This window comes from Panicum virgatum, chromosome 6N, assembly GCF_016808335.1.
Source record: "Panicum virgatum strain AP13 chromosome 6N, P.virgatum_v5, whole genome shotgun sequence".
NCBI classification, from domain to species: domain Eukaryota; kingdom Viridiplantae; phylum Streptophyta; class Magnoliopsida; order Poales; family Poaceae; genus Panicum; species Panicum virgatum.
Genome location: NC_053150.1, coordinates 50,396,988 through 50,536,855, shown reverse-complemented (window position 1 = coordinate 50,536,855; position 139,868 = coordinate 50,396,988). Strand labels below are relative to the sequence as shown.

The following is a 139,868-nucleotide window of genomic DNA, read 5'->3' as shown; positions in this document are numbered from 1 at the left end:
GTAGCTGGCGGTGACCTCGGAGACGGGCTAGGATCCATTCCTGCAATTTTTATGTACTGTTTTTTCCAACAGATCCAAGTGTGGAGGGCCTGTCCTAGTTCCTCTTCTCCATCGCCTCCGGGGATCTCGAGGTCGAGGTCTTCCCATCCTTTCTCGACACGGTCAACCATGACTCTAGCATATCCTTCTGGAATCGTCATGCCATGGATTGTCCCGCCTTGAACAGGGACTTCAACAACCCCGTGAGCGACTACTTTCAGTTTTTTCCTTAGCGGAAATAGAAGCTCACAGGGGGTCCTCACGGCGATGTCGTCCACTGGGTAATGTTCCGCAACCGTTTCCTCTCGATCTGCGGCTGGGTGTTCCGTTGAAGCGACGCTGCTACGACGCTGCGAGCCGACAGGGCTAGTCTCCAGCTGAGACGTTGATCTGGCTTCTGGTGGCTGCTGTTGGCTAGCTGTAAGTGCACCTTCGATCAAAGCAACCCGTTCTTCTAGGGCACGCACCTTCTCTACTACTTCAGCCTTTCTTCTCTGTCGGCTTCGATACGTCTCTATGTCGCCACTGAAGCCATACTTCCATGGAACTACGCCCATGCCTCGTACACGTCCTGTGTGTTCCGGTGTGCCAAGAGCGTACGTCAGCTCGTCTTTCTCTCTGTCTGACTTGAAGCTGCCTTTGGACACGGCCTTTAGTGCCACATCGAGCCTGTCGGCCGCTTCCCTTATGGCATCGCTAGTGACGAACGACCCATCTTCCATAATCAATGAGCCTCCATGAGCGTAGAAGTAATGTTTTGCTCGCAACGGCCAGTTGAAAGTCGCCGGTACGATTCCTCTGGCAACGAGATCATCTTCCATCTTCTGCCATTTCGGAATTGCCGACGCATATCCTCCTTGCCCAAGATGATGGAAGTGCTTCTTTTTTCTCGCATTCTCCTTGGCTTGGGCTGTCTTCTTCTCGCTATCCTCGGACGACTTGTACTACACGAATGCCTCCCAATAAGGACGTTGATTCTTGAAGTTTTTCTCGAAGTCCGGCGTGAGTCCCTTTTTAACATAATCTTTGTTCAAATTTTTCTTGAACGTTTGAAAAGCAATAGCCATCTTCTTCATGACCCAATCCTTAAACAACTGTTCTTTGTCCTCTGGAAAGGTGAAGTGCCGTTTGACATCTGCCCATAACATTTCTTTCTCGGTCTCGGAAACAATGTCAGCATCGATATTTGTGGCTTTACTTTTCTTCCATAGCTTGAATCTAATGGGAATGTGGTCCCTGACATAACATCCACATTGATTCACCACAGTCGTCTTCACACCCTTCGGAACTGCCATGTATCTCTCGAAAGGGAACATATTGTGTAGGAATACAGGGCCTAAAATGTTTATCTCTTTCACAATATGAACCAGGAGGTGGGTCATAATATTAAAGAACGAAGGTGGAAAGACCATCTCAAAACTGACAAGACATTGGACAACATCATTCTGTAGCCTTGTGAGCTTATTTGGATCGATTGCCTTCTGCGAAATTTCATTAAGAAAGGCACATAGCTTCACCACTGCTAATCTTACATTTTCTGGTAGAATACCCCTCAACGCGACTGGAAGCAATTGGGTCATCAAAACGTGGCAATAATGAGACTTTAGGTTTGTGAACTTTTTCTCTTTCATATTAATTCTTCCCTGCATATTCGAGGAGTAACCGGACGGTACCTTCATACTGTTCAAGCAATCAAACATGCTTTCCTTCTCGTCTTTGCTGAGAGTGTAGCTAGCAGGACGTAAGTAGTGTTGTCCATTTTCTCTCTTCTCAGGACGTAGGTCTTCTCGTTGTTTTGTTTCTTTCAAATCACGTCTTGCTTCTAGTGTATCTTTTGATTGCCCATACGTACCAAGGAATCCTAGCAGGTTCACGCAAAGATTCTTCATCAAGTGCATCACATCGATTGCGTTGCGGACCTCCAGGACATCCCAATATGGGAGCTCCCATAGTATGGACTTCTTCTTCCACATTAGGGCATGGCCATTTTCATCATTCGGAACTTGTTTGCTTCCACGGCCCTTTCCAAACACGACATGGACATCCTTCACCATCGAGAAAACACGCTTCCTGTTTCGGAATATAGGCTTAGCACGAGTTTATGGTTCCCCTTTGAAATGTTTTCCTTTTCTTCTTAAGGGGTGGTTGAGGGGAAGGAATCGACGATGACCCATGTACACGACCTTCCTACAATTTTTTAGATACAAGCTGTCGGTTTCTTCTAGACAATGAGTACAAGCCTGGTATCCCTTATTCGACTGTCTGGACAGATTGCTAAGTGCAGGCCAATCATTGATGGTAACAAAAAGCAATGCTCGCATGTCAAAATTCTCCTGTTTGTACTCGTCCCAAACACGTACACCTTCCTCCTTCCACAGCAGCAAAAGTTCATCAACCAATGGTTTTAGGTACACGTCAATATCATTGCCCAGTTGTTTTGGGCCTTGGATAAGCACCGGCATCATCATGTACTTCCGCTTCATGCATAGCCAAGAAGGAAGATTGAACATACCAAGGGTCACAGGCCATGTACTGTGACTGCTGTCCCACTCGCCGAATGGATTCATTCCGTCCGTACTTAAACCGAACCTTATGTTCCTTGGGTTGTTATCAAAATCTGGGAAATCTCTATCCATGTTTCTCCACTGGGACCCATCCGCAGGGTGTCTCAGCATCTGATCTTGCTTACGCTCTTCTTTGTGCCACCGCATTAATTTAGCATTGGATTTATTTCTGAAAAAGCGCTTCAAACGTGGTATTACTGCGAAGGGTGTCTCAGCATCTGATCTTGCTTACGCTCTTCTTTGTGCCACCGCATCAATTTAGCATTGGATTTATTTCTGAAAAAGCGCTTCAAACGTGGTATTACTGGGAAATACCACATCACCTTAGCGGGAACTTTTTCTTGACGGGCTCCCCATCGACCTCACCAGGATCATTTTGCCTGATCTTGTACCGTTTTGCATTACAGACAGGACAAGTATCCAGTTTCTCATATTCTTCGCCTCAATAGAGAATACAATCGTTAGGACATGCGTGAATTTTCTGTACCTCCAATCCAAGAGGGAAAACAACCTTCTTTGCTTCGTATGTTGTAGAGGGCAGTTCATTTCCCTCTAGAAGCATGTTCTTTACAATTCCAAGTAGCTCCTCAAATCCCTTATCGGTGACACCATTAGCTGCCATCCACTGCAGCATTTCAATTGTGGTACCCAACTTTTTAAGCCCCTGCTTGCAATCTGGATACAATAATTTTTTATGATCCTCCAATATCTTCTCAAACTTCTTTGACTCCTTTAAAGTTTCACAGTCTCTTTGTGAATCCACTAGAACCTAACCTAATTCATCAGGTGGTTGGTCTTCTGCTGCCTTTTCTCCAGCCTCGTCCATTTCTTCATCATCGTTCATGGGTTCATCTTCAAAGGCTCCCGCTTCATATAGATGAGCTCAGTCTGTAATATTATGATCATCATCCTCTTCACCATCTTGCATCACAACTCCAGATTCACCGTGCTTGGTCCAAAGAGTATAGTTATCCATGAAACTCTTTTCATAAATGTGGGCGTGTAGAGTGCTCCTCTGTGAGTATTCCTTTTTATTTTGGCAAACGTGGCACGGACAACACATAAAACCTTTCGATGACTTGTGTGCCTCCGCCACATCGAGAAAAGACTTTAGAACATTAATCCATGCCATGGTGCACCGGTCGCCGTACATCCATTGTCGGTCCATCGATCTACATTTTTGAATTAAGTAACAACATTATTTTACTTGTATTCATATCATTTAAATTGGCACATAACATAATGAAATACAAAAGCCATTTTTGCGAATTTAACATTGAAATTCAAAATTAATAGAAGTCCAAATTAACAGATACATTACACTACATGCTTAAATTATAGAACATGATAAATAGAAGTCCAAATTAATATATACATTACACTACATGCTAGCTACCTAATACAAACTACTCATCATGAGATCTTTGGACCAATGCCTCGTGAACTGCCTCGCGAAGTCTTGACACGGAACGGTCATATTCCGCTAGCCCCGACTCTTTACGTCTTGCATTATAGAGCCATCAACTCACGATCATCATCAGTACCATGCAACTCGACATTAAATTCACGACAAAATTTACGGCTTTCTTTGCCAATGGAGAATATATAAAAAGTTTTCTTAATCAAACGACGAATACGACCGCTAACAAGACCAACACGCTCTGCAGGGTGGAACTCAAGCATTCTTAAAATGAAAACATAAAATGTAAACCATAATTATTTTGACACTCTTCAGTTCAATGCGAACACGTCGTTCCACGCCATAAGGGATGCGCAATCAATGTTCGCGGCTTTATTTCAGGCTCACTTTCTCTAAAACCATCGAGAAGAAAAAATGTTTGTTTCAAAACATGTCTATGTCGTTAACCTTGACCCTGCGGTGATGACACAGACATTCGGGGCTAGTATTGACATCCACGACACAGTGCGGTCCAATAGTACCCGATGAAGGATTTCATTATTGGGACCAAGACCGTACTCCTTCATCGCGTCCTCATATATACCGCACCGCATCGTGGATATCGACGCTAGCCCCAAATAGCAGAGTTTTCACCGAAGGATCAAGGTTAACGACATATTCATGATCCGAAACATACATTTTTTAAACTTCTCGATGGTTTCAATATGAGCCCCAATAAATACATCATTAGAGTGACAAAATAATGCAACTAAATGCATAACAAATACCAAACTAATTAACCATGCCACTTGAAAAAAATTGAAAAAAATCTGAACAAATTATTAGAATTAAAATGACAACATAAATTATAAACAATAATTATTTTGACACTCTTCAGTTCAACACGAACACGTCGTTCCACGCCACAAGGGATGCGCAATCAATGTTCGCGGCTTTGTTTTAGGCTCACTTTCTCTAAAACCAGCGAGAAGAAAAAAAATATTTGTTTTGAAATATGTCTATGTCATCAACCTTGACCCTGCATGATAACAATGACATTCGGGGCTACTATTGACATCCACGACACAGTACGGTATAATAGGACCAGATGAGGAGTACGGCCTTGGTCCGGATAAATTCATTCTTAACTGGCTCAAAAGGTGTGGATTTCATAATTGAGACCAAGACCGTACTTGTAACACCCCAGGTGTTTCATTAGCTAAACCAGGTCATTAGCACCAAATCATGTACCCTTAACCAAGAAACGTCGAAATAAATGCATGTGTATGTATGTGTGTCTATGTGTATATGTGCATAGGTCAGGAACCTTAAATAACTTTTAACCCAATGCAAGTATGCATATGAAATTAAATAGGCATCTCACTAATGTTATGATAAACCAAATGCTAGTTGAAGTCAAAGGGAGAAAATGAAATTTTGCACATGAAATGACGAGTCTTTCAAATCATAGTTTTCAAACATTTAAACTGTCCTTCAAATTTTAATCAAATATGCTCTAAAAATAATTTCTAAAATATAGCTCAAATGAACATTTGTCAAAAACCAAAATTGTAGGGTTTCAAATGATTAACGACTTTCGTGTTAAAAGTTTTTCAAGTTGCTATACAAAAATTGAAGGAAAATTTTGAATTCAAACTTGAATAGGGCAATAATGTACATTCCTCAAAAATTTAAATTTAACTCTTTAACTAGACTTCAAATGAGTTTATGCCTGAAACAAAAGTTGTAGAATTTTAAATTTTGAACAACTTTTGTATTCAAAATTTTTCGATTTCATGTGGAAAATTTTGAGATAAATTGAATTTTGACTCGGTCAAATCTCTTTCTCTCTCTACTCTCTCTCTCTCTCTTCTGTCTCTCCCTCCCCTGTTCTGCGCCGGCCGAGCCGAGGCCGCCGGCCACGCGCCGCGCCCCGTCCATGGTTTCTCCCGAAGCCTCTCGGCCTCTCCACGCGGCGCTACCTCCCTACGCGCACGCCGAGGACGGCCGCTCGACGCGCCACGGTGACGACGCGCCGAGCCGTGCCGTGCGCCACTTCCTCAGCCCGCTTGCGTCCTTTCCCGGCTCTCCTCCCTTCCATTTGCTTCGCAAGCAAGCCTCCTACCTCCCCCTCTACTCCCCTCCCTGCTCCAGGCGGCCGGCCGAGCTTCCCACGGCGTCCAGAGCCACCGTCGCCCGCCATTAGCGCCGCCCCTCCATAGCCGCCGTGGAGCTCACCCCTCCGGTCTTCCTCCGCCCCGAACGACCCCCCCCCCCCAGCTAGCTCCCTGTGACATCCTAGAGTTTTAAGATGCTAATCAAGAAATATTAATTATGATTTCATGCTTAATAAACAAGAAAAACTCAAATTATGTATTTCTTTTGGAAAATAATATATGTGTATGTATGAATAAGCATGTGTATGTATGTGTGTTTATGTGTATATGAAATTTTGCACATAAAATAACAGGTCAAATGAACCATAGTATTCGAGGTTTTAAACACCCTTTCAAATTTTAAACAAATATGCTTTGAAAATAATTTCTGAAATATAGCTCAAACGAACTTTTGCCCAAAACCAAAGTTATATGTTTTCAAAAGATGAACAACTTTCATGTTCATGATTTTTCAAGTTGCCACGCAAAAACTTGAGAAAAATTTGAATTTTGAAAAGGGCTATATTTTGAATTTGCAAGGGTTTAAAATTAACTTTTAAAGTAGGCTTCAAATGAATAAGTGCCTAAAATGAAAGTTGTAGATCTCGAAATTTTGAGCACGTTTTGTATTCAAAAGTTTTTCATTTGAGGCCATGTAGAAGGAGAAAATTTGAGTTTACAAACTGGAGTTTTGAACTTCGCTTTATTTACGAAACTACCCTCACTCCATCACCCTTCTCTGCTCAAGCCATTCGTCACCGTTGCCGCCGTCGTCACGCCGGCACCGCCACCGGCTACCCCATGCGTCGCGCCCCCGACCAAACCAGCTTTCGCGCCCCTGGTTTAGCTCGAAACCGCTCGCCCTGGCACCCTCCCGCGCTCGCCACACGCCTCGGCACCCTCTGCTCGCCACGACGTCGAGGTTGGCCGGCCACGCGCCGCTCGACCCGGGCACCTTGTCCATGAACCGCACAGCACCTTCTTAGCTTGCTTGCGTCCCCATCTCACTCTCCTCCCCTCCCTCGACACGGAACCCGGCCCCTGCCTCCAGCTGCTCGCGGGCGAGCTGCCGCCGCGGCACCCCATGGCCGCCGTCGCCCTGCTCCCGCGGAGCACCCCTTCACGGCCCCCTTCCTCCCAAACCAACCACGCAGCCACTTCTACCTCACCGCAGTGAAGCTCACCGGCCTCCTCCTCTGTCCACTCCGGCCACCGGAGCTCGCCTGAGCAAGCCGCCCCGCCGCCGCCCCTTGCCTCCACGATGTCCCGCGCCTCCGTCCCCTTCCCGACCAAGCCGACCTGCCCATGAGCTGCTCCTCGCGCCGGTGAACCTCCCCGGTCCGAGCCCACCCCGAATTGGTCGCCGGAGCGCCGCCATCGCTGCTCACCGCCGCCGCCGCCTCCACTGCTCCGGCGACGACCCCTCTCCGACCGCCCCCAACCCCGTCCGAGGCCACCCCGAGGTAGAGCGCGACCTCCTCGAGCCTCTCCACCCCTCCCTCGCCGCCGGCGAGCCTCGCCCTCACCGGAATCGGCCCGGCAAAGGCCGCCCCTCCCCTGTTTCCCGGCCAAGGGCCAAAACGCGAATTCCCAATTCTTTTTAGGGGTCCCTCTGCAAATCCAGGGGCCTAAACATAATATTAGATTTGTTTTTAAATTTTTGCAGTGAATTTGTAAAATCAATAGAAATTCGTAGGAAAATCCTAAAATAGCAAATAAATACTTTTTGGAATCCTTATCAAAATCTTTATAATCTAGAGCCATAATATGCCATGTCTTAGTTAGAATTTTTTGCTACAAAAATAGATTTATGTTTAATAGTGCATAAAAGACTAGTTGTTCTTACCTTTTTACTAACTGATGTTGGAAGCCAAGTCATGTTATGAAATTTTTATGGTAGAATATACATGTGATTTTAGTGTTACTATAAAAATTTCATGGTCATTTCTCATGCTTAGCTATAGTTTTAATGAAATCTTATTTTGTGCCTAGTTGAAATAGTTTTATTTCTTCAAGTTGTCTACTGTGTTTCATGAGTTGAAACTTTTACAGTACCTTTAATTTGGTTCCTAATTACTATAGAAAAAGTTTGAGAATCTTTAGTTGAGCCCAACTTGCCCAAGTGTTTTTTTATTAAAGAGAATTGCATTAATTGGTGAAAAATAGGTTTTGTGCAGGGAAAAAAATTAGATATTTTTACTGTAGACCTTAATTGAATATCTGAGCATGCCTGCAAATGTTGAGCTTCTAAAACTTAGTAGTTTACTCTGTAGATTTGTAGTTAGATAAATGCCTAGGAAAGGAATCTAAATTCCTATGCTTGCTGTATAGCTCAATAAATTATGAAAACTTTACCACAAGCTCATCTTAAGGAATCTAACCTACTGGTCAAATTTCATTACCAGCACTTACATTCCCTAGCCCGGAGAATTATTTTTGGGTAGAAATGCTTTTTTTGTACTAATATAAAAGAAAAGCAACACACCCAGCTCTTTTATGAGTTAGTATAGATAAAATTACTACTCTATAAATGACTGCCCAGGAGATGTTAATTATGAAGTTTCACATCCAAACTCACATCATGTTGGACTACAACTTTATCGTGAAGGAAAAATAATAACATCTACATTATTGGGCAACTCGAAACTTTGCATTCATATATATGCATTGTTGCATTTCATTTAGGTACGATAGATGTACCACATGAAGGATGTGATATTGGAACCGAGCCAGAAGACGGTGAATGGTGGACACGTCTAGAAGATGGACGGATGGATCCCGATGTGCACGATCGAATTAAGATGCTCGCCGAGCACTTATCCTCTAACTAACACTAACCTAGTGTTAATCCCAGGCAAGCCCCGGAGCATGTCCTATCTATTTTAAATTTATGCAACTTATTATTTCTATCTACTTGCGCATTTAAGTTTAAAAGAGTTGCTTGGAACCTTAGCTGCATGATTCCTAGGTATCTATGCTTGAACACTAGTATGTGTAGGTCGCTAGATGGCTAGGCTAATGGTTCGGTAGAAGTCGAGTGATTTTCTGTCACTCGCGAGAATTATAGGCGTTGAATGTCTACTACATACTGCAACTATAAGGCTCACGGGCGGGGTTGTGGTACTTGTGATACCCCGTCTGTTTAGTGAAAATGGATAAGGCCGCACTGTGTAGTAGTGGTGGTTAAGCGTTTGAACGTACTAACCACATGCCGAGAAATATGATAATCGGTAAGCTTAAGTACTAGATTGCACCGAGGCCAGAACATACTCCCCCACCGTCTTTGAACGTTGTTCTCATGTGGCCACATGCGGGTGCAAGAAGGTCATGACCCGGCGCCGTACCGTGGCGTGGATTCTTGTAGTCGAGGGCGGTAGGCCTGTTCCGTGCAGCGGGAATTGAAGGGAAGTCGTGTGGGCGAAGCGAGACGTCGATCCCCATGCGTGTGTGTTAGGTCTGCCTGGCCAGGTTAACAAATTCGATTCGAATCGTCCGCTTCTCACGGTTTGGGACTGTTTAACCCTTTTGCCACATAGAGTAAGAAGTGAAAGATGATGATGATGAATATGGTTGGTTGGATGATGAAAGATAATTGTTTCCACCATGTATGCTATTGGATAGATGCTCACCTAGAATGGTTAATTGAACTAGAACCTGAAATCTAAAATCTAAAATATGAAATTAAGGATCTACTCTTTACTGCTTTTCGGCAAACAAACCCCTCAAGCCAAAAGCCTTGCATGTCTAGATAAAGGGCTAAGTATACCCTTAGTCGGGTAAGCCTTGCTGAGTATTAGTATACTCAGCCTTGCTTGTGGCTTTGTTTTTCAGGTAGTACATTTGAGGCTGGATGACGTCATGTACGGGCTTCATCATGACGTCTTGTTTCGTCGCTAGACCATCGTTCGTTTTCCGTTACTCTCGAACTCTGTTATACTTTTATAAATTCAAACTTGATTTGTAATAATAATTCAATTTCATACTCTGTGCTGTAAAATTTGTGGAATGTCGCATTCTCTGGACTGCTTTGTCGATCCTGTTTCAAGTGGTTTAATCGGGATTTTACCCGACAGCACTACCGGATTACTCCGTTTTAAGTGCGTGTTAACCCTAGTTACTGTTTCGGTGATGGTTAGCGCACTTAAGCCGGACTAATTTGGGCGGGACTGCCACACTCCCCCTCGCCGCCCTGAACCTCCTGCAACCGGCCACCCCCTCCTTTCCCCGCCGGAACGCCGCCACCGCGGTCCAGTCCGCCGCCGGCAGCCCCTCTCCGCGGCGAGGCCACCTCCGTCCACGTCTGCGAGCCCCAAGACCCTCCAGAGGTAGCTCTTGTGCCTCTTTCTCTTTTCCCCTGCGAAGCCCCCACCGCCGGCAACCCTGCGCACTGGAAATGGCACCGCCGGCCCTCCCCTGTTTTTCGGCCAAGGGCTTCCCCTGAGAAGGAGCCAAAACTCCAGGGGGCCAAGCGTAAAAATGCCATGAACTCAAAACAGCAAATTTGAAAATGCCTAGAAATTTGTAAAAAAATCATAAAAATGCAAATCTAAATGTTTTGGAATCCATGCAACAAGATATACAAGTTTCATTACATGCACATATTTATTTTCTATCTATATTTTAATCTAGGAAAAAGATTATATTACATAGACTATAATTATTCTAGGAGTTCTACTCAGCATCTATGGGTGATTTTTGGCTGGTAGCTACTTCATGCCATGCTTAGCTTTGTGTAAAAATTTGGGCACTAGTTAACACCTGTAACTAGATGAAACCCTAGTCTTGGCTAGATCTAGTAGAATAATTTATTTATTTTTATTTCTGGATGTTCTGATATAGACATGTGAATGAAACTTTTTATGTGTACTTAAACTACTAGATGAACACCATTGTCCAAGTTTCGTTATTTTTAGATTTGTGTAGCTAGCTCTGTGATTTAATCTTTAAAAATGGTGCTAAATTGTTATAAATAGTTGTTGCATCTGGAAAAATCTGAAAATTTTACCATGGCTCAGTCTTCAGAATATAAGCTAGCATACAAACTTTGAGAGCCAAAAACACTTTGTAACTCTCTGTACTAATTAGTTTTGTTATATGTGAGTTAAAGTTGTCAATTTTATTACTCCTGTTTGGTGTCTAGAAAAATTCTGATAAATTTAAAGTGTGTTTAGAATCGTATGTAGACTCCTCTGTAAAAATTTGAGACACAGAAACTAAGTATAACCCTTTGTAGAAATAAGTTGCCATTATTGCTAGTAAAGCTTGTCTTATTTTTTCATGCTCTGTGTACTGCCCCATAAAATTTGAAAAATTTACAGTGGACTCCTCATAAGTGTGGCACAACTTAGTAAAAATTCTTGGCACCATTACTTGCATGGTTTGATCTGTATAAATAGTTTCATATCATAGCAGTGGCTATGTATATGGTTTTTCTTGATTTTTTCTGCCGCATGAAAACTTCCTCAAATTGTTACAACAAGATCTATACTTTATGAAGTACTCTCAATAAGAATTTCAACCTTAGAAATGATGTGTAACTATAGTTTTGGACAAAGCATGTTATCGTTAGTTTTGTTAAAGGAAAGACTTTTGTATGTTTTGGTGTATGATGAAAACCCCACTTTGACTTTATGAACTAACTAATGTTGTTTTCTACTCTATAAACGACTGCCCAATGAAAGAAAAATGGCAGTGTTTTATTTCCTGATTTGAGTCTTGTTGGATTACCTCTTTATTGTGAAATAATTCATAAATTATTACCATCACAACAACTCACCCATATGCATTGCATCTCATATAGATACTACTACTCTCGCTGGCGGAACATATGAGCTGGTGCCCGAGTTCGAGAGTGAGCAGCATGAAGCTCAAGTGACTCTAACTGAAGCTACGGAAGACCCGAACTCGAATCCGGAAGAGCCCAAGACTAGCTACGGCCAGGAAGGCAAGCCCCGGAGCATGTCCTTCTATTTTACATTTATGCAACTTACTATTGTTCCTATCTACCTGTGCATTTAAGTTTATAGGAGTTGACTGGAACCTTAGTTGCATGATCCTAGATACCGATGCTTGAACACTAGTATGTGTAGGTCGTTAGTTGGCTATGCTCATGGTTCGGTAGAAGTCGAGTGATTTCCTGTCACTCGCGAGAATTATATGAGTTTAATGTTTACTACATGCTACAACTGTAAGGTCTACGGGCGGGGTGGTGGTACGTGTGATGCCCCGTCTGTGTAGTGAAAATTGATAAGGTCGCAGTGTGTGGGAGTGGTGGTTAAGCGTTGAACGTACTAGACACATGCCGAGAATATGGTAATCGGTAAGCTTAAGTACCTGATTGGCCCGGCGAGTGGACTTCTCCCTCACCATCTTTGAACGTTTTTCTCATGCGCGCACATGCGGGTGCAGAGCGGGGCTCTGTAGTCAAGGATGGTGACCCTGATCCACAACCCGGAAAGAAAGAGGAAATGTTGCACGTGTGACTCTGGGAGTAACCACGTGACGTGTGTTTAGGTCTGCCTGGCCAGGTTAACAAATTCGATTCGAATCGTCCGTTTCTCACCGATTATTGAGACTGCTTAACCCTTTTGCCACATAGAGTAAGAAGTGGAACATGATGATGATGATGAATATGGTTGATTGATGAAAGGTAAATATTTTTCACCATGTATGTTATTGGATAGATGCTCACCTAGAACGGCTAATTGAACTAGAACCTTGAAGCTAAAATTAAAAGTAAGGACCTACACTCTATTGTTTTTCGGCAAAACAAACCCCTCAAGCCAAAGGCCTTGCATGTCTAGATAGTGGGCTAAGTATACCCTCAGTCGGGTAAGTCTTGCTGAGTATTAGTGTCCTCAGCCTTGCTTGTGGCTATAATTTGTTTCAGGTGAAACCTTTGAGGATATGATTGCCAGTTTGACCTGGCCTTGCACTCTCCCACCTGGTTGGTCCGTGGAGTGGGATACGTCCCCGGCCAACGATGACAAGAACGAGTGATGTCATGAATCGGGCTTCATCGTGACACCCCTATCGTCGTTAGTTCTCATGTTTACTTTCTGCTAAAATAAAGGACTCTGGTGAACTTCTTTTATGTTGGCATTACAAAGCACTTTGTTAAGTGTGGAACTCGGTTTGTAATCCTAAAATTATGTTAAACTCTCTGTGTTGTAATATATGGTGTAGTATTGTAATCTCTGGACTCGCCTTCGCGTGAGTTATGCTGCTTTTTTCGATCTAGGTTTAAGTGGTTTCATCGGGATTTTACCCGACGGGCTACCGATGTGCTCCGTCTGATGTGCGAGTTAAACCTAATTGTCTTTGCAATGATGGTTAGCGCACTTAAACCGGTTTATGTCGGGCGGTTCTGCCACAGTACTCCTTCATCGCGTCCTCATATATACCGCACCGTATCGTGGATATCGATGCTAGCCCCGAATAGCAGTGTTTTCATTGCAGGATCAAGGTTAACGACATATTCATGATCCGAAACATATATTTTTTAAACTTCTCGATGGTTTCCATATGAGCCCGAATAAATACATCATTAGAGTGCCAAAATAATGCAACTAAATACATAACAAATACCAAACTAATTAACCATGCCACTTGAAAAAAAATTATTTTGACACCCTTCAGTTCTAGAAGAACACTCTTTTCAATATCCAGAAACCATCTAGAAGAAAAAAAAACTTTATTTCGGAAAATGTATATGTCGGTAACCTCGACCCTGCGGTGATGACAATGCCTTTCGGGGGGACACAGTGCGGTACAAGGATGTCACCAATCGGCCAGTCGCAGCACCAACATTTCCGGTTAATAGGAACACAGCACTAGGCACAGGCAGCGTGCTCGTTGATATGCTCTCAGTGCAACAACGGCCATGCTGACTGCGTCAAATGATGTCTTCGTATCAATCGGAAGTGCTGGTGATGCGACCAACCGATTCGCGATGTCCATATAGCGCATAGTGTTTCCCCGAAAGGTAGTGTCATCACTATTGGATGGAGATTAACGACGTATACTTGTTTCGAAATAAAGATTTTTTTAGCTTATAGATAGTTTCAATGTGAGCCTGAATAAATACATCACTAGAGTGTCAAAATAATCAATTCATAATAAAAAAAATCTATTATAATTCTTTCATTAGTTCATTATAAAAAAATTAACTATCCACATTATGGTTATATCTACTACAATCACATGTTTTGTCTACACTCATTCTAAAAATTTCTACTATCCACATGCTCGTCTGAATCTAAAAATAAAAAATGTGCTACGGTCATTTGTAATATATAGAAAATGATTGAAAAATATGTCTATAAATTTTTCATATTCAACCTAGCCAATAAACCTACTCCCACATTCAAGTCATCGGTTCTATATATCTCAAATCATTGCATAAATCAAAGAAATCATACTCATCCTCACTATTTCTAAAAGTCACAAATTTCTCAAACTATAGAGCATAAAACGAAGAATAAAGACTATCAATGAAGAGAGGATGAAGTTGTAAACCTTTGGCACACTTGAATGAGTCCAAATCACACAAAAAATGGATCAAATAATGGCGGCGCAACTCTAATATGAGAGAAGAAACCGAGCTCGAGCTAGCTCTCTGGTGAAATGTGCGCTGGCTCGGCTCGGGGAGGAATAAGCCCCAATTTATAGTGGGAGCATTAGTACCGGGTGGTGGCTACAGCCGGTACTAAAGCTCCCCATTTAGTACCGGCTGGAGCCACCAGCCGGTACTAAGTTTCCTGGCGCTAATTTAGTACCGGCTGGTGGCTCCAGCCGGTACTAAATTGTCACTAGCCGTTGCAGGCGGCTGTCGGGGGCTGTCAGTGGCGCACTTTAGTGCCGGCTGGAGCCACCAGCCGGTACTAATCGGCTCTCATGGGCACTGTTTTTTTGACTTGGTACTAAATTTGCACGTTAGTACCGGCCGAAACCGTGACCGGTACTAACGGCCGCGGACGAATGTGCGTTTTTCTAGCAGTGTTAACAATACAAGTCCCTACTATCATTCTAATTTTCTTTAGAGCTAAGGCAGGTACATGAAAAAAAAAGAGAACCTGATTTCTCCTAGCAGTCAGAAATTACAGCAATTGTTTTGATCTACTACGCCCTCTACAACATTTCACTAAATTATTGGAACCATTTTAATATGGTCTTTGTGTGAAAAAGTAATACAGTATAAGGCTCATAATCCAACTAAGATAAAATAATGGCTTAATACTCTATATTTGCAAATATAATTCTAAACTCATAATTTTTTTGCGAGTATCCGAACTCATAAATTGGTAGCCTAAAAACCTATAATTTGTACAAAACACTTTTTTGCCACCATATTAACTTTCCGCCTTTCTATCGCCTCCTAGAAAATGCCAACTTAACAAAAACTGATCATGCATATACTCGATGTTTTTTTTATTAACATTCCTTGCTATTGGCCTTCTAGATGTACTCAAGAGATTTGTATTTGACGAATTTGACACAAATATTTCAGCGCACAATGTTATTATCTTTAACATGTGTCCATATGATATGCTTTAGAAGCCACTGAAATTGAAAGATGACATGAGACAGGTAATAAAGGCCAACTACGGTTCAAGTAACCTCTTTAGATTTTCCTGCTCTTAGTAATATCATCACTTTGACTCTGAGGTTATATAGCTCTGCTCAAAAATTCAAATATACACATTACACTATAGCCACAACTCCCACAGCTCCAACAGAGGTTATATAGCTCTGCTTAAAAATGCAAATATACACATTACACTATAGCCACAACTCCCACAGCTCCAACAGATCGAGAATGTAAATCCTGTACATAATTACATTCCTCCTTCATTGTCACTGTTCCCTTGATTTTGCAAAGTTCAAAACTCTATTCAACAAATAAGGAAATGTTAAATAAATAAATAGGTATATGCTCTCACCAAGGTATTATCCTTTTGCTACTTCAAACTATCTCAGATTTTATTTTTTCCATTTACAAGAACCAAGAGATACGTTGAGCATGACTCAGGATTATCGATTGATCAATCTTTTCCTAGATAACATCTCTTTGATTCATCAAGTGCCTTCTTCTTTCCATACTATTAGTTCTTATATTTGACACTAACTCAATGCCTATTGGCTAGAAGCCTTCAAACAATTTCCCCTTGTACTGAAACATTCTTACAGACATATCAACACCAACTCTAAATTTTATGATTTAAGCAACCCATCTAAGACATTAATAAGGACATATTATTACACGTTTTCATATAATTATCTTCTCATATTGTTGCATCTACATGAATATCTATAACATATAACATCATCGTCATCATGAAAGCCTAACATTTTCTAGTAGGATCTGGAACTGGGCTCAGGGTTCGCTTGTTGGTCAAATTCTTCAGTTTGTGCTACAAATTCTAAGTATTAAAATTTATTGAGCCAGATTTTATGGTAGTTCTGGGCCTACCAAAATCACTCGGTCGAGATCCCTTCTGAATCGTTACGCACTCACACGCGTTGCCCCTAACTAAGGGGAAGGGGGTGTGGGGTGGGGGGGGACTGGACTGGGCTGGATTTGCTTGTGGGGTAGTCGGTGGGCTGGTTGAGATGGTTGGACTGGTTGGTGGGAGGTGCTAGGCTGTTTGGGTGTAGAATGCATCCTGCACCTTAGCATGTTGGGGTATATCTATACGTGTAATCTCAAGTTCTCAACATTTTTTCTTGTACAAGAGATTTGTTAATAGAAAAATTAGTGGGACCACCATCACATGTCCGGACAAACATCAAGTCGTCACATCCTTGTACATACCCTAAAACGCAATTTCATCACACTACAAGCCACAAGGACAAGGTAACAACAGTAGAAAACTTTTTTTTTGAGCGGTCGACAACAGTAGAAAACTCGACTGCATGTATATATATACTTAGTCATTTTTTCTCCGGTTCTGGACGTCTTTTGTTGAATTTCGTAGCAACCAACGACATTTTAGTATTGCTGTACCACCACATTTAGCTTGCAAGAAGAGAGCTAGCTAGTAGTATACGCATGCTGGGTTATTATACCGTACACATGTGATCTCACACTTTTTTGTACAAGAGATTGCACATCTGGTTCTCACTCCTCACTCACAGTAACTCTCCACTAATCCGTGGAAGGGTAATTATTTGGAGAACGTACAGTTCCGCCGCTACTAATTAATACTGCTAAACCCAGCTTAATATAAGTATGCAGGCCATCAGATTGAAGATAACTGATGGCTCATCAAGACAGCACAAACTACAACTCAGTAGCACCTGTATGCATATATCTAGCTATAACAAAGTTCCAAGCGTGCCATCTGTCTGATAGCTTTTGTCTGCTCCTTCAGGCGTGACTCTTCCTCTCTTATCACAGTTAAAATACCATGGTAGCCTCTTTTTACAGGTTGCTCGACAGCCATGACGGGAGGCACCCTGCAAAATTTGGAGGAAAAAACGTGAAAAATCAAATTCAAAATAAATGCCATCAAAATTTCAAAGTTTCAGACTGCAAGATAAGACAAAGCAAAAGTTCAGAACGTGAGAGATTCAGAAACAGATTGCTCACATGAGACCGGGAAGCTGAAGCACAGCCCCGGGAGCCGGCAGCTGCTGCTGCTGCTTGTGCTCGGCCACGAGGATCTGATTAACCGCAGGACGGCCGGCTGCTGTGTTCATCGACCCCGATCTACGGCGACGGGGAGGAGGCCGGCAACGAGGCGGGCTACGTCGTCGGCATGTCGACGTGCTACCCGGAGCCGGGCGCCGCGAAGGTGCGCGACGGCGAGGCGCTGACCGTGGTGTCCAACTACACCGGCGAGCGGCGGCGCACGGGGGTGATGGGCCACTTCTACCTCCTCGTGGCCGACGAGCAGGAGGGGCAGCAGCAGCAGCAGCCGGCTCCCAACAAGCAACCGTCGGCCTCATGTGAGCTGTAGCTTATCTGTTTCTCTGAATTTGCATGTCGAGCTTGAGAACGAATTTGCATGGGTTCTTCGTGACATCTAGTTCATTGTGTTCAAACATTGCAGGGTGCGTTCCGGCGTGGCTGTTGGGCAATCTACAGTGAACACCAAGATTCAGAAAGCCCTTGTACTGGTAGTACTTTGTGTGTTTGTGTGAGGACTGTGGAGTGGATCGACATCCTGTCGCTCCCTTGTGTGTCTTGCGCGGTCGTCGGCGCCGCCCTCCGTGGGCTCGCCGGCGGCTGCTGGCACCTCGTAGTACGGCATAAATAAGATATGTGTGGGCCCTTGGGCAAGAAAGAACGAGCAAGGTGGCTACTATGGACTTATGGTACGGAGGATTGCTGGTTTGGTGTGCTTGTTGCATTTTCCTACGATCGATCGTCTCGTCTCCATTGCTCTGTTACGAAATTTGAGGAACGTGGTGTCGCTGAAATGGAATGTGGTGGATGTAAGCGACTGAAGCAGCGGCACGCCTTTGAGAGCAACCCCAGCAATGATCCCTAAATCAGATCCCCTCCAAGTACCAAATGAAGAGTGCCTCTATTTTTTAGGGGCTTCTAAATTTACTTCAACTCTACCAACAACCCTCAATTCTAATTTATAATAGAGAGCTCCATAGGAACCTCCTAGGAATACAGTCATACAGAGTGGAGGAGGGGAATTGAAGGCCTCCCAAAATAGAGGGTCTACTGGAAGCCTACTTGTGTGCATCATTTTTTTTATTTAACCATCTAAAATTAAGCTAGAGGGCTGTTTAAAGAATCATTTTTTATTTAACCATCTAAACTTAAAAATATAGGGCTGTTTAAAGGATTTGTTGGAGTTGCTCTGAGGACCTGCTGCCACTTTTGGAACGCACACCACCACCACCTTCTGAATCTCAGGGTAGAATGAACTAAAAACCAAAAGGAAAGGGAAAAAGTAAAAGTTTTGCACATTGCAGGGGAATATCACTAAAAGTCAAAAGAGGAAGAACAGGATAGAGGGAACAAGGAAAAAGAAAATATGAGGTAATAGAAAAATGTAGAAAACAAAAAAGGAGGAAGAGATCAAAAGTGCCTTCTCACAAAACCATGTGCTTATTTTGAAAGGTAAATAACTACGTCCCCTAACTTTAGGTCAATTAATCACATACGCCAAATTTGAAGGCAATTATTATGTTTCAAAAAAAAATCAAGCTAATCCCAATCAACTGTATCTTGTCACTTTCTCTATAGTTGCCATGCCAAACATGAACTAACCGTTACGTAATTCCATACACTAGATGTGTGGACGTGTGGTACTTGCTGCTGCTGCTGATATCCATGCCCGGACAGCTCGGCCACACAACACAGACACACACCCAAATACCACGGCACCTGGCAATAATACAACAGACAACACCAGAAGATGGGTTGGTAGACAATACTGTAACAGCAATTATCTATCTACAGAGGATCATTTATTTGCATTCCCGTGAAATATCAGAAATCTTACAGGTAACTCTGGCGTTCTACACTCGCACGGCTCGCCGAGAGAGCAAGGAATCAACACGAGACAAAACCCTAGACCGACAGAAGAAATCACATGTGACTATCTGCAGAGATGCTGCGCTGAACATGCTGTCCTCCTTTCTGGCCGGCATCAGACGGCACAAACGAGCCCTAATGTACAATTACCAGGGGCAGGCAGGCTACAGTATATTACAAGAGGGGCAGTGTCGGCAGTCATCTCCCGGACATGAGGTTCACCAGGCCTTGGTTCTCCTGGACCGCATTCATGTCCCACAGCTCGCTCGTGGATGACAGCGTCATCAGCGCGACCACGATGGATCTCATCGTGGGCCTTGCCTTGGGGTCTTCCTGCGTGCACGCCCTTGCCAGCATTGTCAACTGTGCAAGGCGAACCATGCGTTAGCCTCACATGTTTCGCGAAACACATAACAAAGATGGTAGACGTATTTCTGCAGCAGCATTATACTGCTCAGTCTGTGGGTTGGGTCTAACCTTGAGAATGGAGTCCATGGGGTAATCCTCGCCTAGAGCCGGATCAATCAGTCTCTGGAGGCCTTCCTTTGGATCGGGTGTGTTGAGAGCTTCTTCAAACTGCAGTTTTTTTTTCAGTATGGTTTGTGACTCACGAGTCATCATTCATCAAGCAGGAATTCCTTGAACAGCAAAGCATCCAAAGCCTGTACTATAGCTTTGGAAGCAATAATGTTACCAGTATTCTTGCAATGGGAAAAGAAAAGGCAACCAATTTCTGTTGCCAAAATATCTACAAACGCATGACAACAAAGGAGAAATGCAAGATTAAAAGAATTCCGCATTTAGGTGAAAACAGTTGCTTAGAACTGAATGTGTTAAAACTACTGGACGCATGTTTTACACTAGGAGGTAACAACTACCCTCATGGTAATGAAGCACAAGAGCAGAAGGCATTTTTCTTCCCTGGATAAGCATTTTTCTACAATCTGGCATTTATAAAATGAGAATGGCAGCCAAAACATTATGACAAGCAGAGCATAAGAAGAGTTGATTTAGCAGGACAATTACCAGATAAACCAACCCCTTTGAATCGCTTGCAGACTCAGTTGATCTGACAATAGCTTCTTTGGCTGAAATAAGTTCATAAAGAACAACGCCAAAAGCATACACATCGACCTTAGGAGATACATCACCATATCGAGCATATCTGCAAACATCATAATCTATAGAAGTCAACATTTATTACAAATGGTGCAAAAATATGCAGTGGCATATAAATGTTCAGGACACATACTCTGGAGGCATGTAACCAAATGTACCAACAATTCCACGGGTGGGTAGTGATGTATTACCAACTTCTGTAAGTTTTGTTAAACCAAAATCTGCAACCTGGATCATAGACATAATTATTGCATGAATGATGGGAAAAAACATCTAAAAGAAGATCCATGAACTATTCAAACCTTTGCACGGTAGTTTTTGTCTATCAAGATGTTTGCTGACTTGATATCCCGATGTATATATACTGGGACAGTATGTTCATGAATGTACTCAAGACCTCTTGCTGAATCTAAGGCAATTTGAACCCTGGCAGCCCAAGACAGAGGCTCATAACCTATATGAATATGTATGGTGGTTAATTTGCATGAAGCATCAGAATAGGCGCAGATAGCCAATCTAAGAGGCAACACATAACACATTACCAGTTCCACGCAAATGCTGGCTTAAGTTCCCATTCTCGATATACTCATATACAAGGAACAAAGAACCCTCAGTGCAATAACCAATCAAACGCACCTGCGTGAAGCAAAAATACTTATAATGGCACCAAATGAAAAAAATATATGGGTTAATCTGAATGGAGATAACAGTGAAATAACATGATCGTTCCACCTACAGAAATATGATACTACTTTGGTAAGACTGGAATACAAGTATTATTGAAAAAAAGGCCAGACTCATATATTTCCTCAACTTTGATTTAAGTGATGTGCAATATATTGATGTGCACAACCTTCCTGCACAAGGGTGATGCCATCCATTGCCAATAAGTAAATAACACAGAATCTCATCATAAAGTGACATTGAGACTCGTGGAACTCATCACAACCAGAGCAATTGGAATTTGAAGGTGAGTATTGCAATCCAGGCAATATAAGCAAGTATACAAGTGATAAAAATTACACTCGAAGTATGTTGCTGTGTACTATTTGAAGTTCAAACTTCCCCTAAACATTTCTTCAAACAACTTCTCCAAACATAAATGAATGATGAGTCATTACTTTAATGTTACAAGTAAATGAACCTAACAGAAAAAAATCTAATATATAATATGCCACCTCAGCGACAGCAACAGCAATAGCAATAGTAATAGTAATCGTAACAACAAGGAACTCACTAACCAGATTCAGATGATGAACATGTGTCAAAACCTTCAACTCAGCAAGGAACTCATGACTAGCCTGCATATCCATTTTCTTTATGGCAGCTTTCTGGAGACACCGAAAGTAAAACATTACAAATGATGAACAGATTGTAACGTTTGCATGATAAGAACACATTGCTATTTGCAAGTGCAAACTGCCATAGGAAGATGATGTTTGCAAGTTTGTGAAATGCACTTTAATATGTTTACTATCCATGCAACTGTGAAAAGTTTAAACTAACCTCGCCTCTGAGCTCAGCATAATAGACAGCTCCAAAACCACCCTGCCCAATTTTATTACTCATGCTGAATCCCTCTGTGGCACTGAAAAGTTCTTCGTACAAGAACTCTACTGATTTGTCAACAGTAATTCCTGGCACTCCTGAGGCACCATCAGCTTGACTGCTTGACAGTGCAACTTTATCCATGGATGCTGTAGCAGCTGGACAACAATAAATACTAGTAGTTCAGAAATTTGTGGAAGCTCCATTTCGCTGTTATTGTCAATATGAAATACTGTAAAAGGAAAATAGGGGGAAAGAGGAAACAGTATTCAAGGATGAATAACTAACTGTATGTGTGCTCAAAAGTACATTTATGGGTACCACAGACATACCAAAGACCTTTTGGCCATAGGTCATAAACACTATTTACCCAACAAGTTTTTCGGATTTCTAGACACACAATAAAATAGTTTCACAGGGTAATCATCTGATCTCAGAATCAAAAAGGATCAGAACCTCAACCCACCAAAACCAACATTTATGGTTGTAGCCTTGTAGGTTTCCAATTTGACAAAAGGATAAATATTAACTTGCAACTGTGAAATCAGGTGATTTTCCAGGGAAGATGTTTAAAGAATAACTTTTTGTTGCAGGGTCAAAACATAGAAAGAGAGGCCCGGAATATCATTACCAAGTTGGGTAGAATCTTCAGATGATGGAAGGGCAGCCTTTTTCGCCTTTCTTCGCCTATAAAACATGATGTATAAAAAGATACCCAGTAGCAGTGCAGCAATGCCACCAACAATTCCTCCAACTACAGCTCCTACAGAACCTCCTTTTCCTGTCCCGAGTGGATGAGAGTGACAATGTGTGAATGTAAATCACAGTTTCTCAAAAGAATAACTGACATCCATTTTTTCTTGCAAAAACCTTAAGGCAGAAGCATTAGCTTGCAAAAGGAGGACGAGGCTGCCTGTACTGCACAAGATGAGGATGCTTATCAGCATGAGTGCACAAGAATTAATAACATCAAGTAAATATTATACAGGACAATATGGCAGGCAGCACCACTTACCCTTGTGATGCTAAAGCATGGTAACTTCCATTGGCATCTGGAGAACAAAAGACAAGATTAAACCATTTTAGCAAGACAAGATGAATCCTAAAGTTTGCAGAGATGCTAACAGCATTTTCAGGGGATTTTTTTTTGAAAACTATTTTCAGGAAAAATAAAATAGCTACAGTTAATTGAATGAAGCCAGCAAAATGCCACAGCTGCAACTGCATACTATCAGACATGAGAAGATGCAATGAGGATTTCTCGGGAATATATGTCTATCGAATAGTACAAAGCTAATTTTAGATACAGAAACAGACCAGGAATTTTTTTCTAGTTAAGTACTGTGCATACATCGAAGCCATGAACTAACACATGGAATCAGTAATGTGCATCAACATCAACCAATTAAGAAATGTCAGCAGTGTCATAAGGAATTCAGCCAGTTCTTCGCCTAATTGCAAACACAATTAAGAAAGCAACCACAGCTAGCCATGAACCCTATCAAACACCAGACAACATATATACTATGCAGAGAACACCTCCAATCCGGGCTACCAGCCTAGATTAGCATACATTTGGGCACAGAAATCCCATTTCCTACAGTAATAATCCCCAGAAGTCCTCCATTTCAGGCAAGTTCAAGCTAAAAGCCTAAAATTGAACTGAACCGTCCACAATTCGATCGCACTACAAATGCTCACCTTTGACGGGGATGAAAACGAGCCCGCTTGTGTTGGTGTCCATGCCGGGGTTATACTGCCTAAGCAGGTCCAACTGCGCCGGCGAGGAGAAGCTGTAGTTGGCGGCGACGGCGGCGAGCGTCTGGCCGTCCCTGAGCGGGTAGGTGAGGAAGAGCCCGTAGTCCGCGGAGATCCCGGGGTCCCCGCAGGAGCAGTTGACGGTGACGTTCACGGTGACGCCGGTGTCGGGGATGTTGTTGGCGGGGTACGTGTTGGTCCTCTGGAGCCAGGCGGAGGTGGTGAGGTTGCTGAACTGGGCGGCGATGCTGTCGTAGGTCTCGCCGCCGCGGACCAGGTGGGGGAAGGAGCCGGCGAGGTAGGTGGCGGAGGGCGCGCCGGGAAGCGAGCGGCAGCCGCAGGGGAAGGAGACGTTGACGGTGGCGTCGGCGGGGATGAAGTCGAGGTTGGGGTACTGGGGGTTGTAGGGCGCGAGCGAGCGGTAGTCGGGGATGGCGAAGAGCTGCGCGATGTAGGTGAGGTTCTGGTTCCGGGCGATGAGGAAGGAGGCGAGCGCGAGGTCGCAGCCGGAGCGGCAGCCGCCCCCCGCCGCCGCGGCCGGCGCCACCGCGGCGAGGAGGAGGAGGAGGACGGGCAGCGCCATGGGGGCGGAGAAGGAGGATACCCTAGCCTAGCCGCGGAGGCGGGGAGCCATTGGAGGAGGAGGGAGGAGGCGGAGGTGGGGGGGAGTTGGGCTTGGGGAAGGAAGCAGCCAGCAGAGCAGGGCAGGCGGCGACGAGGAGCGCGACAACGCGGCGGGAGTTTGACCCGCGGGCGGGGTGGTGGGGCCCACGCGCCCTTGGCGGTGGGCAATGCGGCGACGCCGCCACGTGGGAGGTCGTTCGTTCCCGGGGAGGCTCAGGCACCTTCGGAATGGAGACGGGGCCAGCAACGGCGGCGGCGGGGTCAAAGTGAGCCGCCGCTACCATAGCATTCCATCCCGGTCGGCCCCACGCCAACGGCCAGGCCAGGGGACGACGGCGGCCCGTCTCCTCCGGGACCGGGACCGCGAATGTCCGGGTTCGGCATTCGGCAAGTGATAGTTCTGTCGCCATGCCTCGCGTCTTGTCAGCATCTGCTGCTGCTTCTTGGTTGGCCACTCTCGGCCAGGATGCCATGTTCTGCACTTCGCCTGTTTACTTCTTGGCCATGGCCCATGGGCTCTTCTCACTCATGAGCTCATTAGCATTTTTTTTTTACTTCTTGTTGCACTGTGATCTTAAATAGCCTGGTCCTTTTTTACAGGTAGAGTTTTTTTTTTGAAATAAATTTTTACAGGTAGGAGTAGAGTCATACAACATGTGAATTTATACTATTGCAAGAGGAATTATTCATCGAGAGGAGTGACTTGTACTCTAACATAGTAAGGCAGACGACCGCGTGACGGCACAACGTCAATTCTCCTCCTGACGCTTGATTAATCAACTGGGGTTGTAGTAGGGCAGCACGGTGTAGACGGTCTGCACGACGGTGAGGACGAGCAGGAAGACGGCGGCGGCGGCGGACATGCTGGTCCAGGGGTTGCTGAAGTAGTCGTGCACCAGCACGGCGCGGTGCCGGTTCCAGCTGCGGCCGCAGTGCTCCCGGACGTCGCGGAACAGGTCGGCGTAGCAGTTCTGCACGAACTCCGGCGGCGGGCACAGCTCCCCGAGGTGCGCGTAGAACGCCGCCGTCTCGTCGTCGCCCTTCACGAACACCCCGGCCCGCTGCAGGATCTCCACGTCGCGCCGCGCGTCCACCACCGACGCCATCAGCAGCACGTAGCTCACCAGCCGCTGCAGCTCCCACCGCCCCCGGCTCTGCTCGTACGCCAGCAGGTTCGCGAAGATGGCGTGGTTCGTGTAGCTCTCCACCGCCGGGATCTCCAGCACGCCGCCGCGCCGGTCGAAGGTCACGTCCACGAGGCTCCGGGGCGACTTCTTGGCGCGGAACGTCACGCCGGCGTCCTTGAGCTCCGACGCCGACGGGAGCTGCCACGGGACGCGCTCGTCCACCGGCTTCGACATCCACTCCTCCAACGCCTCGTCCTCCGACTTGCCGCCAGCGCCGCTCCCGGGCCGGTCCTCCGGCGGCAGGAACCAGTGGTAGTACAGGTGCAGCAGGTGGTGGATCTCGCCGTCGGGGGGCCGCGCGGTCTCCGCGTCCTGGGAGGCGCCCATGTCGACGGTGAGGTACTTGACGAGGACGTTGGTGACGAGGTGGTCCCGGCCGAGCCCGCCGGTGGCCATGTCGTAGAAGCGTTCGAGGACGAAGAAGGGGAGCTGGTTCTCGAGGAGGAAGAGGTCGTTGTACACGTTCTGCATCGCCCACGACGCGTCGACGAGCGCGTCGTCGGCCTTCTCCTCGCCCTTGAGGAAGAACTCCACCACGAAGCAGCCGTCGAGGAGGAGCATCTCGGCAAACTCGGCCGGCGGCAGCGGCACGGGCTCCGCGTACCGCCGCCGCGCGCGGGGCTCCATGGCGCGCGCCGCGCGGGCGTACGCGGCCAGCGTCGCGCCGCCGCCGCGGGCCAGGAGGTCGCGGAGGTACCGCCACTTGTGCGCCTCCATGGCGTCGAGGTGGCGGCCGGCGCCGCGGTGGAAGGGGCCCAGGGACACCATCTGCGGCTCGTAGAGGTGGCGGTTGCGGTCGCGCATGGGCCCGGCCACGCGGAAGATGGTGAAGGGCTCGCTCTCGTGGGGCTTCCCGGGCAGCACGGCCAGGCGGCGCTCCATGCGCGCCGCCATCTCGTCGGCCTCCGCGTCGTCGCCCGCCTCCTCGCCCTCGACGGCGCTGCTCTCGTCCAGCCGGCGCTGCATGGATGCGGACATCTCCTCCCCTTCCACATCATCGTCGTCGTTCTCCTCGGCGGCGTGTGCGCTGGCCACGCCAGTGCGGCAGCTCCCGTCGGCATCCGAGCCATTCCCCACGACGATGCTGCTCTCATCGCTGCCGGCGGCGACGGCTGGAGCGTGGCCATTGGGATCCAGTAGGGGCTCCATTAGAGGAGAGTCGATGACCATGACCCAGGATGGCCGTCAGAGTCTCAGTCTCAGAGATGGCGCGAGACGGGGTTAAAGACAAGCAGGGCAAGAAGCGTGGGAAAGTTCAGACACCGGAGCCACCTTTTTGGACTGCCTATTGGAAACACCGGTGGAAACTCCAGCGGCAGACATACGCCATGGAAAAATCTCTGGCCAATGGTGGACTAGCAACGATAGCATCTATGATAAAAAAAAATGCTTGGACGGAGAAGGCGTGCGCACGGAACAAACCTGGGCGCAAGGGCATTGAAATGTCCAACAGCTTTTTGGGAACATCCCTTTGCCTTGGTCGCTAAGGAAATCAAAATGGTCCGGCACTAGATAAACCTGCATACATTAGCAAACATAGAGTATTCCAAACAGAAGCATCTTGCTTGATGCTTTGCAACACTCCAGCTGAGCACAAATACCAACCGACAGGGCAACTGGGACAAGTAACTGAAATTTCAATCCATACCAACTGAGAACTGGGACAAGTACTGAGGTAAGTAGCTGAACAATTCTCAGTATGACCTTACAAGGGCTTTCGGTTGAGAAGTAACTCAAATGGTCAAGTTTTGTATGGGTCAGGCCACATATCAAGAAAACGACCTTTAAAAGGAGCAAAAACAATGGGGAAATATGCAAATTTCATTTCATCCAACCGCTATAGCAGGTATCATGTATGTATGAGGGGGAAACTGCCTTGCTGGATTCCGTCAATACCAAAACTGACTGTGTTTAGCTAGTCAGATTCTGGGCAATTGGAGAATGATGAACACTTCTTGAGCGATGGCTGGACATGTTGGTGGTTGGCCAGAATTTTCACTCCTGGTCACCTTGGGGGCCAACATGGGCGGGATACTTTGCAGAAACATCAGCCCAGGTGCTTTGGCCTTCTGTCAGTTGCTTCACCACGGATGCGACCTCGTTGATGTCCACCCGGATCTGTTCTTTACTGTCCCTCTCCCGGATAGTCACGTTTGTTGTGGAATCAACTGTTACAGCAAATGGAACACCAATCTCATCTGTCCTCGCATACCGCCTCCCAATGGATATAGCTGCCAGAAATCAGACAAAAACAAATGCTTACATGTTCATGCACTCTACGATACCATGTAATATGTTCCAAATAATAGTGACAGTATTTAAAATCATGTCATACGTACCAGTAGTGTCAATAATGTGCGATATACCAGCAGTTGTTAATGCTTTAGCAATCACTTTGGCAGCAGCATCAAACTCTTGGTTCTTCACCAGGGGGAACACAGTGCACTTGATAGGAGCCACTAGAGGAGGGAACCGGAAGACATTAAGCTGTTCCTCTTCTGATTTGCTAGGCCTTGTGTAAAACGAATGCTCGAACAAACAGTAGATGATCCTCCCTATGCCAAATGATGGTTCAATGACCGATGGGGTGAAGACTCGCTGATGCTCCAGTTTCTTCTCCATGCTGATTGACACCATTTTCTTGGTAATCACCACATCTTTTCCAAGTGTGCAGACTTTAAAGCTTGTCTCCCCTTTGGTTTCTAGTGCAGCTTTCATCTCTAAAGCTTCCTTCTCACTCATAGACTGTCACCAAGAAAATAAAGTAGCAAGACATTAAAAAACTAGCAGCCACATATAACAAAGACAAGGACAAGATGTGTTACCTCCAATGCTTCAAGGACCATCTTTTGGTTGCCCTTAAAAGCAAGTCCCAGGTCTTTCTTTGAGGGAACTATTACAAGTTTCTGTAATAATGAGCATCGGCAAACATATAAGCACAGGTAAATGCAAGAAACAACAAGTATAAAGAGACAAAAGCTAATATATAAAAGGGCATTCAAAATGGTAGTTTCTATGTGCTTCGATGGGCAAGACATCATGAAAAACAAGATGTAGCGACAGAGGAAAACTGGAGAGCTGGGTATGATATCTCACCTCAACCTCTCTAGGCTTGGAAAACTTTTCATGAGCGACAAGTGGGACACCACTTTTCTCCTGTGAGATAGCAAGCAACCAAGCATGTCAACATAGTAGCACACTTGCACACTAAAGAGTGGACACTGATACAAAAGTCATTTAGCAAGGGTAGTTAAAACATGAACTGAGCATATTCAATTTCAACAGCCACAGAAAAGGTCTAAAATTAGTATCCGAACACATATCTGGGGTGTGAAAAAGATGCAGTAAGCTTACAGAGTGTGCTCGCAAATCATATGCAGATCTATCAGCAATACCCACGCACTCTATCCACCCATAAGAGCACTCTATTTCAGCATCCCAACAGTCAGCGGCATAGTGGGCCATCTCATTAGGTAGATGCTGCCTGAAGCGCAGCCGACCCTTATCAATTCCCAAGCGTGTCAGGAAAAGATAGACCCTTCCAATGAAGTAACCAAGTGTCTCGTTATTAACAGTTCCCTGTTAAGAATAATAGGGTGAAGTTCATAAATAGTATCAAGCATATGGACAACATATATAAACAAAAGAACGAAAGAGAAGAGAATAAATTGGCAAGAAAAAACTGTCAGAAAATACAAACCTTTGAAACTGCATCCCCAAGCTTCATTAACTTGGCTGACTCCCCTGAGAGTTGCAGCTCTCTTGGGAACATCAAGAACTCCAAATCAGCAACATCAACGAACTTTGGGTGTGATTTATCCTCTGGGTCCACAAAATGCTCAATCTCTGCCAATGTGAATTCACGCACTCGGAGAAGACCTTGTCGTGGTGAGATCTGATTTTTAGATTCTAACATAGTGAGTATATGAAAAAAAAACATCTAGCTGACTACGACATAGCCAATAACTGCTCTTCAGAAGTGTCACTAATTCTACAGTAACAGATGTACTGTGAAACTATCAGAAAACATCAATTCCACCCAGCACAATAAAAACAAAATTAGTTATGAACCTAAATTTATCGTGTAACTAAAAACCAATTTAGAACAAAGTTTATGCGCTGAACAATCATATCTAAATCATGAAGAGTAACTGAAGCACACACAATTGCTGACAATTTGGACGTAAGACAGAAATGACTAGTACTAAGCATTTATGGGTGTGTTTAGATCCGCGAAAAGCTGGTAGAAAAAGTCGCATCGAACACTGTAGCATACTGTAGCACTTTTTGGTAAATATTGTCCTATTATGGGCTAACTAGGCTCAAAAGATTTGTCTCGCAACGTACATCAAAACTATGCAATTAGTTTTTTTATTTACCTACATTTAGTACTCCATGCATGGGTCATTTGCTATATTTAATGTTTCGATGTGATGGAAAGTTTGGAGGAATGGGAGGGAAGTGAACACAGCCTATCAAAAGAATGTCAAAGAAAATGGGACATTAACACAAACCTCATTTCTAAAAGCCTGCCCAATTTGAGCTGCTGCAAAGGGAAGCTTTTGGCCATTGTAGTAGTAAAGGTCCTTGAAGTTTACAAAAATGCCCTGCGCAGTCTCAGGTCGCATATACCTATGTTCCCACACAAAATTGATACTTTTTAGCCAATGAACGCAAAAGGAAGATAATTACAGAGGGAATGGTGATCTCCTTACCCCACGCTTAGACCAGTGGGCCCAATAGATGTCTGGAACATAAGATTAAATGGATAGGGATCAGAAAGCGGGTTCTTTGTATCAGGGGCAACGATGCCATATTCCTTAATCTTTGCACCAAGCTCCTCTGCTGAGAGGTCATCCAAGATGGCAAGAACACGCTTAAATTCATCAGCCTTTTCTTGGGGCAAGGTAAGGTCTTTCTCAAGCTTCTCCTTGCAAAAATCTTTCAACAAGTGATCAGCACGGTAGCATGTGCCTGTCTTCTCATCTTTAACCATGAGGTCAGTAAACTTCTCAACATGGCCTGATGCCTTCAGAACGATCTCAGGTGTGACACAGGGGCAGTCAACCTCCAACATGTTCTCTTCCAGAACAAAGTGCTGGAAAGAAATTACGAATTGTGATTATCATAATCTTAACAAAACAATAGTAGAAGATAATAATATCATCAACTAAATCACTCTGTGGATTATTCCAATATCAAACACATAAAATTGCTAAATATAGGAAGCTCCACGAACTAGGAAAGCACATCCAAAGGTAAACCTTTAGTCAAAACTATGAGGCTACAAAATTATAGTTTTCCATAGCACATTTTCTGATTAGTACTTACTAACTGACATGAGAAAAGTTTTGGTATGATTAGGTCACCAATGGATACACAATTCAAAAGGGACTAATGAAACACTTCTGTTCTAATAGAAATCGTTATCATCCAGATTTTTTTTATAATCCACACCTGAAGGCCACACATATCATAATCCTTGATGTACAGCAACTACACTAAAGAGGTAAGACGAAACTATAGAAAAATCACAGCATTTGGAGATAGATCGCGGGCGTCACCTGGCGCCAGAAGGAAAGAACATTTGCCTTGACGCGGCACCCAGGCGGCCCGTAGTCGTAGAGCCCCGCCACCCCGCGGTAGATCTTAAACGAGGGTATGTAGAACAGCTTCCGCTCCAGGGTGTTCACCACGGCCTGCCGCAGCTCCTCCCTCGCGGCGCCGCCCGCGCCCGCCCCGACGGCCTGCTGCAGCCGGCGCGCGGCGGCGCCGGCCTCGACCTTGAGCGCCTTCAGCGCCTCGACCGCCGCGTCCACATCGGCCTTGGACGCGCCGCCGCCGGCCTTGAGCGCGCGCACGGCCTCGGCCTGCGCGTCCACGGCGGCCTGGCGCTCGGCGAGCGCGCGCCGCAGCGCGTCCTCCGACGTCGCGGCCATGGAGGTGGCGACGACGGTGGTGTGGTGTCGGCGGCGCGCGGCGGCGGCGGCGGCTAGGGTTGCGGCGGGCGGGGTTCTGGGTTTAGGGATGGAGCGGGGGAGTGAGGAGAAGATGAGCTGGGGGCGGAATCGCATAAAGACCATTGATGGATGCGGCCGGGGGCGATGAAAGCCAAGGGGCACAAAGATAGGAGGGAATGTGCATTTGAACCCTTGTGTTTCTTTTATTTGCGAAAGAAGTTTGTAAGCCATCCAAACCCAACAAAAAATTTCGTAGGTTCGAATGAGTCGTGAATTTTACCGGCCGCCTTTATCCCTATCAAAGGCTCTTATTTAGATTAAAAACTCTCACATTATATAGGACTTTAGACTTGTTCTGAGTTTTATTTTTTCAAATCAGCCTAACTGCCTATCCAGCGTAATATCACCATATTGCGACTGATGCTTTAAACTTGTCCTAAGTCCTTAGAGCCACTAACTCTCAAATTATATACATACAGGACTTAAGACTTATCTCGGGTTTTTTATAGGGCAAACATGTTCACATCAACCTATCTAGCATGATGTTGTGGCATCCACATGGGTTAAAGCGGAGTTATATACCCATTAATATGTTTTTTTCATAATTGAGTCCTTCAATCCATGTTATACTTCTATAAATATGGTATGAAAAGGTATAACTTCCATTGTTACTGTTGTCTTATTTGAAGTTCCTAAAACTTGTTTCTCCTAGATTTAGATATTTCATTCGAGTTCCTTTCGTCGTAATATGTATCCCGAATTTTTTTTTGAAACTTCACGATTTATAACTTCCAAATTCATTTTATTTCGACTCGGACTTGAATTACGCTAAGTTTTGAATAAATATATCTCAAAATCCAACAAAGGTGAACTACGTACGCATCGTCAGTGCAAAGGCTAATCTCTGTTGTTTTCTTTGGAATGGATGCAGTGCTGGAGTGACGTTTAACTGTTCTGAGGGTGCATCTGAAATAATGTCAAGCAGAGCCCCGAGGTGTGATCTGGTCCGCTTGGAACGTGGGTCTGGACGGCGTGGATTTGCTCCGGAAGAATGGGAATACAGGGAATAAAACGGACACGAATGCGAGTGGCGCACAAATGGGGGTGCGTTTAGTTCCCAAAAATTTTCACCCAAAAATTTTCACCTCGCCTTTAAACAAATGTATGAAGCACTAAATGTAATTAAATAACAAAACTAATTACACAGTTTGGATGTACATGACGAGACGAATCTTTTAAGCCTAATTCGTGCATGATTAGCCATAAGTGCTACAGTAACCCACATGTGCTAATGACGCGGTCAAAGGCCTCAAATGATTCGTCTCGTGGTTTCCAAGTGAGTTCTAAAATTAGTTTTTTAATTAGTGTCCAAAAAATCCTCCCGACATCCAGTCAAAATGTTGATTTGACATCCAAAAAATTTTGGATGGGGAACTAAACGGGCCCTGGATGGGAGGTGCCCTCCGTCATCCTCCTCATCCCCCAATTCGGTTTCATGGTTCTTCCCTTGCGCCTCTTTTTTTTTTTTGAAAAACCTTACGCCTCCTTTGCCTCCCTGTCCACATCGTGTCGCCTGTCCACACCATCATCCAAGTCTAGGACTTGATCCTGTACACGGCACATACACACTCACGACGCTTTTATCCTGATGCAATAAAACCGACATGAAACAAATTGCTCGCCGGCCACTTGGCTTGCTTTAGTAGGCCTGACGATCAAGCTTACCAGTACGAGTTATCCACCCCTCTGGAACTGCCACTACTGGCTCATTCGTCCGCGGCCTTTAATACCGGATATATTTTGGTCCGGTACTAACATTATCCCGAGGTCAATTTAGTACCGGGTCTAAACTTAAACGTTCTCTAAGCCATTTTAGTACCGTCCAGTGTCTCCGTCCGGTACTAAATGTTGTCCTTTAGTACTAGGCGGTGTCTTAGACTGGTACTAAAATAGCGTGATCATTTTAGTACCGGCCTGAAACACCAGCCGATACTAAAAAGCGTCATTTAGTACCGGCCGAAGACACCGGCCGGTACTAAATTTTTCCACCGCCACCACCGTCCTTATTAATGACTGGAGCCGGTACTAAAATCCACCAGCACCGTCGTCCTTAAATCCACCACCACTCACGCCACATCTTATCTCTATCTCATCCTCTCTCTCTCCCTCCCTCCCTCCTCTCCTCAGGCAAGCCGCAGGCGGCCTCCCGGCGTGCGCTGGACCAGGCGGCGCGTGGGGCTCAGCTGGCCTCCCGGTGGCGCGCAAGGCCAGGCGGCGCGCAGAGCCACACCGGACTCCCAGCGGCGCCCGGGGCCATGCCGGCGCGCGGTCCTCCGATGACTGCGGGTCCTTCAGCTTGCGGAGGTCGATGACCGGAATCGCGCAAGCACCGTCGTCGCCGGCGACGACCTCCTCAGAGCTGGGATCCTTGCTGAGGTACCTCTTGGGCACCTGCTGCAGGACATCGACCTCGCCGTTGCAAGCCTCCGCGAGCACCTGCACGTTAGCCACCGGGAGAGACCCAGCTGTTCTTGCTTCCGCCATTATTGATACTCCCTCCTCCTCCTCCTACTTCGCCTGGAGTTTCTGGGACTTGCTGGATGCTGCGTTGAGCTATAAGATGTATGGTGTTTGACTGTTTGTGATCCGCCAAAGCGGTGGTTGGTCTGTTGTGATTGTGAGATGTATTTTTGTGATAGTGAAATGTATTCTTGTGATTGTGATTGTCATATTTGTGATTTTTTGATTGTGATGACCGATGTGGTGGGAAAGAAAAAAGAAAGAAAATGCGAATGAAAACGAAAACGAAAAAAGGCGCGAAAGGAAAACCTGCTGCGTTTGGACATAGATGCTTTTATATCGGTCGGACTGGTACTAAGAAATCTTTTAGTACCGGGCAGCTTGGCCGGTACTAAATGATGTGCCATTTAGTACCGGCCAAGCGGTACTGGTCAGTTACCCGGTACTAAATGGGGGTTGCTGACCAGTACACATAACAGTTTTTCTAGTAGTGTGCCTGGAGTTTTTTTTTTTGAAGAAAAGAATTGCCTGGAGTTTAAGATCAGATAAGCATCAGACTTGACCCCATCCATCAGTGCTCCATTTGACCAAAGCACCTTGCTTGATTACTTATTTACGTGCTGGCCACACTAACTTCCCACTGTTCTTGATGATCACGCTTACGCGTAAGCTGCGTCGTATCATCGTCTCATCTCATTGACCATCCTGCACATATGTTAATTTACACCAGGATTTTCCTGCTCATGTATGTACTTCTCTAATGGTGGCTAGCTAGAGTTCTGCAGCAGTATGTGCCCTTGGGCAAGACGACCATCACACACAACACACTAGTATCTAGCTAGATGCAAGGGACTTGAACTCTAGCTCCGATCCGATTGCTTGCTTAGCTAGGTGGTTCTCGCCGTGGCGGCGGTTCCTCCGGTGGCGCCGCCGACGATGACGCCGCCGTTGCCGACGACGACGACTGCCCCGGCGTTAGCCCGCCGGAGACGGCCAGCAGGTCCAGGTCCCCGCTCTGCAGTATGTGCGCGTACTGGCTGAGGTCCAGGAACTCCACCTCCTGATAGTGGTGGGCGCGAGCACCACCAGCTGCCGCCGGCGCAGCGCCGTGCAGATGGTGGAGGGGTCCCGGTCCCGGACGACGACTTGTGGACGACGACGTCGAAGCTTCTGCCCCGGCCGACTGCTGGCGATGATGGAGGAGGTGGGCGGCGGCATGGCGGTGGTAGCCCGGGGCAGGGGAAGCGACGGCGACGCCGTCGTGCTGCTGGCCGCCTTGAGCTCCGTGGAAGGCGGCGGGCGGGAAGTTGAGCTTGGCCTTGGCGCCCTTGAAGCGGAGCGCGGCGGCGTCGTAGGCGCGCGCGGCGTCCTCGGCGGTGTCGAAGGTGCCGAGCCACACGCGGGCCGCCTTCACGGGGTCGCGGATCTCCGCCGCCCACTTGCCCCACGGCCGCTGCCGCACGCCGCGGTACCGCGGCCGCGGCAGCAGCTCCGACGACGCCGGCGCCGGCGCCGTCGATGGAGCAGCGCCAGACTGGTGCGCCACTGGATCAATCAAATTGATCAAAGCAGAAGTGTAAGCGTGTTTATGTATGCGCATCAGACTGGCATGTGGGGTCATCATAGATAAGTAGATTCAGGGGTGGGTCCTAGTACATGTTAAAAGTGTTTCATTCGGTATCTAGATTGCCTGTTAATACAGATAACAATTGAATTTGACTCATGAATTGCAGATCCATATAACTTTAGCTCAGTTTTTTCCCCTTTTTTTTCACCATTACATTCTGTTGCTCATCTGTTAGTAATTTTTGTAAACTAAACCGAGCAATGAGCTATCCAGTGGAGTATTTTGCTGACAAGACACAGTGGGGAACATGCAGGCGAACGATCCAGAGAGGAGGATCGTGTCACACAGCCCAAGACAACAGATTGTATAGTCTGGATGGATAACCTACGAACAAACCAGCAGCTAGCGTATAGTATACGCGTGCACGCACACGTACCTCGCTGGCCGTCGTGCCCGAGCACGGCCGCCGCCGGCTGCTGCTGCCGCCGCCCGGCGCCGATGACGTGCGCGAGCGCCGCGACGATGACGGCGTGCTCCTCCTCCTCCCGCAGCCGCCGGGGCCACCACGCGCCACCGCCGCCGACTGCTCCTCCTGCTGCTGCCGCCGCCGCCGACTCAGCTGGCTCGCCATGGCCCGGCGGCCTCCCGCGACGGTGGCTTCCGCTCTGAGCAGCACCGGCGGCAGAGCTTTCTCCGGGACGATCCACGCTTGCTGTCCGTCTCGCGCAACGCCAGCAAGCAGACCACGCCCATATGGCTCACTTGTCCGGCCGGCCGGCTGTTCGTCGCGTGGTGCCTTTATTAGCTTGGCGTCTGAGGAGTGAGGAGGTCGACGACGTCGCGGAGGTGGAGAGAAGCAGCCAACAGGGATGGGGCCGGGTGAGTCAGTGGGAGCACTTCAAGAAGGCACCCTTTATAAACCACCATCTCGGGGCGGGGCAGCTTGCTGCTTGCCCGCCCACCGTTACCGCTAGCTAGACGGCTGGACCAAGTTTTAGCGAGGGCCTCTGGTCGGAGAATTTTATTATTTGGAAGTATTAAATAGTATTTAACTATAAAATTAATTATAAAAGTACTGAACTAATTTGCATGATAAATCTAATGAAAGTAATTGATCTATAATTAACCACTATTTATGGTTGCAAATTAAAGATTAATTAGATCTATCAGATTCATCTCGTGAATTGGCACCCATAAGTGAAATTTTCTTTTGTAGCGGCTGTTTACGGTTACAAATTAAAGATTAATTAGGTCTTTTAGATTCATCTCGCGAATTGGCACCCATAAGTGAAAAAAGATTTGTAGCGGCTGATTACGGTTGCAAATTAAAGACCAATTAGGTCTATTAGATTCATCTCGCGAATTGGCACCCATAAGTGAAAAAAGATTTGTAGTTAGACTTTATTTAATAATTGCAAGATTCTTTTTTATATGACAGGGCTAAAATTTAGCCACATCGAAACAACTGCCTCTAACTATTGTAACTGCAGCAGCTTGAAAAGATGTATATATACCTCGCAAATCTATTTTTTATTTTTTTGAAATATATATTTATAATTATTTGTCCCGGAGTTATGTGGAAAAACTAAAGTTAATTGGTTGTCACATTAAATCATCCGTACTCTTTCCATCCCAAAATATATTCTATCAAGCTTTAGAATGCCCCTGCAAGGTTGCCTTTATTTCTTCTTTAATGCTGTTGCGAACAATATAATATTGATGGCGAAAACACATCTTAGTTGCTCATCACATTGAACCATATAAGACTAGGAGTTGATTGGGACTGAACTTATGCTACGACCTTTAATCCAAAAGTATTTAGTGGTGATAAAAAAAATCCAGAAAAGGTACTTGTAGTGCTGTTAGTATATGACCATCAGTCTCGTTGGATTCCTAATGGAGCACACCCATACTGTACCGGCCTCTACAATTTGGCTTAGTCGGTTTGCCGATGATGCAATGGTTTTAATTAGACGGTCCAATGGTGACAGAATTGGCGCCATCCGGAACGCCTGTAATCATACACGCTCTTCACGAGTTGCAATGTATGAAACCAGGCGACATGGGAAATATCTACGGCATCTTCTTCTTCTTCTTCTTCTTTTTGAAATTTGAGTGCAGTCATAAAAGGCCGCCATGACACTCAACACAAGTCAAATATTTTGAAGAATTTGGTACACACACACACACACACACACACACACACACACACACACACACACACACACACATATATATATATATATATATATATATCTTGTTTTGTCGTGTTTGTATGCAGCTGGCTAGAATATCCGAGTTGATCTCTCAATTTCCTTCGGAATTATATTGTTATATCCAATTGATGCTTAATAAATCACCTAATCTCCTTGTTGATCTCTCTTCTGGTTGGAGACACGATAAGGTTTCATACTAGGCCGCAGTGGTATACATGCAATTGCAAGGAAGTTTCAGCACGGCATCTCGGGGTCAAGCCATTGACTTAAGTCCTCTCTGTTCACACTTCGTCAAACTGAGAGCTTTTCTTTTTTGTAGGAAAAGATATTGTAAATGGCAACTTGTTCTTTTTTTTTTTGGAACCAGAAAGTGGCAACTTTTTCTTGAAACGAAAACATATTAAATGGTAAGTTTCCTTGAAAACAATACAGCTAGTTTCTCAAATAACGTTCAGTGCTTGAAAGGGCAATGATAGTATCATGTAATTCGGCATGGACAAATGTCAAACTGTATCCAAATGTCATCCTAATGGTACAACAACTTTGTGTCTGTAAACTACTGAAGTTGGACTGATTAGTAGTAAAAAACTGTTATTTCCATATATTGAAATACAGATAAAGGGAGAAGCTGCTAAATGCTAATGATAGGAAAATAGGAGACAGCCACTAACTCCATAGATTATATTTGTTACCTTACATAAGCATGCATGGAGTAATGATGAGTATGAACTATATATATGCAACTTGCACTCTTGATTAATGTTGTACACTCACCGTACTCTTCTGGGAGCATTTTGACTTCTATTAATCTTATTGACTAGAATCAAATGACTTCGGCATCATCAAGTACCAAACGACTCCATTGTCAAGAAATTAAAAGGTGTAGCGAGCTGGTTAGGTCTCAGTGCACGGTTTGATTGTACAGTTACCAAATTGAGAATCTTGGTAATTGTACCAGTTGGATTTCATGGGATGAAACTCCTCTCTCATCTTATGAAACCCTCCCTTATTTCTCCTCATAGACACTGCCAAGTCAGCAAAATTGCTGATGTGGTATCCAAATAAAACATCCATTAAGACTGGCCTTAGATAGAGAGAAATTTGCACACGGTGACGGTGCAACAATAATCGACTCTTTTTTTTTATCTCCAAGACAAAGTTCTCCTCACAATTTTGGGTTTCAGTGCTGCTCCAAAGAGCAGTGATGTGCCCAACTATTTGTTGCTTCCGTGTCTCACTGAATAGCTTTTTTGGGGTAAAAATAAGTTTGTAGTCATCCAAATGTTACTTTTATATCTGAACCTTGACCTTTAGTTTATTTTGCAACACCTTGTTAATCAGCCTGTTCGGATGCACTGAAAAGTGCTGGCTGGCTGGGAATCCACGCTGGCTGGCTGATTTTCGCACTGTTTGTGCTGGATAGCATGGCTGGACGCAGTGTTGCACCTGGCTCCCCTGCCGTTCGGCTGGACTTAAGCTCAGCCGAATCACCCCAGATTAGCCAAATTCAGTGCATCCGAACAGGGCAAATATCTAAATGTGATCCAAATGGTGCCACAACTTTGTACCCGTAAACTACTGGATCGGAATTGGACTGATTATATTAGTCAAAGACTTATAAAAGTAATGAAGGGAGAAGCTGCTAATGATAGAAAATAGGAGACAACCACTAACTCCATATATATATATATAGTACCTAATGCTGACTATGACCTAAGCAACTGGCAGTCTTGATTAACATTTTCGCAGCACGTACATGGATGATTGTTGTACACTCACTATACTGTTTTTATGCTACAACAAAAACAGTGCATAGTAGACCTGAGCTAAGCTCGGTTCGTGGCTACCTACATTGTGCCAGTTTAGGCGTGGATCTAGTTTAGGCAGCCAAAAAAGATCGGGCCAGTCCAGGCCCAGCCTGACTATTAGTTACATTTATTTTCCAACATAAAAATTGTAGGTGGCCTAGCCCAACCCTGGGAAGCCCAAAAACCTTGGCCTGGCAGCTCTTCGTTGACGGGTTTGAACTTTGAACACGTTTTTTGGGCTCGAAACTTCTCAAGCTTTTTTCCTCAGCGCGGATATGCGAGTGCGGCGGCATGGAAGAAGGCCCACTCTCGTCTCCAGACGAATGCAGGTGAGACCTCGCTCTGTCGCTCGAAGCCTCTCACAGGATCGTCGCGGCAGCGGCGCAGCACCGACGGTGGTGCCCAGCGCAGCCCCAAGCGGACGTGACTACGGGCTCAATGACCGCATCAGGGAACCAATCTATGGCGGCGGCGGCGGCGGCAGCTTATGGGGCGATGAGGAGCGAATCTACAGTGATGTGGTGACCGAATCCACGACAGCGGCGTCAACTGCGATGAGGAGTGAATCTGCGGTGATGGTGACTACATCCACGGCAAGCGCACCAGTTCCTCGATTCCCAGCGGGTACTTTACTCTCCTGATCCCCATCTCTGCTTCTTTTGTTGGATGTGTAAAACCTATCTATATGAAGAGCAAATCCGGATGCGTTGCACATGCCTCTCTGCCTGCACTTGTTCTTCAGTTTCAAGAAAATCAGTCTAGCCAGTTACTCTTTCTTGCTGCAAATGATTAAGTATTACTACTTGTGTTGCTCGTTGAAAGAACCAAGAACACAACCTACACACTGTGCAATCCACGTACTAGGGAAGGGGAGAGTATGTAGGATGTGCAAATGTGCTTTTGATATGCAAAACACAGCACTGAAAGTGACTCGCTAGCTTATACAAGCGGAAGCTAGTTGTTACCCAAATAACATTTCAAGTGTGAACAAAGCAGTACTCCTAGTATTCTTGTGCCCAGTTAGAAGCTGAAGAGTTTTAAACCTGAAAAACAATACGTTACTCCAAAACAGGGCCTAGGGAGTGGACACAGCAGAGCACGGGTTCTGTACCAGGTTGGCAGCTTAAACAGCCTCAAAAATCACAGTGGTGTTATGAATTACCGTCCCTATAAAAGTTCAAGCTGCAGAGGGCAGACAATGACAAAATTCAGTTCATCTGTTCATGTTGTACTATCTCTAAATTGAACCTCCATTTCTCTCAGATATTCAAAGATATTACATCCCTGATCATAAATTCATAATTCATACATCAAAATCAGGCAACGTAAGTCTCAGCTACTAAACATTGTGGGGATAGATAGAAAAATAAGAGTAAGAAAATCTAAGACAGAACCCAACAAGTGAGCCATAGCGGCACTAACTTTATTAGGACAGAATTAAAGATGAAACAAAGCTGAAAAACAGAAAGGGGGCATGCACAATCTCTGAGCGCATTAGCCCGGCCTCCATTCTACCAATCATCAACAAGCGGCCCATCTTCTTGGCTCCTAGCTTCAGCACTTCCCTGATGGCTGATGCTCTGTTTCTGAAACAGAGAACAAAAGCAAGTAAGTATATTAGAGACACATATAGTAAAAATAAACTGAAGATGTCCTTGGTTTGAAATGAACACAAGTCACAACCTCCTTAGTTCTTCAAGTTTAGGAACACCGGCCTGATTTTTGTTTCCCATTCAGTAGTGGCGTCATTCGCATTTCCTGTGCTAGGGCGCTTGTTTGCGCAGTACCTGTGATGCCTCCACAGGTGAGAGGTGCCATTTGTAGAGCGACCACTAGTGAACCCCCTGTCACAGGAGTGGCACACTACGTACACCAGGACATCACGTGTGTTGTGCATCTGGGTGAAGTACATCCAAACTTCAGATTTGGGACGAGTCCTCTTGCGCTTCTTATCGACCGCATTGTCCATGTAATCACTGGACGTGGTATTGGTAATGGTAGTGTTCATGCCCTCACCTAACGAGAAAACAAAGCAGGGAATGTTAGTTTGGTACTTGATAGTTGTGAAAGAAAATAAATGTGTTATTTCCTCAAAAGAAAACGAAAGTAAATAAGTAGTGTTCAATTGTGAGGCTAATGAAGTGGAGTATTATATTACCGTTTAAGTACTCCTCATCGTTATCATCTCCATTCAAGAACCTGTCCAACTCACTGAGAGTAGATAAGAACGCATCTTTGTTATAGCGGAATACCTTGCGAATCACCATGCCCCCCTACAAGTAAGCACGAATGAATGAAGCATGCATCATTAAAAACGAAAGCACAATACCTGATCGAGAAAAAAAAATAAATTAAAACGAAAGCATGGCAACGGTGCTACAAAAAGTCATCTCCAAATATAGTTTGATTCTGATGTTAGCAAGTGAGTGAAGAGTGATCCTTATTACCTGGAGAAGCAGAGCAGGGGACTTGTTATCATCGACCTGTTGGTATTGGAGCATGATCCGTTGGTATTCGTGCATGAACCAGTCTGTCTTGCGGCCGTCCTGATTGCGGAACTCTAGGGTCCTCCTCACCCCGGGGTACTCTGGTGTCACCGGCTTTTGCGACAGATACACCATCTGGACCGCACTGGTCTCATGCCACATTTGTGGCTGTTCCATTCGGATTGCAACGAACTCCTCATTTTTCTCCACCCACATGCCCTCACGTGTTTGCCTGTTGAATGAGGTCGTGATGTACCAGGGGGTGCCGCCGGTGGTGAGCTTGATGAGATCATATGGGTTCAGCTGGGTGAGGTCTTCTTGACAGTTAAGCTTCTCATCCATCATTTTCTGTTGCTCGTAGGGATTGTCGAGCGCTGTGCGAAGGTGGTGCAACATTTATCGGTCCTCGTCGGTGGAAGGATTAGTGCAGCTTGAGCATGTGTGAATGTGCTCTATGAGGTGAGAGGTGCCATGTTTCTTGGGATGGGCCTTGAGCACTTTATCACAGCGGCGGCACGCTGCATACACCTCATCAGGATCATTGGCACTACAAAACTCGGTGAAGTGCTCTCTTTCATCAGGATCCGCAGTCGTCCTTGTTTGCATCTCGGGTACAGATCGTGATTCACAGTCCGGTAAACTCTGTACGTACCCTTCTATAGACGAAACATAGGTCGGCCGTTGACTCGTCTGCTAGGTGACTGAGTCTCCGCGTATCATTTTCGAGCTCACCTGAGATCGAGATAAAGTTAGTGTTGAAATATTGCAGTCATTGCACAGTGTCGTGAATGTACTGATCAATTAGGAAAGAACAAATCTACCAACCCGTGCTAGAATCTCAGAATATAGGAATAAGTATAAGGGAACATATCTAGTGCAAACCAAGGACCTCGTGCAAACCCGTGCAAACCTACTAAACAAAGTTTCAAAAAATTCTGAAAAAAAATCATGAATGTGCTTCTCATATTACATCATCTATATATAAAATTTCATGGTCAAATTCGTCTTACTCTAGAAGTTACAAAAAAGACGAATTTGACCATGAAATTTTATATATAGATGAGGTAAGCTGAGAAGCACATTCATGATTTTTTTCAGAATTTTTTGAAACTTTGTTTAGTAGGTTTGCACGGGTTTGCACGGGGTCCTTGGTTTGCACTAGATACGTTGCCAAGTTCATCCTTAATACATATTCATTTTTAACGCAATTTACACGTGTATATACTTTGTAACTTATATATACTGGTCGTAATAAACTTATCAAATACTTTATGTATTTTTTTTCTGTACATGTCCATAGTTTGTGTCCATACTGCATGTCGCTTCATATGTTTTTATTTTTAATACGCATTTAGTTGAAACCCAAGTCTATATTTCGGCGGCTCTTGTTGTGGTCCGTATCTAGTGATGTCATGTATCTAGATTTTGTCGGCTTTAACAGTTTCATCTTATATATTCGTTGCTATAATTTTACCTTTTTATTCAAAAGTGAAACCATCCTCCTCTATGTTCGGTTTAATTAGTTTAATTCTAATAATGTCTAAGTGAATAATTGATACGTAAGCTTAAGGGGTTACTAGATTATGAATAAAAATGGTTGGTGGGCAATTTAAATGTAAATTGAAGGTTAACATTGGATTTGTTCAGGGCGGGCCCTGTGGATTTGGGGGCCGGGGCGATGAATTAGAGTTGGGCCCCTACGATAATAATAATAATAATAATAACGAAAATAATTATAAATATAATTATTATATGTATTGCTAATAAACTAGGTGCATCCAAAACAGACTCATGTAAAAAAATTATACATATTAATATTATATGATATTATCCTAAACATATGTTCTAGAATTCTATATGCAAAGTTATTAACAAAGGTATATATCAATACTATCCATATACTTGGTGACGAGAGTGTTCGAGAGTTACCTAGAATCCTGTTCGAGTCCGTTGTGATGCTACCTAGCAAAAACCATGACTCGCGGGACACCGACACGCATGCACTAGAGGACACGTACAGGCTAGGCATAGCACAGTCGTGAACACACGGCAGTGGCATCATCGTTCTTGCGCGGAGTACTAGAGGTGTGGAGCGTCTAGTGTGGCCGCGTGAATATGGACTGCGTAATCTCCAATGCAGTGTCTAATCAATGTCAGGTAATTACATTGCAAAGAATAAAGGGTGTGTTTAGTTCCACCGTACACACAAAAAAGCCGTAAACATATTAAAGTGAAAAAAAATCTTGCTAATTTGAAGTATTAAATGAAGTCTATTTATAGAACTTTTTGCATGGATGTACTGTAAATCGCGAGACGAATCTAATGAGCCTACTTAATCCATGATTTTGTAACAGTGATGCTACAGTAACCATCCGCTAATTATTGATTAATCATGAATTAATTAGCATCATTAGATTCGTCTCGCGATTTACAACCCATCTGTGCAAAAAATTTTGTAAATAGACTTCATTTAGTGCTTCAAATTGGGAAGATTCGAAACGCAAAATTTTTTTGCGTTTACACCCTACCGAACTAAACACGGCCAAAGGAGATGGTACAGTGCGGCACATGAAATCGTGGTTTCTCGCCAGTCGCGAGAAACCTCACGTGATGGATCGTTTCGTTTAGAGCAAGTATTGTGAGATGACGTAGATAGGCTAAATAGAATGTCAAATCATATTTGTGCTGAGGTGGAGGGAAGAGAAGAGAAATGGGCTGCAAATTTACAACATGCTCTCGTAACTACAATAAACTTGGTGAGAGAATGAGAGAAGAAAGATAAATCAAGTATTAATAGTGCAGTCCACCTATATAGTCGACTATATGGATTGGTTATTAAATTGTCTTAAGATGGCATGGCCACAACATATAGCCCTCACCAGACTAAATTATTAGTCTTGCTCTTACCCATCTACCTAGCTTTGAAATTTTATCTACACATACATACGTACTTGTATTACATGTGGGCCCCCTGGATTTTGGGAGCTCCCCCCGGGCCGGCCTGGATTTGTTTCATATATAGCAGCACATGTCTGTTATTCATATACAAATTCAAGAGGTTACTACATTATTAACTCTGTTCGGCTGGCTGTTGCTAGTGGCTGATGCTGATTTGTTATGAGAGGAAAATACTATACTGGCTGACTGGTGGCTGATGACTAGTGCTGATTTATTGTGAAAGAAAAATACTGCTAGCCAGCTGACGCGAACAGAGTATAGAAATGACAGTTGGTGGGTAATCTAGATTCAAATTCAGGGTTAACTTTGGATATGTTTGATAATAGCATATGCTGGTAATTCATATACATATTGAATAGGTTACTCTATAGATTTTCATTCGTAGTTTCAGAAATGCGGTCGCATGAACAATTGCCATAATTCAGGCGGCTGGCACCTAGGAAACATGATTCTATAAAAGAAATATAAACAGAATAGATTCAAGTGACGATGCATACCGCGGGAGCATGCTTTTTCGTAAGCTTCCACGTATTTCTCCGTAGAGCGGTAACGCGATGAGGAGTCCTCATGATGTTCTGTGTCCCCTTTCCTGAATACCTTACGCAACACCACATTGTCCTACATGGAAGCACAAAACATATAGTATACATTATTAGAAATGGTCGCTCTAGCAACAAGACTGTAGCTAATTCATCATGTACTGTGCAGCTAGCGATGTGGGTACCTGGACAAATGAGGCTGCTGGATAGCTCCAGTTGTGGTGGAGTTGCAGTTGCAGGTACTCGCGCATGACCCAGTCCGTCTTGGTGCCGTCGTTGAGGGAGAACTCGAAGGTCTTCTTTACCCCAACGTAGGACGGCGGGGTCGTCGTCGTCGTCGTGGACGAGGACGACTCTGGAGAACGGACGGCGATGAGGTCGTCTTCCTTCTCATTCCAGACTCCAGATTTTGTCCGCACGCTAGACCTAGACAAGTTATTTTTCACGATGAAGTAGAGTGGGAGTTCCCATGGCTCGCGCTGGGCGAGCTTGTCGCCGTCTCGCAGCGTGTCGTACATATCCATCAGTTCCGAGTTGTAACGCACGGGGTTCCCTCCATTGTTGTCCGCGTGGTACCAAGAGGCGGGCTCATAGCTGTCTTTCTTGAACACCTTACGGTAGATTCCGCTCTACGATACATCGAGGAGGAATCAATTAAGCGGCAAGGCAAGAGAAGGCCAGAAATGAAATGGTCAGGTCAATAACTGTGGTCATTAAAATTAAAAGCTACTCTACTATCTACCACCACTACTACCGTGCAGTGCAGTACAGCGATGTCGGTACACGGTACGTTTACGTACCTCGAGAGAAAAGGCTGGTACTGCCCTGTAGAGGCAATACTCGTGCATGACCCAGTCCGTATTGGTGCCGTTGTTGCGGCAGAACTCCAAGGTCGTCCTCTTTCCGAGGGTCTGGGACGACCACTCATCTCTTGACACGAAACAGGTGTCATTTCCCGTGCAGCCAATAGGGCCACGTCGCTGACTTCTTCTCAATCCTTGGATCATGTCGCTGGCTTGCCATCAGGCGTTGGATCAATGCTGAGGAGTCCGTGCAATGTAAACCGGCCACCTGTACTAGGGCCTAGGGCTCTACGTCTCTACATCTCTCCAGAACCCTCCGGCAAACACTCAAGGCATGTTGGGCATGTTTTAAACCAGACTCTCCGGCAAACCCTCGAACAAAGAAGCTCCAGCAAACCCTTAAACAGAGAAGCGGGGACGTTCCAGGCCAACGAAAGAATCATCAGGAACAACGCAAAGGAGAAAAACCAATCAAATCATCAGGTATGTGCTCTTCGTTGCCATGAATCCCCTTCGCCATGAATCTATGTTTCTTGCCATGATTCCATTGATTTCTATGCTATTACGAAATCTGAACCAAAGCTTAGGTTTGTGCAATGGCACAAGATTAATTGTCACAAACTTAGGAAAAAATGTCATAGAGGCTGTTATTATCACAGGAACACATATTGGCAATAAGGTCTACATACCAAGAATAAATCTCACAACACAAGGCTCACGTTGGCCTTTCGTTCTATGCCGTCGACAATTTCCGATTAAAGTTTGCTATTCCATGACAATAAACAAAAGCCAAGGACAAACACTATTAAATGTAGGAATATATTTGAGAAAACCGGTATTCACACATGGCCAATTATACGTTGCAGTATCTAGAGTAAAGGACAGACAAGGACTAAAAATATTGATAGAGAATGAAGATGGCACATGCGGAGATAAAACGACTAATATTGTGTACAAAGAAATACTAGACATAGCGTAAATTACCAACTATAATTTATTTACACTTACAGATTTATATTCTATACCAAGTTACAATTTTTACTTCCACTAACCTTTCCATGTTGTATACATGTATCAGGCTCAAAGGTGGTCTGCCATCAATAATGCAGGTACGTATATGTTACAAACAAATTTCTAGCCATATAATATACACAGAAAAAAACTACAAATATTCACATATGCTATTAATGAGTGTGCAGGTCAAAATCACTCCATTTTTCATGGCTTCGGCCAACAAAATGAGCTCAGGCATCTTCATATGGTACTAATCGATCAAAACATATACCAAGCTTGGCAAAATCTGTAACTCCAAGACAGTACTAGGTCACAATGTCTTCTAATACACCACAATAGGTGGCTGCCCATGCAAACAATTTGACAGCAAGTAAAAATCGGTGTAACAAACTAATTATTATGCTTCAGGTATAAAATCCCTACCATTGGAACTCATCAAACATGTCTCTCTCACTCTCTCTCTCTCTCTCTCTCTCTCTCTCTCTCTCTCTCTCTCTCTCTCTCTCTCTCTCTCTCTCTCTCTCTCGCTATCTCTCTCCCTCTCTATCTCTATACTGAAATTTAATTCAATGTTACCTTGAACCCCTGGATGATGATGCAGCCGGCTCCACCCCACCAAATCTCGCCGATGGGAACCTTAACCTTGCCACCCATGAATCCATGGAGGCCCAACTGCCCAAGGGGATCGAAACAAGCTACAACAATTCGGCATCTGAGAGGGAAACAAAAAGTTACTGCTGCTCGATTTGGATGGAGAGAGACCACCTATTGCCCTTGTGCTCTGTGGACAGGGGAAGGGAGATGGTGTAGGCAACGGCAAGGTTACCTACTGATGTTAGCCTGCAAGTGGGAGATCTACATAAGCTTCCTGTTGCTGCATTTGCTTACTGCTCTTTATGCTGGATGTAATACTGCTCACAAAGTGACTATTGCGATTCCATAATACTATATAATATTTTACACAGTCAACGTGGTGCCAACTAAAATATCTCTGATTAGCTGTGTCCATAATTTATTGACCCAGCAATGCAAAGCACCAACATTGCTATATGCTGGCAAAAAGAGGACCCGCGCGGCAATGCCGCGTGCAGTTTCTAGTCAGAACGGATTTTTGTGTTGTCACTTTTTATCTCCCTCCAGAATCCGGAAGGTGTCCGCCGGCTCGACTTTTCCGCCACGGGGAAGTAGGACGACGGGAGACGCCATGGGTCAAGCCGGGTGCGATCGACCTCATCATTTCCCGTCGAGTTCACCGGTGAAGTCGTTCCTTCAAAAAGAAAACGAACGAACGAACAAAAAGCCGGGTGAGAAAACGCCATGTGAAATGGAGCTCCGGGTTTTTTTTGTCTAGCAGCAGGCCGAGACTCCCCTCTGGATCTGGCTTACCATTTCCCATCGAGTTCACCGATTTGAACTGGACGAAAGAATTGGGTTTCAGCTCAAACAAAGGTGGACTGGTCGATCGTCATGGAGAGAAGAGGGGCAAGTGAAGCTGGTGAAGCCCGGCGGGATTCCATGGATACAGTCCAGGCCCGACCCATGGATACAGTTCAGGCCCGATGACTTCGACCTGGGCTAGGTAGGAGCCACAACAGCTTTCGGGCCGACGTACTACAGCGACCCAGCGAATGAAAGCGCCGGCTTCCGACTGGCCGGCCTGTGCCGATCGGTGCGGGGGTGCTGGTCGCGGTGCCGCGCCGCTCGCACACGGTGGACAGGAGAGGGCGAGAGGCTCACCTTCTCCAACCGTAAATCAAAATGGCACTAGTACGGTACGGTACAGTACGCCAAGACCACGATGGAGGGAGGGAGTCGTGCCGGAGAATGAACAAAACTTTGTCCCCTCTCTTTCACAAAGCATGATTCCAGATCTCCCGCTATGGAATTCTGTCGCAGATGGGAGCTGTAGGAGTAGACGAGTGTGAACTGCTGCCCAGGAATGAAACGCGTCCGGACAACACTTTGGGACAGCAAAAAAAAAATCATAGAAAAAAAACAACGACAAGGCATGTGGCGGCGGTGCCCTGGTACAACATGCGAAGAACGTCGAGGCCACGGGGGTGTTTGGTTCCTACAGTAATTTTTACGCGCATGTTTCCCGAGAAGAAAACCTACATACATGTAGTACTAAATGAAGTCTATTTGCAAAATTTTTTCTGAGATGAGTATAATTTTTCGAGACGAATCTAATGACGGTAATTAATCAACTATTTACTACAGTGATGCTACAGTAACCATTCTCTAATCACGTGGTCAAAGACTTTATTAGATCCGTCTCGCGATTTATAGAGGAGTTGTGAAGTTAATTTTGTAATTAAACTTTATTTAATACTCTAAATTAGTGGTTAAAAAATAAAAAAAATTCGCAAAATTTTTACCAAAGACGAGAGGGTGGGGCCCGCCTCGCCTCAGCGCGAAGCGCATGCCTTCGGGAGAACGACTCCTCGCCTCCTTTCTCGGGCTCCCGAGTGAGGGGGGAAAGATCCGACGCCTGGGTGCCATCTCGGGCCTCGATCCGCGAGTGATGTGGACGCTCCCCTCGCCTCCTTTCTCACGCTCCCGCTTCTCCATTCCTTACCCTCCCAATCCTCACGACTGACAGGTGGGACCAAATAACCGCGGACCCGCAGGGCATTGAGTGAGCTAGACGCATGCACGGTGCACAGATTCCTTCGGATGAGCCGGAGGCAGAGCTGTCACGCGCGGCCCGGCCACGCTCGCTACGGCAGCCGTGATGTCGGGGCGCCTATTCCTCGCAGGTTCGAGGAATCCACACATTGCAGATGTCACCGCTCACGTCTTTTCAGGTCTAACGCTAAACTCAGCAGTATCCCCCAGTCGTCGCCACCGCACACGTGGCATGCCCCCGGCCCCACCACCTCTGCCCACCCGCCTGCCACCTCATCTTCTCGATGCCTCCGCGCCTCCGCGTCCGCGCACCGCGGGATGCTGCTGAGGTCAGCCTAACGCCGCCATAACTGTCGCCCTCCAACGTGGCCGACCCTAACTAGAGTTAAGCCGGAGCCAGCGCTGTCACGCGATTTCATATCGGCCCGAAGGGCCACGCCCACTACAACTACGACAGCCGTGATGTCCGGGCGTCTATTCCTCACACGTTCGAGGAAGGACCGCGTTAAAGCGCGATCAGTCGCGCGGTCGCCAATCGCGCGACCCGTCCGAAACCTAGCAGAAAACACAATCATACTTATTCGGCAGGGCATATAGCATGTTGTACTTGTGTGACACATTACAACGGGCAGTAAGTAGTTGGCTGACATCAGCTAGTTCTAGAAGCTTTTTTACACAAAATTGCTTTCTAAAAAAATATTTTATCTCCTTCGTACAAGCTCCAATTTGAATACCGATTGCACTGTTGTATTCTACGTGATGAGACGGTCAAAACTAGATAACACTTGGATATATTTTGAAGATGTTTTGCACTAGTAGCAAATTGCTATTTGTTATGTACAGAAGTTGCCAAAAAATAAAAGGTTTCATGCACATGAGTTGTCACATATATAAAATATAAGTTGCTACACGTATAAGATAAAAATTACCATATAATATTAATAAACTATAAAAAAAATAAAGTTGCCACAAAACCATAATTTGTTATAAATATAAGTTGCCATAAACAAAATATATCATATACATACTGTAAATTGTCCCAAACATAAAATGCCATCTACAAAAGTAGTAAAAAAAGAGTAAGTAGCAAATTCATAAATTTATATACAAATTATCATAAAAATAAAAGTTGTAGTATACGTAAAACAAAAGTTGCCAAAAAATGACAACTATTATACATTGCCGCACATATAACATGCAAGTTACTGCAAATGAAAATCGATCATATACTCATACACATGAGTTGATACAAAAGAATAGTTGTTATACACATGAGTTGCAATAGAAAAGAGTGCAAGTCATCACATAAGCTGCCACTGGTATAAAATATCGTTAAAACATATGCAAGTGTGGTTTTGTTTTGTTCATCTCGTCGTATAGAACATATTGGTGCAATCAGTTCTCAAAATAGAGATAATATAAAGTAGATAAATATTTTTGTTTCACGCTTGCTGGGCACATGAGTATTGGACCTGTGCACATGCATATGGGGTCTCTGGGTCGTGAGCAACTAGGTGCAAGGCGGAGCAAAATCTAGCACGTGGGGGTTGTTGGGCCGCAGTTGGCGGGCCGCCGGCGCGCAGTCGCGCGCTCGCACGTTAGCGCGATCAGTCGTGCGTAAGCTTTTTCCTTCGAGGAATCCACGCATCGCAGAAGTTACCGCTCCCGTCTTCCAGCTCCAACGTCGCCATCACTGTCGCCCTCCACCGTCGCCGACCTTAACTAGTGTTGAGCCGGAGCCAGCGCTGTCACACGATTTCATATTGGCTCGGAGGGCCACGCCCACTACGGCAGCCGTGATGTTGGGGCGTCTATTCCTCGCACGTGCGAGGAATCCACGCATCGCAAAAGTTACCGCTCCAGTCTTTCCAGCTCCAACGCCGCCATAGCCGTCACCATCCACTGTCGCCGACCCTAACTGAGTTGAAAACGACCCCTTCCACCCTGATTTCTACATTTTACTTGGTTATTTTCGTATTTTCGGATAATTTCGAAATTAATATGAAATACGGGATGTCAAATGAAAACGGGACGGAAACGATTTGGCTTGTATCCCGATCATTTCCGTATTTCCCGTATTTTATTTTACTAATTCGGTATATACTGTTTTTACTACTAAGTGTGTGGTTGTGACTATGAATTTGTTTTATCTTCTACCCAAAGTGTGGGCTTATGAGTTGCGACTCTATACTGCACTAATATGTGTGTGGCTATAAACTTGTTTGTGAAGTTGTGAATTATTATGATGATTTACAATTACTTGTGTTATTACCATTTGTCTATTATTTTCATGTACTCATGTCGGGTTTGTTGGATGATTAGGTACCGTACGGGTTAGTGTATTTCCATTTTGTTTTTCTGTAGACCGTTCGTTTTCGACACATATCCGTTCGAATTGGTTTGTTTTCGATATCCCAAGAGTCCGTATTCGTTTTCGTGTTCGATCATTCCGTTTTCGATATCGTTTTTGTATTAAAATTTAAAAGTGAAAACGGTAATGAGGTTATCCCGACCGTTTTCAACCCTAACCCTAACCAAGCACATCGCCGCGCCGCCCGTCCACCGCCTCGCTCTCGCCGCCGGCCTCCGCCCACCAGAGATCCTACCCTACCCGGCCGACACATCGCCTTGCCCTCCGCCGGCCCAACCGCCGCCGCCGCCGGGCCGCCGACGACCTCCTCTTCTATAGCCGGAGTCCATGAAGCCATCCCACCCCCCCGGCAACCCGAACCCTAGAGGTCCGCCGCCTCCCTCCACCACCCCGGCGCTGGCTACCTCGCCGGCGACCGCTCCATCCACCAACCACCCCTCCAAACCCCAGCAACCCCCTTCCCTAACCTAGGCGCCACCACCATCGCGAGATCTAGAGAAGGAAGAAGCACAGTGCCGCACGAGCCCACCTGCTAGCGAGCTGCGCCTCCCTTTTGCGATAGATTGGGCTGCAGTAGAGCGCGCGAGGAATAGCCTCCGCTGTGACGACCAGTTTCGCCACCTGCTCCTCCTTGTGTCCTTGCCCCGACGCGTCCGGCCCCACCATAGATGTGCCCTACACGATCTGATCCCCCATCCGTGCGCCCGGCTCATGTGGACATCTACTACTCCACCGATTGTACGAGATTGTCCATGTTCCGATTGTAATTGCGATTGATTTGTCCGGACTATGATTAGGATTTCAATTGACGAACCAAGAAAATATTGTTTGCTTTAGAAATATACTGTCTGTGTTGTTATGGGTAATATAATAGACTTACATAATACCATTAACTTTGTGTTCATTTACTTCATGTACATGCCATTTCGTATGCGAGATATCGATTCTCCGTGTTCTGATTGGAATTCTGATTGATTTGTCCAGATTCCTATTAGAATTCAAATTGATTTATCCGTTTTCGATTGATTTGTTGGGTTCCAATTACAATTTGGATTGATTTGTCCGAACTCTTATTAGGATTCCAATTGACAGACAAAAGAAACATTGCTTGCTTTAGAAATAGTAGAGATTTGCACCTCTAATTTCTTTCACCCCTCAACAAATTTTAATTACCAAATTCAGAATATTTTTAAAACAACAATAAAATCGTTCATCCCAGCATCGCATAAATGGCGCGCCCCCAGACACTAGTGCTGCATAAATCGTTGCAGGAATTTATCTGTTCCAAGACATCCCCGTCAGTCTCAACTAACAGAGAGCTTTGATCTCCCAAAAAAAAACCGAGAGCTGACACTGTTGTGTTCAGAATTCGTGGGCGATTGGCCATGTCGTGAAGTTCTATAGACGCCTTTCTGGTGCTCTCTTGCAAAATGAGGTTATCTCAAAACAAACGTGAATCGGTATCCTTGTGTACAAGAGTACAGAATGGTGCTACGGAAGATGTATATGTAAACAACTACTTGCGCGCCTCAATGCAAATGGCGCCCTATAGAGCATGACAGAATTTGTTCACCAAGTTTTCAATCTCCTCCGAGCTATAGTTTTGAATTAGAACGCCGCACACAACCTGTACAAACACCACAGAAGCGGTGGTGAGGAAACAATCCATCCTTACGTTACGTACGTACGTACGTATCACTAGATCAGCAAATACGGGCACGCGGCATCGTGCTGAAATTCCATCAAATCTAGCTAAAGTCAAAGAGCTTAGCTTAGGTTGTGTTTAGTTGGTGAAAAAGTTTGAGGTTTGGTACTATAGCATATTTCATTGTTACTTGACAAAAAATGTCCAATTATGGACTAATTAGGCTTAAAAGATCAGCTCATGCTAATCAGTTAGACTGTGTAATTAGTTATTTTTTTCAACCATACATGTATCCAAAGATTCAATTTGACAGATTCTGTGAAAATTTTTTGGGAACTAAACAAAGTCTAAAATCGAGTGAAAAGAAGCGCTAGGTACATACAGAGTAAGACCATAGCACGTGCAGCAGAATATTTCCTGGCTGCTTGCCTTCTGCTCATCAGTAGGCTACGCAGAGGAAATAACCTTGCCACGAGGATGATGACATGTAGGTAGTCCATGAATTTTATCAGCGTGTGTCCTGGCATCTGATGAAGCCCAACTCTCATTTCCCTTCCTTGGTCAGGGTAACCAGATCAACAGTTGTCGCAGTGCCACTACTGCCTACAGTGCAACTGACTCATGCAGAAGGCCAGGTGATAATACATCTCTGTATGAGTGCCAAGCCTTCTCTGTACCCAGTTGAAGGCCATCCGATCAAAAGCAGTTCTTGTGAAGCCTCAATCACGTTGCAGTTATAGCTTATCCATATTTACACAATCACGGTGACCTATGACTCTCTTTAAACCAACAGGTGTCCATCTAGGGTAACCCTCGTGCCACAGGTGCTACAATCTGAACTCACAAAAGCAGTGTTCAGGCAGCGCCGATCCCCTGCCCCTGATATATTCCTCTCGATGAGCATCCCACATAGCCATAGCCAGTTGCTCTCCTGCTAATCCAGCAGCAGTGTAGTTTGCAAAAGCCCTCCTACTCAAGACCAGTGTCTTCTGGAGACCCTGCATTGTTCTCATTGCAGTTACCATCTTATCCATATTTCCAAAGAATGTGGCAATGTATGCATCACTATTGACTGAAATATAATAGTCAAGAGCAGCTTTTGTATTTCCATGCATCCTCTCAAAATCTTCATGAGTCAGGAGAGATGACTTTGTGTATATATTTTTGTAAACAGATGTGAAGCCGTCAAGTTCCATAAGCCCATCGCCAGCAGCTAAATAAATGTTTGTGTTTGTAGGAATGCCTAACGCTTGGAGGATAAAGGCTGTTTCACTTGGCGTCAGAGGGCACTTTCCGCGGTTCCTCCACAGGCGGGCAGAATCACCGGTCAATACCTTCCTACCCTCCCCACGTGCAGCTTCAATGGAGTCCAGTGATTTAGAAGAAAGACCAGTGTATGCACACCGACTGTAGGCAACCATATCTGGTTCAAATCTCAGGTGAAGGGATAGGAAGGGTTTTGGTATAGCTTGGAGAAGCTCAATAGCCTTGGATTCCACCTTTTTATTCAACCTAAGCGCATTGTAGCAACCTTGGCAGTAAGAAGCTTTTGCATAAGAGGGGTTTCTGAAAATAGAGGGACATAGATCAGTTAGGCTCACAAAGTTTATAACTAATATTTCAAATAATTGGGAATCTTTAACATACATACAAGTCCAATAGGTAGCTCACACAAAGATGGAGGGCAAAAGATTTCATGATATAAGTTGACATAAATAATAATTGCTGCTACTGGTGAAGCATAGAAGAGCTAACCATGTACAAGTTTGGGAGTAGGGAGATACATAGCTGGGACGGAATAGGACTAAACTACTTCTTACATTAATACCTTGTTTCACTCAACCTACATCTTTCATGTTACAGTTATGCAAATGAATTATTGGAAAGTTGACAATATTTAGAAGATGGTAGGAAATTAAGATTGGGTAAATTGAAGCAATTTCTGTAATATACAGAAGTCACATAACGACCAACTAAAGGATACCCAAATTCTCATAATATATAGACATGCATCATCACAAATAAAAAGACTATGCTCCAATTAAATAAGGTAAGGTTCAGTTCACTGCAAAGGGATAACAAGAACCCGCGTAACATGATCACTACTTCTTTTGCCATTAACTTCTGAAATTGAGAAACAAAACCCTGCCACCATAACGGATTTTGAGAGGATCATAAATACGCTCATTGCTAATGATTGTTTGCAGTAGGAAGGTTATATTTCAGCAATGAAATCAATAAAACACCTTATTCGTGAAAACTGAAAAGCAACGAACACTAATTACTTGTCTAAAAGTTGAGAACTGGAGGCATAAACCTAAATATTATTAAAGCAATGGTAAATACGGAAACATGAATTGAAGCGATGGCTAAAACCTAAATTTTCCAAAACTATAATTTGTAGCTCCCAACCCAGCCAAGCTTTTAGTTGCACAGTACTAATAAATAATGTATATACTAATATTTTATTACCCTAATGAGACCATGAATAGCAGACATGATTCAGATGTCATGGAAAACAGCGAGGAACAACCTGTGAAAAAACTCCTAGCACACATGACTAAGGCCATTGATTCAATGGAAATGAAAGGCACATGCCAGGGACCAACTAGATGATTGAGACATACCTATCTCTTCTTTGATTCATGGAAGGTGTCAGGGAGATGTATTGATGCTCCAATAGAACTGGAAGTACTGTTTCGACATAATCAAAATGTCCTTTCCGTTTGCTGCAGTCAACCTTAAACGGCTCTTTGGATGCTATCTCTGCAGGAATCTCCTTCACAATTTCGACATATCCTCTGGTCTGCTCAATGAAGTAATCAACATCAAAAACATCTGCAAAGCCACTGACAGAACAGTCCAATAAGAACTAGTGAATGTATATTTCAAACAGACTGTACTACAGAACCAACCTTTCATTTCATCGCGTGGCACATACCTAGACTCATTCCAATATGCGGCAACCTCAAACTTGGGCAGAACCATTGTCGCATTCAGGAGACGTGCAACCCCAATTCCATCGCATAGCTGCAGAATAATCACACTGGATCACTTGATAGCCCCTTCAGAACTCAGAAACACATAATAATGTTAAAAATCAAGACCACATTTCTTTATAGAACATCACAAAACTTCTAAGTTTAGCACTGTCAGTCTCAGAGAGTTGATACTCCATGCAATGCCGTGTGGTTAGGATACTGACATAACGAGCAGAGCATGTTTCTGATATATATCATTTTGAAACCTACAGGAAGGAAGAACTCTAACCGAGATGCTTAACGTACATCACGTCGCAGCTGGTTGAGCCCACCGTAGCAGTCTATTCTCACGTACCCGTTCCTCCTGGACGGAGCTGCAGAAGAGGCAGAAACAAGCAACAGTCAGTCTCGTCAAGCAATAGGTCCATCATCCTAGCACCCCCACCCCAAAAAATTAAAAAACTAAAAAAGGAAGCAAGCGAGGGCACACCAGGCATCGGTGCCTTCTGCCACCATCCGCATGGCCGCCATTCCACCAGCCGCCGCTGCGCCCATATGGCCCGCGGGCCAGGAGGATGCAGCTCTCTGCCACGAACCGAATGCGAGATATGAAATGGCGCTAGAACATTATGAACATCATAGACGGATCTGGGGGCGGGGCGCGTACCCGGAAGCCGGGACGCTGAAGAAGGGGGGAGAGGACGGGGGCGAGAGCAGGAAGTAGAGGACGGGCGCGAGGAAGAGGGCCGGCAGGAGGAACCGGAGTCGGTGCTGCGCGCACCACGCCGCCGCCGGAGACATGGCCGGCGGGCGACCTGCCGCCGCCGGGTGAAAGCGCTGGATCTGATCGGCCGGTGGCGGCGCGAGCAGAAAGAAATCTCTCGAGCAGCACAAGGCGGGAGTGGGGCCCCAACCACGCGCCGGGCCCACATGTCATCCACTAAATATATCCAGAACGGGCGGTGGTGTGGGACGGCCCACTCGCTGCCTCCCCTTATCTCTGTGGCGGGTGGGACCAGACAGACACTACCCCACATGTCAGACTCACGCGCGGATATCCGGTTCCAGGGGTCTGGACGTAAATGGTAAATTCTGAGGGCTTATCCGCAAAACGACACGGGCGCATTTCCCACTTCCACCTGCGTCGGGATCTCGGAAGAGACGCCACCGCAGGATCAGAAGCAGGCTTCCGCTTCCGCTTCCCCCCCACCCCGAATCCAAGCCGCCACATCCCTCCCCCGACCCGCGAAGCTGGCGCGCGAGGCGGCCGACGCGAGCGCCCGCAAGCGCAAGGCGGCGGACGGCGGTGAGGCAGGCCCCGACGCCACCGCGGCGCCCCCGATCCCTGGGGAGGAGGCGGACGCGGCCATGGGCGACGTCCCCCAGGCGGCGCCGCACGCCGCGAAAGGAGGCGGCGGGGAGGGGCCCGACCCTAACCCTAGCCCGAGCCTCGGCGGGTGCTCGGACCCCGTGTCCGTGGAGCTCTCGATGGGCGGGGACTACTACCGCTCCTGCTGCGGCGACGCCGACCTCGACATCCCCGAGGGGCCCAAGCTGCCGTGCGTTGGTGACAAGGTGTGTGTGTATGAGAGAGAGCCCCTCTGTTCCCCACCGTCCTCTCCTGCCCGCGATCAATGATTGGTTAGCCCGCCGTGTGGTGGACTGGGTCTCCATCAGGCTTTAGTGTTAGAGGCTTGCACTGATCTACTGAAAATGCCAGTCGGGGTCATCTTTATGAGTCCGGTGGGATGCTCGGTGCTGTCAATCGTACTGTACTGCAGTGCAGTTGAGTGTTTGTTGGTTGGTGTTGAGCTGTGTTGATAAGCAGGCATAAGGGGAATTTGGAGATGATGAGAGGGAGGGAGTAATTACTTCATATTATTGTGTTTTGTTCGAGGATGGAAGAAAATGCTATCGCTCGACATGTGTGATTTGAGTGAGAACCTTGAATTACTTCTCCTCTAGACTAGCCTATTAGTTGATAGGGGATAACTCAGCAGGGAAACCAGTGCACTTGTATGCTTAAGTGAGGTGAAATTTATCACATAAGTTGTCATAAGACCATACAGGGTTGCCAGTAATGTATGCTATTCCTTTTCATGTTCATCAAAGTTTTAGATAGGGTTATCTGGATGAGAAGCTGGATAGTTAGGGAGTTTTTGTACCCTGCTGACTTGTATGGTTACCATTTGGTTCATTTCCAGAACAGTTGCTTGCTGTGCTTGTTCTCGATACTCAGCTATCTTAGACTGATTTATTGTCTAGCCAAAACCTGACACAGGTTTCTTTTAGGATATGAAATAGTATGCTGAGATTTGGTCTGTTATTTAAGTCAAGTAGTTGGTTATAAACTGTGATTGAGATTGTTTTGTGGAAAAGAAGTTCCAGGGCTTCTTCAAAAGCTTTTAGTCTGTATCAGGACTATATTGGGTTCTGGTTTGCTTATGCTGTTGATCGTCACCTGTTGGTTGGTGTAGCCATAGGTGCATGAAGTTAGTAGGTGGTCTGTTTGAACTGTATGAACAGCTGTTTTGGTGTCTTGTTCCAATAAAAGGGGACATGGCCTTCTTCTGGTTCTAAAAGTAGTAGATTGTTAAAAAGTGCATTTTATGGTGATGATTAGGCACCATTTCGAAGTGATGCAAAAGCATATATGAGCTTTTATCACTTATGAAGGCTAATGTGTTCAGATTATCATGGCGCTTTCCATACTAATTATCATGCATCTTTTCAATCTTGCAGGAACCTCTCTCCTCTTTAGCAGCTGAGTTTCAGTCTGGCAGCCCCATTTTACAGGAGAAAATTAAGGTCCCTGTGTGTTTGGCTATTCTTATATGTAATTACTGGATTTTATGTCGATCTGTTGTTTTAGCATGCCATTCTCTAGTTTGTTCATGTAGTCTTATACTTGGTCTGCAGTTGCTTGGTGAACAATATGATGCTTTAAGACGGACACGTGGAGATGGAAACTGCTTTTATCGAAGCTTTATGTTTTCCTACTTGGTATCATCTGCGGTACTTTTCACAAAGTGTTATTGTGCATATCTTTATGTTCTTACCTTATCATTTATGGCCAGGAACACATCCTAGAGACACAAGACAAAGCTGAGGTCGATCGCATCATGATAAAAATTGAGAAATGCAAGAAGACTCTCCTGTCTCTTGGATATATCGAGTTCACGTTTGAAGATTTCTTCTCTGTAAGTTTATTCAGCGGTTGACTTTTGCTCATTTTCCTGAGTCATTATTTTTCTGGTTTCATGTGTTTCCTGTTTACCTGCTCTATATTCTCTTGACTGTTTGTGAGTTTGTCCACTCATGTAACACTATCATTTCGAAATGATTTTGGGGTATTTGCTTGGATGAGTTTGCTTATAAGCTGTCTGATGTCTGTGTTTGTTATAACAGGATTGGTTTGGGTTATTGTAGTGGATGCTTCTCGTCAATCCTTTGAGACTCGTGGATATGCTGCTTTTATGTGGAAAATTAACTAAGATACAACTTGTTTTAGTTTATTCAGTATTACTAACCTGCCTGTATTCGAAAGGTCATAAGCTATCAACTAGAGACACAATATTTCAGACAGTTTGCTACTGTACTAGGGCAGAAGGCAGCTGATGCATGTAACTCATGTTTTACTACTTAGTGGCTGGATTCATGCTGCTGTAGTTCAGTTGAGATAAGAGTAGTTGAGTATCACAAAAACTTGAACCTTGCTGACTAATGTATGCGTGGAATTTGAAGAAATCAAACTTTCTTGGAAATAAAATATCACTTTATTCTTTCTAACTTTGACGGTTTGATCTAGTTCATATAAAAATATATTGACATCTACATTTCAAATAAGTGCACCGTAAAAGACATTTCAAGGTGTTTTCAATAAAACTAAATTGATGTTGTAGATGTTAGTGTATTTTTCTATAAGCTTGGTTAAAGTGGGAGAAGTTTGACTTAGGACAAAACTGAAATGACCTACATTTTGGTATCAATGGAGTATATTTTTAGGTTTGTCCTACTTCAAATCTTTGTAAGCGCTGACCATCAATAATTAAAAGTTTAAAGTAGTTTTGCAACATAAAGTTGATGCTACTGGACCATCATGAAAGTAATTTCGTAATTAATAATATTTTCTATTGGAAATAATACATTTTAACAGAAATTGATAGTGAAAGTTTCACCTCGTAGACTGTGTGTGTCTTAAACTGCTTATATGTGTGGTCGGAATGAGTATTCTTTTTGCACTGCTGCTCATAGCTATTATTATATGTTCCCTTACTGAACAGTGCTATTTGATCTTGCTCAGATATTCATTGACCAGTTGGAAAGTGTTCTCCAGGGACATGAAGCTCCTATAGGGTAAGTATCATAGTTGTATTGTCTCCCAAATACATATTAATGAAGGAAAAGTATTGAGCTGTTGATATTAAAAGCCTTTTCTTTGAACTGTATACAAATTATGACACAGCACCTATCATCATTTTTGTGCTTTTTTAGTAAATCTATTTTGTGTTCCGATATGTTTAGGCCTGAGGAGCTTCTAGAAAGAACCAGGGATTCACAAGTTTCTGATTATGGTTTGTACATTCAGATATTCATACTGTGTATTGCTAGAAGATTGCCAATACTATCTAACACTGTCATCTTCAGTTGTCATGTTCTTTAGGTTTGTCACTTCTGGTGAAATTCAAAGGAGGTCTGAGTTCTTCGAACCATTCATATCTGGCTTGACAAATTCGACAGTGGCTCAGGTCAGCTCCATATTTTCATTGTCACATGTGGAATATGGAATACTGAAATTATATCTATGGTCGTTTGCGTGCATGAAATAACACTAATATATGATTCTATTTGTTACTCCTTAGGTAATTGTGGTGATTGAAATCACAATAAATTTTCTTCCTTTGTTGACTCAAAACTGTTCTGTAGCATGTGTAGTTATTATTCCTGGAGGGGATATCCATTAACCAAAGATCATATAAAAAAATTATATATCATGAATTAGCATCAGTTTGATTCATTATATTTTTCCAATGGTGAAGTTTATCCTAAGTACGAAGTAACAAATGTTGGGATAGGAAGAACTTTATGCAGCTGTCATTTGGGATTCTGGGCAAATAAGCTACTCTTGGGCTGGCTTGAAAGTTGTTGGTTATTTCATTCACTGAATCTGTACCCTATTTCCATGAACATTTCAGCAAAACATGCAGCTAAGAGAATGACCCTGATTTTTAAATTGTTTTGCAGTTCTGCAAGGCTTCTGTGGAGCCTATGGGTGAGGAAAGTGATCATGTGCACATAATTGCCCTATCAGATGCATTAGGTGTACCAATCCGTGTTATGTACCTAGACAGAAGCTCTTGTGATACTGGCAATCTGAGCGTGAATCACCATGACTTCATCCCTTCGGCCAATGCTTCTGAGGGTGATGCTGCGATGACATCCACTCCTGCTGCTGAGAAACCTTATATTACTTTGCTCTACCGGCCTGGTCACTATGATATTCTCTACCCAAAGTGAATTTTGGTCATGGTCAGTTTGATGAACGTGGTTGAAAAAGCACTGTCTAGAACTCTGTAGTCATGTTTCGCCTGGGTGCTGCCAAAGGTGGCCTTAAACAAGGGTACTTGAGTTCTTGGGAAGCAATGAGACTTGCTTTTGTGTGCTGGTGCCCTCACCCAATTTAGTCGTTTTCTACTGCTGAAAGTCTTCACTCTGGTACTAGAATGATTTAACATTGTGTTGACTGCAGAGTTCTGTGGATATTGCTAGTGATTCAGTTTTTTCCTTTCTCGATTTTTTTTACCTTTATTTGCCATTGCAAGCAAGCTTCATTGTCACTTTGTATGTTGTCTATTTCTCTTTCCTTGATGCACGAGTGCTCGCAAAATCTTCTGGATTGGCACCTCATCATGCTATAACTTTTGCTGATCTCTGGTTTTACCGCTGGTCAATACTATCAAATCCTACCTGAGGAATTTCAGAGGGGTCATGAGATGTGATTAGATATAAGGATTTACGAATCATGGCAGAGCTTGGCAGCTTTACTGAATCCCCAATTAGAAGTATGAGGCCGCGCCGTTTCGGCGGCCTCCGAGCGTGTCCACGTTAGCCTCGTGAAGCTGATCCATTCGATGTAATTTGTGCGATTTAGATAAACTCATTCTCCTTTCTCTAAGGTTGGGAGTGCTCATTCAGTGCAAGTTGATGTACTGCGTCAGGCTGGTCTGCAAGTTGATGTCATCCTTCCTCCAAACTTTGAAAGCTATGTGAGCTTGTGCATTGATGGTGCTGCCACCTTCCTCCAAACTTTGAAAGCGACGTGAGCTTGTACATTGATGGTGCTGCCACCAAGCCAGTGAAATTTGGTGTCCTTGGTAGAACCGTTCTCAAGGGAGGACACAACATTTAATGAATATGCACTATTGCATATAGGTATCCATTTTCTCACCCGTCTGTTCATCTCTGTAACTTTCCTTGACGTCTAGTGCGTTGCCTGGCTATAAAAGCATGGGCTGTCTTCTTTTCATCACACCCCTCCCTTCAGTGCACCCTCTCCCGCAATCTTGATATAGTGCACGTTTGAGCCACTAGAATTCTTGGCAGCTGCAAAGATCTTTTGGTCTAGCTAAACGGTGCGTTTCTTAACATAGCATGCTATACAGCCATATATAGTTCGAACCGGCAATATCCTAGATAAGTGACATATTCTAGAGAAGTGATTTGTGTAGACAACTGATGAGATATAATAAAGGTCCTACTATAGTTTTGGAGAAATAAAATTTGTATAATTACCGTGCTAAAAGGGGTTATGAATAATTATGAGATGGAGTAAGAACGTGCGTTTTGGGGGCCTCTATAGAGAGCTCACGTGTTTTTTTGTAACTATGTACTATTTACCGTTGTTTAATACATTCCGTTGCTAATTATGTATTTTATTTGACTTGCCTTGCTCTACGATTTGCTTTGGTTACCTTTTATTTGTGCCCTTCTTCTTGACGTCCTTTTTAGCAGGTAGGTCTTGCAGCCTTCTGACACAAGTATAGAAAGGCCATATGGATGTTGCTTCTTCGTCTAAACAGACAAGGAAAAGACGGCGCTGTAAAGAAGCAGCTACCTGCACATCAGGTGTGCTGGTACCGTCATGTTGTTTCATCTTTTCCCTTGCTATACGTAGGTGTTCGTGCAGTACACATGCACCGAACAAAATATTATGCGTTGAGATCACAGGAAATTAATAATGGGCACCCCAAAATAGGAATAATAAATTAAAGAGCAATGTTTACCACCTTTTCGAATAGAATTTTTTGAGGGTAGAATTTTGGGGAAAAAGTTTAGCAGATACAGAGCTGAAATTGTATACGGGTGCTCCTGGAAGGTGATAGGGCAGTGGCGGGCCCCATTAAATACAAGGGGACTCAACTGGATGCCATGATTTTTTACCAACAAATTTATGTATACAGTATATCCTATGTATTTGATTGGAGAAAACAAAAATTATACAACAATACAGGCTTCTGGTGTTCCAGTCTGTACTTTGGCCCAAAAAATCTAGCAGCCCACCTCCCCCCGCCGGCCCACACAGGCTCAAGTAGCCCAAAAAACGTGCTCCTGGCCAGCCTCCAGCCCAACCGATCCCCACCAACGCCGCCTTGCCGCAACTAGTGCCCAGCCGGCCCGGTCGTCTTGTCCCTGGAGCAGCAGCGCTGCCGGCACAGCGGGCAGCGCCCGGCCGTTCGGCTCGACGAGGGTGTCCGGCGGAGGCCGAGCGAACGCTAGGCCTACAGGAGCCCCGTCTACGCGGCGGCTGATGGCAGCTGAGCGGCAAGCTTCAAGCGTCCCAGCGCATACGCGCTAGGCCTGCATGCTGCAGGGGCTCTGCGTCTTCGTCTTCGTAGGGCCGAGCGGCGAGCGGCCACCGTGCGCTAGCCGCTAAGGCCGCACCGCCGCTGGGGTTCCGCACCTCCGCGGTACCCAGCGGTAGCCAAGCTGTGAACCGCGAGCGAGGAATTGCGTCTCGGTGGAGGTACTAATTTGTTGGTTCCGATTTGACTCCTGGTGGCCTGTTCGTCATGTATTATGGAGCACTAGCGATAAGAGGTACCTAATAGGTACTAAAAGTATACAGCTGCCTACTTCGATTGGAATATTAGTGACGAGATTGCAAAGCCTCCTATTTTAATTACTTTAGTTTGATCATTGCGTTTGATCCAACTTAGATAACTCATTATGTTCCTCTTATATTATTAGCCCATTTGCACTAATTGATGTTATACTCACTTATAGATGCCAGGTACCAGGATTTAAGCCATGAATTTTTTTTTACCCTTGTGAGAATTTGAATACCATGTTCGAAATCCTGAGGCTGGCCCTGTAATAGGGAAGATTGGGGATAATGATGTCCGCCAGATAATGGAAATGGACTTAGCGATCCCGCACAGAGAACCTGTTTGGCCTCCTAGCAAGGAGTTTTTTTCCCCTGCAAGGAACGAATTATGCAAGGAATAATTTTACAAACACAAATACCAGTATGCGTGGGATCCATGCAGGTTGCCTGCACTTGTTTGGTGATTATGGAAACACGAAAAGGCTGCCCATGGACTTTTGCTCTTTCCATTCTCATGCCCCAAGAGTATAGTTTTGATTTTATTGACCAGATAGTTATGCTAGATTTTTTCTTCCCTTCTTCATCAGTGGCAACTGCTGAGGGCACAGTTCGTGGGAGGCAGGTTCGCCGAAGATCCACAAGACAGGGAAAGAAAGAAGGTGAACTGAATGATTCTTTGTGTCCACTTTATAGGTTCCCCTATTTATTAGTGAACGCTGGTTTTGATTCGTGGTGCAGGAAAGTGTCTGGCCCAGGCGGAAAATCAAGGTGCGAATATTTAGCCTAGATTATTTTATTAGAGGCACTCATAAAAGAACCATTTGAGTGATCGTTTGTGTGGCTTACCTATTCTCCTGATGGCTGTACAGTGAACCTTACACCTGGGATTTCATACTACGGCCCTCCTGCGCACGCGTACCAGTACTGCGGCGCGCAGTTCTGGCACCAAGAGCGCGTGAAAAGGTCCTACTCAGGTGAAGGAGGTTGTATTCGTTTCCATCTTTGTTGTCGTGGAGGTAAAGTTGTCTTGCCGTTTCAAAGGGATCCTCCTCAGTTCCTGGCTGGGTTGTTGGATCCACACGGTGATGTTTTGTCTAAATACTTCATTAAGTCCATAAGATCATACAATTCAATGTTCGCTTTCACATCACTTGGTGCCAAAATTGATACTGGTATAAATAAGGAACCTGGGCCATATGTGTTCAAAATTATTGGTCAGGTCCATCATCGGATTGGTTCTTTGCTACCGGATGAGGGTAAACCCCCAGTGTATGCACAACTGTATATTTTTTACACTGAAAATGAGATTCAGAATCGAATGTCAATTTTTGATAGGGACAGGGAGTGCGATAAAGATAATGGAGTTGATAAAAAAATTGTTGAAGGCTTGGTACGGATGTTCGACGAGTCGAATGAGCTGGTAAAATCATTTAGGGCAGCTAGGGACCTTTTGGGAGGAAGCCAAGTCCAACCTTTATGCCTTAGGCTCCTGCACGATAGGTCAAAAGAAGCACCTCAGTATAGTGCACCAGCAGGATCTGAGATAGCTGGTTTAATAGTAGGGGATTTCTCCGAAGATAAGAAGAGTTCTGACGTAATCATTCAGGATAGAGGTGGTGGGCTTAGAAGAATCAGCAATCTTCATGCAAACTATATGGCCTTACAGTACCCAATCCTGTTCCCTTATGGGGAGCAAGGGTTCAAGTTAGGAATTAAATATAACCGTTCAGGAACTTTGCGTGTTGGAGTTAGGGGTGAGGTTACCATGCTTGAATATTATGCTTTCCGATTACAGCAACGTAGATGCGAGGCTACAACGCTAATACGCGGTGGCCGGCTATTTCAGCAGTACATTGTTGATGCTTATGCATCTGTAGAGGAGAACAGGCTTAGATACATTGTAAAAAATAACAAAAATCTAAGGTCTGAGGTGTACAAGGGTATTGAGGATGCTCTGCTTAAGGGTGATGTGGATGGAAACAATGTTGGGGAAAAGGTTATTTTGCCTGCTAGCTTCACTGGGAGTAAAAGATACATGATACAAAACTATCAGGATGCAATGGCAATCTGTCGATTTTATGGGCCCCCAGACATGTTTATTACTTTTACCTGCAATCCAAAGTGGCAGGAAATAGCTGACGCTCTTGCATTTATTCCAGGGCAGAGGCCTGACGCTAGACCTGACATAGTTAGCCGAGTCTTCAAATTAAAGGTCGACGAGCTTGTTTCTGAGTTGAAGAAAGGCACTTACTTTGGGAAGGCGCAAGCAGGTATGAATATCAGTTTTTTGGCACATATATTTTGTTGTGCTTTGCAATTAAATACTCCATTATCTGTCGTACGCCAATGCGGTATTTTCCGCCTCTGGTAAGGAACCGCCCAATATGGATTACTCGGATGAAGACCCTAGAAGGTTGTGAATTAAGAGAAGATAACCCAACTGTAGTGTTCATGGCAAGGTACTTGCTCACCTTAGATGAGGAATATGATAAAGAAGCAACCAAGCTCAAGGAGTGCAACCACAGGGCAGAAGAAGCTGAGAAGCAGATCAGGAAACTTCGTGTGCAGCTTGCTGAGTCTAAGGCCCAAGTGACCATATCTGAAAGTCGTGAGATCGCTGCAATTGAAGCCTTAAAGCAAGCCGATGACCGCCATGCACAAGAATTAAAAGATGCCTACCTAGTCACTCGGGTGAAAAGAAGGGCTCTCATATTGGATGGCAAAGAGTGTGATGTGCTAGATGGAATCCCAATTGTAGCCATGGATAACGCCAAAAAGAAGTTTGGTGAGACCCCGCCAGCACCTCCGCCTACAGAGGTCTATGAGGAGGCTTCGGACCTGGAGCCTACCAAGGAAGAAGTCCTCCAGCAAAATCAGCCACCGGCAGAGAGCAAAGTTGGTCCTCCTCTCATCCCATTAGAAGGCCCTTCATCCTTAGATGAATGATCTAGCTAGGCACTCGAAGATCCAAGGGAATGAAGCTACTGTCCGAATTTAGAATTCTAGATTTAGTTTTAGCTAGCTCCTTTACACTAAGGGAAGTGAAAATTACTTCACTTTGTGTAAACCCTCGTGTAAGGGATATGTGCCCCCATGTAGTACAAGATCTTTCTGCCTATAATGTAATAACCTCACACCTACTTCATGCTTAATGGATAACCGTTATGACAGTTGATGCTTTCGTGTATTATACGGGTTAGCCAAACCTACCGCATTCCAACATAGCTTCAGATAATACACACACGACCTTTAGGGTTTTGTGGTATACCAATTGGTCACCCGCAGTGAAGCGCGGGCATCAGTGGCTAGTATAAGTATTTCAAGTGGATAATTCTGTAAGTAGGAAATGGGAGGCAAAGCTGCATTCGCTAATATTTGTTGGATTGATCTATTGGGAGATGTGACGGCAACTTTGTTGTACGGGTAGTTTTGCTCCAGTTACTCATAGGTTGGGCATGAAGTGACGCAAAGTTACAGGCAATGCCTATCCATGTCAAAAGCACCGTGGTGAATAGATGGAGCAAAATGAGTTGATTTGCGTCTCACGGGCTCACGGCCACATGGGGAGCAATCAGTTGAAGACATGGCCTGTCGGGCTGGGCATTCGGGAGGCGGTTTCTATAGAAGTTCGGTTCCTTAAAAATAGGAACCGATCGGTTCTTTTCCTAAGCAAGAACAGAGGAAGTTCGGTTTCGGGAAGTTCGGTTTGGTTTCGGTACTAACCGAGTTGCAATGGAGGAAACTGTCGTCGCTTGGGGGAAGCTGCTGTCGCCGTCGCGCGAGCTCGCCGGTCGTCGTCGCGCGCGCTTGCTGACCGCCGTTGCCGTCGCGCAGGCCCACCAGCCGCCATCGCCCTCGCGCGTCGCCGGCCGCCGTCGCCCTCGACCCGCTGACGCAGCCTGAGCGCTGCCGACGCCGCCCTGCCTCCGCGTCCGCGGACGTCCGGGCGCTAGGAGCTGCGAGCTGCAGAGGGGGCGGTGGGGTGGGGACGTCGGGTCGCCGGCCGCCGTAGGAGAGGAAGGCAGGAGGCGGCGAGGTGAGGAGGGGGACGGATCCGAGCACAGGAGGCGGGACGCCGGCTGGCGATGGGGGTTGGGGGCGGCGGGCTCGTTTGGCGAGGAGCCGGGGACGCGAGGTGAGGGCCGAGTCGCCGAGTCGGTTTATGTCGGGGTGAGTGGCGGCGGCTGGGAAGAAGGTTGAAGGAGGGATGAGGTTAGGGTTTCTATTTGGGCCAGTTTAGATTGGGCCTAGATGGGCTAAAATTTCGGTTCTTTCGGAACCGAGCTCAAGAACCGAAAATACCTGTAAACTTTGGTTCCTCACATCTTGGAACCGAACAGAAACCGAACTTTTTCGGTTCCGGTTCTCAATAAGTTCGGTTCGGTCCTCGATTCTTGGTTTATTTTGCCCAGCCCGAATGGCCTGCGATTGGAGAGAGTGAAAGTTTGACAAGCCTGGAGAGTTGACCCCAAGCGAACCCTTTTTTTTCCATCTTCTTTCCAGTGCCCTTTTCTGTTAAGCTAAAACGACGAGTAGTTAGACAACTAGCGCGAACAAAAATGCACACATTTAATCCGACAGACGTCCGGGCAAACAAAACCAGTGTGTATCTGTTTAATTGGCTTGGATTGATGAGTATCTGTACGGCTGTATCTCCATTCCCCAACTTTTACTCTCATGAAAATGCAGGACGCAGGAGTGAAAAGATTCTGAACTCTGAAGTACAGTGCTGACTGCCGATCGCTTTCAGAACCTGGAGAAAAGAAAGACGTTTTCCTCCGTTCGGGTGATCCGTCTTTTCGTTCCCACGCCCCCGGGGGCCCGGGTGGTTGCTGTAATTGTTTCTTTTTTTGATCTGGCTACCACCTGCCTGCCACTGCCAACTTCATCTTCCTGTATCACGTCATCTAACTTGCAAGGGGACAACAAACGGATTTCTTCATGTCGTAGAAAGACAAACCAAGGAGCTCTTGGATCAGATAAGATAAATAATGCACTTTTTACAAAACAAAAAGAAAAAAAAAACAATCCAATCCTCCAGGGAAAAGGGCTTCTTATTAGCCGCAAAACAGGGGATGGACAGCTCACATTTATTTTTAAGGAGGCAAGGGTGGCCATCATGAACATCATTTGACAAGAATGTTGATTTGAAGACTGAAGAGCTAGGGGCCACTACCACTCGGTGGTATTCCCTTCTCCGGCGGTGGGAAGCACTCGGTCCGGACTGGAGGCGGAGATGTTTTTATTTTTATTTTTATTTTTATATTATTTATTTTTTTATTTTTCAAAAAATATATACCACAAAAAACAATTTGCAGATCTGGCCTCCTGTCGCCAATTCAACTGGCGGTAAGAGCATACCGCCAGATGAACCGGCGATAGGGGTACTATAGTGATGTTAACGCCGATTTATCTGGCGAAATATTTTTTGACCTGAGCAGCTCATTTTAAAAAAATCATAACTAATTTATATCAACTCGGATGGAGATAAACTTTATATGAAAATTGTAGATCTCGATGAGATCTACAACTTTGTAGTTCAAACTTTTTTCATTTGGAGCCATCTTGATGCTCAACTAATCAATAAATGATCCAGATCTAAAATTTATTTTTGGATCTGAAGCTTGTGACAATTATTTGAGCACCAAGATGGTTTCGAATGAAATAATTTTGAACTACAAAGTTATAGATATTGTTGATTTCTATAATTTTTATATAAAGTTTATCTCCATACAAGTTCATATAAATTAATTATGATTTTTTGAAGGTAGTCCAGTGTTCAGACCAAAATTTAAATTTTAGATCTGAAATTTGTGTCGATTATTTGTGCACCAAGATGACTCCAAATGAAAAAATTTTGAACTACAAAGTAGTAGATCTCGTCGAGTTCTACAATTTTCATATAAAGTTTATCTCCATCCGAGTTCATATAAATTAATTATGATTTTTTTAAAATGAGCTATCTAGGTCAAAAGATATTTCACCGGATGCGGCGGCATGCCCTAACTGCCAGTTGAACTGGCCACATGAGGCCAAATCTGCAAAAAAAATCACAGTATATATTTTTGAAAAATCGAAAAATAAATAATATAAAAATAAAAAAACTCGGAGGCGGAGTGGGTGGGACCAGGGTTAACGTATCCGACCGGTGACCGGTAACCGCCGGCCTCCGGTTCCGGTATACCGGTCCGGTTTGGCCGGTTACCGGTCGGAACCGGTGGAATTCAAATTTGAATTCAAACTTCCCCGTTCAACCGGTTCCGACCGGTATACCGGTCGGTTTGGCCGGTATACCGGGCGGTTTGGATGGTAACCGGCCGGTTTGACTGGTAACTGGACAAATTCAAAAAAATTTCTTTTTTTTGTTTAAATTCAAATACCCACAAAGTATACTAAATAAATGTTTGTACAACATATTTTAGTCTAAATGAACCCTCCAACCCTTTTTTATACTACTTTTACATTGTATTTGTATATTTTCGTATGCACGTTTTTTTTATTTAAATTATAAATTCCGCAAACCATACTAAATGAACGAATTTTTGAGAAAATTTAACACCATTAGATTCTTTGCACCTTGAAATATTTTTAGGAATTTTTTGAGAATTTTTCATTTTTTTGAATTCAAATTTAAATTTTGAATTTGGACCGGTTTCATACTGGACCGAACCAGAACCGGTCCGGACCGGTTTGACCGATAACCGGTCGAACCGGAACCGGTCCGGACCGGTTTGACCGGTCAAACCGAACCGGTTACCGACGGTTCGGTTAACCGTGGGACTGGCGGGAACGAGAGTTCCGGGCCATCATGCATGCGCACAGCGGGACGCGGAATCTCCGAACGGCCCGCCGGGGCCCACGTGGCGGAGAAAAGCCAAAACTCAAGGGGGGAGCATCTCCGGGCCCACCCACGCGTCAAAACCTGTCTCTCCACCTTTCCTCTCTGTATACAACATTTAAGAAAAAGAAGAATGAAAAAAATGAAGTTTGAATTGTTTGTTTTTTCTTTTGCGAAAGGGGCTAGAAGCCCAGATTATATCGATAAGAACAACCTTACACCCCTGGTAGGTTTGCAACTTAGACCCTGGAGAATTAAGAAATTACAACTAGCTCCATTCACATTACTTCTCCAGAAGCAAACTCTTACAAAGAAGACCCTACAGAACATCAAATTTTGAAACAAACTCCATTGGGTCGTCTTCCTCCTCAGCTCAATCAGGCGCCGTCTCTTATCCGACCGCCAATCTGCGAACCAGTTCATCCGGCCTCCAATCTCTCCCATCCAGATCATTGAGCGGACACCAAACAATGGTAAGCTGCAAGATTTCCTTGGTAGAAGACCATCAGCCGTCGGCTCGAAGATCTGGCCCCACAACCTCCCCTGGACCACCTCCCAGACGAACAAACCGGAGAGCAGATGCAGCCGCACAGACAAAAAACAAAGCAGCCCAAGAACCGGAATCCATGAACGCCACCATCCAAGAAACCAAGGAGACAAACATTGAGTTCCCACAAAGCATCCCCCTCTGGCGCACATCGGTCGTCATCCCTGGCCTCCCAGCGAGGCAAAGAACTGGCACCGCCGACGAAGTCGACGACCCAGGAAGCAAGACCCCAAGGGGTAGCAGAAACTTCCTCCCTATCGCATAAGAGAATAAGGAACCAAATCTCATTCGATCTTGCCCGGAGACGACACCGCCGTCGTCGACGAAGAAACGAAGAGGAACAAAATAATCCCCAGGGAAGACGGAATCGCCTCGGAGGACCAAAAGCTTGATTCGGCCACCGTCAGTGCCGAAACCAAGCAAGCAAAAGCTCCACGCAGCTGCCACGCCAGAGCCGACGCCGGATGCACCGCCATCATCACCGGAGAAGAGCTGGAAGCACTTTATTTGCCGGACCGGTGGCAGCGCCACCACCGGAACCTAAGCTCCTCCGCCATCGACGGCGAAAAGCAAACCCTAACCTACTAGACTGTACACGCCAGCAGCTACAAACTACCACGACCGTCGATCCGCCCCGCCCCACACGCGCTCCGGTGCCGGAGAGGCCACCGGAGGGTGGGGAGCGGACGGATCGACGCCGGAACCGGCGTCGCCTCTGTTTCGCCTCTCTAGAACTGTAGAAAGGGGAAAACGAGGGCACACAAAACTGATTTCGTCCTCACGGCTTAAAGTTTGAATTGTTTGTTGAAAATAATCTCCAAGAAATGGGAGCATTTGAAATGAATTCGTCGAGTGTGCGAACACCAGGAGAGTCATTACTCATTAGAGGAGAAAACAATAGGCAGAGTGGCTAGCGGCGTCATGATCACTGTCGCATTGGTGGCCACGGCCACACCTAATCTCGTATCGAGACGAGTACTCCCTCTCCCTATCTCTGCAAGCGGTCAGCGGCGGATGCATAGGGGCTGGGGGGCTCCAGCCCCCCTAAAGCAAATAATTACACTCAAAATACTATAGCAAAAACATTAATTCACCATTAAAAATCCATCTCAATCCCTAACTCCATTGATTCAGCCCCCCTAATCCCCAATCCTACCTCCGCCACTGCAAGCGGTGATTGCAGTGACGGCGGCGACGCATGATGGCCGTGGAGTATATATAACAGTGCCCTTTCAAGCAGCTAGATCATCTCGTGCCTGCTGCCTAATCCAAGACCGCCTGCCTCCATCATTTGCAGATGCGTAACACCAACACAAGGCGATCTTAAATATTTTTATTTTTGACAAAGTTGCAACATACGAAGAACTAAGAGCCTACTTGGATTGCTACTGCGGCCACTATTTCGCTGGGTACCAAAATTTGTCCATCTCTCACATTTACTCTACCAAAATGTGGATAAGTTTTTTTTGCCCAACATTTAGCTAGCCAATTTTGACGTGTCAAAATTTTAGTAGCAATCCAAATGAGCCCTAAATCCTACTACTCCTAGCAGTAGTATTCAAGCCGCCGGTTTGACATCTCCATCAACCATCAGGACGCATCGGTAGCACAGTTTGTGCTTGTGCGTGTCCGTCCTGGCCGGGCCCAGCGCTTTCGTTGGCAAGAAGAGATTCTGAAGACGGATGGCGCGCGGGAACACGACCCTTGAGCCGCTTCGGACACAAGACAAGGATCGTCAACGCCTAACGCAGCGACGAATTGGCAGATTACCAACCGGGCTTTATCAATTATCCATGGTCATGCTGCTACTGGCCTACCATGCTTAGCCCTCCCTGACATGGCTACCTACAACATAATTAAGATCGCTAAAGAAATTTCTCGCAAAAAATAATGTTTTCCGGCCGGCTCCGTCGTCCTTGTATTTATACAGGGAAAAAAATGGTGACGTGCACAAACTAAAAAAGAAAAATAAAAAGTGCTACACTATACAATAGTCTCTGCACTCTGCAATTGTGCCTCTCTGCATTCTGGGCCCACACGATAACCCTGAAAACGAAAGCTAATTAGTAGCAGCACGTAATTATCCTGGTTAATTAGCGAGGACCAACGACTAATTAAACTGGCGCGGCGGACCAGTTGCCATGGCCCGGCCACCTCCTCTCTTTCTCTCTCCTCCCTTCCCTCCCCCGAAGAGAGAGAAAGCAGGAGCGTGGGAGGGAGGGAGACAGAGGGCGCACCGTTATTTTCAGCATCCCACCACCTCGCTCCACTCCTCCCTTCTCGCCGAGCCACCCGACCAATTCCCCCCCGCCCGCCCAGATCGCCGCCATTCCCCGGGAACACGGCGCCAACCGCACGTCCTCCTCCCCCTACCTACCCTCCTACCTGCGCGCGGCGGCGGGCTCGAGGTCCCGGCGGTGCTGGTCGGAGCAAGCCACAGGCGGCGGCGAGGTTGGGCCCCCGAGGTGCGGGGCTTGAGGCGGCGACGCGGGCGCTGCGGATGGGGAGGTAGAGGCACGGCGGCAGCGCGGCGGTGATTGCGGCGGCGGCGGCGGCGGGGGCAGCCATGTATTTCGCCAAGCTCGATGACTCGCCCATGTTCCGGACGCAGGTGAGAAAGGGGGCGCACGACCCCGGCGGATCTCGGTTCCCAGGCTCGCGGGGCCCGGGGCGCCCCACCTTTGCCTGGATTCGTATCGTAATCGTAGCGGCTCCCCTGCATTTTGTCGTGGCGGGCGCCGGGCTCGGCTGTTCGGGTGTTAGAATGAATAGTATTATATGAGAGGAGATAAGCCGAGAAAGTCAAGACAAGCTGAAATTGGATCAGCCGAACAGCTTTCTGCTCGCGTGTCTCCGGCCAACTTTTATTTTATTTCATTTTTTTTCCTTTGGGGGCGCGTCGTTGGCGCCGCCGCACATGGCCGCTGCTGGATTGCGGGGAGAAGCTGTTAAGTTACTGCCGATTCTCCTCCCAGGATTGTTGGTGCGCCGTGCGTGCCCGGAGTCTCCCCCATTTTTATTTAATTTTTCCTTTGAGAGTGCACGTGGAGCGCTTAATTCCTTCCTTGTGATTTGGCTTCCACGGATCGGCAGGTCAAGCGTTGTAGGCTGTGGTTTGTTTTATTGTTCGTCCATGGATTGTCGTATGCTCTTGTTTTTACACCGAGCGCCCGTGTGATGTGCCCATCTGCGCTTCTGCAGTTCTGCATTGTAGCATCTTGTTGAATTGTCACTTTGTCAGGTTTGCGTTTGCGTCGGTTTCTCTTCGGAATGATCGTGTGGATTTTCCAGGGCACCAAAAATGAGCGGTTCACAATCGGTTTGATTTCTAGAGAGAAAAAAGAACATTTTCTGATTTTTTTTAATAAGCGACATCAGGTACCAATCGTGCATAGTGCTGCGAGTGTAAGTGCATCTTTGTCTTTTAGTATGATGTCTTTTATTTTGACACAGAATGTGAGCTTTTGTTAACACTTGACACAATGAGATATAGACAGCTTAATCTAATTTCAGGAGTTGGTTCAAATTTGATGTGAATTCTTCACAATAACAAATGCGCTTCTTTCGAGAGTAATGCACATTCAATGGGGACCTAGGCAACTAGAATCTTTTTGTCTTTTTGATATCTGTATCAGTCCACATTGGTGCGTAACCACTTCCCTTGTCAATCTTTGGGGAACTAGACACGGTGGTTTTGTTGGTTGAGCTTCTGTTTCTTTAGATGAAACTATTTCTAATTTTCTATAATATAGTGTCATATATTTGCATCTTATTCACTTTGATGTTTTTTCAAATGAAATAATAGGTCTTCCCTTCTGTGAATGGGCTCATGTAAGGTTTTGAGTTTGAAATATGTTGCTGAACAGTGCGAAAAATTGCTTCTTCAAAGAGATTCCTTAATGCTATCCAATTTAGCAGGCATTTTTGTAAGAAAGAAATTATGTATTTTACATTCAATTCCAAATCATTAATACTGGTTGTATTCATGGATGAAACCTTGCCTCCTCTGATTGTGAATAACTGTATGTACCTTTTTGTCATCCTGAAAACAGATACAGTCACTTGAGGAGAGTGCTGAATTGCTGAGAGAGAGATGTTTGAAATTCCATAAAGGTTGCCGCAAGTATACGTAAGTGATCATTCCAAGCCCATTAATGTATTATCTTACAGGGAAGTATGTTTGAGCTGACTCCCCTACTTTATGCCTTTTTTTGTTTCAGTGAAGGACTAGGGGAAGCATATGATGGAGACATTGCATTTGCAAGCTCACTTGAAATATTTGGAGGAGGCCACAATGATCCAATTAGTGTTGCTTTTGGTGGTTAGTCATGTTATCCTTTTCTCCTGATTATTGCAATAGCATTTACAAACTTACCTACGTGTGACATAGAACTTATTTTTATTATTCTTTCATATTGCATAGTTGTTGTGGAAACCATGTCCTGGTGCATGGAAAAAAATAATGACTTATTCTTCAGCATTTTTCACCGTTCTTTTATTTGAGTTCCTTTGTTTTGGAACTGACTTGTTTTACTTGTTTTTCCCTACATTCCCCACATAAGAGTAGAGTGGAGCTTAGTGTTGTCAGTTCCTCTACTAATCATACTGAATGTTTATCTCCTTTCCAGGACCTGTCATGAACAAATTTACAATTGCCTTGAGAGAAATTGGGACATACAAGGAAGTCCTGCGCTCCCAGGTAGTGCATGTCTTATTTAGAATGTCATTATACATACCAGACGATATTAATGGCGTTGAATTATCGTGCTACTTTAAGTTTCTCATTCCTTTCTCTGTACACTTTTCATGTAATAACTTGGTCTCCCTTGTATCATTTCATGTTGCAACTACAAAGTCCTATGATATTCGATGTTCCTTTGTTGAAAATCCAGCTTATCTCATTTCATGGTATATCGAACTTTTATTAATTTAGGTGGTCTAATTTCTGATTCTGTTTTGTGGCAGGTTGAGCACATGTTGAATGACAGATTGCTGAATTTTGTGGATATTGATTTGCATGATGTGAAGGTACTAGTTTTTTTGCTATTAACACAAAATCGTGAAATCACTTTGAGGATAATTGAATGACACAAATTTTCTGTTTAATACATTTTCAGGATGCTCATAAGCGTTTTGACAAGGCTAGCCTCGTATATGACCAGGCAAGTTATCTTATTATACTGTTTAGTGTTTGTAATTTATTCATTATTTTTGTGTCATAAATTAAGGCAACGACTTTCTTCTTTCCTCACGCATGAATATTTTGTGTGTTTCATCTGGGCAATGACGTATATACGATTTCTGTGATGTCTGTTTGGCAATTGATTATGAGTTATCTGATTGCAGTTGAGAATCGTTGTAAGCTAGGTGTTTTCATCTTTTTCGCTGATATGCTGTTCTTTCATAATTTATCCGCAATACTTGCTTTGTTGCATAATTGCAATGTTATTTCATTTCAATTTTTTAGTGAGAGTATACTATTAACTTGTGAACTGGCTATTTTGGTTATAGATTCGTGAGAAGTACCTATCATTGAAGAAAGGCACAAGGCCGGACATAACAACTGCGATTGAGGATGTAAAAGATCTTTCTTGTTCAACATTTGAGGCAGTTGCCTCCTCCTAACTAACTACTAACTAACTTGCATCTGTTAATATCCAGGAGCTCCACAGTGCTAGATCTTCATTTGAGCAAGCTCGTTTCAACCTGGTACAGGCTTCATTGCCCCTTATTTTTCTCCTTAGTTTCTCACTCTGTGCTTATCATGCCATTGTCTGCCATATCTATGTCAATCTGTCAGGTCACATCACTTTCCCACATTGAATCAAAGAAGAGATTTGAATTTTTGGAGGCTGTTAGTGCTACGATGGACTCACATCTTCGATATTTCAAACAAGTACCGCATTGTATATTTTACCTTATGGTGTAGCTATGTTATGCACGAAATGAGATTAATCCTATAATTTCTGTTCATCAGGGATATGAATTATTGCATCAAATGGAGCCATATATTAATCAGGTAACTGTTGAAACATTTCCCTTGTATATTATAGTATTGTTAGCTTGTTCTGCATTTGAATGCTTTATTCCAGTAGTTGCATAGCTCTAACATGTAAATATTGCGCCCCAATATTTCTGTTTCAAGTCATCAGTTACGACTTGACTTGTTTACTAGTTGTCTTGTATGCCAAGAAGTTCTGAGTCTGATCTGCCATTCATTGTCATTGTGTTCCACACAAAGTACCGTGACCTTCACATGGGTCCAGTTCTTCATTGCTTTCTGCACCTTTTTCTCGAACGCGCAGGAGGGCTGCGCATTAATATATTAAGAAGAAAATTGCTGTCTGCACCTCTGCAGTCACTTCTATACACTGATGTTGTTCTTTATGTGAAAACAAATTTAGGCGATCAAAAATATTGGATCTAAGTCATCACCACTTCCTATAAGGAATAGTTACATGGATAATTTTTTTTTATAAGAACAGGCTCTATTGATTTTTGTGTAAAATATATTCTATAGAAGGTTGACTGGTGCTTACCCCATTGATTAACTCTCTCTTTATGTTGAATCTCCTTGTTATGTTACTGCCATTAGAGCCAAAACTTTTACCTTGCCAACCAGCCATGCTAACAGGGAATTTGTTATCTAAGGGCTTACTGATTACACCCTACTTGATTGACAACTCTTAAAGTCAACGTTGCTTTTCCATTTCACATTTATCATAGTTATTTACTAGTATTACTAGGTAAAGCGATGGGCCCTGATGGTATCCCCATTGAGGTGTGGAGATGCCTAGGAGATAGAGCAATAGTATGGTTAACTAAGCTTTTTAATCTTATTTTTCGGTCAAACAAGATGCCCGAAGAATGGAGGAGAAGTATATTATTACCTATCTTCAAAAACAAGGGCGATGTTCAAAATTGTACTAACTACCGTGGGATTAAGCTGATGAGCCATACGATGAAGCTTTGGGAGAGGGTTATCGAGCATCGCCTAAGAAGAGTGACAAGTGTGACCCAAAACCAATTTGGATTCATGCCTGGAAGGTCAACCATGGAGGCGATTTTCTTAATACGACAATTGATGGAGAGATATAGGGAGCAGAATAAGGACTTGCACATGGTCTTCATTGACCTTGAGAAGGCTTATGACAAAGTACCGAGAAATGTCATGTGGTGGGCCTTGGAGAAGCACAAAGTCCCAACTAAGTACATTACCCTCATTAAGGATATGTACAAGGATGCGACGACGTTTGTCGGGACATGTGATGGCAACACCACTGACTTTTCTATTAACATAGGCCTACACCAGGGGTCAGCATTGAGCCCTTATTTATTTGCTGATGATGTGGTGCTAGTTGACGAGAGTAGGGCAGGGGTTAATAGGAAGTTAGAGCTGTGGAGACGCACGTTAGAGTCGAAAGGGTTCAGACTCAGTAGGACCAAGACCGAGTACATGATGTGCGATTTCAGTGCGACTAGGCATGAGGGGGGAGACGTTAGTTTAGATGGGCAAGTGGTGGTCCAGAAGGATACTTTTCGGTATTTAGGATCGGTGCTACAAAAGGATGGCGACATTGATGAAGATGTTAGGCATAGAATTTCAGCTGGCTGGTTGAAATGGCGGCAAGCTTCTGGCATCCTTTGTGATAAGAGGGTGCCACAAAAGCTAAAAGACAAATTCTATAGGACAGCAATTCGTCCGGCGATGTTATACGGTGCTGAATGCTGGCCTACAAAAAGGCGACATGTCCAGCAACTGAGTGTAGCAGAGATGCGGATGTTGCGGTGGTTTTGCGGGCACACAAGGAGGGATAGAGTCCGGAACGAAGTTATTCGGGATAGGGTCGGGGTGGCACCAATTGAGGAGAAACTTACCCAACATTGGCTGAGATGGTTTGGACATGTCCAACGAAGGCCTCCTGAGGCGCCGGTGTGTAATGGGGTTCTTGAGCGGGTCGATAATGTAAAGAGGGGTAGAGGTAGACCTAAACTGACGTGGGATGAGTCGGTTAAGAGAGACCTTAAGGATTGGAATATTTCTAAAGAGATAGCTTTGGATAGGAGCGCTTGGAGACTAGCTATCAATGTACCTGAACCTTGAACTTATTTCTTTCGGGTTTCATCTCTAGTCTACCCCAACTTGCTTGGGAAAAAAAGGCTATGTTGTTGTTGTTGTTTATAACCAAAAGTTTATTATGCTGCTGCGCTGTCCGTGAATTTCATTGTAACAGATATTTGTTTAGTTAGGCTTTCTTTCATTAAGATGAGCACAATTTTAATTGTTTCTTCAACAATGTTGGTTCTACTTAAACGACTTATAATATGATGATGACAGATTTTCCCCCCCCTTCAACCTGTTTCTGAATTCTTCTGCAGGTCCTTGCTTATGCTCAGCAATCAAGAGAAAGGGCAAACAAGGAACAAGCTTCTCTTGTGGAGAGGATGCATGAGTACAAAAGGCAGATAGACCGGGAAAGTCGGTCTTCTGTAAATGGTTTGAGCGATTGTTACAATGGTGATGGAATACAGACAATTGGTAGAAGTTCACATAAAATGATTGAGGCAGTGATGCAGACAGCCTCAAAAGGCAAGGTAAGACATTCTGATCCACTGGGGGAAAGCAAGTATGGCAATTTTAAAAAGAAAGAAAGTTAGCATCGTGATTTACTATTCCAGGTTCAGACCATTCGTCAAGGTTACCTTTCAAAGAGATCATCAAACTTGAGAGCTGACTGGAAAAGAAGGTTCTTTGTACTTGATAGTCGAGGAATGTTGTACTACTATCGCAAACAAATTACTAGGCCACCTGTAAGTCTCCATCGTAACATTTGGCGTTGAAATAATTAAGTTGGCATGATATTTTTATGCATGCATGATATATATCCAGTCCTATCCTCTTCCCAACCATTTGCATTTGATCTTATAGGGTGGTTGTTCCATCCAAAGAGGCGTTAACCCCCCTGAACATGGTTCTGGGTTGTTGAGCAGATTGTTCTCTTCTCATTACCATGGTATTATACATGATGATAAGTCTGTTGCACGGCATACTGTAAATTTGTTGACATCAACAATTAAAGTTGATGCAGAGCAATCAGATCTGAGGTTCTGCTTCAGAATTATTTCACCTACAAAGGTCTACACACTGCAGGTATAGCATAAAATTATGGAGAAGACTGCCTTAGTGAATGTAATTAAGTCTTTTATACTTAATGAACACATTTAAACAGGCAGAGAGTGCAATAGATCAGATGGATTGGATTGAAAAAATAACTGGTGTTATTGCCTCCCTGCTGACCTCCCAATCCCCAGAACAGGTCAGTAATGAAGAATCTTGGTTTTGATTGTTGATTTATTGAATTCAGTTTACCAATACTCCGCTGTTCCGATTCAGTTTTTGTTGTTAAGCCCTAAGGGCAGTGGCCATGACAGGAGTACCAGTGAGAGTAGCTCCTTTACTAGTTCAGTGGAATTTGAACCTTCCACAATCGATGATTTAATACTGGAGAAGTATTCTGCAAATGGGCAGCATGATGTTAGAGGCACACATCATCACAGAACCAACATGAAACCTGAAAAACCAATTGACTTGCTTAGGAAAGTCGACGGCAATAATATGTGTGCTGACTGTGGTGCTTCAGAACCTGATTGGGCATCTCTAAACCTTGGCGCCCTTCTTTGCATAGAGTGTTCTGGGGTGCACAGAAATCTTGGAGTCCATATATCAAAGGTAACTGCAAATCTATATCTGTTATAATTTTTTTTAAATAAAAATGCCTGTTTATCTTGATGGGTCATGCATATAGATTGATTGCTGGATGCATTTAGTCTTTGAAGTCTACAAGTTGTTTCAGTTTGAGCATGACATCACCTAATTTAGGGCTCTGGTGCATTGGTGCTATCACATCTACAGATGTGACACACTTTTCGCTATTTAGAGATGGACATGATTGTACTTTTACTTAGAAAGGAGCATTAAAACTTCTCTATCAAAATGAAAATTCTCCTATGCGCATATGTTAGGTGCCCATACGCGCAAATAAATTGTTCTCTGTATTTCTAATATAAACCTGAAACCCGAAACTATTACTTCCAAACTTCTTATAGCTGAGTATCATTTTTCCCTTGCTATTTTAGGATAGGTATGGATTTATTTTGATGCAGAATAGTAACTAAAATACATGCATCTCATTTCAGGTAAGATCTCTGACACTTGATGTCAGAGTTTGGGAGCCATCTGTAATCAATCTCTTTCAGTCATTAGGCAACATGTTTGTCAACAATATTTGGGAAGAGATGTTACCTTCATCGAATAATGGTCGTCCTGATGATAATTTAAGGTGATATTATTGTAGGTTCTTTGTAAAGTATTCGCTGTCTTCTCTACTGTTCTCAAGTAACAAACTTTCGACCTTGTTTTCTTTTGCAGTGCTGATGGATCGGACTCATCACATTACCTCTCTGTTAGAAAGCCTAAACACAAAGATGCTTTCTCTGCCAAAGAGAAGTTTATTCATGCCAAGGTAGTCACCACATTTTTCAACTGCATGTATTCCTTTCTTCTTTAGCAAATGGATGGGATGTCTAAACCAAGTTGTCTCAAAGGATCCCAATGCTAAGAATGATTGTTATGAACTTATGACTCCTTATGGTTTACTACATAGAGAACTCTAGTCTAGATATGGGCATTACCAATTAGGTTGTGCTGCTAGTTCTGGACTACCTTTATTGATCTAAGTCCTTTCCATATAAGAAGGCTTTAGCAGCATCCACATGTTCATTTCTTTTAAATGTTCTGTTTCACCCAGATCATATAAATTAGTTTCCATTGCACAAATATTTGTGAACCATACGAAATTCTTTGCTTACATCGCCACTTGTGATAATAAAATTTCACCTGATCCTGATGATCTACTACACATGTTTTTTAGTGTGTTTGTTTTTATAACTGTTTTCCGCAAGAACCTGTTCCATGATCTTAGCAGCAGATTCCAGACCTCATAAAGATGAATCAAGGGTGTTAATATTGAGGCTAACTTAGACTTTTGTAGAGACAACATGCCCCTATATATAGCTTAGAGTTGATAGGATGGTTTTATTTAGTTTTATTGACTTATATACAGCACCTTCTTTTTCCTCATAAATTTTGATCCACATCACGGATATCTTATTATAAATGCTATTCATGAACTGCATAATTTATTCTTTGTGATGATGTGAAGAGTCAAAATTAATGATAAAAAGAGAAAAAAATAAGGTTCGACCTGCAAACAACTAACACTGATGTACTCACTGCATTATCTTTGTGGGTATCTTGATCAGTACTCTTGTCAGTCAAAAAACAAGTGTCATTCAAGAATGTGTTCAGTCAAACTACTCTAACTTCGACAGATTTCATATTTATTAATATTATGATCAGCATTGCGAGACGATGAAAGTAGAGAATGCAATGGGTACCCGAAACCTGATGGGTTTTTTACCCTATTAGGGTATAGGCATGGGTTAATCTCCTGACCCAAGTTTAGGGGCACAGGTTCATTCCTATAGTGCCCGAACTGTAAACCCATGTGTTTTTTAAACCCAGTCCAACCTAGCGCTTACTGTCATTTTATTTTGTGTACTTGATACTTGATGATACTGTGGTCACTTGAAGTTTTGAACTCATTACTTGTAGTTTTATTCCCTTCAATACTTCCTGTGGTTAACTATGAACTTGTTGCTCATTATGTATTTTTTAACTATGAACTTGTTACTCATTATGTTAAACTTGCCTCTGTTGGATGCTTAAATTGAACATGGTTTCATGATGCAAAGAACATGTATGGCCATTAACAAGCTGCCAACATGGTAGAGGTGCAACTATGTAGGGCTGATGTTGAGCACGGGCGACCCATGAGTACCCGTCAACCTGACGGGCTCGGGTTTGGGCAACATTTTATGCCCATCATGGGTATGGGTTTTTTAATAGGTTTAGGTTGTTTTCATGGACACAGATTTGGAATGGCTAAACCCAGCAGGTTTGTGTCCATTGCCATCTCTAGATAAAAGTTAGCTTGTCTCAAAACTAGCTTGCAATAATGTTTTTTTTATGCCTCAGCACTTAGCTGTGAGCCTGTGACAGAGGGAGGATGCATTCTTGGCAAGATGCTTGAACTTTCATAACAAGTTTCTTTCGGCACTAGCCAATTGGTCATCAACAATCAATTGATTGCATGCCCATGAAACCATCAGAAAATCATACTGCATGAACCGGATCTGTATAGCTTTATCTCATGGTTTCATGTGTATATTATAGGCCTATTTGAAGATCTTCAATTCGAACATATACTTAGGATCATATATCCCAATGCGGTAAGCTGACCTTTTTTCTTTTATGGTGTGAATGTTCCAGTATGTAGACAAAGAATTCATACGGAACCATAGCATGGATGAGAGTCACCTAGCTCAGCAGATGTGGAATAGTGTAGCTGCGAATGACAAGAAAGCTGCATACAGTCTCATTGTGAGATCACGTGCGAACGTAAATTTTGTTTGGGGAGATATGCATTCTAGTTCATGTTTGACTCTTGGAAAAGCACTTCAATTAGAGCAACCAGCTTTGACACCTGATGGAAGTCCTAGATTTTTCGATTGCAATTCTCATGACAAGATTTCTCCAAGAGAGTCCCTTTCCCCTGCTAGCACAAGTTCACGCACAGATGACATGGAGGACAGTTGTGAAGGTTTCTCCTTGCTTCATCTTGCATGCCGTGTTGCAGATGTTGGGATGGTTGAATTACTATTGCAGTATGGCTCTAGTGTAAATATGACTGATTCAAAGGGTCGAACACCCCTTCATCACTGCATTTTGAAAGGAAGACATCAGCATGCCAAGCTTCTCCTCTCCAGGTATGCAAGAATCTGATAACTCAGGAATTTGATCTTGCACTGGATGTTTGCTTTGTCAAAAGGGCTTATGTGAATCACTGCTAGTATGACACTATATATCATCAGAGCTCTGTTTTGCTTGGTGACTGGGAATGATCCTGGAAAGCAGCAAAAATGCAAATACACATCTCATTTCTGTGTTTTGTTTCTATGCAGAGGGGCCGATTCACAAGCCATGGATCGAGATGGTAGAACAGCATTACAGTATGCAATTGATGGTGGAACAAGCGATGAAGATATTCTTATTTTGTTAGAGGACCATAGTAGATAATCTTGCAATCACACCTTCAGAAAATCAAAGCCCCCCTCTTGGTGTGGTCGACTCAGCTAACATGGCTCCAGTTCCGCCCGCTCCCAGCTTGTCTTGCAGATAATCCAAAGTTTGTGGCATGAAAGCAGTTTATGTATATGTCGTTCTGGATGGAGCTTCCTCAACATGGCGTGCCTATTGTTGTTCTTCATTTTTATCCATTTTTTCTTCGTTAGAATCAGTGGTCCTTATTTAATCATCTGGCAAGCGATTTGGTTTTGTTTGCAGATGATGTATAGTAGTAAGCCTGTAAATGGAGTTGGTCATCTTTCTTCATGAAGTAGCTGCCCTTCTGATGAAAGATGATTGTACATATCGAGATGTGCCATTGTGATCTATGGTGTGGACATACAAGGCAGTTGTGCCTCGCTCAATCAAAGTAGATTGCATTGTTTTCTGAGGGATCCTTTCATAGAGTTTTTTTTTTGTTAAAACACAGTACAAATACTCATGAGGGCTCGCACATTCTACCCTTACAAAGGTCCACCTACAAATGTTCAACAAGAATACATTGCAAAGAACATGAAGATTTAAATGTTCAACAAGAATACATTGCAAAGAACAAAAGGACTGAAAGAAAAACTGCATAATCCCTAAGAAGTTTGGCAGTTTAATTTTTGATTTCTTACGTTTTTCTCACATGGCACTGGCAGACTTAAGGTTTACTGTTTACTGAATTTAGGTGGATCATTGCGGCCAACTGCTACTGAAGGGTAGTAGTAGGTCAGACACGAAACGTCACGCGCACTACCTTCTTTTCCCGCCGTTTTCTTTATTGATTGAAAGGCTCATTAGTTTTTTAAATAGCCCACTAGTTTTTTTTTTTAAAAAACTCACTAGTTTTTTTTAAAAGCCCACTACCTAGCACCAGCAGTGTCACGGCCCACGGGCCGACTGGCCGCGCGGGTTATTGTAGCGCACGGCTTGCCGCACAGCCTTCTTAGTCCTAAACTGGAAACGGTAAGGGAGCCGAACCAGCTTAAATAGCCGGTCCCTAGGAAGCTAGTAACTCCGGTTCGAACTTTTTGCGCGAAGCGAGGACGAAAGCGCAAGAGAGTTATTTAGCAGGTGTGGTTTACTCAACGTGCAGAGTAGATCTTAGCCGTTATCCCGGGCCGGGTCGTTACAGGGGTATTAGAGCCATACTCTCGCGGTTTCACGCTACGTACGGGCAGAAGTGCGCGTACATGAACACGTTGTGCGTGTGGGGACACGGATGCCATCGGCATGAGTGGACGGACACACACATGGGCTGCTGGCAGTGAACCCACAAACGTGACACATGAGATCGTTAGCACTAGATGTATGAGACGTGGTCAAGAGAGGAGATCCTACTCTTTTGTCTCATATGGGTAAGCTGGTTCGACGGGGACGTCGAATCCTAACGGGGGAGATTGTCACGGCCCACGGGCCGATTGGGCCGCGCGGGTTAGACGGGGACGTCGAATCCTAACGGGGGAAGATTGTCACGGCCCACGGGCCGACTGGGCCGCGCGGGTTACTGAAGTGCCGCGGCACAGCCTCCTTAGTCCCAAATTGGAAACGGTGAGGGAGCCGAACCAGCTTAAATAGCCGGTCCTTGGGAAGCTAGTAACTCCGGTTCGAACCTTTTGCGCGAAACGAGAACAAAAACGCAAAAGAATTATTTAGCAGGTGTGGTTTACTCAATGTGCAGAGTACATCTTAGCCGTTATGCTGAGCGGGTCGTTACAAGCAGCCCAGCACCCGATTGAAGCCTCGACCTCTCTCTCGCTTCCCCCGGCGGACGGCGCGCACGCGGCCGGCAGAGAAGTGAAATCCATCGCGGCAAGGGCGCCGCCCATGGCTGAGATGCTGCTCCTCCCCGTGGTGCGCGGCGTGCTCGGCAAGGCCGCCGACGCGCTCGTCCAGAAGGTCACCGCCATGTGGGGCGTCGACGACCACCGCCGCGACCTGGAGCTCAAGCTGTTGTACGTGCAGTCCCTGCTGGCCGACGCCGAGGCGAAGGCGGAGGCGGAGACTGAGGCCGGCCGCGCCGTCAAGGGGTGGATGAGGGAGCTCAAGGCCGCCGCGTACCAGGCCGACGACGTCCTCGATGACTTCCAGTACGAGGCACTGCGCCGCGAGGCCCAGAACCTTCGATCTACCACCGGCAAGGTACTGGATTTCTTCAGCTCTAGGAATCGACTCGTGTTCCGTCATAAAGCGAGCAGGGACCTCAAGAACGTGCTGGGCAAGATCGACAAGCTGGTGAAGGATATGCAGAACTTTGGTCTCTGCTGCAGCGCGAGCCAGAGGCGCCACAACCTCTGAATCGGCAGACGCACTCTACACTAGACGAATCTGCGGAAATCTTTGGAAGAGACGATGACAAGGCGGTGGTGGTGAAGCTGTTACTGGGCCAGAAGGATCAGCAGAGCGTGCAGGTGTTGCCCATCATTGGAATGGGAGGTTTGGGCAAGACCACACTAGCAAAGATGGTGTACAATGACTGCAAAGTTCAGAAGCACTTTGATTTGATGATGTGGCACTGCATGTCTGAAAACTTCAAAGCTACTACTGTTGTGAGGTCCGTTATTGAGCTTGCTACAAATGGAAGATGTTGCCTGACACCATGGAGCTGCTTCGAAAGAGACTGCAGGAAGTCATTGGCCGCAAAAGGTTTCTATTAGTTCTTGACGATGTGTGGAATGAAGACCAGGTCAAGTGGCAGGACAATCTGAAGCCACTACTGTGTTTTTCTATTGGTGGGTCGGAAAGCATGATAGTTGTCACAAGTCGAAGCTGGCAGGTTGCCTCTATAATGGGCACTCTTCCACCATATGAGCTTGCATGCCTCAGTGAAGATGATTCATGGGAGTTGTTCTCAAAGAAAGCATTTAGTAAGGGAGTGGAAGAGCAAGAAGAGTTCACAACAGTCGGCAAACTTATCAACAAGTGCAAGGGGCTACCTCTTGCTTTGAAGACAATGGGAGGGTTGATGAGTTCAAAACATCGAATCAAGGAATGGGAGGCTATTGCTGAAAGCAATAGGGGTGGCAACAATGAAGTACTGTCCATTCTAAAACTGAGCTACATGCACTTGACATCTGAAATGAAGCAGTGCTTTGCCTTCTGTGCAGTTTTCCCTAAGGACTATGAGATGGATAAGGATAGGTTGATCCAACTGTGGATGGCGAACAATTTTATTCATGCTGAGGAATCAACAGGTTTGGCAGAGAAAGGTGAATTTGTTTTCAATGAGTTGTTGTGGAGGTCATTTATCCAAGACGTGAATGTCAAGATAATTGATATATATAGTATTTATTCGTACAAGGAAATTAGATGTAAAATGCATGATTTAATGCATGACTTAGCAAAGGATATCACATATGAGTGTGCTTTTGCAGAAGAATTGATTCAGCATAAAGCTTCAGTAAACAATGTACATCACATGCAGTTCCCATTGGATGAATCGGATGAAATCACAGGATTAATGAAAGGCTCGCTATCTCTCCGAACTTTATTAGCTCAAAAATCAAAGCACACAGATCTTAAGGAGTTAAATCTGACATCAGTAAGAGCGATATGTTGCCTATACGACGCAAATGTTATTCATAGGCTCATAAATACGACACATTTAAGATACCTTGATCTTTCTGAATCAGTAACTGTTAGATTGCCAAATTCAATTTGTATGTTGTACAACTTGCAATCATTGAGGCTCAATAATTGTTGTAGTCTACTATTTTTACCGGAAGACATGAAAAATATGACGCAGCTCACCCATATGTATCTGTTGGGATGTATTAACTTGGAGCGGATGCCTCCAAAGCTTAGTCTGCTACACAACCTCTTCACATTGACATCATTTATTGTGGACACTGGAGATGGCTTTGCTATCGAGGAGCTCAAAGACTTGAGACTGTTAGGATTAAATCTAACAGAAACTTAGCACTGACTTAACCAAGATCACTAATCCAACAGTAGATCATCTCTAGTACATTAACTAATGCGGAATAGATTAGATTCGGTCTTATACCAGCAGTAGTGGTGTCCATGGCGTCGCTGGAAGTTGGTGTAGACGTGACGACATCAACGGTGTTGATGGCGTCGGAGATGTAGCGCAGGCGCTCCTTGAGCGTCCTGGCGGTGTAGCGGCGACCTTCAGGACGCCACCGGCACTGCCCCGGAGGTGGTGCTCGCGCTTCTGAGCCTTCCAGTGCTCTGATTGATTGGTGGATGGTGGAAATGATTAGGTTACTAACCCTGGGGTTGACCCCCTTTTATTTATAAGCATTGTAGGCCCAAGGCCGAGCCCAATGCGCTTAGGATTACCTCCCGATCAAGGTAATCGCGGATAGGTTCCTGGGAACCGATCCCTAAAGTCACGGGATGAGATATCTGTAACACCTCCGGTGTTTAGCACTATTTTAAACACGCAATTAACATTTAAGGACCAAGTTAATTACATCAGGCTTTTCATATACGTATATGTATATATGCATATGTGCAAGTGTACGCGTGCAGTGACATATACATTACTTTAATTTTCAAATCAATCCACTCGTGCCTATGAAATTGAGAAGGGACCTTTCCCTTATCTTAATTAACAAATGACTAGTTGGAATCTAGGGGAGAAAATAAAATTTTGCACATGAAATGATAAGTCATTCGAATCACGGTTTTTGGAAATTCAAAATAATTTTTAAACCATAACTCGAATGAAATTTTGCCCAACACGAAAATTGTAAATCGTTGAATTTCCTACAACTTTGATGTTCACCGTTTTTCGAGTTTCAATACAAAAATTTGAATTATTTTGAGTCAAACTCGGTTGACCCTCCTCTCTCTCTTTCTTCTCTCTCCCTCCTCTGTTTTCCCTGCCTACGGCAGAGCTAGCGGCGCTAGGCCTGCCGCAGCTCGCTGCGCCGTCCCGGCGAGTACTGCCCGGCCATGAGTAGGCTGCACGCCCCGCTGACCTTCCCTCCCATCCCATCATCGCTGCAGCACGCCTCCTCCTCGCTGCGCCCCTGCTCGGCTTCGATGGTGCTCCGCGACGCCGCCGTGGCGACAAACGAGCACGCCATGGCGCACGCGCCTGCCCGAGCCGCTGCCCGCGGCCGACCTTCAATGCCGCGCGCCGCTGACACCCCCAGCCCTCCAGTAGCTCCATCCCCTCCCTTGGCTCGCTATAACAGGGCACAGACCCCTGCTCGCGCACGGACAGAACGCCGCACGCCATTAACATCGCTGCCAGCTCACCGTCGACCTCCTCAGTCCGCCCGTCCCCCACCAAAACCGACGCCCCAAACCGCTCCCCCTCGGCCTCCTGGTCCTTGCTGACCCAATCCCCATCGCCTAGGACCGCCAGTGCACCACCGCCGCCGCCGCCGCCATGGCCGCCGACCCTCCATAGCCCGCCGCGGAACCCCCTCCTCCACCCCACCTCGCCCCCAACGGATCCCCTAGCCACCTTCCTCGTGCCTCGGTGAAGCTTCTCAGCCAGCTCGCCGCCGTCCAGACCCACCGGACCACCGCCGCCGCCGCCATCCGCCGTCGCCGGAGCTCCTGCTCCGCGGAGGGCTCGCCTCGGGCCAACCCAGCCCGCGCCAAGCACCCCAACGGGTAGCACTCGCCACCCTCGTGCCTCTTCCCCGGCCGCCCGCCGCCTCCTCTGTTCCAACTCCGGCTAGGGGTATATTTGTAAGCCCCCAAATCATTCCAGGGGCCTAGATGCAAGATTTTGTTTTCATTTTCTTTTGTTTTCAAAAACAGCAAACTTGTAAAATCAATAATAAATCACATAAAAATCGTAAAAATGTAAACTTAAATTTTCTGGAATCCGTGTGACTAGATCTACAACTTTTATTACATGCACTTTTTCTTTTGCTCATTAGTTTTGGATTTATTTAAAATACAAAGAATAGGTAGCTTTTATTGTATCTCAAGTTATATGCATGTTATGGTTCTGATTTTTTGACAGTGTTGTATTACCAAATATTATGGCTCTGTGTAAAAATTTCATGACCATAGGAGATATCTAGCTCTAGGTTTTAATAGATCTTGATTTATGCCTAGGTTAAATAATTTTATTTATACAAGTTGTTCTGGTATGTTTCATGAGTTCAAACGTTTATAGTAACTTTACTTTGGTCTCTAATTGCTGTAGAAAAAGTTTGAGAATTTTTAGTTAAGCCTAACTGTGCTAAATGATTTTGGGTAGTGACAAATACATTAAATCATGAAAAATAGTTTCTCTATCTATAAAAATCTGATATTTTTACCAGATCTGGTATTTTTGTACTGAATATTTCTGGAAAAATATGAACCTCTGAAACTTAGTAGAACTACCTGTAGAAATTAGTTTTCTATACTTCAGTTGTACATTGTTCTATTTTTCATGACCTGTGTGATGCTTAAGTAAATGTGAAAATTTTACACCGATCTCATATTTAGGTAAGAAACGTTAAGTAAAAGTTTCATTACCAGTAATTTCATGGTTTGACCTGTACAATTTATTTTTGTTTCTAGTAGTAGCAGTTTACGCTAGTTTTGATAATTAATATACTTGATGAAAATGGCTGAAAATTTGACAGAAAGTTGTACTCACGTAGTGTGCTTTGCATAAAAATTTCACCTTTAGAATTTATCCCTAGTAGCAGTTTTATTTAACCCATGCTCACTTTTGAAAAATGGCAATTCTAAGATTACAACTCCTACTTGCTTAATGAGTTTAGTGAAATTTAATAACTACTCAATTAATGAATGCCCATGTAACGATAGTAAGGTCATTCCATAGTTATAACTTGAGTGGTGTTGTAAATAGTTATATATCTTTTACCATCAATGCAACTCATGCATGAGCATTTCATATAGATACGACTACTCTCGCTGACGGTACGTACGAGCTGGTGCCGGAGTCCGAGAGTGAGCAGCGTGAAGCTCAAGTGAATCTAACTGAAGCCACTGAAGACCCGAACCAAGTGTCGGAAGAGCCCAAGGCTAGCTACGCTCAGGAAGGCAAGCCCCGGAGCATGTCCCGTCTATTTTAAATTTATGCAACTTATTGTTATTCCTTTTTACTTGTGCATTTAAGTTTACAGGAGTTGATTGGAAACTTAGTTGCATGATCCTAGGTACCTATGCTTGAACACTAGTATGTGTAGGTCGCTAGTTGGCTATGCTAATGGTTCGGTAGAAGTCGAGTGATTTCCTGTCACTCGCGAGAATTATAGGAGTTGGATGTTTACTACATGCTGCAACTATAAGGTCTACGGGCGGGGCTGTGGTACTTGTGAGGCCCCGTCTGTTTAGTGAAATTTGATAAGGACGCAGTGTGTGGTAGTGGCGGTTAAGTGTTTGAACGTACTAACCACATGCCGAGAAATATGGTAATCGGTAAGCATAAGTACCTGATTGGCCCGGCAAGTGGACTTTACTTTCACCCTCTTTTGATCGTCGTTTCTCATGCGCGCACATGCGGGTGCAGAGTCGTCGTACTCTGTAGTCGAGGACGGTGACCCTGATCCACAACCCGGAAAGAAAGGGGAAATGTTGCACGTGTGACTCTGGGAGTAAGCACATGACGTGTGTTTAGGTCTGCCTTGCAAGGTTAACAAATTCGATTCGAATCGTCCGCCTCTCACGGATATTGGGACTGCTTAACCCTTTTGCCACATAGAGTAACAAGTGGAAGGTATGATGATGAATCTTGTTGGATGATGAAAGATAATTGTTTCCACCATGTATGCTATTGGATAGATGCTAATGTAGAATGGTTAGTTGAACTAGAATTTGAAAGCTAAAATATGATAATAATGACTTACTCTTTGTGGCTTTTCGGCAAAAAAAAAAACAAACCCCTCCAGCCAAAAAGCCTTGCATGTCTAGTTAGAGGGCTAAGTATATCCTAGTCGGGTAAGCCTTGCTGAGTATTAGTATACTCAGCCTTGCTTGTGGCTCATTTTGTTTCAGGTGATACTTTTGAGGACATGATTGCTAGTTTGACTTGGCCGTGTACTCTGCCTCCTGGTTGGTCGGTGGAGTGGGACACGACTCAGGCCGTTGGTGATAATAATGAGTGATGTCATGTATGAGCTTCATCGTGACATCCTGTATCGTCATTTAGAACTCACTTCATTTCCGCCGCAACTGAACTCTGAACTACTTTAAGTTTGACTTTCAAGTACCTTTCTAAGATTTCGAACTCGGTTTGTAATATTTAAGTTAAGACTGTGATGTAAGAATTTGTGAAATGTTGTACTCTCTGGACTCACCTTCGTGTGAGTTGCATGTAAGCTTTGGGTTTCGAATGCAGCTTAGGTGGTTTTATCGGGACTCTACCCGACTGGACTGTCGAATTACTCCGTTTGAAGTGCGTGTTAGCCGGGATTACCTTTCTGATTATGGTTAGCGCACTTGAGCCGGATTAATTCGGGCGGTTCTGTCACAGCTGGTATCAGAGCCGAACAAAGCGCACACCTGAGAGTGCGACAAGATTTCAAAGGTTTTCCTTAAAACTTAGCCACACAATCGCGTTTGGAAAATACATTGGTTCGCTAAGGATCGTGCATAGTACGTAAAGCCCTAGGGAAAAATTATGGGAGTTACTAGGTGGCTATCTAACTTATGGTTTATTTATGACTGACTTCCAGTACATTTCTTTCTGTACTTTAAATTCAGTACTTTACATTATGTAACGACGCACCTGAGTGAGCTTGACCTTCTCGCCGGTGATGCGAGCCGAACGCTGTCCTCAAGCAGTGGCTTACTTGAGGTGCTGCCAATATACCAACAATTAGTTGGCTATATTAGGAGTAAAGTATACTCAGTCAGCTAAGGGAGTCTGACCTTCCCGTCGGTGATGCGAACCGAACGCTGCGCTCAAGCAGTGGCCTACTTGAGCTGCTGCCAATATACCGACCATCGGTCGATTATATTGGGAGTAAAAGAAACTATGAATACGTCACCTCGATAGCGTATGAGCGCTGTCCATGCAGTGTTGGACGCATGGATGCCGCTTCTATAGTGAGTGGTAATGTATGGGAACGCTTTCATGAGTGCTGGCATGAAAGGTTCAATGAATATATATTTGTCAATTTTTTGCAGGTACACTAACCACGATTACGTAAGTTAAGAACGGTTAGAACTCGGCTTGATATATACAATTGTGCCATGCCACCGGTGCTAACCCCGTAAGTCCAACGCTATTTGGCAATTGTTTTCCTTGTGAGGACGAATAGGTCGTGCATGCATCATGATCATAAACTGAAAGCCAAGGAAAATGGATGTGAGTTAGTCGGGAATATTAAGGTTTGCACATGAGCACGGTTCATTTTCTCTCGATTAAGGTCTATCTAGAAATCTGTCGTTTTCTGCTATATCCGGGAGATGGATTTATTTGACCTAGGAGATGACCTTATCTGTAGAAGTTCCAGTGGAGAATTTTACTCCAAAACTTGTATACTATCTGCTGTTTAAATTTGAGAATTTTTAGACAAGTATACAGTGAGTTACAGTAGAAACTTTCAAATCACTGTTTTCTGACAGTTTTGAGCACTTCTATTGCACGAATTTTTAGCCCATCATGGAGAAGGTTTCTGCAAAAATGATCAACACAAAACTTGTAGCAAACTGACACATAAAGATTTTGTAAAAAATTGATAATTTTTTACCAAACAGATTGTTCTTGACACACCCATTACTAGCTCTCTGTCTGCTGGGAATTTCTGGGTGTACAGTCACTAGAAACTTAAGGATAAGACTATCTTAGACTCTGATCTAGCTCTTGGGTGGACTAGCAAAGTTGTGCACAAAGACCTTAGGAGTGTTCTGGTAAAATTTGAGAATTTTTGGAGCACAATTCTTTTAGTTATACTTGTTTTCGTGCACTACCCAGAATCTGTTTTTAAACATCACTCACTTGTGCACATCTTTTGTACAGATGGCTGCCCCTGCTCTCCTGGTGTTTGATGAGTACGGGCGTGCACACTCCGAGTGCACACACTGCAGGGTTTCCCCTCCATTCTTTGGGAAGTGATGCGCGATGCCGGATATCCCAGTCCCCCGCGCTATGTGGGCGAGGAGTTCCATGAGATGGGAGTTGCGCGCTGTCTCGTACGCATGACTCATGCTCCCCACCCTTTTCCAGCTCACTGGGCTTCCTTTGAGCTGGAGGTAGTTGGATACCGTCTGGTTGACACTTGGGAACTTGCAGCCATGAGAGCGCTCAACAAGTTTTGCGAAAAAAATTATGCAGCTGTCACACTAGCCCCTATTGGCCTCTTCCCACCAGAGCAGCCCAATGACCCTAACTGGCTTAGTCGGGTCGGACACACTGGGTACCTTCAGCAGAACCGAGCTGCAGAGACTATCTCTATGACGGTGAAGTGCATGAATGCACTCTACCGCTTGCAGACCTTACTGGCCAAAGCCATGGCCCAGATCATTGGTTCTGCACAGACTAGCCATGAGATGTTGAATGCTAAGAACGAGCAGATCACGGATCTTGATGCCCATATTGGCCAACTTGAGGGTCAAGTTGAGGAGCGTGACGCTCTCTTGGATGAGAGGGATGCTGACTTTGCACTTCTGGAGCAGCAGTTCACTGCCCAACAGGTTCAGCTAGATAATGCTTTGGATCACATCGAGGTGTTAGAGGCTTAGCAGGCCCAGCCAGAGGCCATGGAGGAGGAGCCCCAGGAGGTTCAGGGTATCTCAGGACTTGACACTACGTCTGGAGTGCCCATGCCACCACTTCAGGGAGCTCACTCACTAGTGAGGAGCGAGTCGTCATTCAACAACCTCGACGACTTTTAGATGTTGTCTTAAGTAGTCTTTTGCGCATACTCCTCGATAGGGTAGCCTAACTTTTGGACAGTGATGTAATAGGCTAACTAAGAGTTGAATACCTTGCTTTTGTAATGAGTGCCACTCAGATGTAAAAATACTTTAATCGCTTAGGCCTTGGCTAAGAACTTGATGGATGGTTGTAATGGTTTGCTTGCAGTTGAATCTATCACTGCAGAAACTTGTCTAAATTTTTATCCATGTTTCCTTGCATTTCTGGGCTGTGTGTTGAATACCAAAGTTGTCGATAATTTCATTACCTAGGTGCTCACAAAATTTCAGCATCACTAGACTTGTGTGCCAACAGTTATGGCCCGAACATTGTACCTCGGCCTGCTGAAAAACAGACTGGACAGAGAGGCAAAAATTGCATTTTTCCGACCATCTTAACTATCGATTTAGCTTTGGAGTTGAATATCAAAGTTGTAATATTTTAAATTATCTATCTGCTGTCAAAATTTGGGCACATTTTGATGAACAGAGTGCAAGTTATGGATTTTCTTGTAACGAACAGCGTTGCTGTCCCTGTTGTTATCATACTCATTCAGTTCTACTTTTCCGCACTTACCCTTCTGTACATTGGTGAAGTCGTATATCACCATACTAATGAAAAAAATTTGCCGTTCCAGATGGTGGGAGCAACACGTGGAACCCTGATGGTTTTGGGAACGCGAATGGTAGCGGATCGCAACAGCCACCACCACCGCCATCCAACTTCGCGGAATATCTGGCCGCCCAAACCGAGCTACTCCGTCAACTCGTCCAGGGACAGCAACAATAGCAGCAGCGGGGTGGGCACAATGTTCATCAACCTCAAGCTGCTGGTTACCCGGAATTCTTCGCAACCCAGCCCCCTCTGTTCAACAAGACAGAAGAGCCGCTGGATGCGGATGCTTGGATTCACACAATCGAGTCCAAGTTTTCACTACTTCTGGTGCCATGCTCAGAGCAAAACAAGGCTCGCTTTGCTGCGTAATAGCTTCGCGGTTCGGCGCGTCTTTGGTGGGATAACTATCTTGGCATGCTTCCGGCTGATCACATTGTCACTTGGGATGAATTCAAGACTGCATTCAAGGGTCACCATATTCCAGAAGGACTCATGGAAAGGAAGCTGAATGAGTTCCTGGCTCTTACTCAAGGGACTCGTACGATTCTCCAATATGCCCAAGCTTTCAACAATCTCTGTCAGTACGCGGGCTATCATGCTGACACAGATGCTAAGAAGCGTGATCATTTTCGTAGAGGCTTAAATACCAAGCTCAAGGAAGGTCTAAACCCCATTAAGGTCGACACATACAATGAGCTGGTTAATCTAGCACTCACTCAAGAGGACTGTATCATGGCTCACCGTGCTGAGAAAAAGAGGAAAGCGCCAGCTGGACCCTCTAGTGCTTTGCCACAGAGGTATCGCATAGTGTAGAATGTTGCACCCCAGGTTCCTCAGAAAGCCCCTCAGCAAGGGCGTTGGGTTATCAGACCTCCGCTGCAGCAGGGCATTGCATGTTTCCCTGTTCCTCAGTTAACTGGCCCAAGGCCAAATGCTCTACAGCCCGCCCGTCCAAGTGATGGAAATCGTTGCTTCAATTGTGGGAGCTCAACTCATTTCGCCCATGAGGGCCCGCAACCCAAGTGACAAAACCAGGGCCAAGGCTCTAATTAGAACAACAAGAACAAGGGCAGAAAGCATACTATTCAGGTCGGGCAAGGGCGCATCAATTTCACCACTCTTGCTGAACTTCCTGAGGGTGCACCAGTGATGACGGGTACATTTTCTATCCACAACAAGCCTGTAGTTATACTATTTGATTCCAGTGCATCCCATAGTTTCATTAATGCAAAATTTGGTGCAAAAGTGGGTTTGGATTTCTGTCACACGAAAGGGTCCTATATGATATCCACACCGGGTGGGAAGATTGCTTCAAATCAAATCATAAGAAATGTTCCGATCAAACTGGGTAGTAAAGTCATCAAAACCGATCTGATCCTGTTGGCACTAGAAGGCCTAGATATAATATTGGGGATGGATTGGATGACTCGGCATGGAGTGGCTTTGGACATTCCTTCCCGAGCCGTTGAAATCAATTCCCCGATCCAAGGAGCCACTACTCTTTATTTACCCTTCCAACAGTGCATTAATTCTTGTGCATTTGCCATTTGTAAATCAAACTTAGAAGACATCCCAGTGGTATGTGAATATGCCGATGTTTTTCCGGATGACTTACCAGGAATGCCACTAGATAGGGAGATTGAATTCATTATTGAATTACAGCTAGGCACTGCCCCCATCTCAAAGAGACCTTATAGAATGCCACCTAAGGAGTTGGCCGAATTAAAAACTCAACTTCAAGAACTTCTAGACAAAGGTTTCATACGCCCTAGTGCATCATCTTGGGGTTGTCCAGCCCTCTTTGTAAAGAAAAAGGATGATAGTTTGAGGTTGTGTGTGGACTACCGACCTCTCAATGCGGTGACAATCAAAAACAAATATCCACTTCCCCGCATTGATGTTCTCTTTGATCAGTTGGCTGGTGCTAAAATCTTCTCAAAGATTGATCTTCGCTCTGGCTATCATCAGATCAAGATTCACCCATGTGATATTCCTAAGACCGCCTTCTCCACACGATATGGACTATATGAATACTTGGTCATGTCTTTTAGTCTCACAAATGCTCCTACATATTTCATGTATCTCATGAACTCGGTATTCATGCCTGAGCTTGACAAGTTCGTCGTGGTTTTCATTGATGACATCCTTATTTATTCCAAGAATGAGGAAGACCATGCTAAGCACCTGCGCATTGTTCTCTAACATCTTCGGGACCATCAGTTCTATGCTAAATTTTCCAAGTGTGAATTCTAGCTAGGTAGTGTGAAATTCTTGGGCCACACTATTTCCAGCGAAGGCATAGCTGTGGATCCTAGCAAAGTGCAAGAGGTGATGGACTGGAAACCTCCTACCTCCGTTCATCAGATTCACAGTTTTCTTGGTTTAGCTGGATATTATCGCCGATTCATTCCGGATTTCTCCAAAATTGCTAAGCCGATGACTGAACTGTTGAAGAAAGGAGTAAAATTTGTGTGGGATGAAAAATGTGAAAAGGCTTTCCACACCCTAAGGGAGCAGTTGACTACAGCACCTGTCTTAGCTCAACCTGATAATACCAAGTCCTTTGACGTGTATTGTGACGCGTCGGGTACTGGTCTTGGTTGTGTGCTCATGCAAGACAATAGAGTTATTGCTTATGCTTCACGAGCTCTTCGACCCCATGAGCAGAATTATCCTACTCATGACCTCGAGTTAGCAGCTGTCATTCATGACTTAAAGATATGGAGGCATTATCTTATGGGTACTCATTGCAATATCTACACCGATCACAAAAGTCTCAAATATATCTTCACTCAAGCTGACCTAAATATGAGACAAAGACGGTGGCTAGAATTAATCAAAGATTATGATCTTGAGGTGCACTATCACCCAGGCAAGGCTAATGTTGTAGCAGATGCACTAAGTTGCAAAGCTCATTGCCATTGCCTATCCGTGGAATCCTATACTGAAACCCTCTGTCATGAGATGAGGAAGCTCCAGTTGGAAATGATTCCCCAAGGCACTTTAAATCACATCTCAGTTGAACCAACTCTTCATGACCAAATCATTATGGCCCAATTACATGATAAAGGTGTTGTGATCATTAAACAAAAACTCTCTCAAGGAGAAAGGAAATATAAGTGTTTTCGTCAAGACCATAACGGAGTCCTATGGTTTGAAAGTCGTCTAGTTGTTCCGAAAAATCATGATCTTCGGAAGCAAATTCTCGATGAAGCACATCTTTCCAAATTTTCTATTCACCCGGGCAGTACCAAGATGTACCAAGATCTTAGGCAAAATTTCTGGTGGACTAGGATAAAAAGGGAAATTGCTAAATATGTCTCAGAATGTGATACCTGTCAGAGAGTAAAAGCCAGCCACTTGAAAGTAGCCGGTTTACTTCAACCGTTGCCTATCCCATCATGGAAATGGGAAGACATAAGTATGGATTTCATTGTGGGATTGCCAAACACATCCCAGAAGCACGATTCCATTTGGGTTATCGTGGATAGACTCACCAAGACGGCACATTTCATTCCGGTACATACTACTTACACTGCCAAGAAGTATGCTGAGATCTATCTCGATCGCATCATTTTCCTGCATGGTGTACCCAAGACAATCATTTCTAAATGTGGTACACAGTTTGTTGCACGCTTTTGGGAATAGTTGCAAGCATCTCTTGGGACCAAATTGATTAGAAGCTCAGCTTATCACCCCCAAACTGATGGATAAACTGAGAGGGTAAACCAAATCCTAGAGGACATGTTGAGAGCTTGTGTCATTCATTATGACAAGAGTTGAGACAAATGCCTAGCTCTAGCGGAGTTCTCATACAATAATAGTTACCAAGAGAGTTTGAAAATGGCACCATTTGAGGCCTTGTATGATCGACGGTGTCGTACCCCTTTGAGCTGGTCGCAAATCGGAGAACGAATGGTATTCGGACCCGATCTTGTAGCAGAGGCAGAAGAAAAAGTGAGAGTAATACAAGAGAATCTAAAAGCCGCCCAGTCTAGACAAAAGAGTTATTTTGATAAAAGGAGAGAGCCTTTGCAATTTGAAGTCGGTGATCATGTCTACCTTCGAGTCTCACCAACCAAGGGTGTGCAGAGATTCGGAGTAAAGGGCAAATTAGCTCCCCGATATGTTGGCCCTTATGAAATCACTGAAATTTGTGGACCCGTGGCCTATAGAGTGCGACTTCCTCCTCGACTTGCAGCGGTACATAATGTTTTCCATGTCTCTGGACTCAAGAAATGTGTCCGAGTTCCCACCAAAATCATTGAACAAATAGAAATATTGGTGGAACCGGATCTCTCTTATGTCGAGTATCCTATCAAGATTCTCGATCAGAAAGAAAGGGGTACTAGAAGAAAAGTGGTTAAAATGTATAAAATCTAGTGGAGCCATCATACTGAAGAGGAAGCTACTTGGGAAACGGAAAACTATCTAAATCAAAATTTCCCCGGTTTTCTAAGTTCAACCGAAGGTACACCCCCTTTCCGCACTTAGCTTGCTTATCTGAATCTCGGGACGAGATTCTTTTTAAGGGGGGTAGGCTGTAACACCTTCGGTGTTTAGCACTATTTTTAAACACACAATTAACATTTAAGGACCAAGTTAATTACATCAGGCTTTTCATATACGTATATGTATATGTGCATATGTGCAAGTGTACGCGTGCAGTGACATATACATTACTTTAATTTTCAAATCAATCCACTCGTGCCTATGAAATTGAGTAGGGACCTTTCCCTTATCTTAATTAACAAATGACTAGTTGGAATCTAGGGGAGAAAACAAAATTTTGCACATGAAATGATAAGTCATTCGAATCACGGTTTTGGAAATTCAAAATAATTTTTAAACCATAACTCGAATGAAATCTTGCCCAACACGAAAATTGTAAATCTTTAAATTTCCTACAACTTTGATGTTCACCGTTTTTTGAGTTTCAATACAAAAATTTGAATTATTTTGAGTCAAACTCGGTTGACCCTCCTCTCTCTCTTTCTTCTTCTCTCTCCCTCCTCTGTTTTCCCTGCCTACGGTAGAGCTAGCGGCGCTAGGCCTGCCACAGCTCGCTGCGCCGTCCCGGCGAGTACTGCCCGGCCATGAGTGCCTCACTTGCACGCCCCGCTGACCTTCCCTCCCATCCCATCATCGCTGCAGCACGCCTCCTACTCGCTGCGCCCCTGCTCGGCTTCGATGGCGCTCCGCGACGCCGCCGTGGCAACAAACGAGCACGCCATGGCGCACGCGCATGCCCGAGCCGCTGCCCGCGGCCGGCCTTCAATGCGACGCGCCACCGACACCCCCAGCCCTCCAGTAGCTCCATCCACTCCCTTGGCTCGCTATATCAGGGCACAGACCCCTGCTCGCGCACGGACAGAACGCCGCACGCCATTAGCGTCGCTGCCAGCTCGCCGTCGACCTCCTCTGTCCGCCCGTCCCCCACCCAAACCGACGCCCCAAACCGCTCCCCCTCGGCCTCCTAGTCCTCGCCGACCCAATCCCCATTGCCCAGGATCGCCAGTGCGCCACCGCCGCCGCCATGGCCGCCGGCCCTCCATAGCTCGCCGCGGAACCCCCTCCTCCGCCCCACCTCACCCCCAACGGACCCCCCCAGCCACCTTCCTCGTGCCTCGGTGAAGCTTCTCAGCTAGCTCGCCGCCATCCAGACTTGCCGGACCGCCGCCGCCACCGCCATCCGCCGCCGCCGGAGCTCCTGCTCTGCGGAGGGCTTGCCTCGGGCCAACCCAGCCCGCGCCAAGCACCCCAACGGGTAGCACTCGCCACCCTCGTGCCTCTCCCCCATGGGCCCCTCACTGCCGGCGAGCTCCTTGCCAGGATTTCGGCCGCCCGCCGCCTCCTCTGTTCCAACTCCGGCCAGGGCATATTTGCAAGCCCCCAAATCATTCCAGGGGCCTAGATGCAAGATTTCATTTTCTTTTTCTTTTGTTTTCAAAAACAGCAAACTTGTAAAATCAATAATAAATCACAGAAATATCATAAAAATTCAAGCTCAACTTTTCTGTAATCCTTGTGACTAGGTCTACAACTTTTGTTACATGCACATTTTCTTTTGCTCATTAGTTTTTGCTTTATTTAAAATACAAAGAATAGGTAGCTTTTATTGTATCTCAAGTTATATACATGTTATGGTTCTGATTTTTGGACAGTGTTGTATTACCAAATATTATGGCTCTGTGTAAAAATTTCATGACCATAGGAGAAATATAGCTCTAGGTTTTAATAGATCTTAATTTATGCCTAGGTTAAATAATTTTATTTATAGAAGTTGTTCCGTTTAGTTTCATGAGTTCAAACTTTTACAGTAACTTTACCTTGTTCTCTAATTCCTGTAGAAAAAGGTTGAGAATTTTTAGTTAAGCCTAACTGGGCTAAATGATTTTGGGTATTGATAAATACATTAAATCATGAAAAATAGTTTTTATATCTAGAAAAATCTGATATTTTTACCAGAGCCGATATTTGTGTACTGCATATTTCTGAAAAATCTGAACCTCTGAAACTTAGTAGAACTACCTATAGAAATTATTTTTCTTTACTGTAGTTGTACATTGTTCTATTTTTCATGACCTGTGTGGTGCTTAAGTAAATGTGAAAATTCTACACCGATCTCATCTTTAGGTAAGCAACGTTAAGTAAAAGTTTCATTACTAGTACTTGCATGGTTTGACCTATACAATTTATTTTTGTTTCTAGTAGTAACAGATTACGCTAGTTTTGATAATTAATATACTTGATGAAAATGGCTGAAAATTTGAAAGCAAGTTTGTACTCATGTAGTGTATTTTGCATAAAAATTTCATCTTCAGAATTTATCCCTAGTAGCAGTTTTATTTAATCCATGCTCACTTTTGAAAAATGGCAATTCTAAGATTACAACTCCTACTTGCTTAATGAGTTTAGTGAAATTTATTAACTACTCAATTAATGAATGCCCCTGTAATGATAGTAAGGTCATTCCATAGTTATAACTTGAGTGGTGTTGTAAATAGTTATATACCTTTTACCATCAATGCAACTCATGCATGAACATTTCATATAGATACGACTACTCTCGTTGACGGTACGTACGAGCTAGTGCCGGAGTCCGATAGTGAGCAGCGTGAAGCTCAAGTGAATCTAACTGAAGCCACTGAAGACCCGAACCAAGTGTCGGAAGAGCCCAAGGCTAGCTACGCTCAGGAAGGCAAGCCCCGGAGCATGTCCCGTCTATTTTAAATTTATGCAACTTATTGTTATTCCTTTTTACTTGTGCATTTAAGTTTATAGGAATTGATTGGAACCTTAGTTGCATGATCCTAGGTACCTATGCTTGAACACTAGTATGTGTAGGTCGCTAGTTGGCTATGCTAATGGTTCGGTAGAAGTCGAGTGATTTCCTGTCACTCGCGAGAATTATTGGAGTTGGATGTTTACTACATGCTGCAACTATAAGATCTACGAGCGGGGTTGTGGTACTTGTGATGCCCCGTCTGTTTAGTGAAATTTGATAAGGCCGCAGTGTGTGGTAGTGGCGGTTAAGCGTTTGAACGTACTAACCACATGCCGAGAAATATGGTAATCGGTAAGCATAAGTACCTGATTGGCCCGGCAAGTGGACTTTACTTTCACCCTCTTTTGATCGTCGTTTCTCATGCGCGCACATGCGGGTGCAGAGTCGTCGTACTCTGTAGTCGAGGACGGTGACCCTGATCCACAACCCGGAAAGAAAGGGGAAATGTTGCACGTGTGACTCTGGGAGTAAGCACGTGACGTGTGTTTAGGTCTGCCTTGCAAGGTTAACAAATTCGATTCGAATCGTCCGCCTCTCACGGATATTGGGACTGCTTAACCCTTTTGCCACATAGAGTAACAAGTGGAAGGTATGATGATGAATCTTGTTGGATGATGAAAGATAATTGTTTCCACCATGTATGCTATTGGATAGATGCTAATGTAGAATGGTTAGTTGAACTAGAATTTGAAAGCTAAAATATGAAAATAATGACTTACTCTTTGTTGCTTTTCGGCAAAAAAAAAAACAAACCCCTCCAGCCAAAAAGCCTTGCATGTCTAGTTAGAGGGCTAAGTATATCCTAGTCGGGTAAGCCTTGCTGAGTATTAGTATACTCAGCCTTGCTTGTGGCTCATTTTGTTTCAGGTGATACTTTTGAGGACATGATTGCTAGTTTGACTTGGCCGTGTACTCTGCCTCCTGGTTGGTCGGTGGAGTGGGACACGACTCAGGCCGTTGGTGATAACAATGAGTGATGTCATGTATGGGCACTTGAGCCGGATTAATTCGGGCGGTTCTGCCACAATATCCCTCTTTTTCTGCTAATTCTGTTGCTGACCAAGGTCAAACAAAAACAAAACCAACATTCTCCCCCTTGACCGAAGGTCAACAACTTATTCTTAACTTAAACTTAATATTTATTATGTCACTAACTCATACTTAACTTAAAATAAAATCCATCCTCCGTAAATCAGCAAGTACCAGACCAATGCATCGTCAGCAGCACAACGACATACTGGGATAACATTACCCATAGCCTTACTGAAAAAATTTATCAGGATTCTTATTCTTCTTTGGGGAAATATTAATGGCCCGGAACGAGGACCTGATCAAAAGTATCAACCAAACCCATACCTAGGACATGTTTCTGAAAAAGGGATAGTGATAAACCTTGTGTGAGCGGATCCGCAATATTTGCTGTAGTACTTATATGCTCAATCTTAATTGTGCTGTCCCGGTTTCTATCTTTCACGACACGATATTTGAGGTCAATGTGCTTGGAAGCACCAGACAACTTACTTATCATTTGCGCAAAAGAATACTGCAGATTGATTATCACAGTGCATTGTGATAGGTCTCGAGATACTATCCACAACTCTTAATGCCGGAATATAATTCTTAAGCCACACTGCCTGTCCCGTTGCATCATAACATGCCACAAATTCAGCTTGCATCGTAGATGCAGCCGTTACACCTTGCTTACCACTTCTCCATGAAATTGCTCCCCCTGCCAGAGTGAAGATATATCCAGAAGTGGATTTTCTATCATCTTCATCACCAGCAAGATCAGCATCAGTGTAACATACAACCTCAAGATTGTCTGTCCTCTTATATGTGAGCATGTAATCTTTGGTGCCTTGGCAATATCTTAACGCCTTCTTGACACCTACCCAGTGAGCCCATCCTAGATTTGACTGATATCTACTAAAAACTCCGGTTGCAAATGCCAAGTCTGGACGCGTACAGACTTGTGCATACATCAGACTTCCGACAGCTGATGCATAAGGAACACTGTTCATTCTTTCTCTTTCTAAGTCATTCTTAGGGCATTGCGCTTGACTAAACTTATCGCCCTTTTGAATAGGAACAGGTGAAGTGTTGCACTTGTCTATGTTATATCTCTTAAGAATTTTTTCAATATAAGCTTTCTGAGATAATCCTAGTACTCCTTGGGCTCTATCTCGGTGTATCTCAATGCCAAGGACATATGAGGCATCACCAAGATCCTTCATATCAAAATTGGATGAGAGGAAATTCTTAGTCTCATGCAACATGTTCTTATCGTTGCACGCTAATAGTATGTCATCCGCATACAGTACTAGAATTATTAATTTTCCACCCTTAACTTTGACGTAGATACAAATATCCACATCATTCTCCTTAAATCCGAATTTCTTAATGACCTCATCGAATTTAAGGTTCCACTGCCTGGACGCTTGCTTAAGTCCATAAATGGACTTCTTTAATTTGCATCCCATATGTTCTTTAGCCTTTATGGCAAAACCTTCTGGCTATGCCATAAAGATTGTTTCATTTAAGTCATCATTTAGGAATGCAGTCTTAACATCCATCTGATGTAGCTCCATATCAAAATGGGCTACTAATGCCATGACGACTCTAAAAGAATCTTTGGTAGACATAGGAGAAAAGGTCTCATTATAATCAATTCCTTCCTTCTGTGTAAACCCTTTTGCTACGAGCCTAGCTTTGAATCGTTCGACCTTCCCTTTGGAATCACGTTTGGTTTTGTAGACCCAATTACAACCTACTAGTTTGACTCCATCGGAAATTTCTACTAAATCCCATACTTTATTAGTACTCATAGACCTTAATTCATCTTCCATGGCTTCAATCCATTTAGTGGAATTCTCACTTGACACTGCCTGTCTGAATGTGGCAGGGTCACTTACATTCCCGATATCGTATACATCCTCACTTAAGTATGTCTCATAATAATCAGGAATAGCTGATTTCTTTGCCCGTTGCGACCTTCTTACTGGTTCAATCTCAACAGGTTGAGGAATTGATTGAGGATCTGGTTGAGAAATTTGATCTTGTGGTGCAAGTTACACTTGGTTCTCAACCATTTGCTCGCTCCATGTTCTCCTGCTGAGCAGCAGGAGATGACATGGCACCACTTACCTGAACTGGAGGAATTACTGGTGGTACAAACTTATATACCTCTGTAGGCTCTTGAACTACTGGATCAAGAAGCTCAACCCGTAGTTCTTCGAGACTCACTTCCCTCCTTGGAAAACTCCCACTAACTCCTGAGTCCTCTAGGAACAAAGCCTGCCTGGTTTCTACGAACTTAGTGTGACGACCAGGACAGTAGAATATGTACCCTTTAGACTTTTCTGGGTATCCAATGAAGTGGCAGCTTGTTGTCTTAGAATCTAATTTCTTTTGCTGTGGATCAAATAATTTAGCCTCAGCAGGACAGCCCCACACTTTTAAATAATTAAGTGACGGTTTTCTCCCATTCCACAACTCAAAAGGTGTCTTGGGAACTGACTTAAATGGAACCCGATTAAGTATGTGAGCAGCTGTTTTTAATGCATCCATCCATAGCTTCACAGGTAAACTAGAATAACTGAGCATGCTCCGTACCATGTCAAGCAGTGTACGGTTGCGACGCTCAGCGACTCCATTTTGCTGTGGTTCTCCTGGCATAGAGTATTGCGCTCTTATGCCATTTTCTTCTAAATACTTAGCGAATGTGTAACACCCGGTTTACAAAAGGACATAAGCCGAGCAATCATATACGTGCCAGGATCAAGTCACACGTATATACAACAGAATGAACAGTATATCATAGCACATATCACGTAAAAAGATATAATAAAGCGAATACGAATGTTATTTATTATATTAAAGACAAAAGTCTGGTACAGAGTATGCGGAAGCGTAATACATAAACGATAACTCTCGTCGGAAGCTGAGCAGGGCGCCACAGGGACGTCGACTGGGAGAGGAAACGCCTAGAAGTCCTCGTAGTCCTGGTAGCGCTGAGCGAACTCCCTCGCGTCGGTAGGAACTGAGCAGCAGTAGAGTATCCCCAAGAGGAAAAAGAGTAGAGTAGGCAAGAGTGAGTACACAACTTGTACTCAACAAGTATAACACAAATTATGAGGCTCTAAGGTTGGCTGACTGACTGCATTAGCTTTTAAGTCTTGGCAAAATTTTATTAGCGCTAATTACTACAAGTTGATGAATTACCATAAACCCAGCTACATAGTGATTAATCAAATTTAATCATGTTACTACTGAGAACCAAACCGAACCAAGGTAACCCCGAGAGGCACCCCCCTCGTCGGAAGGAGATAACCCCACTAATCAAAAGGAGGATCTGGGCCGCTCATGACCGTGAGCACGGCTAGTATACCAGTTTTACACTCTGCAGAGGTTGCACATCTTTACCCACAAGTCGTGAGCTACGCTAGTTGTTCATCACACTTCCTTAGGTGAGATCACTAGCAAACTCACTACGAGGCTGTTACAAAGGACACATTGGTAAGGTGTAACCGCTAAGGAATCAGGCTCCGCAACGATGGTACCCACCTCGAGGGGTACGCAGACCAAGCCTCGTAGCCTGGGCACCATTGAAACTCACCACCCCCCATGCCCCGTCGGTAAGTTACTCCCGAACCAAAATGACCTAATTAGTAAGCCAAGACCATCACATTTCAGTCTTGTGGTAGCGCTATTGTCCCAGGTTGTCGCTCTATGAACCGGTCCTTATGGAGAGTGGCCAACCAGGCAGTAAACACCGTGCTGGCCCCCAAAACCATATTTCTAACAAAACAAATTTTAACGAGATGTGAGCCACTCAAGCCACACAGAGGGCCACTCTCCGAATTAAGTTGCATATACCATTAATCAAATTAATTAAAAAGGACCAAGTGTGTTATAGCGCGGCACCTAGCACAACTAACCAAAATGCAACCCAGGGGATATGTATAAAGGATTTAAAGTGGCTAGGAAAGTCCTTATAGGCATACATTATTAAAATGCAGTATGAAAATGTATTTAAAAGTGATGGGTGTTGTTCATGTTATACTTGCCTTCCTCGTACTGCTCCTGCTGCTGCTCAAACTGGTCGGAAGATGGCTAATCCGGGTACTGGTACTGGGGCTCCTCAGATGGATCAACGTCTACTCACGAACACATGGCCAAAACAATGCACAACAATAAGCATACAAGCAATTACTAACAAAAGCTAAGAAACCGTACATCAATACATAAAAATAGCACACCAAACTAGTCTAAAGCTATTCTACGCGTTACAACGATCGCGTGGCCATAAAGAACGCCTAAAACGGAGCTAAAACGCAAAATCTAGGCCTAAAACAAGTTCTAGGGGCTTATTTGTAAGAAAACTGGAGTTCCAGGGGGTTTCTAGGCAAAACCGAGGACTAAAATGTAAAAACCAAAAAGATCTAGGGGCTAACGCGTGAAAAGGTCAGGGGTGGACGGCGGGTTCCATTTTTATACAGCTCAGGGGTCTAAGCGAATAAATCTGGGCCTGGTTGGAATTAGTTTTGAACTTAACTGGACCGCGGGTTGATTACCAAAAAGGTCAGGGGCTCTTTAACAATTGTGCTAGGCCGAAGGGGTACGCATGATCCTCGACCGTCGGATCTGGATCTGGCGGCTCGGATCTAAAGGATCCTAGATCTAATCTTGGACGCACGTTTCAGATCGGGCGGCTCTGGATGATTGGGGGCGCAAGCGGCGGCGCTGGGTCGCCGCGGTGAGTTCCCGCGGCGGCGCGCGGCCGAACCTCGCCGGAGTTCGCCAATCCGGCGTTCCTGGGGCCAAAACGGCTGGCGCTTGGGTCTGAGATGGACTAAGCGACGTGCGTAATCCACCTAGGCACTAGGCTGGGCTCGAGGAGGGCCGGAGCGGCGCGCGCTACTGCAGCGGCGGGTTGGTCTACGCCGGCGAGCGATTACACGCCAATAGAGGCAGGAAAAAGGGGGAAAAAGGAGCACGCCGAGGTTTCTTACCCACGTGTGAAGCTTCGGTGGTGGTCCAGAAGGTCAGGGAAGCGGCGGAGCACTGGGTTCACGGTGGCGCGGCGGCTCTGGTTCTGCAGGGCGGCGAAGCGCGAGGGGCAGCTACGTGAATGCTTCCCCGGGCGTCGAGCTCTGGTGGAAGGCTGCGCGATGGCCCTGCAGAAGGACCAAGCTAGTCAGGGGGGGGGTCGGAAACATGCCAGCAGTGTGGAATCACGGGCCGGCGGCTCTCACCTGAGGCGGGTCCGGGTGGAATTCCCGAGCGAGCGGGCCTCGGATTGGGGACAGCGGCCTCGGTGAGGCTCCTGGTGTCAAGGAGAAGCCACGGAGGTGGTCTGCAGGGGCCGGGAGGCCATGGTGTGGCCGGTCTGCGGTGGCGCAGAGGAGCCTGCGCGGCGGAGCTGCACGGGCACGGCGAGCTAGGTTTGGGGGCGGCGCTGGCGTGCGGATGGCGTACAGGGGGTCGCGGGGTGCGAGTTAAAGTAGGCGGGCGGGATCTGGGAATCCGTGCCTTGGAGGGCGCAGGCGTGGCGAGATTCGCGGCAGTGAGCTCGGGCGGACGCGCGCGAGAAGGAAGGAAAGGGATGGATCCGACACGTGGGCCCGGGCGAGCAGAGAGGGACGCGCTGCGTGCGGGAGGCGACGGTCTGGCGGGTGGGGCCAGCTTGGCAGAGAGAGGGAAGCGGGCGCGGCTGCGGGAGGAGCGGCGCCGACATGTGGGCCCGGCAGGTCAGACATATAGCGGAGACAGCGGGCAACGCGTGCGAGCGGCGAAAGGCGGCTGACGGGCGGGCCCAGGAGCGCGGCAGCTGAGGCGAGTGCGCGGAGGGAGATCGCGGCTGGGCCTGGCGCTGGGTTTGAGCTGAGCGGGAGGTGGGGCGAGCTGGGCCTAGCGGTGGGGCGAGCTGGGCCTAGCGCTGGGCTGTGCGGGAGGGAAAAGAGAGCTGGGCCGCGGGGCTTGGGTTGGGTTGCCAAAGGGTTTGGGCTGGATTGGGAGGCAGGCTGGGCTGGTTTGTTTCTTCTCCTATTCTTCTTTTCTTTTTCCTCTCAAGTCAAAACTATTTGAATTCAAATTCAGATTTGAATTCAAAACCCTAGCACTCAAACAAAATGAAAACCCTGCACCAGCATGAATGCACAAACAAGTTGAACCTAAGATAAATTTTAATTACCTTATGAAGCCAAAATAAATTATAAATGCGAGGCTAAGCAACTTAAATTTATTATTAAATATTGAAATTTAAATTAGGGTGTTACAAATCCTACCCCCTTACAGGAATCTCGTCCCAAGATTCTAGGCTGGCTAGCAAAGAGATTAGGATATGTCTTCATCAACTCCTCTTCCTTCTTCTGGCAAGTCCTCCGGAAAGACATCCGGGAATTCAGACACCACGCGAATACCATCCGTGGGTCTAATCTCCATCTGATGAAGAAAACCAGAAGGCTCTGTAGCTCTGACTGTCACCTCTTGGCCATTAGATGCTAACAAGTGAACTGACCGCTGAGCACAATCAATTCTGACTCCCCACTTGGCAAGAGTATCCATTCCCAGAATCACATCAATACCCTTGGTGTCCATCACCATCAGATTTGTACTGAACTTTACTCTCCCTATGGAAACAATGACTCTGGGGTAGGAGATATGAGACCTCAATTGTCTTCCAGGTGAAGATACTAACATGCACTTCTTTAATGTGTTAGTACGAATACCATGATGCTCAACAAAAGACTGTGCAATAAAGGAATGCGTAGCACCAGTATCGAACAGCACCGTAGCTGGATATGAGTTGACCATGGATGTACCAATAACCACGTTTGGAGACTCGGCCGCTGACTCAACCGTCACATGGTTCACCTTCCCCTGTCGTGGCGCTCTGGGTTGGGCTGGGTGCCCCTACTGTCCTGCCTGCCGTGGAGCCGGTGAAAGGCGCTTCCGTGGACAACTTTTGGCACAATGACCTTTTTGCCCGCATTGGTAGCACATGCGGTGGTGGCGAATGGCGCTACTTGGTTGACCTCCATGTGAACTTAGCATCACATCTTGCATCATTTCTGCTGCTTGCTCTTTGGACTCCTTGCGACCGCGTGGCTGAATCACATTCATAGTGATAGTCAACCCATCAACATAATCATGGAGTGCTTGATTCTCGACCTGTGTATCTCTAGAGCACTTAGGATCCTTTCTCTTCTGGATGGTCTGTAGCTCTTCGACCGATGGACAGTCAAGGAGAAGGGAATCCTCTGCTAGCTGCTCTTGATGAGACCTCTTCCTCTTGGTACTGGAGAACAACCTCTGGTTCCTCCTAGTTGTGGCTTCATCTTCAGTCGCACGAACTTGACGACAAGGAACGCCATAGAGTTGGCAACACGGGCAAGTTTTCTCACCATCACCCATTGCACTGTCTCCAAGGTCTTTTTGTTCTGCCGACATCTGAGCTGGGGCAAAGAGGAAACACAGATTGGTAAGGTCAAGGAAGAGAGAAAAACTCCATATAGGTGTTACATAAATCCGGGAAAAAGGAACTATAGCATAACTCTTCTGATCATAAATCCGGGAAAAAGGAACTATAGCATAACTCTTCTGACTCGTCTGAGAGATTCTCAAGTTCTCCTGTACTATCTGTAGGCCGGGGTGTCACAGAATGGTCCTTTAATCTGACCATATTGAGCGTGTTTCCCATAATATTCACCTCCCCGGTCTGATATTACAATTTTAATGGAAGTGTTGTGCTGCTTCTCAACTTCCGCCTTATGAATCTTAAATATTTCTAAAGCGTCTGAACGCTTTTGAATGGGGTAAATGTGTTCATAACGGGAATAATCATCAGTAAATGTTATAAAAGAGTCATAACCGTCTATTGATGTGACTGAGAGAGGGCCACAGATATCTGTGTGAATTATTTCTAATACGCCTGTACTCCTAGTCGCTTCTTTCTTAATAGTCTTAGCATATTTTTCCTTAATGCAGTCCATGCACTGCTCTGAATCTGAAAGTCTAACTCCTGAAGTATCTCATCTTTAATGAGACGCTCCATTCTCCCCCTCGAAATGTGGCCAAGGCGACAGTGCCACAATTTCGAAGAAGTCTCATTATCACGCTTACGCTTATGCATCGCATCACAAACATTCATTACAGAATAATTATCATCAAGAGAGAGAGCAAATAAAGATCGCCTTGCAAATGACCAAGGCCAACACTAATATTATGAAATTTAATGTTGCAAACAGAGTTGCCAAACTCACACACATGTCTAGATTTATCTAAACGCGAAACTGAAATAATGTTTCTCTTTAAACTAGGAACATAAAGGACATCATCTAAATTAAGCTGAAAACCACCTGACAACTCTAAGGTGAAGCTTCCAACGCCTTCGACTTCAACCATGTTCCCATCAGCCACTCTTAGGCTTCACTCCCCCTTCTTATAGTTCGGATCGAACTGAATACCTATAATGAATTAGAAATATGCACAGTGGCACATGAGTCAACTAACCAAGTATTAAGGGATAAATGTGCTAAGAATAACTCATCAACAAAAGAAACGACATCAAACTTAATACTACCTTACTTTTTCAGCCATTCCTTAAAGTCTGGGCAGCCCTTCTGAAGATACTTGGGTGAAGCACAGAATGAACACAACATCTTTCCACCTTGGGACTGCTTGCCTTTGAACTTGTTGTCGTTCCTTGGACCAAGGTTTTGGTTTCCTTTCTTCTTAAACCTCTTCTGGCCTTGCTTGCTGCTACCTGACTCATGCTGATTCTTAGGAGTGCCTTAAATGCTGAGGTTGCCAACCATGTTGACAACATCCTTCATCTTCTCAGTCTTAAGTCTTTCTTCTTCTTCAACACAGTAGTTGATCAACTCACTGATAGACCAGACAGTCTTGTTGGTGTTGTAATTGATCTTAAACGCAGCATACCGTGAAGACAAAGATATCATGATGAAGTGTACAAGAAAACCTTCAGAGATCTCCATCTAAATCTCCTTAAGCTTGTTGGCCATATCACACATGTTGAGAATGTGCTGCCTGATGCCAGTCTTCCCATCATACTGAGAGGCCACTAACTCCATGACGAGAGTGCTTGCATAAGTCTTGGATGAGCTCTTGAAGTTCTCCTCAATCTTTGCTAGAAAGGCCTTAGCACTCAGATCTTCTCCCTGCGCATCCTTGGTGTGGATGGCGCCCTTAATGCCAGCACTGATGGTCTGAGACATGACCATAAGCGCCATGTGGTCTGATCTTTCCCACTTTTCCAGAGCAGCTGAAGTCTGTCCTGCAGCAACAACAGGCTTATCCTGCCTTAATGCCAGATCAAGATCATTCCAAGCCAAGCACGTCATGACCTTGCCCTTCCAGTCAGGAAAATTTGCTCCATTGAGCGGCTCGATGTTGTTCAGGTAGGAGGCCACAACATTGACATTTGTCACTGAAAATCAAAGGAACAACTTATCTTAGTAATCATATACAATGAAATGCAAATAAAAGCATGATAATAATCCTACGGTGGTCTGATTAAAATCACGAAATTAAAATTTCAATTTGCATCAGCGGGGGGGAAAACAAACAAAATTTTATCTTAATACTCATGATTAAATAACATTGGTCAGAAATAATCACAAGTTTACTCTAAATAAACTTCTCGGTGGTTCCATTTATTTAGAGGCATCTCAAAGTATAGTGGTGGAATAAACTTATGAACATGAAATAAACACCAACTACTTAAAATTATTCATGCAATAGCTTAACTGAAATTGATGCAGAAACAAACTGAGCTTAATACTGAAATTAACTGAAATCTGGAATAAAAGAAAAAACTCAAATCGGCCCAAAATAGAAAAATGGCCCGCGGCGGCCCGCTAATGCGTAGCACACCCTAATCCCCACAATCGCGCCCAGTGCGGCACATTCCCGCGCGCGGCCCAGCAGGCGCAGCGCTGCAGTTCAGGTGGGGGGGCTCATGAGCGCGGCTCGACTTAGGCGGCGCGCGGCTCACGGATGCGGCTCAGCGCAGCACAGTGGCTCGGCTTATGTGGCTCAGGCGCGCAGCTGTGGCTTAGGCTGGCGGCTTAGGTTCACGGCTCAGACGCTATGTGGCTTAGCGCTACATGCGCTGCTTACGGCAGATGCGAGTGCGGCTCAGCGCGGCGGCTCTGAACGTCGGCTCGGTGATGCGCCTCAAGCACGGGTGCGCGACATATGGCAGCCCATTAACAATGCGGCCTGGCAGCGGATGAGCGGGCCGGCAATTTGGCTAGCGCGGCGCGCGCTTCCCACCACCGCCCGCAGTCGATCTGAGCCGTCGGCTCAGATCCAACGGCCGAAATCGGTTCGGCGGGGTTTAAATAGCTGAAAAATCGGGTGGGGGCTGAAACTCTAGCTCATTTTCTCCCTCTCCCCTGCATGTGCTAGGGTTAGGGTGGCGCTGCCGTCCGCCGTCCGACGTGCGGCTCCCTCCCCGCGTTCCTCACTACGGGATCAGACGGGCCAGAGCTCCGCGGGCCCTCTCTGCGGTGCGCGTGCGTCTCGTGCGCGCACCGCCGAGGGGCTCCGCCGGAGCTCCATGGCCGGCGGCGGGAGCTGCTGACGCGCCGGCACGGATGCAAGCTGATGCGCGCGGACTGATGGCACGAGCGGATGGCGCCGCGAGCGCCGTGCTGATGCACAGGAGGGCCAGCTCCGCCGCGCCGAGCCCGTCGGAGCGGGGGCTGCAGCTCCCAGGGGAACGCCGGCGTCCACGCGCGGCGGAACTGATGCCACGCTTAGGTGGCGACGCGACTGATGCGGCTTGGGGGCCGGCACCGCCGTGCCGAGGCGGTCGGTGCTCACGGAGGCTCGCCGGCAACCACGCGCATCGGCAACTGATGCCGCGCGCGGACGTCAACGTGAGATAAGCCCCCTCTTATCTCATCTTATTTCAATCTAATCTAGGATTAGGGTTTGGGATGGGGATTTGCTTTTGGATCTGAATCTGAGTTTTCCCCTCTTTCTAATCTCACTGAGTGCTAACTTATGCATAAATTTTGCCCAAAACCGAGAGGGATTTGGTCACTGACTTAAAGAAAATCTTAATTTCTTGAACTAAAACATGAAAAACGCCTAGATAAACTTAGCATATCTAATGTTCTAGGCATGAAAGCATTACTGACTAACTAGAACCACATGTGCATGATCTGAAACTCGACTGAGTAAAGATAAAACATGAAAAGAACATGCACAGATAGATCTACACCATGTAAACCGAACCTAAAACTTAGGGTTTGTCTAGGAGATCTAACCAGGATTAGCTGAGGCGACTGATACCAATTGTTAGGATTAAATCTAACATAAACTTAGCACTGACTTAACCAGGATCACTAATCCAACAGTAGATCATCTCTAGTACATTAACTAATGTGGAATAGATTAGATTTGGTCTTATACCAGCAGTAGTGGTGTCCATGGCGTCGCTGGAAGTTGGTGTAGACGTGACGACGTCGACGGTGTTGACGGCGTTGGGGATGTAGCGCAGACACTCCTTGAGCATCCTGGTGGTGTAGCGGCGACCTTCAGGACGTCACCGGCACTGCCCCGGAGGTGGTGTTCGCGCTTCTGAGCCTTCCAGTGCTCTGATTGATCGGTGGATGGTGGAAATGATTAGGTTACTAACCCTGGGGTTGACCCCCTCTTATTTATAAGCACTGTAGGCCCAGGGCAGAGCCCAATGGGCTTAGGATTACCTCCCGATCAAGGTAATCGCGGATAGGTTCCTGGGAACCGATCCCTAAAGTCACGGGATGAGATATCCCTCTTTTTCTGCTGATTCTGTTGCTGACCAAGGTCAAACAAAAACAAAACCAACAGAGACAACTTGGAAACAGGTTGGAACTGTTCAACTTTGTAAGGAACATGGCCCCATCTAGGCCATTGTTTGTGATTTTGGTGATTGAGTGACAACATAATCAATGGAACTAACAAGTTTGTGAGATCACATTTGTAGGAGTCTTTAGGTCCCATTGATATGATTCATGTAACACCCTGAATTAAATTTTCTATTTAATAATAAATTTAATTGGTTTATTTAATTTTCTAAGGATTTAATTGGCTTAGATTGCATTTAACCTAATTTTGTTGCACAAATAATTAAAATTTATTTTTTTAGGGCTAACTCTTTGTGCATTCATGCCGTTGCATAGTTTTACTTGTTTGAGTGTTGTAGGGTTGGATTCAAATTTGAGTTTGAATTCAAATTAGTTGAGTGTGGTTTGAAAAAAAAAGAATAAAGAAGAAAGGAACCCAACCCCAACCCAGCCCAAACTGCCAAACCCCAGCTGGCCCAACCCTTTTTCCCACGCGGGCCCAGCCCGGTCCGCTCTCTCCCTCTTTCCTGCGGCCCAGTCAGCCCAGCCTACTCCCACGGTTTTCCTTCCGCGCTCGGCCCACCGCCTCCCGCTTGGCCCACGCCGCAGCCTGCCTCCGCCAGCTCGCCTCGCGCCCGCAGAGCGCTCGCCCCCCCTCGCTGACCGCCGGTCCCACCTACCAGTCCCTCACCCGCACCGCGCGGACGCGCACTTCCTGCCACGCCAGCACCGCGACTGCCCCCACCTGTCAGCGGCACCGGCCCAGCCCCGCGCGCGCTCCCTCCGCTCGCGCTCGGCCCAGTTCGCCCGCTCCCTCTCCTGTCTCACTGCAACCCGGCCCCGCCTGTCATCCCTCTCCTCCCCGCGTCTCTCGCTCACCCGTCGCGCCGCGATCTCCAGCGAGATCCCCTCCTGGACCCGCACGCCGAGGCCCGGCCTCCCCCCTTTTTAAACGCGCCCTAGACCTCCCCGCATCCCACCTTCCTCCTGCCGCCCCACCCAAACCCTAGCGCCGCCTCCACCCCACTTCGCCGCGCGCCGCCGCGCTGTGCCTCTGCACCGGCGCTGACCCACCGTTCCACCGCCTTCCAACCCACCAGAGCCACCGTAGGAGTATCCTCGTGCATCCAGGAGTCAAACCCGGGGGTCCTGACGCCCGGAGCTGCACCCCGGCGCCCCCTTCGCGATCGCCACCGCAGGACCTCGACGCCGGCGCTGCTGCGCGACACCTCTGCCCGATTCCGTACACGGTGAGCACCCTCTCTACTCCCCGTTTCCTTTGCGCTAGATCCCATAGGCAGCGGCACCCTCTAGTAGCCAGCACGCCGCACTCCGGCGAGTCTCGCCATGGCGCAGAGCCGCCACAGCCCTTGCCCTCCACGCTCCGACCTTCCCCGAACCCCGTTAACCCCTCAGGTGGCTTGCGCATGACGCCTAGATGCCCCTAGACCCCAGCCCCGCTCAAATCCACCCCCGGAGGGCCGGAAACGGCGAACTCCGGTGAGCCGCCGCCGCGGGAGCTTGTCTCCGATGACCCGCGCCGCCGCCGTCGCCCCCTTTCAATCTAAACCGTCCGATCCACCACGTACGCCCAAGATTAGAACCCGTTTCGATCCGATCCAGACCGCCAGATCGCGATCCAACGGCCGATATCCAAGGATACCGGTTCGGCCTGGGAGTTTTGCTAAAGAACCCCTCAGGTTTTCAATAATCAACCCGCAGTCCACAGAAGTGTAAAACTATTTAAACAGAGGCCCAGTTTTTAGCGCCCAGCCCCCTGATCTTTTTAAATATATAACCCGCCGTCCAGAGCCGTCGGTTTTGCATGTTAGCCCTTAGATTTAATGGTTAATTACGTTTAAACCCTCAGTTTTTTGCAGAAAACCCCCTGGAACTTCAGTTTTCTTACGAATAGGTCCCTGGAACTTGTTTTTGGCCTAGAATATGCGTTTTAGCTCCGTTTTAAGCGTTCTTTATATCCACGCGATCGTTGTAACGCGTAGAATAGCTTTAGACTAGTTTAGTGTGCTGTTTTAATGTATTGATGTATTGTTTCTTAGATTTTGTTTGTGTTTGCTTGTATGCTTATTGTTGTGCCTTGTTGTGGCCATGTGTTCGTGAGTAGACGCTGATCCAGTTGAGGAGCCCCAGTACCAGTACCCGGAGCAGCCGTCTTCCGACCAGTTTGAGCAGCAGCAGGATCAGTACGAGGAAGACAAGTATAACATGAACAACCTATCACTTTTAAATACACTTTCATACTGCATTTTAATATTGTATGCCTATAAGGATTTCCTAGCCACTTTATATCCTTTATATATATCCTTTGGGTTGCATTTTGGTTAGTTGTGCTAGGTGCCGCGCTATAACACATAATGGTCCTTTTTAATTAATTTGATTAATGGTATATGCAACTTAATTCTGAGAGTGGCCCTCTGTGTGGCTTGAGTGGCTCACTTCTCATTAAAATTGGTTTTTGTTAGAAACATGGTTTAGGGGACCGGCACGGTGCTTACTGCCTGGTTGGCCACTCTCCATAAGGACCGGTTCATAGAGCGACAACCTGGGACAACAGCGCTACCACAAGACTGGAATGGGACGGTCTTGGCTTACTAATTAGGCCATTTTGGTTCGGGAGTAACTTACCGACGGGGCAAGAGGGGAGTCGAGCCTCAATGGTGCTCAGGCTACGAGGCTTGGTCTGCGTACCCCTCAAGATGGGTACCATCGTTGCATTGCCTGAATCCTTAGCGGTTACACCTTACCAACGTGTCCTTTGTAACGGCCTCGTAGTGAGTTTGCTAGTCATCTCACCTAAGGAAGTGTGATGAACAACTGGCGTAGCTCACGACTTGTGGGTAAATATGTGCAACCTCTGCAGAGTGTAAAACTGGTATACTAGCCGTGCTCACGATCATGAGCGGCCCAGATCCTCCTTTTGATTAGTGGGGTTAGCTCCTTCCGACGAGGGAGTGCCTCTCGGGGTTACCTTGGTGGTTTCGGTTTGGTTCTCAGTAGTATCATGATTAATTTTGATTAATTATTATGTAATTGGGTTTATGGTAATTCATCAACTTGTAGTAAATAGCTTTAATAAAATTCTGCCAAGACTTAAAAGCTAATGCAGTCAGTCAGCCAACCTAGAGCCTCATAGTTTGTGTTATACTTGTTGAGTACAAGTTGTGTATTCACTCTTGCCTCTTCTCTACTTTTTCCTCTTGGATACGCTACTGCTGCTCAGTTCCTGCCGACGCGAGGGAGTTCGCTCAGCGCTACCAGGACTACGAGGACTTCTAGGCGTTCGTCTCCCAGTCGACGTCCCTGTGGCGCCCTACTCAGCTTCGGAGAGTTTTTATTGTATTTTTGTACTTCGCTTCCGCTGTATCAGACATTTTGTCATTAATGTAATAAATAACATTCGTATTCATTTTATTATATCTTTTTACGTGATATGTGCTGTGATATACTGTTCATTCTGTTGTATATACGTGTGACATGGCACGTATATGATTGCTCGGTTTATGTCCTTTTATAAACCGGGTGTTACAATTCAACACGTCTAATTCATCGTCAAGACGCAATATCCAATCTATCGTCGAGACACCATGTCCAATCCACCATCAAGATGACAAGTCCAATCAGTCGTAGATGTGCCAAAGTATAGTGGAAATCCAGAGATAGAATATATTTCAAGGATCCTAATGATCGCCACGACGAATTGGATGAGAAGATGCAGTTTCTGCTACACCGGTTTAACCGATGCCCCACCATCGGAACATCCGATGGTTGTCGGAAGAACCGACGCCACTGCATCGGTGTAATTGGGCGTGCATACTGAGCCAAGTGAGAAAAACTCAGTAGCACCGATTTAACCGACGGGTCACTCAGAGGCATCGGTGCATTCAACGTACTATTGTCCAGAGACGATGTCAAGCGCGCAGAAGCCAAGTCTTCAGCACCGGTTGAACCGACGGTGCATCGGAGCATAGCGTCGGTGCAATGACGTCAGCAAGAAAGGAAGAGTGCAACGGCTACGTGAAGATCAAGTGTCACCGGAAGAACCGACGCCTAAGCATCGGTTTAACCGATGGTCCCTGGAGTTGCTGCAGCTGTGTCAGTAAAGCCAACAACTAGTTTCAGTCTGTGAGTGACCGGAAGAACCGATGCCTTTAGCACCGGAAGTTCCGATGCCTACGCAGAAAATTGGCCAATGGCTCTAAACGGCTAGTTCAAGTTGGAGGCCTATATATATGAGTTTCCCCGGCCATTTGAAGCTTGTTGGAGTTCCAAGACATCACACACACACACCCAAGATCACCTTCAAGCCATCCAAGAGTTTAGTGATCAAATCTTTAGTCCTTAGCACATCTTTGAGAGTGTTTGTGCTAGGTCAGCTCCTAAGTGAGTGAGTAAGCAAGGTTGAGATCCTTGTGCTATGGTTCTTGAGTGAACCAACCTTTGTATATCGGTGCGCCGGCCCCTTGGAGCATTGGTGGCTCGCTGGCACGTCAACGACCCTCCGGCTTGGTGTGGAGCGGCGTCGACAACATTGTACGGGGGACAGAGACCCCTCCTTCGTGGGCAATCTCCCTTAGTGGATATCAGGATCAAGGTGACCGTGATTGTGTTCACGGAAGAGACTTGATTGCCGGGAAGCGATACTCTTCGTGAGTGCTTCAACAACGTGGATGTAGGGGCGCCTTTGTGGGAATCCGAACCACGGGATAAATCCTCGTGTCGAGAGTTTGCTTCCTCTCATCCTCCTTTAAGCTTCCACATTTTATTTTGCAACCTTTGTGCCTTTACTTTCATAGAGTAGTATCTTAATATGATTGGCTATAGGTTGCTAAGCTCTTTTGAGATGAGGGTTTCACACTAAGGTGAACCGTAGTTGCACATCTAGATAGCTTGTTTTAGTTTAAGTTTTGTGCAAACTAGTTGGAGCTATAGGTTAAGGTTTTTAGAGTGCCTAATTCACCCCCTCCCCCTCTTAGGCTAAGAGCACCCGATCACTTTCAAACTTGAGGAAAGTAAAGAGTGGATCAAAGGTCAAACTCCATGAGAAAAAGAATCTAACTGAACTGTTTTTTTGTTGGGGACGTGACATACGTTACAATCCGTTGCATGATGAGGTTGTAAGTAATAATCAGGAAGTACTGGAATCGCTTGTACCTCATACTAAGCTCAAAACATTGGAGCTACATGGGTATGGTGGCCTGGCGATCTCACAATGGATGAGCGACCCCCAAATGTTTTGTTGTCTGAGAGAACTACGGATTTTCAACTGCCCAAGATGCAAGGATCTGCCATTAGTGTGGCTGTCGTCCCCTCTCGAGAAATTGCATTTAAGCTGCATGAATAGCCTGACCACATTATGTAAGAACATTGATGCTGAAGCAACAGGATATAGTACCTCTCAGGAAATTTTCCCCCAAGTTAAAGATGATGCGGTTGGATAAACTGCCGCAGTTTGAGAGATGGGCAGAAAACAGCGCGGGAGGCTAATAGTTTGGTGATGTTTCCCCAGCTAGAAGAGCTGTACATCGGCCAATGCAATATAATTGCAACTCTTCCGGAGGCCCCAGCTCTCACGTCTGCAAATTGTTACGGGGATTCTATTTTTCCTCTAAGCATGGATTGGGGATCTTTTCCATCTCTTGTCCAATTGTCCTTTGGGATGTTAGTAGACGTGGTGATGCCTATGAAGGACCATGAAAACTAAAACCAAAAACCTCTAAACACCCTTAGAAGTTTGTTTCTACTTCGTGACAATGGCTTCATATCGATATTCAACTCATCCAAATTACAACTTGGGCTTTGTGATTGTTTGGCGTTCGTGGAACAATTGGAAATCTATTCATGCGACGATGTTATCAACTGGCCAGTGGAGGAGTTCCAATGTTTGGTTCGCCTTCTACCTCTGGTGATTGATTCGTGCGACAAACTAGAGGGAAGGGGATCATCCTCCGAGGAATTCCTTCCGCTGCCCCAGTTGGAAAGGTTAAAAATAGAAGGTTGTGGTAGCTTGCTGGAGATTCCGAAGTTGCCCACTTCACTTAAGGCATTGGATATTTTCTATTGTAAAAGTTTGGTGGCGCTGCCTTCAAACCTTCGGGATCTGGCAAAGCTGAGGTATCTCTGGTTGCGGGGCTGCTATGAGCTGAAAGCACTGCCAGACGGGATGGACAGCCTCACTTCTCTTGAGCAAGCTCTTGTTTGGTTGCATTCAAAATTTCAAAATTTTACAAAATTTCCTGTCATATCGAATCTTTGAACACATGCATAAAATATTAAACGTAGCTAGATAAAATAACTAATTACACATTTTATTTGTAATTTGCGAGACAAATTCTTTAAGTCTAGTTAACTCATGATCGGATAATAATTATCAAATACAAACAAAAGTGCTACGGTACCAAAATTCTAAAAATTTTTGCAACTAAACAAAAGCCAATTATATATCCGTTGGTGTCCGGGAATAAATAAATTCCCGCAGGGTCTCCTGCGGCGGCTCCCAGTTCTCAAATCTCTGAGCATTTATGGCTGCCCGGACGGCTGTCGTCGTCCACCTCCCGTCCGATTCCTAATTCTCCCCGGACGGACTAGATCGAGCACGTTTAGTTTTCGCGCACCATGGTACTAGCTAGTAGTATATATATACGGCGCCACAGTTAGTTCCTCGTCGACGTACAGGTAAATAAACTATACTCCCTCCGTTACAAAATACAAATCATCCTAGGAATTCTAAGACAACTTAATAAGAAAATAAAATAACTATGTTTGTCTTTATATATTATTTATATTTGACACTAATTGATTTTTATATACGCATGTACTTTTTAAATAAGGTAAGCTGATTTAGTTTTTGGAATAAATTTTGAATCCTATAATGATTTATTTTTTGGGACGGAGGGAGTAGTTGCCTGTAGCATTGACGAGAGCTCGGTTCTCTACCGGTAGTCCGTTACATACTGAGGAGAGATCTTGTTTGTTTGCAGCAGGTCGTCGTCGTTATCTCCGGCAATGTCGCTATCGCCGGAGAAGCGGCGGCGGAGCGCCACCACCAACGACGACGACGACGAGAACAAGGGCGCTTCTGCCGCCTTGCCCGAGGACCAGGTGTTCGAGCTGCTTACCCGCGTGCCGCTCGACGACCTCGCCGCGTGCCGTGTCGTGTCCACGCGCTGGCGGCGCATCACCTAAGAGCCGGCGTTCGCGCCGCTGCACTGCCGCCGTGCCGCCGCCGTCTCGGGCTGCTTCGTCCAGAGCATGGCGCGCAACCGCTACCGCTACCGCGCCGACTTCGTCTCCATGCACGCCTCGCCGGGGGTCTCGCTGGACTTCCTGCCGTCCGCGCACGTCCGCCTCCGGGCCGTGGCGGCGCACGGCGGCCTCGCCTGCTGCGTCGAGGCCGACACGCGGCGGCGCGGCGCCCCTGCTACTACGTGTGCAAGCCGGCCACGCGGCAGGGGCGGGCGCTGCCCAACCCGCGGGTGCGCTTCCGCACGGCCGCCACGGCCATGGTGGCGCGGCCGCCGAGTTCAAGATCGCCCGCTTCTCCGTCGTCCCGAAGATGTGGGACCGCCTCTGCTGCGAGGTGTTCGACTCGCGGCGGTTCGCGTGGCTCCGCGCCACGGACGTGCCGCTGTGCCCGGAGTCGCTCGACCCGTCCGCGCCCGCCATGGAGCATCACCATAAGAGGGAGCAGCAAATTCGTCGACACCGCCGCCAAATCTACCGCCCCTGCCGACAGCACCCAGGAACACAAAAGCAGTAGCAACCATTAAAGGCGCCACCGAAAATCTAACCCTACTATATATAGCTATATACTCGGGGACTCAATCCGCCGCCGATTCAGCCGGACGCCCTCCTCCTCCAACACCAACGAGGGCTCCAGAAGCGAGGACGCCGGTGAATCGACGGAGGAATCAGGAAATCGCCCTTCGGTCGCCGCTCTTTTATTGTTGAGGTCGAGAGAGCTTCCAGAACGTAGTAACTGACCTCGTGCCTGCGCCCTTGGTTTCGATGCGCCGCGCAAGTAACAGGTCGGCGAGACTCGTTTCTTGGGCCGGCCTGTTTAGCATGCATGGGGTGGATCGTCGTCCCCCAGTAGGCTGGCCTAGGGACGGCAATTCCACCCACGGATGCGGGTATCCGTGGATTTTGGACCCGACGGGTGCGAGTGCAGGTTTGAGATTCCACCTGCGGATGGACCCGCACCCATCCGAAAACAAAGAATCCCCGGCCCAGCCTGCTTACATAAGGCCCAACCCAACTATCCTAGGCTGGCCCGTGGTTCTCATTACAAATGGACCATGTTGAATGAATCAAAATCTTTTTGGGGGGAAGCTATCACTCACCTGAGTGATTCGAGGTATCTCCTCACTCGAATTCTTTTCCTCCAAATTCTCGCTTTTTTCTCTAACTCCGGTGAGGTTTGGATTCATGTTAGAGTTTCGAGTTATACTCATATAATAATACTGATGAAGGAGAGTTGGACTTTGATCCAATGGTCCAAAAAAATCGAGTGAGGATTTTTTTTCATTTTTTTGATTGAGAAAAGGGGGCAATCGAGCGTGCACGTATCTATTCTCATCTACGCAGAATTGGGATTGCCGGCAATTATATTGTTGCTGTTCCAGTATGAGTTTGCTAGCCTACCAAGGAAGATCAACAAGTTTATCGTGCGAAAAAGCTTGCTAGTTTTTGTTTTCTAGAAAAATTACCAATCAAAGTCTTGTAGTGGAAGGCACCACCGTGTTCATCTATGACTATGAGTGACGGGAGGTTAAATCCAGCTCTATAAATTTTTCCATCAAATCAAAATTTACTAATTTAGCCAAACGACACGAGCAGCTTGTGAAGGAAGTTTTGACAACAGAATAGAGTTTGAACGAGACTTCGTGACAGCGTTTTATCTCATCCGCCATGGCCAACTTTTCTTCGTTAGAAATGTCATTGAAATGGTACAGTACTGGAATAACCCAAAAATATATAAACATCCAAACACTGAACGCCATGACGTAAGCCATCTTGGGTAAGATTTCCATCGCTGCACCCTTTGCACTGAAAATGACAAATGCAGGTGATGATTCAAGAGTACTAGATCGTTATCGGACCAATCGCGTGCGTGCGATGAAGCCGGTGAGCGTTCCAATCCGTTGGCTTTTGTGATGGACGTCGAGGCCCAGGAGGATACTTTTTTATTCAGCCGGCCCAGCAGAAAAGAAGCACTAGATGGTTATCGGACCGACTGCAGGGCCAGTTCAGTCCAAACGGCCCAATCCGATCTGGTGGTGGCGTCCATATCCCTCGGTCAAGCTCGCTCGCTTCGTGGGTTTTCCTCTGGATCGGGACGGGGACGGGAAGCGCCGCTCAGATCGGTTGCCATGTTTCTGCTGTTTCCGCCGGCGTGCTGCTTGCCTGGCAGCGACGAGACGGCACGACGGTCAACGACTCAACGGCGCCACATACAACAACCAATCGATCTCATGAACACGGAAAATCCCGTGCGATCAATTTAACACCCATGCACGATCGGGATTGCTCGCCGGTCGCCAGCGCATTCATACCCTGACTGCCAGCAGGGAAGCGAGCGAGCGGTTCATCGCCGGCAGGACCTCCACCATCACTGGAAGCACCTCCATCCGCAGCGGCACGTCCGTGTTCCAACCAACCAGCAATGAATCGATGACCAAGACCAAACAAATGTCCCCTTCATCAGCATCAGGAACAAATATGGAAAAAAGGAAATATTTTCAAAACAAACACGCAGGAGAGCTAAACTTTGAAGAGATTTCATTCACTCTCTGCAACTAAAGTGTGCCTAATCAGGGGCATATGAGCTATACCTGAACAGATTTCCTTCAAGTTCTGTAACTAAAGGTTGCCCAATAAAAGGTATATGAGCTAAACTTGGACAGAATTCATTAAAGTTCTGGAACTAAAAGGCAACAGATCGCACATATCCAGCATCCACCAACTACAGACTACAAAATTGCCACGGTCTCTTGACCACCTCGAGGAGTATTTATTTACTGCTTTCTTTCCTGGGAATTGGAACCCACCACCTACAAAAGAAATAATTTCAGTGTAAGATTAAAAGGCCAAACCCCACGATCTTCTGAACAGCTAACGTGAAAACAGTGACACGGCATAAAAGTTATAGTGCCCAAGTTGTGTTCTAGATTAAAAAAAATATCAAACCATAAAGGCATTATTAGGTTATCATGAGACACATGGGAAAAGACAAATTTTACCTATTCACTGCTTGATGTCTTCTTCGAATCAGAACCAAATAGTAAGGAGCGACACAGGAACACAGTGCTGAATCCGAAGAACCAACCCAAGCCTTTGAGTGTCCTTATGTCATGATCACGGATTTTCAGGCTGAAAAACAACAACATTAGTATCGAAATTGTTAAATTGTTTGACAGAAAAATGCATAGAACAATCTACTTACTCGAATTTATGTCCTTGACTTTTAAGCATCTCCTCCATTTTGAAATCATTTGCTTTGATTTCTAACTTTACCTTCAGCAAATCCACATAATGCTGCACAAAGAAGAAATTATAGTGCTGCACTTATAACTATAATAGCTCCTATCTAACTTTGTACCTTCAGGTTTTGCTGGTCGGCATCCTTTTTCAAGTCATAGCGAAGCTCAAGAACGGCTTTGTCAAAACTGTTTTTAAAAAACAAAAAAAAAAGTTACTGCTAAACTGGCAGTGACATCATATGTCTAAATTCAAGGGGCGCCATATCATAGAGACATGTAGTTATTGAAGATTGTGTTACCATACACAAAATCCAAAAGGAAGTTAAACAATGAAATAGTATAAATTCAAGGGGATATAAAGTCTGTTGATAGTTGCATACCTTCTTTCCTGGTCAATAAACCTTTTCTCCATATTAGTCTTCAGTTGATTCAGCTCCTTTTCTAGCATCAGCTTGGTATCTTCGATGGCCTTCTCACGCTGTGCGCACTGAAAATGAAAGAGATGAATTCGCTGTAGATACATTTGACAAATTCCACAACATTTGTAGGGAAACAGAAAAATACCATCACTTCAGTTGTCGACTCATGAAGGGTGCGTGCCTGCAAATGCTCTTCAGAAATCAGAAACAAGTCCCATAGCCAAGACAGATACAGTAACAAACAACAAAACATCCAAGAATTAACAGCTCCACATGCTCGCAAAAACACAAGTCACTCAACACCAGCAACAAAGTACTACATGAAAAGAACTGAGGATTAGTTATATTGTAGCATGCAAGGTAGTAGTTTGATGCATTGCATAGACCATAAATACAAACTGACATTGTTGTTTAGGTACAATGCAAGGTAGTAGTTGGTAGGGTAAGACTCAAATCACAAAATCACATGTTGATAAGTGATAACTTCTATATAATAAATGATGAGGTCCTCTCCCTCTGCTTACCAGTGTGTTTCTATACAACAAAAACTGGAAACTATAAGAAAGAATACCCAAGCACACATGATGAAAAATTATCCAACATAGTCATAGTGCATCCCAGTTTCGAGAATTCCTTCTCCATGTTCACATAGGAGAAATATTAATTCAACAGCATAGTGAGTTACACAATGTGCAGCTACTTAGTACAGAACTTTAGGGGGGGGGGGGGGGGGACACCAACACAAAATCAAGCAAACTTGAATATTAAAAAAGACTACAACGAATAAAGAATTTATACTATAATGAGTAATTATCGTATAATTGCTATTTACGTATAGGATGTCATATATACTATTATTCTGTTTTTTTTCTACTGCATAGGATCTCGGATACAATGCATGAAAATCTTGGATGGCATGTTATATATTACAAATATGTTTTTCATAACTGAAAAGCAATCATCATGAGGAGCTTAATCTTTTAAGAATTGATCAATAAGACAAAAGTAACAACAATACAGACAACAATAGTTACTTTGCAATGTAGTAAGAGCTTCTACACATGCTCCTATTGTGGTATTACTAAACCCAAAATTCTTCTAGAAAAAAAGTAAACAGAATGACGTAATAGACAACACTAGATCATGAGTCAGCATATGGATTTGACATCAACCAACCCATTTATGGCATCCTTCTTCTAAACTTGGTGATAAGAGCTGGTGGCCAAGTGGATTTCACCTCAAGACCCGACAACTACATCCAAGTCCTTAGATCCGTACTCGCGATTCGAGTACGGATCCTCGCTGTCTCTCTCTCTCTACCACCAGATCGTAGCGCATCGCGAATCAGAGAGAGAGGGCTACATCCAAGTCCTTAGATCCGTACTCGCGCGATTCGAGTACGGATCCTCGCTATCTCTCTCTCTCTACCACTAGATTGTAGCGCATCGCGAATCAGAGAGAGAGGGAGAGGGAGGGAGGGAGGGAGAGAGAGACCTGGGATCGGGATCCGGCGGCGAATGGGGAACGCTCTGCTCCGGCAAGCAGCCTCACCCCCGCGGAGCAGATCCGCCTGGACGAAGCCAGCGCCGCCATCCCAAGCGCAGCGGTTGATGTCTCTCAACGCTGCTGCTCCCGCCGCCGCTCCCCCTACCTCTCGCGGGCAGTTCACAAACTTGGAGGCCGGTCTGGCTGGAGCCTCGTGGGCAGTTGGGCTATGCGCGCACGGCGCCACGGAAGGCACCTGGTGGGACCAGGTGGGCACCGTCGCTCGCTCGCCTTCGCTAGGTATCCCCAACAATAACACCCAAAATACAAGATTCATCACAATTTCAAAAAAAAAAAATACAAGACCCATTTTCCGTTTGCATTGTGCTATATCCATTTTTGTCTTCTCCAAAAATAAGATCCAAAAGAAAAATCTTTGTGCAAATAGGTCTGCGGAAGAGAGAATATTCAGATTTGGGTTGTGCCTCTCTTGCACGTAATATCGATCCAAAAGAAAACTCTTTGTGCTGCCTCGCCGGCGCTGCTGCTGCGGTCGGAGTCTACGGCGCCGCTCGTGGTTCCGAGAAAATTCAGCAAATAGCACCGGTATGCTAGGGTGTTCACAAAACAGCACCGGTTTCCCGTGTTTTCTCAAAACAACATCGCAGTTATGGCATGGATTTAGGAAACAACACTACTCTTTTTTTATTCTTTGTTTCGATGGTTTTTTTTTTTTTGAGAATCACACAGTACAACGGAGACGCCCACAACACGCACGCACACTCACACCCTATGAATACACGTACGCAAACCCTACCCCTATAAGCACCTCCGAAGGACTGAGCACCGGCAGATCTGAAGATTCTCGAAGTCACCACTGGCGCCTCGTCATCGACGGGAACATCGCTTACCACTTAACGTGTAACACCGGTAAATCCTAGGAAAATCCCAGAAAAATGTGCGAGTACCAGGATTTGAACTCTGGTGGGTAGCGTCCCACTGGATCGTCATACCATTGGACTACAAGCCAATTGTTTGATGGTTTGCTTTCCTTTCCACAGTAACCAAAAGACCAGTTTGCCCTCTTGTGCTTGAGGCTCCTTCTTGAATCGTTCCCCAAGGCCCCAACAGCATCGTTCCGCTCTGCGTCTGGCCAAACCCTAGGCAACATGGCTAAAGCGGCGGCAAACCAGTCCAACAACTAAAACGAGATCGGGAGGGAGCGGCGAGGTGCAGAGATTGAGTAGGGGGGAGCTGGATGGATGATGATTGGCTAGGCGGGTGGTGGAGCGGTGCAGGTGGAAGCGAGCTGAATGGCGCAGACAGTACGGGCGGAGAGTTAGGTTTTTTGGATTTAATGTAGGGTTTAAAGTTTATAGATGTTTAGGGTTTTGAATTTTAGAATTTAGTGTTTATGGTTTAGAGGTTTGGGGTCTAGTATTTAGAGTTTAGGATTTTGGGTTTAGAGATTATGATTTAGTGTTTATTGTTTAGTGTTTAGGGTTTAGATGTTAGGGGTTTGTGGTTTATGAATTTAGGATTTAGTGTTTTGGGTTTTGGGGTTTTGGGTTTAGAGTTTAGGAGTTTGGGTTTAGTGTTGGAAATATGCTCTAGAGACAATCACATTTTCTTAGATTCATGATTAATAAAGTGTTCTTTGAATATTCATAGATGACAACTTATATTGATTAATGTTTATGTGAAGTATTTGTAGCATTAATTAGGCTGCCAAATAAGAAAAAAATCTGATGCGGCGTAAAAATCAAAGAAGAGAGAGAAGGAAAAATGTAGACACCGGGTCGCATGTATGATACGGTTTAAGTGGTTGTTCCAAGACACAAGAAACCAGTTGAATCCTCATTGGGCTAGGTGACTCGTTTCTTCCTCCCGCAAATTCCTCGTCGTCTCGATCCGCTACGGCAGCCTCCCGCCGCCATGGCTGCCTCGTGTGTGCACCAACTTCTCGCACGCAAGCTAAATCGTTGCAATTTTTTGACGCGCTCTCAACCTCTAGGCACCAAAATCCAGTGCAAAGGTTTGTCTTCCTATATATCTCATCCTCTCTTAGGATTTAGGGTTTGTCGATCCAGCCAAATCAATCCCCAATCGTGCATCCCTAAAAAAGAAACCGTCCCCCAAGAAGTATAGCAGCAATGAATCGATTGGAATAAAAAAAAGCTTCAGTCGAGATCCAATCGGACCACTGGGGAATTGGTCACCGTTGCTCCAACCGGCGGCGGCGCCCCGAACGACGGGGATGTTGGCCGAGTCCCTCGAGTTCCACCCGTTGGTCCAGAAGCCGGTAGTACCTTTCCTGCCATTGGAACTCATGCCGCTGGTCCATTGTGGCCGCTGGCATCTCTTGCCCATCCTTCACTATTAGCAATCGAAAAGAATCGGGTGCTCGTAGTTTAAGAGGGAGAGGGAGTGAATTAGCCAAATTAAAAATCTTAATCTCAAGATCAAACTAAATTGCACAAAAAATAAACTAGATCATGCTATCCAGATGTGCAACTATGGTTCATCTAGTGTGAAAACCCTCACCCCAAAAGAGTTATGCAACCTATAGCCAATCCTATCAAGATTCTACTCTACGAAAGTAAAGGCACATAAAATTGCAATAAGTAAATGCGGAAGTTTAAAGGAGGGATGAGAAAAAGCAAACTCTTTGACACGAGGATTTATCCCGTGGTTCAGTTAGCCACAAAGGCACACATACATCTACGTTGTTGAAGCACTCACAAAGAGTATTACTTCTCAGCCACCAATTCTCTTCCGTGAACACAATCACGATCACCTTGGCCCCGGGTTCCACTAAGGAGCTTCACCAAGAAGGGTGGGGTCTCCACGTCCCCCGCACAAAGCTTGCCGTCGCCGCTGCACACCAAACCGGAGGGTCGAAGACGTGCTGGCGAGTCAACAAGACTTCAAGGATGGCCGGCTCACCAAGTATATGTGGTGGTTCTCTCTTAGAGCCAAGACACAAGGCACACAACCTTGCTCACTCACTTAAGAGCTAATCTAGCACTAACACTCACTAAACATGTGCTAAACCTATGAATGTGATCAATAAGCACTTTGGTTGCTTGGAGATGTTGAGGATGTGTGTGGGACTTCTCTGAACTCCAGCAAAAAACAAATGACCGGGGGATGGCATATTTATAGCCCATCAAGTCGAATTAGCCGTTTTGAGCCGTTTTCTACGTGGGCATCGATAATCCGACGGCTTTTGAGTACTGGGCGTCGGATCATGATCCGATGCCACTATGGATTCCACGGTAACCGTTGAGTTTCAAACCAGTTGCTGACATCATTCGTCCGACGTATTAGTCCGACGGCCTTCAAACCTTGCGTCGGATCATCCGGTCCTGATGGCTCAATTTGAATTCCAAAACAACGTCTCTCATCATTGATCCGACCATTACTCCGACGCTTCAAATACCATGTGTCGGATCATCCGATCCTGAAGCAAATTATCCAACTCGAGAAACAGGCTCTCTGCAGAATCACCCGAGTCTTTGTCCGACCTTCAGTTTTCCTAGCGTCGGATAATCCGTGTGCTTTGATATGTTTATCTGACCCAGTGTATTCGGATTATCCGACCCCACTGAAAACTTCCTATTTCTGTTTTCTTTTTCACTGCGACCTGATATCTTTGCGGTGGATTGGGCGCTTCGTCTCGTCGGTGCATTGGACGTCTTGTCTCGATGGTGCATTGGACATCTCATCTTGTCGGTGCATTGCACGTCTTGTCTCGACGGTGCATTGGGCATCTCGTCTTGACGGCGCATTGGACGTCTCGTCTCGACGGTGCATTGGACATCCCGTCTCGACGGTGCATTGGACGTCTCGGAAATGGTTTGGACGTCATCCAAGGGACCTAAGAAATCCTACACATATGATCTCGAAACTCATTAGTCCCATTGATTGCATTGTCACTCGATCAGCAAAATCACTCGAAATGGCATAAATGGGGCCATGTTCGTTACAGCAACTTTGACTAGTATTGTAGCTTCTTGATGTGCTGCTATATGAACTGTTTACAGAGACTATCAGTTTGTGTCGCTGCGGGAAATAGGCGACTACAAAACTACTCGATTGCTCGTTTGTTGTGCACTTGATCGGATATGGTCTAGCATGCAAAGACTCGAGGATTCAGACTGGTTTAGTCCAAATGTTCCCTACGTCCGGTATGGGGGGTGGTGTTCTTGCTCTATTGCTCTCGAGCCCGGGTGCTCAAAGTTCAGAGGAGAGCTTACAAGCTGGTCAAGCAGTGTTGAACCTCTAGGAGTCCAACACTTTCCTACGTGGGGGCTTTCTCTTTTATAGTCCAAGGTGGGGCCCCCATTTACAAATATCTAGCACTGTGTCTTGGCACCATCGGGGTGCGATTCGTCCTCGTCAGTCGTCGGGGCCCACTCGGTCGGTCGGGAGTGGGCAGGCTTGATCCTAGCGATCTTCTAGGGCAAGGGATTATCCTAGCGATCTTCTTGGGCAACGCGTCCCCCGGTGCTGTCCCATCCTGGCTCAGTTGGGTCGGCACGACCACTCGGATGGTCGCTTGGGGGTCACCTCCGGTCTTGTCCGCCGGAGCCTACGTTCCTTGTCCGCGGGGCCATCTTGCGTAGCTCCTGTCACCGGATGGCGCGCCCGGTGAGGGGTGTCTTACCGAGGTCTGGCCGGGGGCGTTCGATCACGCTCACTGGCGTAATGAAATGGTGCGTAGAGGCAACCATTATTACAGCGGGGGAGGCAGCGTCTGCGGACGCCCCCTCCCGTTGTGTCGCGGGGCCCATGCGAGTGGCGCTGTCCCCTTGTCAGGGAGTCCAGCTGCTGAAGTCCTCGCCGCAAGATAAGGGGAGCTGGCGTCCCGAATCCTACACGGGGCCTATCTTGGCGCACGCTTGTCAGGAGGCGCGACATTCTTGGGGCGCACGTCCCGGGTCACCGGCATGGCTCTGACCCGGGGCGCTAGGTCGGGGGGTCGCCACGTATCCCGGGAGGTCGGGCTCCCGGACTTGTTGGCTTAGCAGCGAAGGCAGCTCCCCGCATGGGTTAGCGTGCCATTCTATTCTTGGCCCAGTGAAACTGCTGGGCTTCCCTTTATACGAGTCGGGCCCGCTGGGGATCCCGGGTTTACACCCCCGTCAGAGGCCCCCGAGCGGCTCTGCGATTTTTTAATAATCGTGGAGCCGCTAGACTTGGTCTTGATGACCCCTGACCGGGGCGTCCTATCCCACTGCCCGCGCCCTCAGCTTTCGGCGTGTGCCAGCGATGGCGTGACGGGGCCTGACCCGTCTTGATGGCCGGCTGAAAGGCCGTGGAATCTCGAGGCCGGTCGTCGCGTCTTATTACTGTGGTGCGAGCGCCTCGTTTTCCCCTGTTTGGGGCAGCCTCCCATTGGTGGGTCGTGCGGTGATCGTGCCCCGAGTGGCGCGGCGGTTTGTTCGGTGAGCTGGTGCCGTGCCGTCGGCATTTAAGAGGGGGTTCGATTAGGTGAGGGATCTTGGCGTGCCCCGTTCGGCCGGCCCACTGACTGCTGGGGCCATTTGTGCCCGCGTTTGCCTATAAATAGGGGTATTATGGATACATGGTTCCACATGAGTAGACAGATCATGGAAATCTCTTTGGTAGTTCTCTTCCTCACACCCCACACCGGTCCTCCAGATGAGAGTGGGCATGGCTTATTTTTCTGGTGCTAGAAGAATGCTTGCGAACGGCTGGGGATCCTCCTCAGGCATGCACTCGTCAACGAGTTCATCCTGCCAACCGCTGCCCGGCACCGAGGAGTTCGAGGGCTTGCTACTGGAGTTAGGCAAGCCAGGCCACTGGTCTGCCAGCTCCCTTGCCAATCAGCGAGGGGGGCTCCCGGCTTCTGCTGGCCTCCTTGGTCTCCCCTCGGCGCCGGTCTGGAGACTTGGTGGTGGTGCGGACCTTCCCTGCCACGGGGGTCGCCCCTCTGTGTCCTTCTTGCGGTTGCCGCTCCCCCGAAATCTCGGGTGGGCATCTCACGCGTCATCGACGCGGAGCTGCGGATCCGCTGTCTCGTCTTCCAGCTATAGCTGGAATGCTGCACAGCTCGGTGTTGTGCTTCGTGGCAGCAGGGGACGGTCATGGGCTCCTCGCTTATCAGGCAGGGTGGTCTTGCAGCCAGGATGGGTCTCCGCGCCTCCCTTTGGAGGCGGACGGTTGGAGTGGTGCGACTGGAAGGCGTCGTGGCCAACGGAAGGAGATCATGGCCTGTCATCCAGTGCCTGAGGAAGATACCCAGAAGCGGCGCCGGTGTGGAGTTCTGGCTAACCTCAGCCCCATTAAACTCCCCCTCGTCGGCGTCGTCTGCCTCTACCTCCTCCGGGGGGCTCTTGGCGCAGTTGGTGCTGGAAGAATGCTTGCGAGGTGCTACAAGAAGTCTTGCGACGTTCTTTGGACATGTCCTCCAGCTTGCCAGGTAGCAGCCGTTACCTTAGCCCCTTTTTCTTGCTCCCTTAGTGGGAGTAAATGGATTTGATCCATTGTATCTGCTGTTTCCCCGAGTCGAGGACAGCTAGATTTTGTTTGATGTAATGGCTTTCAGCCGACTGTTGTAAGGAGATGATTGATGAAATAAAGTTAGCCCTGGAGCATTTTTATTTGTTAGCCTTCCGCACTGTTTTTTCATTTTCATGCCTCAACGACGGATGACTCCACTACGATCGGTGGCGATCGGAGGAGGTGAGCCCTACCACTTGACCTAGATGGCCCGGAATGGCGGGTTCGGTGAGCTCGATAACGGGTACGCCCATTTAAGGACAATCCGAGTGAAGTCCGACCCTGTCGCGGATGACCGGGTTGACGGAGCCCCATTGGGAGCACTCCACTGCTATACAGCCCGCATCCCAGTCAAATATCCGAGCCGTCAGCCAGCTCGAGGGGCCTAGTTGGCCTCCCCCTAGAGGGGATTCCGTGGAACGCTAGAGGCCGGATCGAACAAGAAAATTTGAGACGACCCGACTGCTGCCAGGGCAGGTCGGGCTTGGGCCGCTTGGTGCTCGTCTCGGTTTTTCTTCCCTGGCTCTTTAAGTGAAGGCGGTGCGGAGCCCTCAGCGGACTGGCCTTCGAACCTTGTGATCGAATCGTGCGGTTACGATTCGTTTGAGATATGGAAACGGTTCGTCGCCTTCCCTGCAGTTGGAAACAAATTGACGACGGGGATTTAATTGGAACTGTAGAGTACGCACCCGTGGAGCCGATGCGTCGCGCAAGTTGCTGTGGAGAGGTCCATTTGCGGCGGCTCGTGTCTCGAGGCATCGCTTCGCTCGTGAACCGCTGCGGAGTGATGACGATGATCGCCTATTTAACCCTCTGCCTCCCGTCGCTTCGTCTCCGTCGACATTGCTGCCTGCCAGTTCTCGGAGAAAAACAGAGAGGAGGAAAAGGCAAAGGCGCAGGGGAAAAGGGGAGGAGGAGTGCTAACCGCCTTCGCCGTCGTCGTCGATCTTCGCCCGATGGCTGACGGCAAGCGCCCCCGCGAAGAGGAGTCCAGTGCTTCGCCACGCGGCCTGCCGTGGGTATGCCGCGAGCTCTTCCGGGGGAGGTATTTTTTGGCATTGTCCTCGTTCTTAAGCTCCTGCATTTTACCTTGCTATATTCGTGGTGAAACCTGCGCGGTGGTACGGTGCCGTCCACGGGTCCCGGAGCGTGGATCGCGGGACAAGGTGGCATTGGGCCATCGGGTGGCCCCGGCGTCTCCGACTGCTCTTCGTCCGACGGGCCTCCGGCGCGGGGTGGCGCTGGAGCGTCTGTTGCTGTCGCCAGTGGCTCGACTTCGTCCTCCGTTGCGCCGCCAGCGTCGGTCGGTGCGGTGCCGTCGGTCGCGGCCTCTGTAGCGCCGGGCTTGCTCGCACCAGGCTTGCCCGCCCCTGGTTCGCCCGCTGCGTCCGCTGCCTCCTCGGAATCCGGCTCCGGGGAGGTCCACCCGGACATACCGGTTCTGTAGCGGGAGTGCGACTTGACGCGTGGTCGCTACTCGGCCACCTCGGTGGAGGTCGAGCACCTGCGAGAGAGCTTGCGGGCGGTCGAGGTGGATCGGGGCGCTACCGAGGAGGAGGTGCCCGCGGCGAGGGACGCTGCCACGGACGCCCAGGCCCGGGCCTTCGGTGAGTTCTGATCTTGATCGTGCCTCCTGTCCCCTGTTTCTCCTGCATCTCATACTTTTTACCTATAGTGCTGGAGGAGGAGTTGGGAGTCGTCCGCCGCGAGGTGACGGACCTTCGCGCTCGCCGTCTTTCATGTGGTGGAGCCGTAGGCGCCCATGCGGGTGGATCAGCTCCACGCCCTCCCTGAGATCATACGCTCGTCGGTGAGGCTGGGGATCCATCATGGCGCCGCCGCTGCGTTGGCCTCCGTCAGGCTGTGCACTGGGATGCACCTCGGGGGAATCGACCCCGGCTTCCCGGAGACCTCCAGCGCGGCGGCTCGTCGTCGGACCTTGCTGGACTTTGCCGGGTTCGGGCGGGTCGTCGCGGCGGAGATGGACGTCGACGGCCTCCTGCGACGCGGCGCGGATCCGGAGGCTGACGGGCCGTAGGATCCTGGCGGGACGGTGACGGGGCGTGGGGCCGGCCGGCGGCCACTTTGTATTTTGTTTAATTATGAAATGTGTGTAAGTGTTGTACCCCAAGCCATTCGTGCGGCTTGAGTGAACATCTGGGGCGTTCACCGTGTGCGTGGTGCCCCTAACTATGTTTAAATTTGCGTTTGCTTTTCATTTTTTGCCCCATTTTCCGTCTCGCTCGGGTTCGTTTTTTCGAAAAAGTTTTGGCGTTTGTTTTTCGATTTGGTTATGGGAGTTTCTGTGTGTTGTGTGACAGGAGGAACCGGTGTGTGTGCGTGCTGCACAGTTTATCCCAGTGAGGCCCTCGAGCGCCTTGGCCTGAGAGTGCTCAGGGCAAGGGGCTGAAGAGGCGAGAAAATAATAGCAAGTAGGATGGTCGAAGATCATGGTCTGGCCCCCGAGCGCTCCGAGCCAAATGTAGATGGGTCGGGGTGTTAGGAACTAAAGAGCTCGTGTGTGCTGTGAGCATGTAAGAAATGCAGGTGTCCGGCTCCCGAGTGATTCCGGGCCGGGAGTGGCAGGGTCGGGATGCCAAGTGAGTGCACTGTGTTGTGCAGGAAAAAAGAATCGACAGGTGTCGGGGCCCCGAGTGCTCCGAGCCAAAAGTGGCCGGGTCGGGGCGCTTGGACTGAGCCACTAGTGCTTTTTACGGGAAGAAATGCCGTCACTGTTCTATGTTCCAAAAGTTGGTCAGAATGTTACCGTCGGAGTCTTTTAGCTTGTAGGTGCCTGGTTGTATCACTTTTGCGATGCTGTAGGGTCCTTCCCATGGCAGTGAAAGCTTGTGCTTGTCCTTCGTCGACATGACCCGTCGCAGGACCAGATCTTCGACCTGTAGCGTCCTCTTCCGTATGCGCCTCTCGTGGTACCTGCGTAGAGTTTATTGGTAGCGAGCCAATCGGTATAGCGTAGCTAGCCTTGCTTCCTCCAAGACATCCATGGCATCCCTCTGGGCTTCGGCTGCCATTTCTAGGTAAAAAAGCTTCGACTCTTGGCGCACCGTAGTCCAGATCGGAGGGCAGCACGGTGTAACATCTGTAAAAATTTATTGAATTAAATCACTCGCTAAAAATTATTTCAAAATCTTTTCGACGCTGAGCTCAAATCATCCCAAAATCCTTTTCTATCCAAGATCCTGATTCCCCGAAATCTTTCCCGGCGATCCGTCGTCCCGACACTAGAATCATTCACCGT

General features: G+C 45.9%; 11 protein-coding genes, 1 long non-coding RNA gene and 1 pseudogene across 20 annotated transcripts; 4 read left to right on the top strand and 9 right to left on the bottom strand.

Annotated features, from left to right (window-relative positions):
- Positions 1-17,126: 17,126 nt before the first annotated feature.
- Positions 17,127-17,856, bottom strand: LOC120679311. Its single transcript, XR_005677111.1, has 2 exons — positions 17,749-17,856; positions 17,127-17,615 (listed from the first exon to the last, which is right to left on the bottom strand). It is a non-coding gene; the product is annotated as an uncharacterized LOC120679311 (long non-coding RNA).
- A 1,682-nt stretch (positions 17,857-19,538) lies between these two features.
- LOC120678865 (chitin elicitor receptor kinase 1-like) lies at positions 19,539-24,938 on the bottom strand. Of its 3 annotated transcripts, XM_039960280.1 has the most exons (11): positions 24,025-24,938; positions 23,339-23,375; positions 22,955-23,103; positions 22,282-22,481; positions 22,017-22,106; positions 21,318-21,411; positions 21,078-21,229; positions 20,909-21,003; positions 20,683-20,821; positions 20,134-20,232; positions 19,539-20,019 (listed from the first exon to the last, which is right to left on the bottom strand). In XM_039960280.1, the coding sequence occupies exons 1-11, from the start codon at positions 24,662-24,664 to the stop codon at positions 19,855-19,857; spliced, it is 1,860 nt and encodes a 619-aa protein (XP_039816214.1). In that variant the 5' UTR covers positions 24,665-24,938; the 3' UTR covers positions 19,539-19,854. The 3 variants fall into 3 exon arrangements, with proteins under 3 accessions (XP_039816214.1, XP_039816216.1, XP_039816215.1); XM_039960282.1 differs by lacking the exon at positions 19,539-20,019 and having other exon boundaries at positions 20,201-20,329; XM_039960281.1 differs by lacking the exons at positions 19,539-20,019; positions 20,134-20,232 and adding an exon at positions 20,249-20,318.
- A 334-nt stretch (positions 24,939-25,272) lies between these two features.
- LOC120678535 (UPF0481 protein At3g47200-like) lies at positions 25,273-27,373 on the bottom strand. The gene has a single exon (XM_039959773.1). The coding sequence runs from the start codon at positions 27,060-27,062 to the stop codon at positions 25,482-25,484; it is 1,581 nt and encodes a 526-aa protein (XP_039815707.1). The 5' UTR covers positions 27,063-27,373; the 3' UTR covers positions 25,273-25,481.
- A 136-nt stretch (positions 27,374-27,509) lies between these two features.
- LOC120678534 (glycine--tRNA ligase, mitochondrial 1-like) lies at positions 27,510-31,988 on the bottom strand. Its single transcript, XM_039959772.1, has 9 exons — positions 31,457-31,988; positions 30,608-30,990; positions 30,407-30,524; positions 29,593-29,787; positions 29,247-29,471; positions 28,989-29,048; positions 28,718-28,798; positions 28,232-28,637; positions 27,510-28,123 (listed from the first exon to the last, which is right to left on the bottom strand). Exons 1-9 carry the CDS (start codon positions 31,973-31,975, stop codon positions 27,888-27,890), a joined length of 2,223 nt encoding a protein of 740 aa, XP_039815706.1. The 5' UTR covers positions 31,976-31,988; the 3' UTR covers positions 27,510-27,887.
- Positions 31,989-34,939: 2,951 nt separating this feature from the next.
- On the bottom strand, positions 34,940-36,697 carry LOC120677532 (ethylene-responsive transcription factor 10-like; the record flags this gene model as incomplete). Its single annotated transcript, XM_039958683.1, has 2 exons — positions 34,940-35,917; positions 36,376-36,697. Coding segments are annotated over 2 exons (984 nt in total), but the record flags the coding sequence as incomplete, so codon positions are not given.
- A 4,490-nt stretch (positions 36,698-41,187) lies between these two features.
- Positions 41,188-49,276, bottom strand: LOC120677528. The gene is made up of 9 exons (XM_039958679.1): positions 49,150-49,276; positions 48,864-49,030; positions 46,747-46,875; positions 46,132-46,575; positions 45,905-46,025; positions 42,411-43,181; positions 42,122-42,236; positions 41,647-41,979; positions 41,188-41,549 (listed from the first exon to the last, which is right to left on the bottom strand). Exons 1-6 carry the CDS (start codon positions 49,157-49,159, stop codon positions 43,075-43,077), a joined length of 978 nt encoding a protein of 325 aa, XP_039814613.1. The 5' UTR covers positions 49,160-49,276; the 3' UTR covers positions 41,188-41,549; positions 41,647-41,979; positions 42,122-42,236; positions 42,411-43,074.
- LOC120677530 lies at positions 46,962-48,727 on the top strand. 2 transcript variants are annotated; one of them, XM_039958681.1, is made up of 4 exons: positions 46,962-47,232; positions 47,828-47,858; positions 47,949-48,010; positions 48,365-48,727. In XM_039958681.1, the coding sequence occupies exons 1-4, from the start codon at positions 46,984-46,986 to the stop codon at positions 48,704-48,706; spliced, it is 684 nt and encodes a 227-aa protein (XP_039814615.1). In that variant the 5' UTR covers positions 46,962-46,983; the 3' UTR covers positions 48,707-48,727. The 2 variants fall into 2 exon arrangements, with proteins under 2 accessions (XP_039814615.1, XP_039814616.1); XM_039958682.1 differs by lacking the exon at positions 47,949-48,010.
- Positions 49,277-54,185: 4,909 nt separating the features above from the next.
- LOC120677527 (O-fucosyltransferase 13-like) lies at positions 54,186-58,313 on the bottom strand. 3 transcript variants are annotated; one of them, XR_005676353.1, is made up of 7 exons: positions 58,056-58,313; positions 57,879-57,973; positions 57,695-57,762; positions 57,323-57,437; positions 57,035-57,245; positions 54,790-55,973; positions 54,186-54,389 (listed from the first exon to the last, which is right to left on the bottom strand). XR_005676353.1 is itself a non-coding variant. In XM_039958677.1 (6 exons), the coding sequence occupies exons 1-6, from the start codon at positions 58,187-58,189 to the stop codon at positions 55,235-55,237; spliced, it is 1,362 nt and encodes a 453-aa protein (XP_039814611.1). In that variant the 5' UTR covers positions 58,190-58,313; the 3' UTR covers positions 54,646-55,234. The 3 variants fall into 3 exon arrangements, 2 of the variants coding, with proteins under 2 accessions (XP_039814611.1, XP_039814612.1); XM_039958677.1 differs by lacking the exon at positions 54,186-54,389 and having other exon boundaries at positions 54,646-55,973; XM_039958678.1 differs by lacking the exon at positions 54,186-54,389 and having other exon boundaries at positions 54,646-55,973; positions 57,035-57,256; positions 57,349-57,437; positions 58,056-58,311.
- A 205-nt stretch (positions 58,314-58,518) lies between these two features.
- Positions 58,519-63,196, top strand: LOC120677529 (OVARIAN TUMOR DOMAIN-containing deubiquitinating enzyme 1-like). Its single transcript, XM_039958680.1, has 8 exons — positions 58,519-58,963; positions 60,131-60,196; positions 60,308-60,391; positions 60,466-60,588; positions 61,692-61,744; positions 61,913-61,962; positions 62,036-62,136; positions 62,633-63,196. Exons 1-8 carry the CDS (start codon positions 58,757-58,759, stop codon positions 62,903-62,905), a joined length of 957 nt encoding a protein of 318 aa, XP_039814614.1. The 5' UTR covers positions 58,519-58,756; the 3' UTR covers positions 62,906-63,196.
- Positions 63,197-75,018: 11,822 nt separating this feature from the next.
- Positions 75,019-86,514, top strand: LOC120678407 (ADP-ribosylation factor GTPase-activating protein AGD3-like). 2 transcript variants are annotated; one of them, XM_039959588.1, is made up of 19 exons: positions 75,019-75,488; positions 76,930-77,006; positions 77,098-77,198; positions 77,506-77,576; positions 77,843-77,905; positions 77,995-78,039; positions 78,389-78,454; positions 78,539-78,586; positions 78,678-78,773; positions 78,855-78,896; positions 81,257-81,472; positions 81,557-81,688; positions 81,807-82,028; positions 82,108-82,194; positions 82,272-82,607; positions 83,075-83,217; positions 83,307-83,400; positions 85,269-85,765; positions 85,961-86,514. In XM_039959588.1, exons 1-19 carry the CDS (start codon positions 75,444-75,446, stop codon positions 86,073-86,075), a joined length of 2,496 nt encoding a protein of 831 aa, XP_039815522.1. In that variant the 5' UTR covers positions 75,019-75,443; the 3' UTR covers positions 86,076-86,514. The 2 variants fall into 2 exon arrangements, with proteins under 2 accessions (XP_039815522.1, XP_039815521.1); XM_039959587.1 differs by lacking the exon at positions 75,019-75,488 and adding an exon at positions 76,677-76,803.
- Positions 86,515-87,862: 1,348 nt separating this feature from the next.
- LOC120677287 lies at positions 87,863-88,946 on the top strand (annotated as a pseudogene).
- A 25,870-nt stretch (positions 88,947-114,816) lies between these two features.
- Positions 114,817-117,365, bottom strand: LOC120678290. The gene is made up of 2 exons (XM_039959421.1): positions 117,263-117,365; positions 114,817-115,268 (listed from the first exon to the last, which is right to left on the bottom strand). The coding sequence occupies exons 1-2, from the start codon at positions 117,363-117,365 to the stop codon at positions 114,817-114,819; spliced, it is 555 nt and encodes a 184-aa protein (XP_039815355.1).
- Positions 117,366-127,454: 10,089 nt separating this feature from the next.
- On the bottom strand, positions 127,455-130,302 carry LOC120679641. Of its 3 annotated transcripts, none has more exons than XM_039961279.1 (7): positions 130,091-130,300; positions 128,742-128,777; positions 128,558-128,664; positions 128,297-128,363; positions 128,141-128,232; positions 127,938-128,067; positions 127,455-127,748 (listed from the first exon to the last, which is right to left on the bottom strand). In XM_039961279.1, exons 1-6 carry the CDS (start codon positions 130,187-130,189, stop codon positions 127,938-127,940), a joined length of 531 nt encoding a protein of 176 aa, XP_039817213.1. In that variant the 5' UTR covers positions 130,190-130,300; the 3' UTR covers positions 127,455-127,748. The 3 variants fall into 3 exon arrangements, with proteins under 3 accessions (XP_039817213.1, XP_039817214.1, XP_039817215.1); XM_039961280.1 differs by having other exon boundaries at positions 127,495-127,748; positions 128,742-128,912; positions 130,091-130,227; XM_039961281.1 differs by lacking the exon at positions 128,742-128,777 and having other exon boundaries at positions 127,712-127,748; positions 130,091-130,302.
- Between the last annotated feature and the right edge of the window lie 9,566 nt (positions 130,303-139,868).

Excerpts from the sequence above, each read along its gene's own strand:
- LOC120678865 (XM_039960280.1), bottom strand. The coding sequence starts at position 24,664 with ATGGCGCTGCCCGTCCTCCTCCTCCTCCTCGCCGCGGTGGCGCCGGCC. Across the intron at positions 23,104-23,338 it reads CATGCTTTAGCATCACAAGG|AAAAGGAGGTTCTGTAGGAG; the intron begins GTAAGTGGTGCT and ends ACTCGGGACAGG. Across the intron at positions 21,412-22,016 it reads ATGTTCATCATCTGAATCTG|GTGCGTTTGATTGGTTATTG; the intron begins GTTAGTGAGTTC and ends TGCTTCACGCAG.
- LOC120678535 (XM_039959773.1), bottom strand. The coding sequence starts at position 27,062 with ATGGTCATCGACTCTCCTCTAATGGAGCCCCTACTGGATCCCAATGGC.
- LOC120678534 (XM_039959772.1), bottom strand. The coding sequence starts at position 31,975 with ATGGTCTTTATGCGATTCCGCCCCCAGCTCATCTTCTCCTCACTCCCC. Across the intron at positions 29,049-29,246 it reads ATGATTTGCGAGCACACTCT|GAGAAAAGTGGTGTCCCACT; the intron begins GTAAGCTTACTG and ends GCTATCTCACAG. Across the intron at positions 28,124-28,231 it reads GCACATTATTGACACTACTG|CTATATCCATTGGGAGGCGG; the intron begins GTACGTATGACA and ends GATTTCTGGCAG.
- LOC120677530 (XM_039958681.1), top strand. The coding sequence starts at position 46,984 with ATGCTGAGGAGTCCGTGCAATGTAAACCGGCCACCTGTACTAGGGCCT. Across the intron at positions 47,859-47,948 it reads GTCTGCCATCAATAATGCAG|GTCAAAATCACTCCATTTTT; the intron begins GTACGTATATGT and ends ATGAGTGTGCAG. Across the intron at positions 48,011-48,364 it reads AGCTCAGGCATCTTCATATG|CCGGCTCCACCCCACCAAAT; the intron begins GTACTAATCGAT and ends ATGATGATGCAG.
- LOC120677528 (XM_039958679.1), bottom strand. Across the intron at positions 46,876-48,863 it reads ACAACACAAAAATCCGTTCT|GATGAGTGGTCGTCCCAGAC; the intron begins GACTAGAAACTG and ends TTCGTGTCAAGA. Across the intron at positions 46,026-46,131 it reads CAGCAGCCTCATTTGTCCAG|GACAATGTGGTGTTGCGTAA; the intron begins GTACCCACATCG and ends GCTTCCATGTAG.
- LOC120677527 (XM_039958677.1), bottom strand. The coding sequence starts at position 58,189 with ATGTCTCCGGCGGCGGCGTGGTGCGCGCAGCACCGACTCCGGTTCCTC. Across the intron at positions 57,974-58,055 it reads TTCAGCGTCCCGGCTTCCGG|AGAGCTGCATCCTCCTGGCC; the intron begins GTACGCGCCCCG and ends GGTTCGTGGCAG. Across the intron at positions 57,438-57,694 it reads TCAACCAGCTGCGACGTGAT|CTATGCGATGGAATTGGGGT; the intron begins GTACGTTAAGCA and ends ATTATTCTGCAG.
- LOC120677529 (XM_039958680.1), top strand. The coding sequence starts at position 58,757 with ATGGGCGACGTCCCCCAGGCGGCGCCGCACGCCGCGAAAGGAGGCGGC. Across the intron at positions 58,964-60,130 it reads TGCCGTGCGTTGGTGACAAG|GAACCTCTCTCCTCTTTAGC; the intron begins GTGTGTGTGTAT and ends TCAATCTTGCAG. Across the intron at positions 61,745-61,912 it reads GGACATGAAGCTCCTATAGG|GCCTGAGGAGCTTCTAGAAA; the intron begins GTAAGTATCATA and ends CGATATGTTTAG.
- LOC120678407 (XM_039959587.1), top strand. The coding sequence starts at position 76,699 with ATGGGCTCATGTAAGGTTTTGAGTTTGAAATATGTTGCTGAACAGTGC. Across the intron at positions 77,007-77,097 it reads AAAGGTTGCCGCAAGTATAC|TGAAGGACTAGGGGAAGCAT; the intron begins GTAAGTGATCAT and ends TTTTTGTTTCAG. Across the intron at positions 78,455-78,538 it reads TAACAACTGCGATTGAGGAT|GAGCTCCACAGTGCTAGATC; the intron begins GTAAAAGATCTT and ends GTTAATATCCAG.
- LOC120678290 (XM_039959421.1), bottom strand. The coding sequence starts at position 117,365 with ATGCTCAAGGAGTGTCTGCGCTACATCCCCAACGCCGTCAACACCGTC. Across the intron at positions 115,269-117,262 it reads CATGGACACCACTACTGCTG|TGACAAATGTCAATGTTGTG; the intron begins GTATAAGACCAA and ends TTTGATTTTCAG.
- LOC120679641 (XM_039961279.1), bottom strand. The coding sequence starts at position 130,189 with ATGGCGGCGCTGGCTTCGTCCAGGCGGATCTGCTCCGCGGGGGTGAGG. Across the intron at positions 128,665-128,741 it reads AGTCGACAACTGAAGTGATG|TGCGCACAGCGTGAGAAGGC; the intron begins GTATTTTTCTGT and ends TTTCATTTTCAG. Across the intron at positions 128,233-128,296 it reads CCGACCAGCAAAACCTGAAG|CATTATGTGGATTTGCTGAA; the intron begins GTACAAAGTTAG and ends TTCTTTGTGCAG.